General features: G+C 41.7%; 5 protein-coding genes and 1 long non-coding RNA gene across 8 annotated transcripts in view; 4 read left to right on the forward strand and 2 right to left on the reverse strand.

Moving 5' to 3' along the window:
* ryr1b (ryanodine receptor 1b (skeletal)) overlaps positions 1 to 13763 on the forward strand; it is a 68817-nt gene extending 55054 nt beyond the window's left edge. Inside the window, exons 90-106 of the mRNA XM_076281897.1 lie at positions 817 to 898; positions 986 to 2283; positions 3441 to 3529; positions 3645 to 3804; positions 3903 to 3989; positions 5698 to 5952; positions 6741 to 6871; positions 6973 to 7015; positions 7409 to 7542; positions 9966 to 10026; positions 10133 to 10279; positions 10804 to 10938; positions 11125 to 11281; positions 11468 to 11532; positions 11669 to 11769; positions 12069 to 12120; positions 12213 to 13763. Of these exons, the coding sequence (XP_076138012.1) occupies positions 817 to 898; positions 986 to 2283; positions 3441 to 3529; positions 3645 to 3804; positions 3903 to 3989; positions 5698 to 5952; positions 6741 to 6871; positions 6973 to 7015; positions 7409 to 7542; positions 9966 to 10026; positions 10133 to 10279; positions 10804 to 10938; positions 11125 to 11281; positions 11468 to 11532; positions 11669 to 11769; positions 12069 to 12120; positions 12213 to 12308 (3093 nt within the window). The 3' untranslated portion in view covers positions 12309 to 13763. The remainder of the gene's footprint in view (positions 1 to 816; positions 899 to 985; positions 2284 to 3440; positions 3530 to 3644; positions 3805 to 3902; positions 3990 to 5697; positions 5953 to 6740; positions 6872 to 6972; positions 7016 to 7408; positions 7543 to 9965; positions 10027 to 10132; positions 10280 to 10803; positions 10939 to 11124; positions 11282 to 11467; positions 11533 to 11668; positions 11770 to 12068; positions 12121 to 12212) is intronic.
* A 7174-nt stretch (positions 13764 to 20937) lies between these two features.
* LOC143121060 (galectin-4-like) lies at positions 20938 to 26889 on the forward strand. The gene is made up of 12 exons (XM_076281457.1): positions 20938 to 20979; positions 21112 to 21200; positions 21848 to 22052; positions 22454 to 22567; positions 24107 to 24133; positions 24368 to 24391; positions 24497 to 24523; positions 24660 to 24695; positions 25168 to 25197; positions 25308 to 25396; positions 26421 to 26586; positions 26743 to 26889. The coding sequence occupies exons 1-12, from the start codon at positions 20938 to 20940 to the stop codon at positions 26887 to 26889; spliced, it is 996 nt and encodes a 331-aa protein (XP_076137572.1).
* Positions 26890 to 29033: 2144 nt separating this feature from the next.
* mindy4b (MINDY family member 4B) lies at positions 29034 to 50203 on the forward strand. Its single transcript, XM_076281899.1, has 13 exons — positions 29034 to 29113; positions 30110 to 30231; positions 30521 to 30545; positions 32037 to 32213; positions 33365 to 33484; positions 35924 to 36021; positions 36150 to 36315; positions 36489 to 36554; positions 36721 to 36791; positions 38786 to 38858; positions 49130 to 49306; positions 49592 to 49772; positions 50061 to 50203. Exons 2-13 carry the CDS (start codon positions 30110 to 30112, stop codon positions 50201 to 50203), a joined length of 1419 nt encoding a protein of 472 aa, XP_076138014.1. The 5' UTR covers positions 29034 to 29113.
* Positions 50204 to 50636: 433 nt separating this feature from the next.
* On the reverse strand, positions 50637 to 81619 carry maml2 (mastermind like transcriptional coactivator 2). Its single transcript, XM_076281898.1, has 4 exons — positions 80231 to 81619; positions 58907 to 60247; positions 52913 to 53021; positions 50637 to 52421 (listed from the first exon to the last, which is right to left on the reverse strand). Exons 1-4 carry the CDS (start codon positions 80645 to 80647, stop codon positions 51517 to 51519), a joined length of 2772 nt encoding a protein of 923 aa, XP_076138013.1. The 5' UTR covers positions 80648 to 81619; the 3' UTR covers positions 50637 to 51516.
* A 3917-nt stretch (positions 81620 to 85536) lies between these two features.
* cuedc1b (CUE domain containing 1b) lies at positions 85537 to 99152 on the forward strand. Of its 3 annotated transcripts, none has more exons than XM_076281900.1 (11): positions 85537 to 85696; positions 90966 to 91662; positions 93557 to 93684; positions 93889 to 94015; positions 94754 to 94985; positions 95663 to 95734; positions 96380 to 96469; positions 96590 to 96683; positions 97215 to 97273; positions 97426 to 97495; positions 97740 to 99152. In XM_076281900.1, coding segments are annotated over exons 2-11 (1164 nt in total). In that variant the 5' UTR covers positions 85537 to 85696; positions 90966 to 91371; the 3' UTR covers positions 97741 to 99152. The 3 variants fall into 3 exon arrangements, with proteins under 3 accessions (XP_076138015.1, XP_076138018.1, XP_076138017.1); XM_076281903.1 differs by having other exon boundaries at positions 97429 to 97495; XM_076281902.1 differs by lacking the exon at positions 85537 to 85696 and adding an exon at positions 85781 to 86066.
* A 19603-nt stretch (positions 99153 to 118755) lies between these two features.
* On the reverse strand, positions 118756 to 121324 carry LOC143121514 (uncharacterized). The gene is made up of 2 exons (XR_012986505.1): positions 121270 to 121324; positions 118756 to 120606 (listed from the first exon to the last, which is right to left on the reverse strand). It is a non-coding gene; the product is annotated as an uncharacterized LOC143121514 (long non-coding RNA).
* Positions 121325 to 129194: the final 7870 nt, after the last annotated feature.

The following is a 129194-nucleotide window of genomic DNA, read 5'->3' on the forward strand; positions in this document are numbered from 1 at the left end:
TATCTCAAACTATGAATCACAGTACATGTAATGAACAGTACTACAAAATATCGCTTTTTTGATGTTAATATTAGAGATACTAATTACATTGGAAGTACTGGATTTATCATAATAGATACATACTGCATCTTAATTTTTCCATCAAAATGTTAGCCGTGTAATGCTACTGAGTGAAATATCACCACCATAGATGACCACTATTCTTGTTGAATGTGCTGCTTATTGATTTGCGACTCTCTCAGTCCCTTCTATTGTCTTGTGTCCCTTTGCATTTCTATGTCTTTTTTAGTAGTTCTTTGGCAGATAGTATGTAAATAGTATGTGATAGTATATTTAAATTCTATATTTGTTATTCATAAATGCAAACCAAGGATCATTTCTGGAGTAGAACACATTCAGAGGTAAGGTGAACACAGACTCACCAATGTCCTGTGCCATATTGGTTTGGCACTCTTAGTTCTGTGCCCCCTGAAAACCAGGCTTAGTTCCGGCGTCATCTGTATCCCAAAATGCAAAATGCAGCACAGAAATCAGTTTCAATCATGCTGGAATCTATACTTTCAATTTCGACAATAAAACATGTGTGCTTTGCTTTGACCTGAGGCTGACTTTGGGCACAACTAGCAGGGACTACGATTAGTCTGTGCCCTATACCACTGATCTTAGCGCTCCACCATTCTTCTCTTGGTGAAACACTTGAATTTGCTGATTCTATGAAACAATATGCTCCTAAACGGTGTATGTGTAGTGCATTCTATGAACAGATGAACATGACAGATTGTGTGATTGTGTGCATGTTCTTGTCCTTTATTTCAGGACTCTAGTCAGATCGGACTTCTGAAGGAGCTACTTGATCTCCAGAAGGATATGGTGGTTATGCTGCTCTCCCTTCTTGAGGGTAAGCCATGCTTTTGCTTCTGATGTCTCAATACGTCAGTATTATACTGTATTAGTGGTTTACTAAAACCTGACTTCTCATTTTCAGGCAACATTGTCAATGGCACAATTGCTCGCCAGATGGTGGACATGCTGGTGGAGTCCTCCAGTAATGTGGAGATGATTCTCAAGTTCTTCGATATGTTCCTGAAGCTTAAGGACATTGTTGCCTCTGATGCCTTCATGGACTATGTAACAGACCCACGTGGTTTGATCTCCAAGAAGGATTTCTCCAAAGCCATGGACAGCCAGAAGCAGTACTCAACATCCGAGATTCAGTTCCTGCTCTCCTGTTCTGAAGCAGATGAAAATGAAATGATTAACTTTGAGGAGTTTGCGGACCGTTACCAGGAGCCAGCCAAGGACATTGGCTTCAATATTGCGGTTTTGCTCACTAATCTATCAGAGCATGTTCCTCATGATACTCGCCTGCAGAACTTCCTGGAACAGGCCGAGAGTGTCCTTAACTACTTCCGCCCCTTCCTGGGCCGTATCGAGATCATGGGGGCCAGCAGGAAGATTGAGCGTATTTACTTTGAGATTAGTGAGGCCAACCGCAACCAGTGGGAGATGCCCCAGGTCCGAGAGTCCAAGCGACAGTTCATCTTTGATGTGGTTAACGAGGGCGGCGAGTCAGAGAAGATGGAGCTCTTTGTCAACTTCTGTGAGGACACAATCTTTGAGATGAATATTGCCTCTCAGATCTCTGAGCCCGAAGGGGAGGAAAACGGGGATGAGGACAGCGAAGACGAAGAGGAGGGCGGCGAGAAGGCCGAGGCCAACGGAGACGAGGCCAACGGAGAGGAGCCGCCCCCTGAGTCCAGCTCCGCCTTCGCAGACTTCATCAAGAGTGTGGTCAACTTCTTCAACATGTTTACCTTCCGCAACCTGCGAAGACGCTACCGCAAGCTAAGGAAGATGACCATAAAGGAGATGATAGTTGGCTTGTTCACATTCTTCTATACCATCATAATGGGCATCCTTCACTTCATCTACAGTGTGTGCCGTGGCTTGTTCCTCCTCATCTGGAATTCGTTGTTCGGTGGCGGCCTGGTAGAGGGAGCCAAGAAGATCACTGTGACGGAGATCCTGGCCAGCATGCCTGATCCTACACAGGACGAGGTGCATGGCGACCTTCCTCCTGAACCCGGGGCTCGGAGATTGCAAGAGGATGGCGGTTTAGAGGACGATGCGGTTGGAGGAGAGGAAGAGGAGGAGGAAGGCAAGGAGGCAGACGGAGGAGGTCATCCTGGCTTTGATGCACCTGGTGGACTTGGAGACATGGGAGAGACTGAGCCGGAGGAACCCCCTACTCCCGAGGGCACGCCACTGCTCAAGAGGAAACTTGTAAGACTCGATTTGATTTTCAATCTTTTTAAAATTATATTAATATAAATGCATTTCTTATGTTGTTTACTTTTTTTGCCTTATTTCCACTTCTTTTTTGGGGGATTTTATTTTGAAACTGCTTTTCTTTTTTTTTTTCTTTTTTTTAACCGTTCCTACCGCAAGCTGGTGAGAACAGACAACATAGACCTGAACATAGTGAAATGAAACTAAAGTATCTTTGGATTCTACCTTTGATTTCGAAGTTCGAGATTGAGATGTAATTTAAAGGGGAACTTGGCAACTATTTCAACGTAATAAACCCGTTTAGAAATCATTTGGATGGTTAAATGACCTGTTCCGGTGAAAATAGTGACTTTTCCCGCTGCCCCTAGCGTCCCCAGGCGGAAAACCAACCTTGCAACATTGAGACTACCGTCCCGGAAAGAGAAGTGAGAAACAAGAAACTCGTTTTAAATCGTGTTTCTTACCTTGTAACATCCACATTGTCTGCCGAACTTATGCTAACCGTTTTGCTAGCTTGTAAACAAATCCATGTGCTTTATCGTTACCTTTTTCCACAGTTTGAAATAGCATAATGCACAATTTCTCCAGCAGAGGGGGAAATCCTGCCAAGTTTCCCTTTAAGATTTTCGACTTAAAACCAAAAACCAGCCCTACACTATCATGTCACACTAAACCAGTTGGCAAGTTGTTGCTCTTATCCACACCTATAATTGAGATTTCAGGAATCTTAAAGCATACTTAGCTGAGCTGTCCTGATGTCATTTAAAAATGATGGTTAAACATTTTACAACAATTTGCCACATCGTTTACATGTGCTTTTAATAGGCAACTAGCTTCAGTGTCATCTTCAAATTGGTTTTGATGATATATGGTAATGTAACGGACAGATAAACACATGTGATGTCCCCACCGGCCATCCAGGATATGCCTTATATGGTTCTCCATTCCAGGCTGGAACACACCACAAAAATGAAAGAAAACAACACAATATTGTTGGCTATGTTGCCAAAAGACACCAGATGACATGTTACCAAGCTTCTAGTAGTGCCACCCTGGGTTGAGTTTGCAAAGTGTTGCATGCCTTTTAGGTATAGTTAGTTTGCTAGGTTTAGACCTCACTGTTGCTCTAAAATCAATGTCATGTCTTGTAGTTTGCCGCTGCTGGAGAGGGAGAGGAAGAGGCAGAGCCTGAACCAGAGCCTGATGTAGAGGAAGCTCCTGCAGAACCTGAGAAATCCGAGTCCGTAATCTGGAGTTGTCTTGTTATTTTACTCTTGTGTTACCCTATCTATCTCTCATTTTATTGTAAGCAAGTGCTAGTGTGCCATGTTTATGTTGGTGTCTATTATCTGTAGCACGGAAAATGGTGAGAAGGAGAAGGAAGCTGAGGCTGAGCCAGCGGTGGATGAAGAGATGAAGGAGAAAAAAGTGAAGGCCAAAGCCAAAAAAGTAGAGCCAGAGGAGGGAGGCTTTGAGCTCTGGAATGAGCTTGAAATCCAGAGAATCAAATTTATGGTAGTTATTATCTATTGGATTGGACTGAAGCACTCATGACAGGTTCATTAGTAAATATTTTGCTTAATTGCTAATGTGTTGGCTTGTATTATTTACAGAATTACCTGTCTCGGAACTTCTACAACCTTCGCATGTTGGCTCTGTTCATTGCATTCGCTATCAATTTTATCCTACTATTCTACAAGGTCAGTGACAAAACTTTTTAACTTTTGTTTTAAGTTCAATTTACTTATTGTTTACTTATTGTTTTCTTTATAAATTCATATTAACACATAATGCATATTAATCACTAACCCATTTAATCTTTTTCCAAATATCTAAGCTAGAGTGCTACACTCGCTCTCCCACCATCTTCACCATGGAAATTGATATGTAAGGGACTGTACGATATTTAGCGGGGGGGGAGGGCCGGTCGCCAGACGATCGGGTTAAAAATGTTCTGCCTGGCCCTCCCCCCTGGTCAAATTTTTTTTTCCAGGGGCCTCCCCCCGGCTCAAAAAAATTCTCCTAGGCCCTCCCCCCTACGTGAATCAAATAAAACTGGTCGAAAAATGACGTTTACAAGGTTAAAACGGCCATCAAATGTCATAAGCACACATACACACACACGGGGCTACAAACCAGTGTTGCGCGGGTTTGGTCACAAGCGGCCCGCGGTCGCCCGATATTTTAATCAACCCGACCGCAACTCGGACCGCGAATATTAATTAGGACAAAATTATACCCGACCCGCGATCCGACCCGCTTATTTACAAAATGTATGCTTTTGGTTATAGCCTGCATGCAGTAGTCCATTTCTGTAAAACAAACTAATTTATTTGCGAAACTTTATGCAGTAGAACTACACGCAGGCATGCAGGACATAGGCCTAATGTTTGCGCAGGAGAGAGAATGAGAATAAGACGCACGCAACCACCAAGGATTAGAACACTAGGATAAGATTTGGCCATGGACATACTTCTTTCGAAAACAGAAATGGGGAGGCAAGGTAGCCTAGGCAAGAGAGATACATTGCTGGTCAAAACGTTAGCGTAAGAACTGGTTTAAAATGCTGAATGAAGCACAAAGCTTTACTAAAGCACATCCACTGTTTAAAGTCACAAACACAACGAACTAAGGTAACTTTTATGCATGCGCGAACCTATACATACCGGTAGATATGGCTGTGTAGTCTGTGCCATAAGATTTATTCCTGCAGGCTGCCCGTTTCGGCTGTCATACTTTTAAATGGCTTCGCAAGAAGTAGGCCTACATAGACCATAACTTGTACTACTGTCATCTTCTTTAAGAACTTTTCCCAATATTTCCCATAGCCTATATCGCTTTTCCTGAAGGGGTGTCTTTATTATTTTAACTCGCGTCTTCAGCTTCTTTACTGTTGACTTAGCCTACTGTATTGATGCTTTACTGTATTGATGCTAGCCTTCTCGTGATATTTTAAGTAGGCCTATTTGTAGAAAATATATATTTATTTATAATTAATTTTAACTGACCCGCCCGCAAATGACCCGAATATCATTAAAATATTTGGTTTATGACCCATAACCGCGGGTGACCTGCAAGCTTACGAGGAGAGTTGTGGGAGATTCAGGTATGCGACTTTTTGGACTCGCCCACTCTGTCAAAGAGACGTGAATCATGTTTTGGCCTACAAACCTTTTAAAATATCGAATACGGATCATTGATCAGGGGGAAAAAATATCATGTATCAGGAAAACATAAATTTCCTCGGCCCTCCCCCCAGGCCAAAACATTTCTCCTGGGCCTTCCCCTAAGGCTTAAAAAATTCTCTTAGGCCCTCCCCCCCCTGACGACCGGCCCTCCCCCCCCCCCCGTAAATATCGTACAGTCCCTAATTTGCCAGGATATGATGTGAGATGTTCTGTGTCTTAGGTCGCAGAAGGCACACCGGGTGAAGAGGAGTTTGAGGGCTCTGCTGTGTTTGAGGGCTCTGGTCTCTTTGAGGGTTCAGGGGGTGAAGATGAAGGCTCTGGCATGGAGGACGGTGGCGATGAGGAGGAGGAGGAAGGCTATGTGTACTTTATTTTAGAGGAGAGCACTGGGTACATGACACCAGTGTTGTCCTTCCTGTCCATCGTTCACACCATCATCTCTTTCCTCTGCATCATTGGATACAACTGTCTCAAGGTCAGAGATGAACGCAAACATTTCACAGAAATTGTTTTTGCACTGCACAATATAAGGGGAGAATTTTTTTCTCGTTTAGAAGATTGCTGTTTACTTGTCTACTTTTTAAAGCCATGGTTCTTTAAATGAAAAGTTTGGTTCCAAAAGGCTACATATATCCACCATTTTAATGAATTTTCATAAACATTTGTTTGCTGTTGTTTTCCAAGTAATTTCAGTGGAACTGTAATTGGGTATTGTTATTTGATTTATCTTTACTCAATCAAAACAACACAACTGTAATTTGACTGATTGAAATACACAATTAAAGGGAAACCAGGCAACGTTTTTGTGTTAATTACTCATCTTCGTAAGTCGGTATATGGTTAAATGACTCATTACAGGGCGAATGAAGACTCTCTCACCCGCCCCTACTGCCTGTAGGAAAAATATCCCGCTTACAAGTTCAGTGTATCGTACCCGCCGACTGAAGCAGTTTACATCCTGCATCCACAGCACAGAGGCAGGCTAACGAAACGCTAGCGATTGTTGCAAACGTGTGTACAGTATAATGGCAGAGCCGGCGAAGAAGCAGCGAAACCCCTTGACAGAAGATGCAAAGAAAAGGAAAAGAGCTTCAGACCGAGCATCAGGCTTGCCTGGTGTCCCTTAAATAGCCTGACTTTTTCATGTTTTTAAAAATGGAGATATACAGTACTCTCCAAATATTAAAATCAACCCTTGAATATTTTGCATGTAAGCATTTTCAGTCTAATGGACAGCCAGCTTAATACACTACTGTCCTGCAGGTTCCCCTGGTCATATTTAAAAGGGAGAAGGAGCTAGCCCGCAGTGTGGAGTTTGATGGACTCTACGTCACTGAGCAGCCAGAGGATGATGACATCAAGGGCCAGTGGGATAGGCTTGTCCTGAACACACCGTAAGAAATCTAAGGGCTACTGTGTTGTGCCAATCTACTTTAACTCATTACCTTGATTTCAGAAGTGTTTTTGACTTTTAACTTCTATGCTATTTGCACAGGTCATTCCCCAACAACTACTGGGACAAGTTTGTTAAGAGAAAGGTATGTCCTCAGATCTTGTCATTTATGTTTAATGTGAACATAAATTAGGTAGTTTACAAGTCAATAAAAACAGGATGATTGGCTTGTCTGATCAAAATCAGATATCCCATATTGACATGACACTGCAGTCATTGTCATCTGGAATAGTTGATTTTATGTTTCATTAGCTTATGGACATTGATCAAAATGATATTTGACAATGACTGGATCATGTTTTAGCTCTCATAGTGACAATTGATAACTGATTATGTTTTTCCTGATATTGCTAATGGGGAACAACGATGACAATCGAACAGTGAACCTTGTTCATATTTTTGGTGTGCATGTGGAGGCACTGAAAAAAGGTGTCTCTGAAAGTGTCCTATGCAAGAGCATTTTTTTATCTCATTCAAGGCTCTGGAGAAATATGGAGACATCTATGGCAGAGAGAGAATTGCTGAGCTTCTTGGCATGGATCTGGCTTCCCTTGATGTCAGCGCACAGCAGCAAGAGAAGAAATCTGAACCAGACACCTCCCTGATTGCCCGGTAATAAACTCATGTGTTATCAGTGTTGGGAAAGTTCATTTTCTACGTGAACTAGTTCAAAGTTCAGTTCACAAATTTTAAAATGAACTAGTTCAGTTCATAGTTCATAATTCAAAATTTTGAACTAAGTTCACACTTTCCAAAAATGAACTAGTTCATAGTTCTTTTTTTTTTTTCATATGTTGCTGCGAGCTATTATTTTTCAAAATTATTGCCACAGCCCATATAGAATGCAGTTAATTTGGGTTGAGGATCTGTCTTGACAGTCTTTTGATTTTGTATTGGCTTGCACATACCTTGAAAGGCTAGCCAGGTGCTTCAGTTCAATGTGCCGTTTCAGGTTTGCTGTGGATGTGACTGAAGTGCGGGCAAAGTTTGCACAGAAATGTACGATTTTTCCCATCCTCACCGACCTTGTCATAAAACTTGTTTAAATGATCATACGACGCCTCCTTGCTGCTTTGTCGTCTACATCAGCCTTTCTCAAACTTCTTTGACCTGAGGCCCAGTCAAGGCATACTTTGGGGTCATAGGGCCCACCTACATGAACCCACCCCCTCCTCCCACCCCCATCAAATTATAATGATATCACAATTATTATTATTTGTATACTATATTGCTATACATGCACTTCAAAACAGTCAATGTTTAAAGTGCTAAGATTGTTCACAAAAGTTTGTGAAAACATGCACATCAGAGTACTGCTTTACTACTGTAAAATATAATTAGGCCTGCAATGTTTTTGCATTGTTGGATGATGCTTGCATGAGAAATACTTCTCAAAACAAAAGCAATTATATGGGTGCCGTTGTTTTGGGATCTTTCCCTCATGCAAGCATCATACACTGATAGAATATTTATATGCTATTTAAATACATTTCATTTGAATGCCTGATTGTAAGGATTCAGGAAACACAACCAGCTTTTGTGAATGGTAAATGGCGGATCAGATCATGCGTAAATCTCTGATCTGGAGATCTTTAGCTATCTTTAACTAAGACTAATTAATAGCTTTTGGCTGACTTTAATACTTAATGCTAGACAGTGTTTTATATAGTCTGTGCTCTGTTTTTATGAAAGTTGCGTAAATCCACGTCGTTCTATTAAATGTCGTTGCATAATTAAATAGCCTTCCAATAGGTTGAGCTTAGCTTTGCTACCAACGTGCACACGCATGCATTGAATAAACGCTCATACCACGACTTAATTCTATGCCTCTATGTTTGATGACACCAAATTAACAAGTATTTCCTACTAATTGCAGAAACGTTTGTTTTCTTTTTCTGTCCGTGGTTCCTTGATCAATTGCGCAGCAAATTATCAGACGATGCCCCGGGAATAATTTCACTCTGCAGACCAGCATTGTCCACGTTGCGGACCGCGGCCCATAGTTTGAGAAATGGTGACCTGCATGCTGCCATATTAAGGCCTTTTTATGGTGTGTTTTAGCCGGGTTTTCATGTGGAATGCTGTGTAGAAATCTGGCACCCTATTGAACGAAGTTAAACTGAAAGAGCGTGCCGTTCACAGACACCAGAATGAACGAGTTCACAGTAACGTTCATCAGGCAGTAATGCAGGACGTTCAGTTCAAGTTCGGTCAAAATATGAACGAGTTCATGAACTTTCGTTCAATGAACGCGTTCAGGCACAACACTGTGTGTTATCATACACTTACAATGACATGTATGCTTCTAATGAACACAATCAAATGAAACTATATAAACAAAGGCTTAGTAAGGCTAATACACATAACACTGATTTGAGAACCTGAAGCAGAGGGTATAAAAGAGTGTATACTCTATCTAATATTCTCAAACACCCATGTGCCTATACAATGGTGCTTGAGAGTTGTGAAAATTAGAATGTGCTATATTTCCATGTAAATATTGCTTAAACGTTGTTAGATTTCTTATTATAGATAACCAATTTATAGAAATGAGACAAAAATATACTTCATATAAAATAAACAATACTTTGTTTGGTTAAAATACATGTCTCTGTTCTGTCTCTGTCAGTTAATATTTTTTAGCTATGTTTTTTAGCTACATAACTACAGAGTAATATTCATTATGGATTAAAAATGATGTGGATATTTATTAATTGTCATTAAAACACATGGGTATTTATTTATTGTGTTTTTCATTTTTATTCTATTCACATTTTCAATAACTTGAGTGTGTATTAGTACATTAGTACATAGAATATTTAGTATACAACTTTAGTTGAATTCTTTACATAATGAAATGTCATGACATAATACTCACATCATTTCAATCACATCAATACTGCATTTCATTGTGTTTGTACTTGTAAACTGCCCAATGACAATAAAGTTGAATCTAATTTAATCACTAGAATGTCTTGAGAAGTCAATGAGCTGAATAATTTTGATCTACATGAAAATCTATCCCTTCATATTAGGATCACCTCATTCGACATCAAATACCAGCTCTGGAAGATGGGTGTGGTGTTTACAGACAATGTGAGTGAAGGAATATTTGAGGCCAGAAACAAATTCACAAAGTTATTTTTACTTTGTTTGGGTCAGTATTCTTGATGAACTGAAGTGCATTCTTTTATCCTTACAGACCTTCCAGTACTTGGTGTGGTATATGGTGATGTCTATGTTGGGACACTACAATAACTTCTTCTTTGCCTGTCACTTGCTGGACATCGCTATGGGAGTCAAAACGCTGCGCACCATTCTGTCCTCTGTCACTCACAACGGCAAACAGGTATGGCCAGATCACTGGACTGTTCTCTGGTATTCTAGTGTAGTATTATATTTATGAAGTGGTTTGTTAGAGGTCAGAACCACTGGAGTTGGTCAGTTATAATATGATTTAGTCACACAAAAAGACTCAGATATGAGTTCCATTCCCTTCTGCCACTTTTAGGCCCTTAAGTTACTTTTACGTTTATTCATTTGGAAGACACTTTTATCCAAAACGACTTACAGCAATAGAATAATATTTAAGCTACAGAGCTACAGCTTCAGCAATAGGATAACATGTAAGCTACAGATCTACAGCTTCAGCAATAGGATAACATTTAAGCTACAGCTTCAGCAATAGGATAACATTTAAGCTACAGACAGAGCTACAGCTACAGCAATGGAACACCACTTAAGCTAGGCACTTTAATTTAGGCACTTCATTGCTCCAGGGAGACTGGCCCCTGCCAGTGTTGCCTGTAAGTCACTGTCAATGGATAAATGCATAAATAAACCTGTTTGTGTGTTTTCTCTGTGATTGGTCAGCTGATGATGACTGTGGGCCTTCTTGCGGTGGTGGTGTACCTGTACACTGTGGTGGCGTTCAACTTCTTCCGAAAGTTCTACAATATGAGTGAAGATGAGGATGAACCAGACATGAAGTGTGATGACATGATGACTGTGAGCATGCTATATTGTCTCCAACAATCCTACACTAGATGTTTGCTATTTTTTAAGATTTAATGTAACTTTGAACCCTCACAGTTATGCATCAGTATACAGTTTCAGTGTCGCTGTATGAATGACAGACAACTTCATCCATGTCCCTATATGTACATAACTGGAGCGCGTGTGCTCTGTTCTCAGTGCTACCTGTTCCACATGTATGTGGGTGTGAGGGCTGGTGGTGGCATTGGTGATGAGATCGAGGACCCAGCTGGTGATGAATACGAGCTCTACCGCGTGGTCTTTGACATCACTTTCTTCTTCTTCGTCATTGTTATCCTGCTCGCCATCATCCAGGGTAAAAAAAAAAACATACAGAGATCAGCTTGTGTTTTAACAAGGTTGAAGAGCATGTTAAACACTGATTTAAGTTGGCACTGGGTCATATTAAATCAACTGTAAAAGCACATGTAGAATGTTGGCTGCCATAGAGCAAAGCAGATGCCATCGTCCCCCATCTGAGGTGATCTGTGGTTGTGTGCAGGTCTGATCATTGATGCCTTTGGTGAGCTGAGAGACCAGCAGGAGCAGGTCAGAGAAGACATGGAGGTAAGAACTGTGACCGCCACCAGACTCTTAGTGATGGTTTGGCATCAAATGTGTGTTTTTAAGTATGATCTTGCCAAAATAAAAGTATTTGGAAAGTACAGTTTAGACTCACAAACGGTTTTTATGATTTCTCCAGACAAAGTGCTTCATCTGTGGAATCGGGAGTGACTACTTTGATACAACTCCGCATGGCTTTGAGACACACACCCTGGAGGAACACAATTTAGCCAACTACATGTAAGTGTATTGTCTTAATCAACTACATTTAAGTGCATTGTCTAATTCAACTACATGTAAGTGCATTGTCAATTTTATAATTGGAGTATAGGGGTTCAGCTAAAAGTGCATAAATACAAACGGAACATATGCATAGTTTTGCAAGTCATACATAATTTTATGTTGAATTTGCTGTACTGGTCTATGTCAAATTACCTGTCACAGATGTCCATACCTTAGGTGACAGACCATATAATATGAACAGACTCTTTTGTATTGGTGATGGACGACAGGCTCTTAACATCTGCTTTCCTCCACAGGTTCTTCTTGATGTATTTAATCAACAAAGATGAAACGGAGCACACTGGACAGGTATGTGTCTAAAATAGTTTTAATCTCTTTGTGACCCGCTACTATACACACCCCTCTTATTAATATACCCACACCACTGTTTCTCCCTCCAGGAGTCCTATGTGTGGAAGCAGTACCAAGAAAGATGCTGGGACTTCTTCCCAGCTGGAGACTGTTTCAGAAAACAGTATGAGGATCAACTGGCTTAATGGTCATTTGGAAAGCATATATGTTTTGGAAACGGAGGCAAAGCAGTAGACCAAAGAGGAAAAGGGAATAAACAGCTAGCTTTGAACTGAAGCTGAAGTGTATCAGTGAGAGACGTTACACAAAACACTAACAAAGGATGCAGAGAACACATGTTTTCACAGAACCCGTCAAAACACCTTGTATTATTCATGACAACTCAGATGGATGATGAGCCCAGCTGATCTTCGGTCGAACTTCACCCTCACTTTAACACGTCATCGTCGCTCCCACCTTAAGTTGCTGCTGATTGTAGTCCATCACAGTGCCTAATAGTTGTTTTTTATAAAGCAGACTATGGACAGACACAAAAGTGCTTCATTATCAGTATGACTAGTGCTAGAATGGTAATTATAGCTTTGCTCTTTTTATTAGACCTAATACTACACACAGTAGTTATAGTTTTTAATCCAATTGTAACTAATGCTAGTTTTATAGTTTTATTTGTTTATTTTTGTTGTTCGTGATATTGCCCCCCTTTACTGTCTAATTACAAGTATTAAGTATTTGTATTACAAAAAGGACATGATTGAGGCTGATATCCCCTGCCTGGCACTTGACTCTTTCTCAGAAGAAGAATATATGCAGCCAATAGCAGGCCCATGATTGTGTCTCCTCTAGGAAAGACAGTTTCCTGATAGGATCCTCCTTTGAGATCTCTGGAGCTGACTATCATTTTGGAATCCATATTGATGTAAGTAATACCTGTTGAAATAGGTACAACTCGATGGAAGAAACCAGTTTGCACTCTAATGTCTTATTTCGTGGTGACTCTCATCACGCTCATTCAAGTGTCTATAGTGAAATAATGGTCAACATTAGCACAAAAGAGCTCTTCAGAGTTGCAATGTGAAAAGCAGCCCCTGTGTCCTCACTGAGGATTTATAAATTCACATTGCAGAGATTTACAGATGTCTTTAACTATGAAGGCCAGTGAATCCAATATCATATATTCATTGTGGCCAATGTCATGCAACAAAACAGAAATTGTGTTTGGCTTCATTGAAGTGGTCTGAAGATAGCCTAATGACTGTTTCTTTAATCAGTACAGATTTATCTACCTGGTTTCTTTAGAGCTTTTAAGTATAAAGCCATTGTGTTTTCTGGATTTTTATCATAGTTATTTTCAGCAAAATGCTCTCTTATTTTTATTTATTGATTGATTAATCTTGAAGGACAAACTACTGGTTGTCATTTTACATGATGTTTATGACCACCTGAAAACGTATGCACACTCTCTCACAGACACACGTCTTTATTTTGACTTGACCTTTGTGTTCAGTCTTTGAGGTGTGAGTGGCGTGTGCTGGGGTTTAGGAGATAATGGCCCAGAGAGAGTAATGGCATGACTGGCAAGTAGAGAAAGAGATTTCTAACTGTGTGCCATCTGACTTAAACCTGTGTCTCAAATAAATAAATAAAACGGATTTCAATATTTTAACAGCATTCCTGTCTCCTGTGTAATATATGTTTTTTATGCCTCTGCACTGGTGATAGCTGTGGCCGGCGGAGGCATTATGTAAGGGATAACGGCCGCCGAGGTGTCCTGTTATATGGAATTAATGGACGAGGGCGGAAGGCAAAGAACTCCCCGACGCGCAGCGGAGGCCTCCAGCCAAGTCCATGAATTCCGTAGGCTATAACAGGATACCTCGAAGGCTGTTATCCCGCTTATCACCTGGTTGCCACTATACAGGGGTGCAGCTACCCATTTTTTGAGGGGTATGCAACAAAAAAAAACACAATCAACTAAAGTAAAACAAAAGGCCAATAATTTACACTATTAGTTAAATTATTTTTTTTTTTACTGTCGCATCCCTTGACATGCCATCTCATTTTCCCTCTTTCTTTTTCTATGTTTAGCCCCCGACAGTTTTTTTTGCTGTATCCATCTTTTTCCGACGGCAACTACTCCCTGCTCACTCAGCGCTCACCTTAAATCTTATGAGATAGGGCGCCTACTCTAGCCTGTTAGTCCTCTAAAATGTTATTTAACATTGAGGAAATGCAGAAATTATTTAAAAACGTATAACAGTAGCTAAATATAGAATATACCAAATATATTATTATTATTATTATTATTATTATTATTATTATTTTTACCACTGCTTTGGCGCCCCCGCGGTGCTGCGCCGCATATTAGTGATGGGACAACCGACTCTTATACGCAAGTCGGTTCAACCGGACGGTCGTTGGTTGGCCTACCGAGTTAATAGATTCGGTCACCGGTTCGCGCGACGGGGGGGGGGGGGGGGGGTTGTTATCTTGTGCGTTACTTCCCCCGCCATAGTCGCTCCAAGACATGTAGCCTCAAGCTGCAAATGTCATGCTCTCCATGTCTCTGAAATTAGCTGACATACACACTCATATTGACCTACACTAGACTCAAGCACTGCCCATGGTTACATTCGGTCTTGTTCAGTAGTCAGCTGTGCGCGGTCTCCTCGTGAGCCTACCAATAGCCTATTCACTTCTAACATTTAACTAACTACCAAGATAACATAGCCTATGTCATATAATATTTCCCCCCTTTGTAATTTAGCATATGAATTTCAATGAACAATTCCAAGATGCACGAAACATAAAGGCTTTTGGGATCAGTTAACTCAACTTACCAAGAACCTAGAAACCCGTTTGATTACTTATGCATTAGCACGGTTACGGTCTCTAACCTGTTGTAGGCCTACAGTCTCCTCGTGACAGCCTACCTACCAACAAACATCTCATTTAACATAACTACCAGATAACATGACGTATTTGTATTTTATATCCATCGATAATGTAGCCTATGAACATCTATAGGCTATACAATCACCTAAGATGCACGAGAAATAAATAGGTTTCTGCGAACTCAAAGTTGCGATAACACCCGTTTGATTAGACTCATACCCTCGGTTACGGTCTCCTTCAGTAGCCTGGCGCGCGGTCACTTCGTGAACCTATGAAGCCAGCAACATTCACCTCTCTAACATTTAACTTTCTAACTACAAAGATAACATGACGTGTATTTGTAGGCTATGTGATGAACTTCCCCATCGATATATGAATGGCCATGAACACAAGCATCTACGATGCACTAAAAACAAGGCTTGGAATAACTTGCCGCGAACCTAGACAACCGTTTTGATATAGACTCATAGCCTATACCTCGGTTACGGTCTCGTTTAGTAAGTAGGCTATGCGCGGTCTCTTCGTGACGAAGCCAGCAACATTTAACTTTATAACAGGCTACCTAGATAACGTGTAGCCTATTTGAAGCTTATGTGATGTAGGCTACTTCCCCATCAATAATGTGTAAATTGCCATGAACACAATCATCTAGGATACTAGAATAAGGCTTGGTTAATAACTAACTTGTCGAGAACCTAGACCGTTTGATAACATTACTCACCCTCGGTTACGGTCTCGTTCAGCCTGGCACGGTCTTCGTGAGGCTACTATGAAGCCAGCAACATTCACTTCTCTAACATTTCACTTTATAACTTTAAGATAATATGACGTGTATGCTAATATGAGATGTAGGCCTACTTCCCCATCGATAATGTGTGAATTGCCATGAATAAATCCATCTAGGCTACGATGCACTAGCAATGGTATGAATCAAACATGCCGAGAACCAAGACAAGATAAAGGGTATACAGCGGTTGCACGGTTACATTCGGTCTCTGTCTCCTCGTGACAGCCTGCAGCCTACAGTCATTCACTTCTAAGCATTTATTTAACATGACTACTAAGATAACATTAGGCCTATGTGTATTTGTAGGTATGTGATATAATAATACTTTCCCATCGATAAGATTTCGATGAACATAAGCATCTAGTTTGCACTAGAAAGGCTTATGTGATCGGTTGATTACAACTTGCCGAGAACCTAGCGAACTGTTTGACTCGTGTGGCAGTCACGGTTACGAGGCCCGGAGAACCTAGCGAACTGTTTGACTCGTTTGGCAGCCACGGTTATGAGGCCCAAAACCATGCAGGCTCATCATAGTTTGACTGATTATACTACCACTCCAATAGAGGCGCTAATACGCGATACGATGAAAGAGTAGCGACGAGAACACTCGAGCACAGCCAATCAAGCCAGTGTTGCTCTGTATGTGAAAACGAATGATGTTAGGAACACTGAGTCGGTTTTTGACGTTTGGCACTCGATTCTCCCGGCTCAGTGACACGAACCGGGTTATTTAACCGACACTTCGGTCAGTTCGTCAACACTACCGCATATAGCGCATACCCACTTTTTGCGCCACTGACGGGCGTTTTCCCGCGATCTCACGTAGTTTTATGCGATGGCACGCGACATCTTATGAAGCAAAGAACCTGACTGTTTGTAACTGTTTGCGTCCTGTTTCTTGTGCTTTTTTACTGAGGGCAATCATATTCATCATTGATATCAATTGCAACACCCAGAGGAATTAATCAGCGGACTTTGACCTACACCACACGCAGTAGCCGCAGTAGCCGGCAGTCACGAGACTCTAATCATGTATATAATGAGCACTGCATTACTCAGCGTCTCCGTGGCACACATAGAAGAGGCAGCACTGTGCTATGTAGCACTTTAAGAATTGCGTCGCCGGTTCGAATCCGACAGCCGTTTCCGCGGTCTCACGTTGTTTTACGCTACGCCGCCCTCTGGTTCCCGATCGCCCGCGACATCTTATGAAGCAAAGAACCTGACTGTTTGTAACTGTTTGCGTCCTGTTTCTTGTGCTTTTTTACTGAGGGCAATCATATTCATCATTGATATCAATTGCAACACCCAGAGGAATTAAAATAAATTTTACAAAATAGGGGAATGCCGCGATCGGCGGACTTTGACCTACACCACACGCAGTAGCCGCAGTAGCCGGCAGTCACGAGACTCTAATCATGTATATAACATATATATAATTCCGTGGAAATGCATGGATTCCAGTTACTGCTACTGGAAGAAACTGGAATCCATGCATTTCCACTGAATTATTTTTGAAATCTGATCCCTTATCATACCTGTTCATTCTTACTCGTCGCTCGACTTATCCTGACTAAATTCAAGATGGCTGCAAACACTAAACTTCGTGAAGATACTGTCTGCATAAATCGTCTTGTAGGCTAAGTAAACTACCAGTGCTTTTTCAAAGTTCTCAATGTCTCGTTTTAAATGTCAGGGCCCTCGGATGTCTACCAATGAAGTGTGGAGATACATTGAGCCTCGTAAATGGTGTAAAACAGTGATTTATTTGCATGGCTAGCCCGAAGCACTACCATTGAAAAAGCTGTTGGTAGCATCGGCTAACTAGCGCCAGATTTTGGAGTGCAGGGGACAAGCCGAGATGGTGAGACACACGTTCACACTCGGCATCATGTTTCAACACACTTTAGGTCAATATCACACCGGAATTCTCCTTTAATGCGGGAGCGGGACAGAATATTGCGGGAGCGGGCAGGCGCTCAGTCCCGCGCAGACCCCTGACATCACCGTCAAATCGCGTCAAATAGAGGATATTTCAGAACTATTAACGTGGACAGCTCCCCTTACAATCATCTTAGGAGCAGTGCATCTTCGGGAAACAGTCGGAAAAACCAAACAAACGATCGTAAGATGAATTGTAGAAAACCTTCGTAAGAGCGTTTCTCCGTCGTTATCGGGAGACTGGGCCCTGGAAAGAGAAGTCAGAAACAAGAAACTCGTTTTTTACCTTGTAACGTCCACATTGTTCTGCCGAATTTATGCTAACCGTTTCGGTAGCTTTTAAACAAATCCATATATCAGGCCTACCTTTTCCACAGTTTGAAATTTCTCCAGCAGAGGGGGAAATATAGCTAATCCTGCCATGTTTCCCTTTAATGAATAATCGTGATAAATAATATTGTGATCTCAATATTGATCAAAATAATCGTGTTTATGATTTTGGCCATAATTGTGCAGCAACTAGCCTATAACATCACGCTTTGCATTTTCTAGTTTGAGTAGGCCTAGCCTATTAGCCTACTGCTCGGGACATTTCTCCTCCACATAAAATTAGAGAAAAACTTTCAGTGACTGAATCAAACTCTCTCCACAGGAAAACGGTGTAGCCTAACTGGTCCCCGCCGTGTCTCTACTCTGGCTGGCTGACTGACCAATGTCAGGAAGCATATGGGAATGTAGGCACGTAGCTGAAAGTACATTCACATACTGTATGCTTTTGGTTTGCACGTAGCTGAAAGTACATTCACATGCTTGACAGGTCACGTACATCATTCTCAGAAACTGTTTTAAAACGTGAGTACCTACAGTGACATTGTCATTTCTCATATAGTCTAGCTCTTGTGCTGCTGCCTGTCTAGCCACAACAGAAGCTGTGATATCTCAGGATATCTGTCAAAACAAGATATAGGCACTTCGTGACTCACAGTGGCTCTAACGAAAAGTGCATTCTCTGTTGGGATAGTGATGACAGACAAACCGAGAGAGATAAATGACAGCAGCAAGGTTTCCCATTATCTCATACTAATCGTGTATTCTTTGTTCATAGTCTAACGTATTATGATCTGTCGGATTTGCACTGAGTTGATTCTCAATAATAGCCTACGGAACAATATGCGTTCAATATATGTATCAGTTCAATACGGAACACATCTTTTTAATTTCAAATAAGGGACGATTCCGTATTTTATGGAACGGTTGGCAACCCTATCAGGACCGCGTTTTGTTTTCCTTCCCAATTGTATTCAATGATTCCTTATTCTGCGACTCAATACATTGGCTAGTGTTTGTAAGTTTGGACCATTATAAATTTAGTAGGCTATTCTGGACTACGGTAATGACGTTTAGTAGCACGTGAACGGGCACCTGCACATAACAGAGACTTATGGACTACCTTAGTTTAATCCGTGAAATCATCTGTTTGTCTTTATTCAGAGTCAACAAGTTAATTAATTGTTTCGGCTGACCTTGTAAATTAACGACTGCTTTGAATTAAGAATGCTTTATCTCAGGAACACCACAAGGTACATGCTCAAAATTTGGTATTAATCTTCAATTTGACTCAAAGATGAAGTGATTAGAAAGTTCAAGGTCACTGTGACCACATGTACAGTAGGCCCTATGTCCCTTTAATGTGAATGTCGGGGTATTTCAAGGATTCCTTGAAGCATGTCCTTCAAATTGGGTATGAACGTTCACCACTTGACCTAAAAGATCATTGGTTAGATTGATAATCTATGTATTACCTGCCTCACCACACACACATACACAAGGCCTACCACTTTTTTTTTGTGTATTGTTATAAAATGGATGATTGGAACTCCCCACATTTTTGTGCAGACATACAGTATATGAAATGTATATATTGTACCAGAAATATCCATCTACCCTCTGTTGGACTTTCTTTTCTCTGTTTGTGTGACTTGGAGTGTGTGTAGTAATAAGTAGGCTTTGAAACTGTGTGTCATCTGTTGACTGAGTTGCCTACTGAGGGGTGTAGCCAGACAATATGGGTCGCCTGAAATCAAATCAATTTGGACCCACCTTGTATCCACTGGGAACACACAGATTACATGACTTGCCTTCACAGATACAGATTACAAGTGACTAGCGAAGGAGAGACTGTCTATTGCCAATTTTCTATGACTGCCAAGGCAACGTTTAGTTGATCATTAAACCTTAATGCCTGGCACCTTGCTTTAATTCCACTTATCAAACTAGAAGACATCCAACAAACATTTTGTTTGACTGATCTGTCAATTCACTGAAGGTATGTTGTTTGAGATCTCAGTTCTAAACAATTGCAGATTGTTTGCAGAATCAACTATAATCTTGTGATGTAATGTTATCTTGTGAATGTGTCTCATTTGCCTTCCCCTCTTGGGTAAATGGTAACGAAAACCAGACATTGTTGGGGACAGGCTTGCTGAAATATATTTTGAGTAGGAATTTATTGAAATGAAGAAAGTAAAGAGGGAATTGACACACACAGTGTGCTTGACTGTTTCAAAATATTTGGGCGGAATTACAACATTCAGAGCTAATAGTTTTTGTCTCAGAATGTTTCAGGATATGTGTGTACATGACCCCTAATCAAGTGAACTAGTGATAAAAGATCATGTGTACTAAAGGAGCATTACAGAGTTCCTTTATGGTATGCAGCCCCTTGCTTTGGCGTTATCACATTACTTAATTAAACACACACCCTGCTTCCAAGACTTCAGGCTGGCAGTGAGAGATGCCAGCCCTTTCATGTCCTTTTAACATCGTAAGTTACAATGATACAAATCTCATCCTGCTGTTTAGTTTTGATCAGGAAAATGTTATAGACAAAATTGTATACCTTTATGACAAATATAAATAATCAAGATTTTTCTTGAGCAATCATACATAGCAAAGCAGACCCTGCATACGTAAGCCCCACCCCACATTCTCCCCTTTTTGTTGATGTGTATGTACCACTCCTGCTTCCATTGAAACAGGCCTGCTGATAAAGCTGAGCAAATAATGGAAGTTTACTGTGCCTGGTATTTGCAGGCTTACTACCCCACCCTTCATAGTGCACATATAAATAAAAGATTGCCAGACGCTGGGCTCTCTTCTCATTCACACGGTCTCTGGGTCTTCAGCTTGCCACCATGTTCACAGCTCCTCCAGGCTACCAGCCCGTCTACGGCCCTGTGAGTACCTCCTCTCATCGCCCCTCTTCTAATGAGAAACACGTTGTGTTGCAGTGTCACCGTTATTTCTCTCAGACGTCTGGACATCGGAGTGTGGCTTAAACAATGTGGAACTATTTGTGTACCTTTTAGAGCATCCCTTACACAGGGCCTATCTATGGAGGGCTGAGGGCAGGAATGTCTCTGTACATTCAGGGGTCTCTTCCTCATCATATGAAAAGGTAATCTCTTCCTATTCCCATCAACATATTAAATTGCAATGTTACATTCAGAGCTGTGCTATATAGTCATACTAGAGATAATCTGTACCGTATGGATTTTGATCAGTAGAAAGTCTTAAAGTTGTAACAACTGATTGCAAGACGTACAACAGATAAAGTGAATTGAAGATGGTGTATGAGAGAGAGAGAAGCACGTAGTGAAGAATGTGTTTGAAGTAACTCACTTGTGAGAGAGGAATTCATTGTATGTATGAGAATATGATTTGTTCGCTGTTTCATTTCTACTCGACTTGTCTGACCACTCAGACCAGTTTGATGTGCTAATCCCAGATGTAGGCTTGTAAACCAGGCGCTGCATCTTAAGGTTATACTTCACCACCCAGAGCTGCAGAACCTCGCCTGAGTCTCCGGAGTCTCAGTGGCCGGAATAAATATTTGGTCGAACTGATTTCTAATTTTCCTTTATGGAGACAGGAAAAAGATATCCGAATTGTGTTTCTCTCAACAACCCTGTTAATACCAAGCATAGCAGCATAGATTCCAAGTCAGGAACATTATATTGGCGGGTTGTAAATTTGAATGTTATTATTATTAGTAGGTGTAGGAGGAACAGCAGCAGTATTACCAATATTCACTTTTTTTCACAGATTTAATGTGAACTTGCAGTGTGGTGAGTTTGAGGGATGTGACATCGCGTTCCATTTCAACCCTCGGTTTGATGGCTGGGATAAGGTGGTCTTCAACACATTCCAAAATGGGGAGTGGGAAGGACAGGAGAAGATCCATGAGATGCCCTTCTCTAAGGGCGAGGCCTTTGAGATGGTCATTGTGGTCACTTCTGAGGGCTACCAGGTAACCAGGAACCTAACAAAACATGATCAAAATCAAATAAAGACTTCTGAGGGTAGAATTACATCCTGCTCTGCAATATTTTATTTGTGGATCCATTTTAATTGCAGGTAAATTAAAATGGCTGATGATTGATCAAATGACTTGATGAGTGGATCAGAAATTCGCTTTATTTGTCTTTTTCACTGCTGCAATGTTTTATATGTATTTATCTGTTTGTTTGTTTAATTAATTATTTTAATTGTGTTAAATGTGTTTGGTACTTTGGTTAAATCGGTACTTGGCAGGTACAGTACATCACTGGCTTTTAGACAGTGAGCTCTCTAGTTACAGTTTCATAAAACTCTTTACTGCTGCTGCTTTAATGAATGTGACTCGTTTAATTACAAATTCACCCTTCACAGGTAAATGTCAACGGGAAGCAATTCTACATGTACCAGCACCGCATGCCTCTGGACAGAGTATCTGCTCTGAGTATTGCTGGTGAAGTGACCATTCAGACCATCAACATCATAGGGGTGAGTGTTGACCACTGAAAGTCTCCACATTGCACTCAGCTAATACACAGCAAATAATCGTAATACTGGTTAGGCTAGGGAACATGTGTTAGTCATTTGTACAGTATATGTTAAAGGGACACCAGGCAAGCCTGATGCTTTTTCTTTACGAAACTCCCCCTCGCTCGGTCTGAAGCTCTTTTCCTTTTCTTTGCGTCTTCCGTCAAGGGTTTTCGCTGCTTCTTCGCCGGCTCTGCCATTATACACACGTTTGCAACAATCTCTAGGGTTTCGTTAGCCTGCCTCTGTGCTGTAAACTGATCCTGCTTCGGTCGGCGGGTAGGATACACCGAATTTGCAAGTGGGATATTCTTCCTACAGGCAGTAGGGGCGGGCGAGAGAGCCTTCATTCGCCCCGTAATGAGTCTTTTAACCATATGCCGACTTAGGAAGATTAACACGAAAACGTTGCCTGGTGTCCTTTTAAATATATGTCTAATTTAGCATTGCTTTTTGTTTATTCGGCATGTATTCAGTTGCTTATTGAGGAATTAACAGCCAATTTTAAGAGAATTGTTGGAAAAAAACCCCTAATAAATGTGCACTGATGCTTTATACAGAACTATGAGCACTACTATGTACATATATTAACTATGTATCAATGACTAACACATAAAATAAAGTGTTACCCAGTATACATATACTTATACAAGCATGTTATACAAGCAGTTCAAGGATTATGAATTTTGGATACAATGTCAGTTCATGAGAAATTTAGTAAATGATATTATATACCACAGAACACCAAACATCAACCATGAGGCTCTCAGTCTCAACCATATGAATGATCTTTCCTGTAGGGTATGCCAGGTGGAGGTGGGGGCATGGGCGTAAGTAGAATGTGCATATGACTGAGAGCAAGTATTCTCTTTATGTGCTTTGCATCAACCCATCATATTACAAAATCATTGAGTGTGCATGAGTTCAGCATTCCATTGCTCAAAAGATGGTCTTCATTAAATCATGCTTAATCCTAGTACACATTTGAAGCCTAAGAGACTGTATGAATTGCTTCTTTAGGGTATGCCAGGTGGAATGGGGGGCATGGGGGTAAGTACATTGCAGATAAGTAGTATTCCTCTGAGCTTATCTCTTCAAATATATAATAGAATTAAATTAGGACCTGGGTATAAATGATGTTTTCTAAACAAAGTTCGGGAGGAGCCTGCGGGATGATTGACAGCAATTAACTCACCCACTGCCGCCGCAGGGTACGCCTATTTAAGCCGACCTCCTTTTCCATACGTCACACGCTCCGACGTTCGCGAAATCATCCCCCCTCCTCCCCCTACTCCTCCATTTCACCAATTGCCCTGTTACTCATCCTCCTTACACAGGGGGTGCAAGCGGTCATCGCTCTATCGCGAGGTCCGCTCCAGGCACTCCAGGACCACGGACAGCTACCTTGCCAAACACGCACTTCTCCCATACATTCTAGTCTAGCTGAAGCAATCATATCAAAGGGCGAACTAGTGAAACATGCTCTGAACATTATTTCAGGGAGGATATCCAGGGGGTGGCATGGGCGTAAGTTCACACACACTCTTGTTCCTTTTTCAATACAAATGCCTGGAAAGCCTGATGATGATAATATTTCTCCTCAACTACATCTGATATGTGGCTCCTAAATAATAGGACTAATTCTGTAATTCAATTTTTATTCAGAAAAGTTACTTCTAATAATTTTGTGACTTGATAGCCACACTTCATACACTGTACTGTCTACACATGAAATTAAATGATGTCCATTTCTCACACTAGGGTGGATATCCTGGAGGTGAAGGGGTACGTTCAGTATCATTCTAACAATACATTTATTAACAAAGAACTCTGGGCAGACAGCAAAGATGTGTTCATTACGCTAACTCTGCTCTTTTCAACCAATGCCAGGGATGCTACCCAGGTGGAGGCATGGGAGTAAGTCCATACTCTAATGGTCACTGCATAATATTCATGAGTATTTTGACAGAAACGCTTCACCTCATATTTTTACACTTGGCATGCGCTCCTAGACTCTCCCATAATTATGCTCAGATCTGTCTCTCTTCAACAGGGAGGTGGAATGGGTTACCCAGGGGGAAATCTGCCGGTAAGCATGGTTGTCTATGGAGCTAGCACACTCCATGCACTGCAAGCAGGACATAGAAATAGGACACTGAATTACAGTGAAGTTATTTAATCTAAACAGGACAATGATTTACAGTGAAGTTATTTCATATAAATAGGATAGTGATTTACAGTGAAGTTATTTAATCTAAACAGGACAATGATTTACAGTGAAGTTATTTCATATAAATAGGACAATGATTTACAGTGAAGTTATTTCATATAAATATGACAGTGATTTACAGTGAAGTTATTTCATATAAATAGGACAATGATTTACAGTGAAGTTATTTAATATAAATAGGACAGTGATTTGCAGTGAAGTTATTTCATATAAATAGTCATTTCCTGTGTATTATCCACATTGTGTATAAGCCGCAGGACAGTGTTTTATGCAAGTTAAAAGTGGTAGGACAGTGATTTACAGTGAAGTTATTTCATATTTTTCCTTCCAGGTTATGGGAATGGAACCCATCTACAACCCAGTGAGTAGAAATGCATGCTAGTTACTGTAAATGGTGCATTGGTCTTTCTAAAAGCACAAGACTTCCTGCTATGGCGGACTCCTGAGCCACTCTACTGTGCACCTTTTCAGCCTTTACCATACTCTAATATGATCCCTGGAGGAATGTCTCCCAAAAGGACCATCATCATAAGGGGCATGCTACCCTATGGAGCCAACAGGTTAGTTGGTCTTTTTCAGACTGCTGTCCTGTTATTGTCCTGCAAGTAAGCAGCAATGCGGGGGCCAAGCAGTGCGCTATAGCAGGAATGGCATTGCCATGCCATGAGCAAGCACTCACAGCAAGTTTGATTGCAATTGGATAAAGAATGACTGAGAAATAAGCTCATTTACTTTGTTACAGCGCCCCTAGAGGCCAAATTACACCAATGTCCTTGTGCGTTCTCACCAGCTCATCAGCTACCATGTCCCTCTACCAAGTTTGGACTTCATACACCAAAGTGTTGCTGAGATATGAGCTCACTTTCTTTATTACAGCACCCCTAGAGGTCAAATGAGACCACTTTCCTTGCATGTCCTCACAATCAGCTAATATGTCCATGTATCAAGTTTGGACTTCATACAACTAAGCGTTGCTGAGATATGAGCCCACTTCTTGTATTACAGTGCCCCCTATAGAGGCCAAATGATGCCAATTCCCTACTGTGTCCTCACAATGAGGTACCAAGTCCCTGTACCAAGTTTGGACTTCATACATCAAAGCGTTGCTAAGATAGGAGCTCACTTCCTGTATTGCAGCGCCCCCTATAGAGGCCAAATGATTCCAATTTCCTAGTGCGTCATCATAATCAGGTAACAGGTCCTTATACCAAGTTTGGACCCCAATAAGTGATTTCCGCAGCTTTTCGTCCAACAAATCCAGTTGTATGTAATAATAGAACACTATAGGATTATGAATTTATGAAATACTTCAAGTAGCAGAAAAGATTGTGGTTCTTATGGTAATCTTATGGATTTTAGAGGCTCTTAGTTATTTAACGCCTGTGCTTTTCACAATCGACTCTGTATGTGTGTGACAGTTAGGTTGATGCACTTGTTCATTTCAATTTGGAGTACAATATTTTAGTTGGAATGTTTTCAGAATGGCAGAAAATCCTCACATGTCAACATAGTGAGTGTGGGCCTCTTATTCTGATGTCTTTTCTCAGGGTTTACACTAATACAGTGTCCTCCTTCATACGGCAGGTTTTCCATCAACTTCAGGGTTGGATTCTCGCGGGACATCGCCTTTCACATAAACCCCAGACTTGACGAGGGGATAGTTGTGCGGAACAGTCAGATTGGTGGCTCTTGGGGACAGGAAGAACGCGAGCTCAGTTTCAACCCTTTCCAGGAGGGACAATACTTTGACGTGAGTGATGAGTGATGATGACGCCGCTGTTGAATGTCTTACGCTTGCAGTATTCATTCCCTTATTTACTGACAGTACATGATGCATGAGGTGTATTTGTGCTTTGCATATCTATCCGTGCTGTGCTCTCAATGGTTTCCATGTGTTTCTCCATAGATCTCCATACGCTGTGGTAACCAGAAATTTAAGGTGTTCGTCAATGGACAGCATATGTGCAACTTTTTCCATCGTGTCCAGCCCTTCACACAAGTTGATCTACTTGAAATAGAAGGAGAGGCACAGCTTTCCTATATACACTTCTGAAAATATCAGCATCCTATGTACCAGCATTCAGTTACAAGCTCACATGACATTATAGATCTAGCACTGTTGTGCATGTAAACTACTTTATTTTAAATAAACTCCAAGGAAATGATCATGTAGATCACTGTATGAGTGATCACTGTATGTGAGTTCATTATACAAAATAAACAATAAAAACAGTGATGAACAACTTGTAAGATATTAACATTGCTTAGTTTTTGGCATTTTGGTTTATGCAATAAAATCATCAGGAAATTCACAGATTCATAGAAGCAACACACAATGTGTTAACACCACAATAATTAATATATCACATATACTCAGATTTGTCATTGCAGCTCCAAATGTACAACTAGTCACTCTGAAGTGGCACCTTGTAGGAGAAGCTTATTTGGTATCTGTGACAGTGCAGCAGTAATGGCTTTTTCCTGGCAATCTCTTTCCTGGCATGGCAACAACAGATACCCAATGGAGAGGTCATGACAGGATATCTGTACTCACCTTTTACAAGAGCTGATGGAAGTACAATTGGGATTGACCCTCTATATTTGCCACCTCAACTCAAATAATTTTAATAAGTCTTGGTCAGACAATGAAGCAAGCAAGCAATGAAGCAGACATACAAAATGTCTTAAAATGCATAACTGTGCAAAGTATTTTGTCTAGATTCTATTGCTGTCAAACTATTTGATTTGGCTTTGATCACGGAGGCGTATAGACATTCTGTCTGACTCAGCCTCCTCCTTGCCTTTGCCCCGTACCTCCTCAACATCCTGCTGATACACCTGGCCACATTCCAGTCTCCCTTCCAGGAGGCCAAAGAATCTGACCTGACCAATCTCCTGTACTGACCAGCCAGCTTTTGTCTTGTGTGGTTTCTTTTTCTTTCTACCTGAAGCCGCTCCCCCCCTGAACGACATCAGAACCTGGGCTATTAGTACTCCTCAATGCGAGCCCAGGAGGCGTCAGTTGTTCTTCTGTCTGTGCTGAAAGAAGAAGGAACATCGGACCCTCTTAAGCCTTATCTCTGATGTGTCTGCACATTTCCAAATGACCACGGAACAAAACCGAGGAACACGGCCCAGAGCCTCAGAGGGTGAACTATCCTAAAATGTCAGGCGCCAGGGGGCAGATTGGGCGGATGCATGGGGAGAGATGAGGTGAGATGTGTTGACACTGTGCATCTTTAACTGCAACTAAGTGACAGCTCAGTGTCAGGGTCTCAAAAGGCTGTTGAAAAGGACAAAACGATTTACTTTCTTGCTTTTGAAAGGCTTCTACTAATACCATTGAATAGAAAGATCTACTATTCTCCAGCCTGTTTGTTTTTTATACATATATATTAGTCCCTTCATTTCACAGGACTACATAAGTGTGCTTGTTCTTTATATATTAGTCCCTTCATTTCACAGGACTACATAAGTGCTTGTACAACATTACTAAACAGAAAAATAGGCACAGTAAAGGACAGACCAAATGATAAAACAATATGACAGTTATAACTAAAAGTTACAATACATCCTACAACACTATGAACTTATTATGATTAATCTAGTGTTAGTTGTAAAAATACAGGAGATCAGTAAAGTATTCTGCTGTGGGTGTTTTCACAGCAATCAGGAAAGAAATGTGTAAAAATGGCAAATGAGGTATTTGAGTATGAACCTCTTTCTGCAGCCGTTGAAGTGTCTAAGCCTGTTTTTGTATTCTTTTCATTTACATCTGGATCTGAGTCAGTGATCTCAGATGGGATATTGGTATCCGAAGTGCACTGTAACTTTAGTGATAGCCGTCCACTAGATGGCAATACATATGCATATCCAATGTGAGTATGACAGACATACATTTAACCACATAACCAGATCAAATCATATTAGCAGCTCTATTTCAGGGGAAAAGTCCATCGCTCTTGTGGCTGTGAAGTGATGTTCTCTTTCAGTTGTCTGGGGGTTTGGTGCAGGTGATGACAACACTGAGCTCTATGCACAGGTGCTCCTCCCACAAACAAAGAAACTCACCCTTGGAAAATCAGTGTTTGGTATCCATTAGCCCATGCATATTCATTAGGGATAACTTTAATAAACCCACCATTGCTCTGATGCACTCTCAAGAATTGGGCGTCTGGCATCTCAAGGAGGACTCCAGCACACTCCAGCACATCACCTTGTCCTTCATGCTCTCACCACACTGCAGCTCCTTGTAGAAACTATGTGGGACTACTACAGTAAGTCTGATTTAAACATACTAGTACACTTTCATGTCGCAGTATAAGTATGTGTGAACTACCGAGATGTAACAAAATTGAGAAAAACATTCAATGTAAAATTAATTACATTTTGTGCAGCCTGCGTTTTAACGTTTACATGTTAGAGGGAACTGAATAGGTTTAACTTCTGAACAAAGCATATTTTATACTGAGAATAATACATGAAATCTGAACAATGTTAAACCTCATAAATAATATGTCCCCTTATAATATGGCCCCTTGCCATGTTAAAGTTGGAAAAATAATGGTTTGTCTACATGATATTTATATATATATATAAATACATTTGCACAAAGAGACTGCAGAACTGCGTTGGTAAAGAAAGAAAACTAAGAACTGCATAAAACTGCAGCATGTCTAAGGCATATAAGGCATATATATATAACAGAAAATGTGTCAACTTTGACAGAAGGCACAGAAAAGGAAACACTCCACAGAGAACCTGACCATAATAGAACCATGCAAAACTGCTCCATATACAGCAAGAACTATCCACATACAATGATTCAAATGGCTTTGATTAGGCTAGCCTACGTGGTTGCGTAAAGTAGCCTATAGCACTTCAGTCATTAAGGACAGGGCATGATGTGATTTGGGCATAATGTATAATTACAGTCCCTGATGTTGCCAGCAGTATTCTAGATGAAATAAAAGCCATATCGCGTTTATAGCCCATACTTGAAACTCTCCTTCCAATTTCCATATTTTATTTCAGACAATATGCTTTTCTTGCACATTAGCAACATGAGTACAAGAGACGCTCTTGAGTTTTAAGCATACACCAAAACTGTTGTAACGTGGATCTGTTGGGTCGACCAGTAAACAGCAAGCTTGCGTTGCAACAATCCGTCGTCTTTACGCAGTCGTCCAAACAAACGCTATTTTGTTTCAAACATGAAGAAACTCGGATTGTTTAGAACAACCTTTACAGCAAACTGACTTTATTTCTTGTAGATGGAAGAAGACACGGACAACTCAGAGACACCCAAAGCAAAAGACGTCAACATGGAATTGGAGGAAATTCTTCAATTGATAGCAGACCTGGATCGGAAGAGAGCGCTCTTCAATGCGCGAGGGTAACTAAAGCGTGAGACGAAGCTCTCTCTTTCTTTTCTTTTCTTCCTTTCTTTCCTTTTTCTCTGACTGCCTACATTCTGTAAAGCGCCATGATACATGTGTAATGTTTTGGCGCTCTATAAGCACAATAAATTGAAATTGAATTGAAATTGAAACATTGTTTTACTAGCTACCACACTGACTACTTCGTTATATGTAATTGATTATTGTATTAGCTTTCAAATGTCAAACATGGATAGTGCACGAGTTCAGCCAATTATGTTAACATTAAATATTTTTGCGTCTTAGGTTGGAACTGCGAACTTTTGCTAAGGTAAGCCAGAATTCTATCCATCACGTTTTAAATACCACACCGGTGAGAGGCTGCATATTAATGCCCTTCCTGCTAATGTTACATTACTCATAGGTAACATTCTCAGGTGTCATTCATTCTGTCAGGCAGAGTTATATCAGAGAAGGCTATTGGTGTTTTTGTGTGTATCCATTGCGTCGTTACCCATTTGATCACTGTCAGAGAACCTGATATGTGTAGGTGCAGCTTGGGTCCAGAGGTGTGTGTGTGTGTGTGTGTGTCTTTGTCTGTGTCTGTGTAGTTTTGCATCTCTCTCTCTCTCTCTCTCTGTCTGTGTAGTTTTGCTCTCTCTCTCTGTCTGTCTGTCTGTCTGTCTGTCTCATAGAGTATGTTTGTCTGACAATGAGCTAGCTCCATGTTTTAGAGTTTACATTTGAAAGTTGGTGAGGTGTCTTAGATCCTGTAATGACAGACTACCAGGCGCTTCTGCAGAACATTAGAGCGTTGCAGCCCACCAGACTAGGATACATTGAACTTCTCCAGGAAGAGGTAAAGAAGAATCGGGATGTGAGTAGTATCCTACAGTGGTTATCTTACATTTATTTGACTGTTCATATTCTATAGTAGCTGTCCTAAAGTATCCTTAAGTAGATGTATCTTATATTTTTAGATAAACGTGGTGATGATAACCATATACCTTTTTACTGAAGGGGTTTTATATGAATGTAATGTACATTTGCATGTGTGGAAGAACACTGGGACAACATATATATGTATATATATGTAATCTTATAATAATAATAATAATAATAATAATAATAATAATAATAATATTAATAAACTTTATTTGTATAGCACCTTTCATACAATGCAGGCTACAAGATAAAATGAGTTAACTAGAAGCTCTCATATACAGGTATGCTTTCAGGTCTTTTTTAAAGATATTCACTGAACTCACTGAAATCGTATCATGTGTATGTTCAGTGAGTGATGATATACTGTGGCTTACATGTAAGCAAACAGCATTTTGCATTCAGGCGTGTGTCTTTTGGCTCTTTTCTCCTCAATGTGACAGCCATTTAAATCAGAAGCAGAGACATCACTTATTTAATCTCCATTCTCTGTCAGTCTTGTATGGGTGTTCTTTTTCATTCTCTCAAATCCAGATAAAAAGTACTTATTCCTTTAATGTATGTACTGTAGTTATCTCACTATTGTGTCATACTATAGTGAGACGTGTAAAATATCAGTGAAATGCTGTAAAATGTCATTTGAGAGGTGGCTTACAGTTTTCATCAAATTAGAGTATATATATTTTTTGGCCTTTTTATGCCTTTAATTAGACAGGACAGTGAGAATGACAGGAAATGAGTGGGAGAGAGAATCGGGGTAGGATCCGGAAAGGACCACGGGGCGGGAATCGAACCCGGGTCGCCGGTTTTCCATCATTTATCTCACTGTCTCCAAGCTATTTGGGATGACAGCCATGCTCTCTCTCTCTGTTTTTCTCAGAAGCCACCTGAACGGTATAAAGCAGAAGAGAATGCAGAGGATGCCTCCAGGTCTGCGTCTGCCACAAAGCCTTCGCGCGGTCAGGGCCACCAGCTGACCGTCCCTTACTCTATCCCTCAAGCTCTGGCTGTGCCCCCAAGTCTGGGTGGGGACCCTGTGTCCCCAGAGCTGGCTGTGGTGAGTCCTGCAACCTGAGCTGGATATGTGACACCAGACACCGGACCACTGCTACACTCTCACTGTGAGCCTCCGCTGTCAAGTGGTTGTTGTGAGAAGAGATACGGACATATCTGTGCTCCTGGGGCTGGGTTTGGCTATGTGTTATATGTTTGTTTCATCCACATACATCTGTATCTCTGTATAACTTGTGTGGGGGATAATGAAGGTGTGTGTGTGTGTGTGTGTGTGTGTGTGTGTGTGTGTGTGTGTGTGTGTGTGTGTGTGTGTGTGTGTGTGTGTGTGTGGTGAACCCTAAACACCTGGCATTACGCACTTAATTTATTCATGAATGTCTTAAACAAAGGAGTTAAGCATTGACTCAGTGAATGTGTTGTAGGGAAAACAGAGCTAAGATTTACTTTCACACGCCTGCCTAACTGTTGATTAAAGATGCAGTCAGCGTTTGCGCAGGAAGTCGCGTTTGTTTATGTATATGTGTATATTTAAAATAATTGACAGACGCTTTTGTCAAAACAACATGTATTATATTTTAACCAAGGACCAAAGGAAACACACCAGAGAGGTAGCTCACCCCTCCCTTCAGTATTCCTAGAGAAACTTGTTTTTGTTTCGGGATAGGCTGCCCCCACTTTGTTTGTTTCCAGTTTTTGGAGCCTGGGCTGCCTACAGAGAACAGGTTTTTTTTTTTTTTGCAGTGTACTCACAGAATGGGAAGCTAGCGGATTGTGAGGAGATGTTATGGGCTTGAAATCGCGTACAATTGCTGACAGCACCTTCAAAGTGTATGTGTTTGTTACCTGCAGTTGCATTTCTGCACATTTGTGTCTGTGAAGTAATAGTTCATGTAACTAATAATGCATCTTTATTTTGTCTTGAGTATTGTCTGTAGGTATAGCAATAGCATACATATGTTTACAACAGATGTATGTTTATAGATAGCTAGTTTTTCTTGTGACTGCATACTTCAAATACGACAGTTAGATCATTTAGATGCAGCAATTACATGAACCAAAACAAGCAAACAAACCAAAAGATTTGCAACTTCTGAAAATAGATAGGCAGTGGGGCCATATGAATCACATTTGCTACACTAAAATAATGGAATTCAGCTTTTTGATTTTGTTGTTTGTTTTCACCTTAACTTACAGAGTCTTCGGAAGATCCTTTTTGGCAATGTGTTTCATATCTTCAACTACGAGTGGAAGAAATCTTTCTTCAAATTCAGAGAGCCCTACTCAGTTCTGTCATATGCTTTGGAGGCAGAGCGGGTAAGCTCCCTTTTTGTGTCTGTTTAATGGGTTCAATGACTTTCACACTGTGTCTGGCAAGCCTTTCAGAGCTTCTTAGCTTCGCAGCTCTGGAAGACTGAGGGTTGTGTTATGTTAGTGCAGAAGTACAGAAATAGCAATAACCTAAATGACCCACTCCGGCAAAAACGTTTTAACCTTTTTAATGTGTCCACCATGGCTGAGTATTTCAGGTGGGCAGTGCACTAGTTGATATTTCAAAATAACGAATCAGAACAACCCGTCATTGAACCAAATTCATAAAACCCAATCCTGACTAACCTGCGGGGTGGAGTTTTTAAAATAATATTTGGATTTTTCCCCCGAGGACTCAGATGCACATTTAGCTTTGCAAGATAAGCAACCTAACGAGTTCAGTTCAGTTACTTTATTATGCCAAATGTCAACAATACAATACAAACATATATAGCAACAGTAAGCAGCAAACATACTGCAACTAGATGTACCGCAGAGCGGTACAAAATATGACCGCCGCCCAGTCCAGCACATTTTTTCCACAAAAAGAAATCACGCTGAAAGGCCTATATGATTCTAACTGTCTCACTAAATTGCATTATCCACACTCAATTCTCACTGGTATCTGCTAGACAACAAGTACCAAAACATGATTAGTTCATAGATTTCACATGTAAAATTCATTTTATACAACCCCACCTCCATCTTGCCTGTTCATAATCAGTGTTTCCTCTATGTTGATTTGGTAGTGGCGGCCCCCCACGGTTTAATTTTCTTCCCCCACGGTATCAGAAATGGGGCAGACGTACAATAGTCGCAGTTGCCTTTCAAAATTCATTGTGCAGACCTGTTGTAGATTCTCCAAATATACAGCTCAATCACAACTGAAAATAATGCCTCATTGTGTGTGAATAGAGGTGAATACATATAATTGTTTGTGTTGCAGCGAAGTGTCAGTTGTCAGTTCCGTGGGACGTGGGGGGGGGTGGGGGGGTTCAGACAGGCCTGCCCCCACTGCTTAAAAAAATCCTAGAGGAAACACTGCATAATTCTGAGAAATTCTTGATTGTTTGTGTTATGTTTATGTTATGTGTGTGGGTGTGTGTGTGTGTGAGTGTGTGTGTGCGTGCTTGTGTGTGTGCCTGCGTATGTGCCTGTGCATGCAAGCGTACATATGTCTACTGTGTGAGTATGTGTCATACGTATGATTACTGTAAATGTATGTGTGTGTGTGTGTATCTGTTTGTGCACATGTGTGCACATGAAATGGGTTAACATGACCCCTGGAGGCAAACATACGGAAAAAAATGGTCATCCTAGGCCCTACAGTTCTCAAGATATTCACAGAGAACTGTGTCTGCCCTACCCTCCTTTCGGGGGGTCCAGTCCAGCGGGGGGGCTACAGATCAAAACGAAAAATGACGGTTCCATGCTATCCATGTGGGGGTACATGCCCACCAAGTTTTGTGTACCCCGGTCTTTCAGTGTCCCGGGAATCCTTGTTGGTGTACGTCATTAAATGTACACATAAATTATTTTATTGTAAGGCCCCCCATGAACGAAAGTACACAAAACTTGGCATGCATTCGGAGGGTGTCATAATGATCCTACACTTTTCATTTTGTGCGGTTTTGACCTTGTCAGCCAGAGATATTGTGATGAAAACACCTAATTTTTTGCTTTTTAATTTTTAACTAGGTGGCGCTATACATGAAATAAGTGGTAATGGGATGGGTTGACATGCCCCCTTAAGACCAACATACATAAAAAAGGTGGACCTCCTAGGCCCTACGGTTCTCGAGATAGTCACAGAAAACTGTGTCTGCCCTACCCTCCTTTCGGGGGGTCCAGTCAAGCGGGGGGGCTACATATCAAAACGAAAAACGATGGTTCCATGCTATCCATGTGGGGTTACATGCCCACCAAGTTTCGTGTACCCCGGTCTTTCAGTGTCCCGGGACTCATTGACGGAAATTTGGGCATGCGAAAAAGAAAAAAAAAAAAGAAAAAATTCTGACTAAACCTATATGACCGCCGCTTCGCTGCGCGGCGGTCATAATAATGCCTTTTCATCACCCCAGTCTTAACCTGCTGGGGATTTCTCAAGTTAGTGATATGTTTCAGCATAGAGCAACATTTAGCAGATTTATTGTCCAGGCAACAAAAGAGTTTTTACTTCTATTGCACTAGTGCTGTAAATCTCTGACCTGAAGGAAGAGTGGCAAACTTAGAGTGAAGGGGGTGTTTTGTACAGCCTAATATAGACCTCTGGGATTGCAATTAGCTCTCCACGTCAAAGATGAGGCAAAGGGAGTAGAGATGCAAAGGCCATAAGCCATTTCATGGCCATGAAGGGATTTTTTTCATGGAAAAAAATGAATATGTATCTGTTAGGATTAGGAACTAAGATGATATTTTAGGGGTTAAAGAGAGTTTCTCTTATAGGGTGGTGCCCGAGCAATTCAGATGGTGGTTCAGGCAAATATAATCAAATATCTCCTCTTTTCACGGAAGACCAACTCTGATTGTTACGGCATGCAGAGGTGAGATAACCAATCCAAATCTCTAAAGGCCCCCTGTGGGAATACTTATAGGCTACTTTTGTTTTATATATTATATATTAACAACACTGTCACGTTTTGCCCCTTTCTCTATCCACCACACCTGTCAGCCTGGAGGAGGTGGATGAGAAGGAGCAGGAGCGTGCTCTGGCCTCTGCTCTGGCAGATATCCTGTGGACAGCTGGAGATGAACAGGCTGCCACTGTTGCCCTGGTAACCTCAGAATGTTGTTTCACCCCACTCTTGGACTACAAACCTGACAATTTCACAGAGAGGGTACTGACACTTCAACGTCTCACTTTTCTTTCTACTGAACAAATGAACCTGAGTGTGTTTCAGCATTATAAAGGCCTGATAAACACTAGTGCTTTGTCAAGGAACACGGCATTTTGCAAGAATCTGGGTCACTTCTGTTGAAGGTTGACCGTATACTTTGCTCTTTTCTGCAGCTACAGCTCTTCAGCTTTGCTAGAAAAGAAGACACAGAGAAGTTCATCTATGAGCATATCCAGTGTGTGCGTTCCCTTTATTGCTATCTCCAATCACACAACATACATATAGATTATTTTCTCTTAGTTATAATCTTCTTGTTCTGTATACACAGTATATCAAACATATAAGATCTATGTCATGAGTCATTGGAATTTTGGTTAGAGACCTTGTTTCATTTGCACTTTTCAGTTTAAAGAGGAGGGGAGCCATGGAGTGATCCTCTTTCTCTACAGCCTGATTCTGTCCAGGACTATAAATAGGTAGGAAACTGACATCCACCATTGAACCATTGCTGGTTTGTTCAGGGTCTTCCTTTCTGTCCATCTCTCTGCACGCTGCCTTAATTCGCTGTTTCCTTATAAAATCACGTGATACAGCGATAGCAGTGGATGTGATGAGGATACTTTGTCACAGAAATTAACATTTGTTACATTGTTTTTTCCAGATTGATGAGAAAAGGGGAAGGCTTGAAAGTGAAGGAAAGTCTAGACTGAAATAGCCTTGTGTGACAGTGACAGACAATGTTTCTTGGAAGAACCCAAGAGGGAGCATAATGCTGTATGATGGATGCATAACTTCAAATGGATGCATTGAATGCAGTGACTTCTACAGGCAAGCATTAGTTACTTGAATTTGATTCAAGCAGCCATAGGTAGCCAGTGGATGCCAGAGGGTTTGGGTTGAAGTAACAAAAATGCTTTGTTACTTCAACTTAAGTTAATTAAACTTTTATGTTGATGTGATTGGCCGAGATGACCAGGATTTCAGTCTTCAGTAGAGGTTTAGCTAAAGGTGCCATTCCTTCATTCATTTTGATGTCTGAGAGGCAAGCCAAGATTGGTGTCAAGAGGTGTGTTTGAAATCTGCACTTTTGATAGCATCAGATGGTATGGGAAACTTGAGACAATGGAGACATGTTCTTAACTTGAGCAGAGATGAGGGCTTTTTGAGAAGTTGTGTTATCTGAGCCTGAATGTGGTTGGAAATGTTCAAGCCAGTGAAGCATTTATCACATGTATGATCACTGGCACAATGGTGGGAGATATGGCTTGGGCTTGGAGGAGGTTGGTAGGAATGGGGTATGGTGGATATGTATAGGGACCCTTGCCCTCAGCTAGAGTTCTGGCAGAGGGAGATGTGTCATTGGCTGAAGACAGTCTCCGTCTCAGGACACAGAGGAAGGCATGTAGTAGGGACTGCTGTATGTTTGGCTTGCAGATGTTATGCCTTTAGTGAGAGGGCTGAGCAGAGAGAGAGAGAGAGATAGGAAGACTCATAAAGCCAGACTCACACTAAAGGCGTTTTAAATCCTAACCGATTTAGAAATCAGGTTGCATCACACACTTAAGGAGTCTCTCCACTTTTCCTTAATCTCAAACATGCACACACTACAAGATTTTAAAATGATGGGGCATCAAACTCTACAGGATTATATTACGATCATCTTGTCATGAATGCATTGGCTTATGGTGTAGAAGTAAAAAATGAGCTCTTCTTACCCCGAAGTAAAATATGGCTTATGAGCAGAGGCTACCTCAGAGGAAAAGTGAGTGAGAGACACGTTACAGAGTTTGTGGTGGTACAGAGGGCATTCGGACAGTGAAATAAAGGAAATAATGGCTGAAGAGGCGTATTACACGTGACCGTTAGGCTGTCTGTGGCACACTTTTGAATGAGAATGAGGTCAGGTTCTGTGCCAGCTTTATGAGTTGGAGGGCTGTAAACCTTTTTTAAGGTCAAATTAATGTACCAGGGACAGAAAATCTGGAACAGGAAAGCAGAGCTTGGACTGTTTACGCGGATGTTCATGTCACCTAGGATGAGTAGTGAGCAGCCATGCTTATGAATGGAAAACAACAGTTTGTTTATCCACAAAAGCACACATTTGTCCTTGTACATGTGTATAGTAAATGACTTGGTGCTGAAAAAAACATGGTGCTGAAAAGAGGGGTGTTTGCCTGGAGATGAGTACATTTCCATTTGTTGGACATGAGAAGCCAGTCCCACCTCCTGGTCTAGTGGGACTGGAGGTAGTGGACAGAGCAACCAGGGTAGCAGTGTTTTGTATGGTACTCACATTTCAGAAAAATAACTCGATGTGGACAAACTGAATAACAGTTGAAGACAACCAGCATTCAATTCCTTTGATGTCCTCTCATATGTAAGCCGTCTCCTAGGGACCACAACAGCTGCATGTGTGTCATTTAACAGTGATCAGTTGCCACTCAACTCATATCTAATCTCTTTTGAAAAGGTTGAGGGAAGACCTGGACAGAACCACCACTCATCTACTACAGCAGAGTTTGGGGAACTTTATATGTCGACAGGTAAGAAAAGTGCTTTGTAGTGTGGAACTGTTCTAGTTATAGGTGTAGTCTGGCATGCTGCCCCTATACACACGGCAATCCAGACTATTCTCATTTGTAGTTCCCTGATGGTGGAACAGACTACCAAGTGTTACCAGAGCCGGGGCATCCTTCTCTATCTTCAAGAAGCTTTTGAAGACTCAACTCTTCCGAGAATACCTCCTCTCCTAGCATCTCCATCAACCCAACACACCTAACATGCACCTACCCAGTGTTGGGTCAGATTACTTTGAAATGTAATCCATTACAGAGTCATCAGTCACGTAATTGATTGGATTACAAAAATAATGTAACATAATTTGAATACTTTTGGATTACTTCAAAATAAAAAACTCAATACATTGAATAAAAAAGACACTCAATTAAGATCATTTTGATACTACACGGATATGTACGGAGAATAGCATGTATGAAAATGTCAATGCTCACCCAGAATACCTTCTATTGCATTATGCAATGTTATTCTCTAGGGTAGGAGTATGACCCTTTTTGTCTGGTTCAGACAAATTGATAGAGAAAAAAAGTGGATTGAAAGGCCCCTTAACTGTGTGTGTTTGCGAGTGTGTATTGGGGGTGCAAATTGGCCTAAATATCCTGGCATTGTGTCTTCTACATTCTATGTCAAATTGGCTCTATCTTAATTTTCCATATATTGACTGCATGATTTAAAGCAGGGGTCTCAAACACCCGGCCCGCGGGCCAAATCCGGCCCGCGTCCGGCCCAATTCCGGCCCGCGACGTATGTCAAAATAATAACGTAATCCGGCCCTTGAGACTTTTTAATTGCGGCAAACAACGATACTGATTAAAATAGACGATAGTTCCAAGTACGGTGACAAATCTCATTTGTACTCTGCTCCACTATGTGCTAGACATCCAGAGCTTCATTCAAACCCAAAATCGCTGCACAAAGTTTTCAGGAAATACTTGTATTACACGCGAGAAACACAAAGACGTGCATTTGTAATGACGCGGAAGCGATGCAGGCCATATGTGCTGCATAAATTGAAGCAGAAATTAGGCAGAAATAGGCCTACACCAAATGTTGAAAAACGTTTACGTGTGATGAAGTCTTAGGTAGGCTATGTTATTCACCTATTCTAAATCTGAAGGAGAAGATCCTTTTGGAGATTATGGTCGATCGTCTATTGAATGGAGGTGCGTCTGCGTGTACGACGGTGTCCACTAAGCATACCATGCTTATTTCGACCCTCTGCCCAACATAGCTTGGAGGTTGCAGTGGTAATCGTGATGATAGTGTCCGTAATGGACGTGGTACAGACAGCAGGGCTAGTAGAAATAGGGCTCTAAACTACAAAGTCACCCGCAATATGATGCAAACTTCTGGGTAGCCTACTCAGATTACCCGCGATAGGAACTGATTTGACCAGAATACTTTATTGTAGGCCTTGTGGTTTAGAAACCATATACATCTTAGGGGTTGGTATACATCTTAGGTGTTTTCCTGTTAATTTGTTATGTGGGTAATATGAAAAAAGGAAAGTAAACCTGCTCAAATATGTTCATCCAGTATTTACTGAAAGGTGCATAATTTGAGGTGCTTGCCATCCAGTGGCAAATTAGATGGGTAAATTTACCCCCTTCATAAACTTTTGTTTTACTCAAAGATTTTTACATTTACAGTAGGACTTTATCTCTCACCACTTTCAAGCCATGGCCTTTTGAAATTTTGATATAAAAATCCAATGGTGTTGCTTTCTTAACCCTGACGCCTATAGTTTGCCAGGTTTAAAAAAGTTATGAGAGGAAAATATTTTAATTTGGTGTGAAACACACACATACCTGTTTTTATGCTTTTTTATTTGTTTTATAATTTGTATTAATATTTATTTTATCATTATTTTATTTAGAAGCTAAGGTTGCTAGTGTCTAAAACTAGATAAAAACACTACTTTCTGTTTGCAGTTTTGTGTGGTATTTGAAAAAAAGAACATTGCATTTTCAAAAATAGCCGGCCCTCCAATGAGATGACGTTGGCAGAATTGGCCCCCAGCTCATTTGAGTTTGAGACCCCTGATTTAAAGCTATGTTATGAGTTCAGGGATGGGCAGTATTTCTGATACATATATTTAAAATACGTTTTTCAAAAACAAAAAAACTATTTTGACATTTGGATTTTATTGGGTTGAAGAAAATTATCTGTATTTTGTATGAAAATACTATGTAAGTGATAATGTATAGAACGCCGGTCATTATTGGGAAAATAAGTCCCGACAGAGCGAACGGGACCCCGACACACAGCGCAGGGGTCTTGTTCCGCCCCGAAGAGACTTATTTTCCCAATAATGATCGGCGTTTTATACATTATCCTGCTTATTACACGGCTACTTGCCAAAACAAAACAATAAACTCCCCATGATGTGACTCTTTAGCCTACATAGCCTAGGCTATAGCCTATTTGTTACCGTTTCATCGTGGCTTTTGGTGAGAAACAAATAGTTCGACAACAGCACGTACGCTGAACTTGAATCAAACATTCTTTAGAACACAGCTGATCAACCGTCCGCTTTCACTTTTAAATGAAGTTCCAGTCCTTGCGTAGTGATATGAAAGACGTGAAATAGAAGGACAAAGCCCATTTTCCTTGACAGCGGTCTGTTATACTTAGCAACGGTCTGTTATTGAGAATTAGCAGACCGCCGAACGTTGGGAAGGCCCATTCAAGTGAATGGAGCATTATTCAGCATAATGAAGAGCCGTGTAATAATGTACATTAATATTTTAAAAATACTGCAAAATAATCTCTGAGACATCTATGATTACGTCATAAAAGCTCAGAACGATGTATGGAAGCTACTGGTGCAGACTTATGCCAATCAGACACTGTGATGTTGACCTGATTTTAGCCCAGAATCAGTTGGATCTGACAAACTTTTGAATCAAGTCTGTCCAAATTGTTGTGTAGTGTGAGCATGCTCACAACTAGAGCCCAACCGATGAATTGCTGTGCTGGAATTATCTGCTGATATTAGCTATTTGCCCATGTATCAGTATCTGCATTTATATAGTCCGCTAATTATTTTAAAATTAAGTAAAATAAAAAGGCAAATATTGATCCTTCATTTAAATTTCCAGTATTGTCTTTCCAGCTTAACATTACATCCAACAGTAAAATAATGTTAGCTATTGACAGTAGCTAAAGTAGTTAGCCACAATGATAACATTAGCTAATGCCATTGTTTGTCTAGGGTGACCATTCGTACAGCTTGATGGTCTTTTGGCCCCCCAGGCAGCATTGCCTTACCTAACCCTAACTCTAATTGTAATATTACCTAACCCTTGCCTAACCTTAGTGCCTTCCAGGCAGCGCTGCCTTGAAGTTGACGTTGGGGGCCCAAAAGACCATATATCAATCTTAGTGTCCTTTTTTGTGGGTTTCACAAGTGCTCCACAGCAAATGAGGCTTATAAGTAGTGATCAGCATATTCTATGCTTACAGATAGCAAGAGACACTTGCTGCACGGTTGTGCTAGGTTGAGCGAATGGCCCAAAGATTTGTGTTGTGGTAATGCTGTTTCTGCTACTTTATGGTACACATGTAGCCCCCACTTCCCCTTTTCAACACAAATTAAGTGTTCATGTCTAAACCTCACTCCAGATCTGGGTCATGGCACCAATGCCTTGTGCTGATTTGGCTCAGCCCTGCACTCGCCCGGACTCGAACCCACAAACAGCAGCACCTTGGATTCAGGAGTCAAGCGAGCTAACAATCGAGCTAAAAGCCCGGTCTGCTGGCTCTCCTTCTAGCACAACTCTTAAGGTGTTGGGAAGGAAGTTTACACAGCATACACACTACACAGATATGTACCAGCTAGCTGCAGGTAATCAATTGGAATAGGCCTATGAGCAGACATTGTGGGGTGTCCTAATTTTGGCCAATTTGTCCTCATTTTATAGATAACTTGTCCTCCTTTTCAGAGTCTGGTTGGTGGTCACCCTAGTTCTGCTACATTATAGCACACATGTAGCCTTATACTTCCCCTTTTAAACACAAATTATGGCTATCAACTGGTCTTGTATTTCTGCACAGAACCACTCACACGAAGTGGAAAAAATAGGCGTCCATTTTATTCTCTAGCAGGGTCACAGTTGGGTGTGCTAAAAGGCAATAACCCCTTAAATTATGACATCTGGCAAGTTTTGTGCAAATAAATGATTGATTGAGACTTATAACCATCAACACATGTAAGGCATCTTTCTGTGAAAAAAAAATTGCAATTACAAAGCATGATTATCACATATAGCGTGACCCGTGTTATTGGAATGATGGGCCCCGTTTAGATATCAGGGTGAATAATATAATCTATGTTATATGATTGAGGGGCCCTATTAAGACATATCACATAACATAAGCTATGCTATTTGACTGAGGGGCTCTATTCCGATATCAGGGCTGGAGAACATAGTAGTGACTTCATACAGAGGTTTGGGCTTCAGGAATCCCTGACCCTCAACACTGGGGCCCCTGGGCCTGGGTCCATTAGGCCCGTTCAGTAATCCATCCCTGCTCATAAGTTTGCCTGTTTAGAACTGTTTAGCCGTTTTGGAGGTGGCCTCAAGCATGTAAAACAGCCTTGTGGCAGATGTTTGATGAGGATGTGGATAATGTGCTGGAAGCAACAGCCAAAGGTGATGCGGAGAGGAGGCTGCAGACTATGACGGCCATCATAGTGAGCATGGCGGTGGAGAGGTTTGGAGGGGAGGAGGAGAGAGGAGTAAAGAAGCCATACACCAAAAACCAGAGGGCAGTCAAAATCCATAACATTAGAATAGAGCTGAAACCCCTAAAGAAGCAGTACAAGGCAGCTGGTGAAGAGGAGCGCGGGCCACTGGCAGAGCATCTTAACCCTTTAGGCGCCAGAGGTTTTTTTCCGAAACGATCAATTTTGACATCTTCATTTCAAAAGGCTATATCTTAAAAGTGATAAGATAGAGACTTTCTGTAAATTAGAGAAATATTAAGGATGACCCAAAGTTTATGTAGATATTAAATGTTTATATCTAATTTGCATATTATGACGTCATATGGTGGCAGCCATCTTGGATTATAGAATTTTCATGAAAAGTCGCATGTTTGAATGATAAAATGCACCACTTCTTTCCCCCCAAAATGTCCCTCACCTTCTGTATGCTATATTGCACAATACTGAATGCTCAGGTAAATAGTAAGTAGTGAACAAACTGTGTAAATCATTACTAATAAATGGCAGAAACAAACCAAATGCATGTAGTGGTAGACTGGCCTTTTGCTGTAGAGATTTTCCATTTACTACATACAGTAGGCACTCTGATTCCATGTATGGGGCACATATATATTATTCAGATGACACACAAACACAAGTAGACAAGACCTGTTTAGTTCAAAAGCTCATTTGCCACGGCAAGGCAGGAGTGAGATGACAGACAAGACAAGAGACAATGTTAGTATTTTTTTTTTTGTTGTTGTTTTTGTTGATGTTTTTTTGTTTTTTTTCTTAGCTGACAAAGACACACACATCACAAGGACATGAACACACAAAAAGGAACACATAGTGTATGTCCTAAATGATCAGGGAAATAGATAGCAAATCAACAGTGTAAATCATTGCTAATAAATGGCTGAATTTTTTTTTTTATGTAGCAGGCCTTTTGCTGTAGAGATAATGACTCCCTATCCCTATCCATACAGGGCCGGCATTCCCATCATCTTGTGATAGACTATGCATGACCTAATATGTGTGTGTGTGTGTGCGAGAGGGAGAGGGAGAGAGCGTGTCACCACCTCCACCATGCGAGCAGCATGGCCAGATCTGCCTCGCGCGCACCGAGTGGAGAGAATTTGCCCAGCTCGGACTAGGCCTACTGTCATTCTCATTGCGACTCCCCACACTGCCACTACGTTCCCCCCTAACTGTCCTATGAGCACTTCGACCTCGTCTAACATACCCAGTGGCATTAGACAAAGGCTCCACCACGTTACTGTCGCCGCGATTGTGGAGAGGCACACGTACGTTCAGCAGAAGCTAGCACTATGGACATTAGGCTACCTCCAGCCTCGTTTGCCACACCACTAACACCCTGCTAACTTCCCGATGAACACTCCGAACCCGTGAAACATTATTCCCACCAGTGACATTGGGCAAACGATTCAACTTTTGTGCTTGGTAGGCAGATATTCCCCTTCAGAATCAGGGTCCGCGAATAGAAGACCCAACACTTCATTTCAGGTAAACTTTTTTGATGCCATTAGACGATAATCTAATGCAAATACTCGCTAACGTTGACAATATCGCTCTGACAAAGTGGCTCACACGCACACTAGCTCCGGTATTTCACGCACTGATTCAATGCGCTGTAGCTAGAAAGTTTTGTTTAAAGCGTGCCCTTTTTCGGACTCGGGGATGACGTATGACATGTCTGCCATCTAGTGGAGGGGAGGTCGAACGAAATATGACACCCTATTTGACTAAATCGGCCGTTTTATTCAGTACCGCATCTTGTCGAGTAAACACGACTGTGGCGCCTAGAGGGTTAAGGAAGAAGCTTCTTACCCTGTGCAGAGCCGAGCATCACAGGAGGCAGCGAAGGGAGAGGGCTAGGAGGAGAGCAGCCTTCATTAGGAACCCTTTCGAGTTCACCAAGCAGCTCCTTGGGCAGAACAAAGGTGGACGCCTAGTCTCTTCCAAGGGGGAAATCGACCAACACCTTTCAGATACCTTTAGCGACCCCTCCAGAGAACAAGAGCTGGGGCAGTGTGACGCCTTGATAACACCACCAGAGCCTGTGGAGGCATTCGACCTGAGGGAGCCACTCCTGAAAGAAGTACAGGAAGTGGTAAGGAAGGCAAGGTCTAGGTCTGCACCGGGACCAAGTGGAACATCCTACAAGGTGTACAAATACTGCCCCAAGCTACTACAGCGGCTGTGGAGGATCTTAAAGGTCATCTGGAGGAAAGGAAAAACTTTAAAGCAGTGGCAGTTTGCAGAGGGGGTGTGGATCCCAAAAGAGGAAGACTCCAAGACCATCAGCCAGTTCAGAATCATCTCGCTTCTAAGTGTTGAAGGAAAGATCTTCTTCAGCATAGTTGCAAAGCATTTGGCAGAGTTCTTCCTCAAAAATGGATACATAGACACCTCTGTGCAGAAAGGTGGCATACCAGGTGTCCCAGGCTGCCTAGAGCACACAGGTGTGGTCACACAGCTCCTCAGAGAAGCAAAGGGGAACAGGGGTGATCTGGTGGTGCTGTGGTTAGACTTGGCCAATGCCTTTGGCTCTATGCCCCACAAACTGGTACAGGAGGCTCTGGAGAGGCACCATGTTCCTGCCATAGTGAGAGACCTTATCCAGGATTACTACAGTGATTTTAAGCTGAGAGTCTCATCTGGGTCAACAACATCAGAGTGGCACAGGCTTGAAGTGGGAATCATCACAGGCTGTACCATCTCCGTGATCCTGTTCGCTCTGGCAATGAATATGTTGGTGAAATCTGCTGAACCGGAGTGTAGAGGGCCCAAATCCAAAACTGGTACACAGCAACCACCAATCCGTGCCTTTATGGATGACCTCACGGTGACAACAGAGTCAGTGCCTGGAGCCAGATGGATCCTGAAGGGGCTGGAGAGGCTGATTGAATGGGCCAGGATGTCATTCAAGCCAGCTAAATCCAGATCTTTAGTGCTGAAGAAGGGCAGGATGGTGGAGAAGTTTCGTTTTACCATCTCAGGAACTCAAATCCCGACCCTGTCTGAAAAACCAGTTAAAAGCCTGGGAAAGATTTTCGACAGCAGCCTCAGGGATACTAACCTGACCCTCGCCAGATTTCGCTCTGCCTAGCTCCACTCATCCATCTGGAACCGATCCATTGGAATGGTGTTTCAGAAGGCTGGGCCTAATCAAAAAATGCTTGCATATGATTGAATAAGCCACTTGTCCGTCATCTATTGACGTGCTACTTCAACCACTCACATCGAAGCCAACCCGTGACGCTGATAACAGTCTCACGGTCGCTTCTCCACTACGTCACATCTATGAAACTCCCGCCCTGCGTCCTGATTGGCTGAACCATAAAGTCGGTTGCAGAAATCACTCTCAATGGAAGAGGTCCCAGATGGATGTGAGTGAAGCTAGGCAGAGCTAAGCGGAACGAAATTCATCTGGCGAGGGTCAGGTAGGGATACAACATCCATCAGGAACATCTGTGAGGAGTTGGAGAGGTGGTTAAAGAATGTTGACAAAACTGGGCACCCTGGAAAATTTAAGGCATGGGTATACCAAAATGGGATTCTACCAAGGATACTGTGGCCTCTGCTCCTGTACGAGTTTCCAATTACCACCATTTCAGAACTGGAAAGGAGAGTCAGCCGCTACCTAAGGAGTTGGCTGGGACTCTCGAGGAGCTTAAGCAGCATCACTCTTTACGGAAACACCTGCAAGCTGCAGCTCCCTCTAAAATCCATTGAAGAGGAGTTCAAGGTCTTGCACGCAAGAGAAGTGCTGCAGTTCCGCGAGTCTAGAGACCCTAAAGTCTCCGGGGCAGGGGTAGAGGTCAAGACTGGCAGGAAATGGAGGGAAGAGGCAGCAGTAGACCAGGCAGAGTCACGGCTGCGCCATAGTGTCCTGATGGGAGCAGTGGCTAGAGGAAGGGCTGGGCTAGGAACCTTTCAAGGGCCCCGGTTCGACAAGGCGTGGGGGAAGGAGCGAAGGCAGCTAGTTCAAGGAGAGGTGAGGGCGGTGGTGGAGGAGGAGAGGTCCAGCAAAGCAGTGGGAATGACACGTCAGGGTGCTTGGACTAGATGGGAACAAGCTGTGGAGAGGAAGATCACTTGGGCTGACCTTTGGCGGGCAGAGCCACACCGCATCAAGTTCCTGGTTCAAGCAGTCTACGTCGTCCTCCCCAGCCCGTCCAACCTGCACACCTGGGGTCTGATCGATACACCAGGATGTGCCCTCTGCCAGAGAAAGGGAACTCTTGAGCACATCTTGAGCTGCTGCCCAAGAGCTTTGGGGGAAGGCTGGTGTCGCTGGCGGCATGACCAGGTGCTCAAAACAATTGCAGAGAGCATCCAGTTTACCATCAGCAGCTGCCGGAGGTCAAAGCCCTCCAAGCTACCCATCAGCTTCATCAGGACCGGAGAGAAGCCAGAAAGATCTTCCAGGGTAACATCAGGGCTTCTGAACACCGCACAGGATTGGCAGCTGAACGTGGACTTGTGCAGACAGCTTAAGTTCCCCCAGCATGTCGTCAATACCACCCTGAGACCTGACATTGTCTTGGTATCTGAGGCAACAAAGAACCTGGTCATGTTGGAGCTCACTGTGCCATGGGAAGACCGAATGGAAGAAGCTTTTGAGAGGAAGAGGGCAAAATATGAAGGCCTCGTCAGCGATTGCCACAATCAAGGCTGGAAGGCAAGGTGCTTACCTGTTGAGGTGGGGTGCAGAGGCTTTGCAGGGCAGTCCCTCTATAGGGCCTACACTGCACTTGGCATCACGGGTGAGAGAAGAAGAAGGGCTATCTGCAACAGCACAGAGGCTGCAGAGAAGGCTTCAAGGTGGCTCTGGATCAAAAGAGCAGATCCGTGGACAAATGCTGCGGCTTGATCAACCTCAGCTGGGTCACCTGAAGGAGGGTGTCTGATGTTTCGAAAGACCCAAAACACCCAATGAGATCAGGAACATCACTGATGATGTGCCCTAGCTTAGCATCAGAAGATGTATCATTACAAAAAAAAAATGGGTATTTTGTATTTTGTTTCAAAATAGGCTATGTCCTGATGTATCTTTGCCCATCCCTGTATGTATTGAAACACATAAACAAAATGTAATCGACAATGTAACTATAATCTGATACACATTTTTCTTATGTAATCTGGTCTGATTATAGTTACTTGTTTTCTTTTGTAATATGATAATCTAGATTACTTGTAATCAGTTACTACCCAACCCTGCACCTACCATGCACTTCCCTTCTTCTTCTTCCTTCTACCACTATCTCATTTGATTACTAGTACTTTAACCCCTGCAATCTCATCGGCTGGTAGTCTCTAGTCTTTATTATTAAAGTATTTATTGTTACCTTAATTCTTTTTACCCAGTTTTTGTGTACTGCAAATGCACACACAAAAATGGCGCCTATGATCTTTGTAATAACATTATGCTATTCTTAACTGTTAAGGCTTCAAGCAAATGTGTCTCCATCAGCAAACTCTAGGTCCATCTATGTTTTACATCAGGCACTGCTGAACCTTTTGCTGACTGGACGAGCCAATCCTAAAGTCTTCAATGGGACCCTGCTGTATGATGAGAATGGTCATCTGCTGGAGCACCCTCTTCATGGGGTTCTGGCACGCAGTGATGTTGGTTACCTGCACTGGAGCAGAGAGCAACTAGAACAGGGCAAACTGCCAGTGGTATGTTCAAAAATGACACCTAATATATTACAGCCAATATTTTCATATCAGTTTGAGTATCTGGTTTCTTTGATGAGTTTGAGTCTTCTTTTTGATGAATGTCTGATGTGTTTTAACATGCTGAAACATCACATGAACTTAAATTAATTTACTAAATTTTCTAAATGGAATCTAGCGTGTCTCAGTTGGATGTAGCATGGCATAGCATAGCATAGCAATTTGGATTGGTATATGGATTGGCATGGTTCAGTTTCTCTGTTGTGGCTGCCTGCTGTGTTCTGGCAGGTTGGCAGCATGTTGAAGACGCCAAAGCTGCCCATCTGGGTATGTAGCATCAATGACACCTACAGCATTATCTTCAGTCCACATCGTTCGCTCCTCTCTGACTGGAAGATGGAACATCTTTTCCACCTGTACTTCTACAATGGCCAGTCCACCCAGACCAGCACTGCTGTGCTGACCATAGGTGAGTTGTCCTTATGATCAAGCACTACATCAGGCAAAAGGTTAAATTGGCCATTTACCACTTTCTGACTCCAAAGAGGATATATTAGTCCCTCTGTTGCCTGTGAAAATCCTCTTCATTCAATCATTTGGGGGAATCTGGGCCTCTGGCTCCTCATCATGTATGCAAACAATTATGTGTTTACAATTATGTGTTTACATTTTGTCTTGTCATGATAGTTAAACTTTTCCTCATTCCATAAAGTTTCCCCTTTAATCATGTTTCATTTGGAACTCACACTCTCTCCAGACACCCATTCCCATCACTGGGAGTTGGAGAAACGGGATGTCCAGGGGGACCCCGAGAAGAGATTCCCTTCTGTTGAGATGACAATTCGTACCAAATGGGAAGGGGCAGCCATCGACTGGAATGGGACAGTGCCTTTCTTCTGACAAGGCTAAATGGCATCTGTGCTTGTCCTTATTCAGTTCAAAGAATATGACACAAGCTATAGAAAACATGAGGTATCAAAAGCATAAAATAACATTTTGAGCTCATATAAACCACTTTTTGTGAAACTGGAACCAAATGGCAGATTCTACTTTTAAAAACAAACAATTTTACAGTAACGCAGTTGCTGCCAGAACATCTGTCACATAGGTGATGTCTTGTCATGTATAATAATTGTGTGTAATAAAATAATTAACCATTATTTGGGATAATGGTCAACCCATCAATCCATTTTGCCTTAGCATTATCCATCATCCAGAGTGACGTTTATAAAGAATTGTCATTAGTTAGTACAGGACTAGTTGTGTAGTCGTACCAGAACACCATGGGTGCTATGAGCTGAATACTGATGAGGCTGAGAGCTGGTTGAGGGAATCAAAGTTTCAGCATCCTTTTTAATTTAATCATTGTAAACCTATTTTGTGCTGGGGGGAAATATTACTTATAATGGTTAATAAACAAGATATGATTAAAATTAACCCAATTGAATCAATCAATAACATACAATGGAATAATGCTGACAACTCAACATTATATATAATCAACATTGCTTTTTATGTTACAGGTTATTACCAGTATACAAAGGTGTAATTTACAATGGAGGCGTGTATCTTGGACATCAACATCAGATAAAGTTTCCTACAAAATATTTCATTATCGGATTCAAAATATAAATTGGTTACAAATGTATTAGTGAGACAACCCATCCAAATATATTTATTACAGAATAGCTAACTTGCGAGCCTTGATACCAGAAGCTGAAAGCCAAAGATTTGTTTTAATGTCTACAGATTTGGGATGAATTATTGAACCACATTATAACTTCAGTACTAAAAAGCTTAAGGTATGGGGCTATAGAAAATGCAAACTGTGATACAATATCATTCATATATTTATCACTGGGGCCCATCATATGAACACAACCCATTGTAGATGTTTAAATAAATGACCTCTACAGTTTCTACAACATAATGACTGACTGTTATAGCACTGGTATGCACTGGTATACACACACATCACAAAATGTTAAGAAATGCTCCATATAAAACATGCTTGGAGAAAACAACATGGACTTTCTAACACATTCTTTTTAGACGTAAAATGTAATTATAATTTTGCATATACAAACATTTTCATATTTAGTATTAGTAATAACCATCATGTACACGTTATATGCAGTCAATTTGATCAGAAATTCCAACCTCTGGAATCCTTTCATGATGAATCAGTGGCTCCCTGGTTGCAGAGAGCCACTTTAAGAGTTTCCACCAAGAATCTCTTCCAGGTTAATGTCCTTCATCCAGTCATCATTTCCTGTGCCTGATTTCAAGAGTGAGTCAATAAAATCGGAGTCGGTGTTCACCCCCGGCACGGTGTTGTCCCCCTCGGGCAGAAAGTCAAATGTGTGTTGGCCTGGGCGACTACTGCTGTTGTTCTGCTGATACCCTCTCAGGCTGGGTGGTGGGAACGGACCAGTGCAAACTGACTCGGTTATAGAGCCTGGATTCAGATTGGTGGAAGGTGTGGGCACCCGGGGTTGGGTCTGTGGTGGACACGTTCTTGTGGTTGGCCCCCTAAGGTTGGCAGGGTTGAGGGGTGGCATTCCCCCATGTGGTGCCACTTGATTGGGGGGTCCAATCGAAGTCTGTGGGAAATGGTGGTGCCCACCCAAGTCGGGCTGTGAGCCAGGGGATCCCGCGGATCCTGGTCTCCTCTTCAGGTCCAGCCCAGTCTGTTTGTGTCCCTGGGCCCAACTCATGCCTGCCTCCATACTGGCACCACCAGGGGAGCCACGTAGCCCTGGTCCCAGCAGCCTGTGCTGACTCACCGCAGTCCTGACACGTGCTTGGATGTTTGTGACAGAGTTGGAGGCAAAGCTCTGAGCGTTAGCTCCCTGGAACGGTGGCAGTTTGTTTGGATGTAATCCCCCCATTCTGCTGTCGTTGCTGCTGTTGAACGGGTGCTGGTGCTGCTGTTCTCTCAGCGGGCCCACACACGGTTGGACACAGGAGCTTTGACGGGGGTCCTGTCCGCTTGTGAAGGTGTCACTGGAAGTGGGCATGATCTTAGAGGCCTGGCTGTTTGGCAGGGGGCAGGGCATGGCCTGCAGGTCACTCTGGTCTGGGCTGGTCTTTGCAACAGGTTGAGAGGAATTCATTCCTAAAGAGAATACAAACAAACATTAACAACTATACCATGATAAACCAGTCTGTTAATGACAGCACTGGGTTTATGGTCAGGGTATCTGTACAAAGTCAGCACCATTTACATTACATTGTAAGCTGATATTTTGTTGCTGTTAGCTATACATTAGCCTTCACCACTGGCATAAAAGATTAATGAAGGGTGTACATTTGGTCTGGTGTTACATGTGTTTTTATTATTATTATTTAGCTCTAGCCTGTTAAATGTAAAAGCGAACAGATGGAGGTTGTGCTGCTGTTGTTTGGACTAAACATGGAACTTTATGTGGTGTGAATCTTTTTAGATTTACACAAACATTGTATTCATAGTAAAATGGTGCCATATAAATAATGATACATGACTTAAACAACCAATATAATGGATACAATACTGAAATGCTGAAAAAATACAGAATACAATAATGTTAATACAATACTTAAAGCTAAGATGACATCATAGACTATTACCTGTGTATATCATTGAGTGCTGTCCTCCTGCACCGATTCTGGCCTGCTCGTAATCAGGGGGAGGCCTTGTGAGATGATGACTGAACTGGTCTTGGGGACCAGCTTTATCCTAAAACATAGAGGCATATACTGACTGAGTGATGATAAGGTGAACTCAGCTGACAGTGTCTATGTACATGTGACTTGTGTATGTGCATGTGTAACATATGGATAGCTTTGCTATTTCTGCCCAGCCAAAGTCATGATATAGTACAGCAAAGCTACAGACTGTGCTCCAACAGGAAAGCTAACCCTCTGGTTCAACTTCAGGTAAAACAAGAGACAACGCAGAGCTCTAAGGATACTGACTACTGGGATGATATGCTCTGATGATGTTCATTGGACTTTGTGGAAACACATATAGAGTAATGTAGAGGTATGCACAGATGTGCGGAAATGAAAATGTATACAGACATTCTACAACCATCGGTCAAAAAAGGTCCATGCTAACCTTGAGAGCATCATTGCTAGTGGTCAAAAAAGGTCCATGCTAACCTTAAGAGCATCATCGCTAGTGGTCTAAAAAGGTCCATGCTAACCTTGAGAGCATCATTGCTAGTGGTCTCACTGGTGTTCCATGTAGGCTACTCTGACATATTTACTGTTGTACTGTGATGTACCTTTTTCTGGGAAACTAAAGTCCAACACATATCATTCATGTTCCTGCGCGTTAACATAGATATTTAATTCAGTCAGGAAACACAGTCATCCTCTCTAACCCCTCCATTCAACCTTGTTGAAGAACTTGTTCCTTCAGCTTAGACGCACGGAAGCAGCTGTAGGCTACAGTGTAACATGTTGGCTCATCCTCCCACCTCTATTCCCAGGACCACCTCTCTAGATCCGTCTGCGCTTGGGTGGCCTTGTTTACATCCACAGCTTTTGCTCATGTTGTAGATCAGCTGTTTGTTAAGCAGCAACATCGGTTTTTATGCAGTAGTAGCTTTAAACTAAACTAGATTAGAGCAATGTTGAGGTTGGTTGGGAGAAACACAAGGGGCAAATATATTGATGTGAAAGAACAGAGCGTTAACAGTGACTTGGCCAGTCTGTAAAAAGCACACACTGTGCCTTTTCATTTGATGCTGAATGTACTAAACCTGTAGGTGCATGCCACAGCTCTTTAACTGGCGCCCACAACTGAACAGTATCAGTCAGTCACGGGCGCAACTGAAGTAATCATGGAATTGCAGCACTGCCGACCAACATTAAAAGGAGTCAAAATATTCTGTCCTTGTTTTGTGGTTGTAATAGATCTGACCTGGAAACAACCATGTAGTTCAAGTGTAAATGGAGCAAAGCTAAAAATATGAAAGAATTGAGGATAAGAACATTAGGGAAAACTACTCTTTCAGTTACATTATTTCGATATGTATAAAACATTGTTGTTTTTGACAAGAAGTACATTTAAAGGGGCACCACTGAGGTTATTATTTCCATATACTTTCCTGAAAAGCTCTTCAGAAGATATACATATCTACATATTCCCTAGAGGCCTCATGCCTCTTGGTCTGAGAAACAATTCCATCATCTAGCTCCTCTCCCAAAGTGAACTCCTACGGTCATATGTCATCGCAAGCGTGAACTCCTGGTCCTGTCCCATAACCAAACAACCGGTCTGTAAGCAACTTCCGTCAGCATGTTGACTCAAAACATTTCCCAGGGCAAAATGGATCTGGCGGTGGAGCACTACATTATTCATAGACACTGAGAAGAGCTCCATTCTCCGCAGACTTGCTCTAGAGGTCCCAGAAGGGAAACACAGAGAGAGCAAACTCCCTCCCCACTTTTCCCACTTTTCTCACTGCCCTACCCAAGTAAACACACACACACACACACACACACTCACATCACATCACATCACAGGAAGAATTCAAAACTTTGACGGCTCAGTGTGAGAGCAGGGGGAAATGAAAATGCCTTTTAGATTTCATCAAGTTGAGGTTGCCATCATCTAGAAAAGAAAGGTTACAGTAATTCCAGATTCTTATTTGAAGTTACTTGTTGCTTATTTTATTTCTTCCCAAGATTTCACCCTGCTAAAATGACGTTGCCACTGTTGCCTTTCTGCTTACTATACAGGGTTCAGACCTCGAGTTCTGTTATTAATAGTTCTACAGAAACAGATGACACTGAATGTAATGTAAAATATGATTTCTGTCAATCCTAACATATGCAAGCCAATAAACAAGAAAGAAATACAGATGCAGATAAAATACAGGCCACTGGGCCACATAACTCCAACTGTTGTCAACAAAATGTACTGTTCATTTTCACAAAGCTGAAAAGCCATAAGTCTATTCACTCCATTGTACTCCAGCCAATTAGCAGCACCGTGAGAAATCACGGAGGTTCTCAGAAAATCTGACCACAAAGCCCGTCCATCCTCATATTACACCCAGCCAAGCCCTCCCCTCTTTGGAGACTGGGCATGAGTGAGGCTTTCAAACAAGAGCTCTGTTAACATGTACGTCTGCGTAATCCTCTCTTTGTCATCCTGATGTGTCATGAAGCCATTTCCCATCTTTCTTTTTTCCTCCCTCTCTACTTTAAATGAATCCCACATGTGGCCATGGAGTCCATAAAGGAGCCGTGTGTGAAGAATGCTCTTGGCCCAGAACATTATGGCCAGCTGACACACATTCAGGGCCTCTCGCTCACTCACTGTCTGCCTCCACCTCCCCCTCTCTCTCCCACACACACACACACACATATAGAGTGTCTCACACTCATTCTCACGTTTCTCTATTATAACTTGCTACCATTGCCTCTTTCACATAGACCTAAACTCATGTTTTTTCTGTTGTACACACACACACACACACACACACACACACACACACACACACACACACACACACACAAACGCACAGACACACACAGAAAGCACACCCATTCTGTATTGTTCCACATGCGCTCTCCCTCTCTGTGGCAGTGTGCACTCCCGGCTCTCACACTCCTGGCTTTCCCTCCGGCTGCAGTCCCAAGGGATGGGCCTCGGCATCTGGATTTGGCCCCAAAGCTCTTTCCCAGAAAACAAGCATTCCCTTCACAGCGCCAACCAGCTACAACCTGTCATTCCCATCCCCTTTACCCCCACGCTCAACCACTCCCGCCAGCCACCACCACCATCCCAGCCACAGCCACACTTCCTCCCACACAATCTCCCCACAGCCTGCCTGCCACACTCTTCATTCCTCCTCACACTGGAAGAACAATACATGTATATTTGTGTTTGCTTTCATTTGGTTCACCAAAATATAAACCCTAAATTGTATCCTGTATGACTTATTGGGTTGAAATCAATATTCTTTAAAATATTCAAACCACTTGCATTACCTGTACACATTTTCATCATTCACCCATATAAAGGTTCCAGAACATGATCTTATGACCACATGGTCATCATTAGTGATTTTAGCCTATTTGTGGAAACCCTATAGATATCTACAACATGGCCATTAAAATCAATCACAGGAGAAAAGTGCTGTGTTTTAAAGGGCGTCATGGGGAAATGGTAGCAGTGTATAAAGAGATCCAGGCAGTTCGTGCTCTTTCAGAGCCATCTCTCTAAGTATCTCCCATTGGGAGGAAATACATTGGAGCTAATTGCCACTCCGAGGGAGATTGTGTCTGCAATGAAGGATCTTTATTTCCATAGCATCACTAATCCACTTCACTGTGGGAGGAGGTGAAGGGAGATGCCTTTTTTTTGCCTGATGACATGATGTCGGGACCAGAGTTAACTCTTGCATTGGGAACGGGCTGAATTCCTGGCTGTTCTAAGACAGAACAATCGCTCTCCTCATCTCATTTTGAAGCACATTTCAGATGGCTCAACTTGCGTGGTTGCCCATTATCACTTCTGTACAAAAGTGGGTTTTGTGCAGAAAGGTGGACATTCATCTCCCCGATCATGACAAATCAGCCGTTACACTTCTGGCACCAAGCTAAGCAGATTACCGTCATATTCCACAACTTGTTCCTTGCAGCTAACAGACTCCAATTAACAAATCCCGCTGCGCACGTCTATGTGCTGATGGAGAATGGCTGTGACAAGTGGAGAAATTAAAGGGCTTGCATGTTAATCTGCCACACTGCCACAAACCAGGGCTTGCTGCTGTCAGATGGCTCCAAGGGAAACATATTCAAGACTCTAGCTACTGTGAGCACATCAACAATATTCTCGAAAGAACAAGGGCGAAGGGCTGTTTTTCAGAGCGGAAACTCAGCTCACAAAGGGCTTTGGGCCAAAACAGACACCAAGAGAGAGCAAGACAGAAAGAGGGTGGGTATAGAAAGTGAGTTATATGACAAGCTTTCCATCCATTTTTGCAAAATATAAATAATAAGTTCACAAGTGCTGTGCCGGTGATGCTGGCCTATCTCATATCTGACTGTCTGTTCTATTGATACTAGGGGTGTAACGGTTCATGTATTCGTATTGAACCAAAACGGTACGGGCGTCACGGTTCGGTGCATGAATTTACACGGAGAATACACGGTATAAAAATAAATAAAACTCGTGTGCGGATTAATTAATGTCATGCGCAATTACTGTTAAGCAGCGAGAGTTACGGGAGTTCTTTAGCGACACCTAACGCTAATCTTTAGCATCGCCTTAGCTCTGAAGCTCTGATTGGCGCCTATGTTTTTTTTTGTCAGGACGTCGGTCGAGTCCATCAGTCATTAGCAGCACTAAGGTTAGACCCACAAGAGTTAGAGGATCCGCTGGTCTCTGATCGCAAGTTTGAGAACTTCAGTTACAGTAACGTTAGTACAGGCGAAAGAGTGGTGGATAAGATGAAACTGTGTGTCGGCGTTGATCAGCAGTTGTTGGGTATGTGAGTGGAAAAAATGCTACACATATTCGAAGCCATCACCCAGATGATGTAGGCTACCAATCACTGAAACGAGGGGAAAAAACTTACCCTGCGCTTCAGCAGCCTTTGGATACACATAGCCTACAAATATGGCCAAAACCTATGGCTTAAATTAAATGATTTCGTAATGACAGAAAGCTATTTAAATCGCGTGGTAATTACCTTTATGTTGGGGTAACTTGTAACTTCTCACATGAGGAGCTGGTAGTGTTAAGTGCATAGACAGCAAAATAAAGTGACAACGCTAACCAGGCTAATAAACAAACCATGCTACGGTGAGTTAACGTCAAAGGGCAAAGTCACGTGACTTCTAGTTGTAGTCTGTTTATGAAATAAAAGGAGCAATTTCGTTTTTTTAAAAAAAGGCAAAATATTGTGATATTTTCACAGTTAGTAGGCTAGATTATTACTTTACACACAATACAAAAAAATATTGAGGCAAATTGTAGACCCTTCCATATACAACTAAACACAGATGTTGAAGGTCTTGCTTAAGTGGATTTTTAAAAATCATTTTTCTATGTAATTTGCACTTTCAGAAATAAGAGATGCTGTAGGCCTATTTTCAGTTTTATAGCTGATTGTCTTATTTTGTTTACAAGTTACAGATGGAGTCTGGGTACTTATTGTACTGTTTAGACTACATCTTACACACTTCAGGCTGTTCAGATAGCTCAGGGAAGAGACTGTATGACACTAGGTGGTACAGCCTGAGACATGTACAAAAAAAAAATGCTTTCTGCATTTTTGTTTTGCTTTTCCCTCCATTGTACCGAACTCGTACCGAACCGTGATGTCCGAACCGAGGTATGAACCGAACCGTGACTTCTGTGTACCGTTACACCCCTAATTGATACTTATAACTACTATCAAGGTCTGATTTCCACATTAGTATAACATAACAATACTTGATACTAGATTCATGTCTATATCACCTGAAAAACATCAGTCAGAGAATTAGCTTGCTTTCATCAGTGCCAACTGTGCAATTGTTGGTGGGATCTTAGCTAGTTATCTCATGAAGTTAGACAAAACCGCTTAACTGCATCTTTAAATTCAAAATCATTTTTACCGCTTGTTGCTGACTGATTTTGAGATGCATCCCCGGCCCGTGCTGGTTGAGACACGATCTCGGAGGCATTCCTTTGGTCAGGAGGCACTGTGATCCAGCCGTGGGTACCTGCTGGTTCTGGAAATGAAGTCCGCTATGGGCCTGGTTCTGGTGCTGACTGTGGTTTTTGTTTGCTTGTTGCTCCTGCTGCTGCTGCTGCTGTTGTTGTTGTTGTTGTTGTTGTTGTTGTTGTTGTTGTTTTTGTTGTTGTTGTTGTGAGGTGGCCTTACCCTGAGGCAAAGACATGAGGGAGCCCTGTTGCCCAATAGAGGTTCCAGCCTTAGGAGTGAACTGCAGCATGGGCTTGCTGTTGAGGACCTTGAGGTCTGCATAGTTAGAATTGTTGAATCCATTGCGCTTGAAGAGGCAGTTATTTCTGCCCTTGTTCTGCTTGATGCCGAGAGGGCTGTTGTGCTGTGTGGAGCACATTGTGGAGACCCCAGGTAGTTTATCTCCAGAGGGGAAGCCCCCTGCAGAGTGAGGGCCCAGGCCCAGGGACCAGCTGGCCTGGTGGTTCTGATGCGGGTGGCCTTGCTGGGGGTGGTGGAGCAGGACACTGGGCTGCAGCTGGTTTGCTGCCATCTGTTTGAGCTGCTCAGCGTGAGAGAGCTCTGGCCAGCCCGCTATGGTTCTGGAGAGGCCAGCAGAGCCCTGAGATGTCTGACCATGACTCATCTGTACCGAACCGTCCATGGAGAACGATGGGCCAGCTGAGGCAGGCCTGAGCTGTGGGGAGCCCTTAGACACCTGGCCAAAGTCGGGCGAGTACTCTGTCTTGATTGGTTTATCTAAGAGGGGACAAGGATTGGTCGAACCTGCTGAGCTGGGACGCCCCAACTCCAGATTAAAGGTTTCATCATGCTTGAGGATCTTCTCAAACTCCAGGTCATTCAAGGAGGGCACGGATTTGGTCAGCTCGTCAAAGAGCTCCTGGAGCTCAGGGTCGATCTGGCCTCCCCCTTCATCGTGGAAGTCGAAGCCAATCATGCCAACGTCTGCTGAGGCCTGGCCACAGGTCTGCACCTCCACACACTCCTTCTTCATCTCCCTGAGGGTTTTGTTGAAGAGGTCGCTGCCCAAGCTATGGGGCATCAGGGAGTGCAGAGCGTGGTGGCCCATGGAGGCTGAGCCTGGGTGATTATTCTGACCCCTGCTGGGCCCAAGAGCACAGGGCCCAGCCTGAAGACTTCCTGGATCCACACGGAGGCGTTTGAAGTCCCCTCCGGAAGTCCCACAAGATACGACATTTTTCTTAAAACCAGAAGGGTGTCCTTCAATCTTTCTTCTCAATGACCCATGGACCTAAGGCAACAAAAAAGATGACAAAATTAGAATTCATCCAAATATGAAACAACACATTATGTGTACAGTATGGTTTGCACACTAAAGTAAGTCACAGAGGACAAAATACTGAAAGAATGCCTCCTTGTACTTTCTTTGAACAAAGATCAATAGCCAGTCTATGCTGAAATGTGCCTGAAGGGACAGTAAGGCACGTGGCCTAGAACATCTCAGAAAATCACCTCTTATTTCATGTATTTTTCCTCAGCAGTGACACTGTATCAAATCATCTGTATCAAATCATCAGAGTAACTCATAGCACATTCATTGCCCATTTTGGCAGCCATGACAGAGGTGGTTGGCACCAAACCCCTTGTCCAGCAATTAGCAAGTCTACACCATACATGCCCGCTGAGACAGTGAGTACATGGGGGTCTGAAAGTCCTGTCATTAGCTGAGGAAATTTGTATAGCAATCGTAGACATAGAACAAAGAAAGCTTTTCGTGCTTTCCACATCAATAATATTCCCTCTGTAGTCTCAGAGTAAAAATAGCAGTGCTTTCTTTGTGCATGTGTGTCTGTGTGTGTGTGTGTGTGTGCGTGTGTGTGTGCGCGTGTGTTTCATTCTGCTTATTATGTGTGAGAGGGGATTCAATTTCATTAAATTCATTCATTCATTGTCTTCTTCATCTCTTAATATAATTAGGCCAGGAAATAAGCATGCAAATATGAAAATTAGCTGACAGGAAACAAGTGAACATATGAGGCCCTGGTTGGCATACACAGCAAAATGTAATGCAGGAGGGATACAAATCAAAAGCCCTGTCCCTCATTATGTGCAATGGTATCCCTGAGCGTGTCTGGCTTTGAAAGTGAATGCAAGTAGTAGTCATCCTCAAAGGGCAGGGAGTGACTGCTGCCTTCCTCCGCCCTCTCCTATTATTTAGATAGTCTTGGAGTCCTGCTGCCTACAGTAGACTGAGTATGCCATGAACTCCTGTTCTTGTTTACTGGTATGTGACCCTTCAAATGCAACCTTAGCTATCAGTGGAGCTTCCATTGTTTTCTGACCAAGAGGAGTGAGTGAGTAGCATGTTGGTTCAAGGATTCATCCACCATTAGAGTGCACATGACCTGCTCTTCTCTACACCTCCACCTGTCCACCATTAGAGTGCACATGACCTGCTCTTTTCTACACCTCCACCTGTCCACCATTAGAGTGCACATGACCTGCTCTTTTCTACACCTCCACCTGTCCACCATTAGAGTGCACATGACCTGCTCTTCTCTACACCTCCACCTGTCCACCATTAGAGTGCACATGACCTGCTCTTCTCTACACCTCCACCTGTCCACCATTAGAGTGCACATGATCTGCTCTTCACTACACCTCCACCTGTCCACCACTGATCTCAGGCCTCAACTTCCCTAAGCTCTGCCTCACAGTTTGTACATATGGTCAGAGGCATTCTGATGTGTTGGTTAAAACTGGACATCTCCCATCAAGGTTCTGGAATTCAGTACCAAGCGAACTGGGAGTATCATGACCTTGACAAGGGCTAAGTCCCTGAACAGGACATCCTGAACATCAAAGACCCTAATCACCAGTGCCCAGTCTCACCAGCTGTTACAGCGGGAGGCATCCTTGGGAGGAGGTGGTATGTCAGAACTTTTCTTTTAGTGATTTCCCTTCTGGTCTTTGTAAGCACACGTGGCTTTCTGCAGTGTGTGTTTGTGTGTTCTAAGGGTGGCGGATTAGGGTGAATGAAACCTAAGGCTTCAGATAGAGCAGCTGTTTTTGCGTGGAACACCCAACACACATCCAAGCTACTCTCCTTTACTCACATGTTTTCCACATTCCACAACACCTACAATCCAAATCTGAACCAGACCATTCCAAGTAACCAGACTCTTCATGAGTACTGTAAGCTCCACATGATATCAGGAAAGGATCAGTCACCAGGGATCCCTCCAATGAATGAGTAACTGTATGCTACAGCTTGGGGGAAATGCCTCTGATTTCCAGTGCACAGCACCAGTGCATTTCAAAGGAGTGACAGAAATGCCCGAGGTCTCTATGTGACAGCATTATTCTTTCATTGCCTACTTACTTAGTAATAGACAGCCTTATCCTGAGGCCTAGCATTAAGTAGTGTTCAAAAAACGGAATTAATAAATCTAAAATATTAAAGCAGATAAAAACAGATATGTCAAAGCCAAGAATCAAAATGAGCTTAACACCCCAAAATTATATAACACCAAAAATGACACAAGATTACATATAATTTTTCTACACTGCAGATGAGGTCGGATGTTATGTTTATTGAATGCTAATGTATGCCTTTGCATGTAAATGGTATTTTCAGGAACAGCATATTGGGTTGAGGTGGAAGTCTTAAAAACTCATTTATTTTCCTGGTGCAAGCCAGTGGCGCTCTCTATATTTGCCTGAAATCCCCATGACAAATCTAAGAGATCTGAAAATAGATTTTCTGATTAAGATTTAATGAGCCCAGAAAGTTGGGATCATGTTGAAAGTGACTCCTGGCCAATCTGCCCTAACAGGCAGAATGGGAGAGCTGGGTAGCAGTTTAAAGTACAGTAACAGTATAGATTTTGTTACAGTGTATTATTTCTACCAGGTTCAGTGTAACATACTGTGTAACAAACTACTGTATAATGCAAAACAGTTACTTTGTTCTTTCATATTGATATTGTGTGTACATTGTGTGTAATAAGAAATGCTTGTTGCCAAAGGGCATGTTCCATCTGTAAAAGACAGTGGTGACTGTGGCGTTAGTGTAAAGTAAAGCAGGAGCTTTTTGGAGCTAGTGTCAAGTTTGCAGGGGAAATAGAACACCTGCAGTCACCACTGCATTAGTACAAGTGTTAATACACAATAATAATAATGCTTATCTGATTGACTGGCGGGGTGGCTTTTAATTCTGAATAATGGGACACCTATGAAGCAGATCTGGTAAAAAAAAGTTTAATCGCCGTTCCATATCAATGCTTATGAATGGTGACTAGCCTATAACAACGATAGTAGGACGACGGTTGAGCCTGGAGGCAGGCTTCGCAATCGCAACAATGGAATCAACTGTATCAACAAGCTAACTGTCCATGCTATCGCTGTTATAGGGCCAACGAAAGTTGTACAACAAGCTGAACTAGTGAGCTTCTTTTTAAACGGAACCGCGTGTTTCCTTTGCTTTACAGTGGCAACCGGGTGATAAGCGGGATAACGGCCTTCGAGGTGTGTCCAGTTATACGGAATTAATGGACTCGGGCGGAGGCCCCTCGCCCTCGTCCATTAATTCCATATAACAGGACACCTCGGCGGCCATTATCCCTTACTACTTAGACGCATGGTTCATGGTGACCATGAATAACTGAACTATTAGGCTACATATTAAAAGGTATATGATGATGATGATGATGATGATGACATCATTCTTTCTTTTAGAGAAACAGTACACCCAAAGATTATTTTGAGGTGTAGAATAAGATTGCCTGCTGTGCCTTGGATGGAAATAGTCTTGGCAAACCAAATACAGCACCGGAAACTGCCTGCATCATTGTGTTTACGGAACACAAACACATTTGAGGTCACAGCTTCATTAATCTGTTAGACACAGTGGAGGATGGATATACAACTAAACAAAAGTCAGGGTTCCTTCTAAGCCTCACGAGCCAGCAAGACACTGAAACACCTTTTGAAAAGGCTTTATCTTAAAGCCCCACTGGTTGGCTTTCTATGTCCTCTCCACAAGAGGGAGAGAGATAGAGAGGGTGGGAGGATGGGAAGAGAGAGAGAGGGCGAAAGATCCGGAGAGAGAGAGAGAGAGAGAGAGAGAGAGAGAAGGCCAGCCATGGTGTGTAGGTCTCTGATTAGCCTTGGCACGTGCTGCCGGGCCTCCTCCTCCTCTTCCTCCTCCTCCTCCTCACTGCAGAGGTGGGCTCCACCACTTTACTCTGCACTGCTCAGCACTTTGCCTCAGCACACTTCCTGACGGATTACTAGATTGATGCCAGGCCCCCGGGGAGAGGAGGAGGAGGATGAGGAGGAAGAAAGAGCGGGAGGGGAGGATCAGCGCCGAGCGAGAGCGGTGCAGGCAGGCAGGCAGGTTGCTGGGCGGGAGCTCCCCCGGGAGATGGCGGAGCATGATGATCAGAGCGCCTTTGAAGAGATGTGAGTTTACCGCACATCCGTGTTCAGGCGAAGCCCAACAATTAGAGCAGCCTTTCCTCACATTTACATTGTATCCACAGGCTCTGCTGTCTGGACTTAGCTAACTAAGCTAGCGCCAGACAGCTGACAGTGCCACCCAAACCCTGGCAGAGGCAGCGGGTTTGTTCACAGGCAAACAAGGAGCTTCAAGAGGCCAAGCAGCCAAGGTCCACTCAACACATCAGAAAACAGGAGACTGGCAACTACTGAGCTGTTCATTTCACAATGTTGCTTCTAGATTGTGAGATTTTACATGAAGAAAGAGACTGCACAGTACTAATATGGCGAGAAAACCAATTGAGAAGTCTAGCCAAAACTCAAAACTGCTGTGTAGTGACCAAAGCATTGCAATAAAGGTTTCAATATTTCACAACAGTGGGAGGCAGCAGAAGACAAAAAAAGATTTCGAAAAGAGATAAGTAGCCAAGGACATTCATGGATGACTGAGAAGATAGCCATAAAGAACCACAGTTTCCTGCCATTATTCCAACATACAGTATCTAAAGCAGAGCCATGTGTAGTGTCTGGGTTAGGCCCTGAGGCAGGCCATGTTGTGGCACCAGTGACGAGGCTAGAGCAGATGAAGTGATGTCTGTCAACCTCCGCTGACATGTGTCACCTCAGCTCACATCACAGTGCTGCTGGAGCTCACCCAGGCCAGCGCTGCTGTCGCCTCACCTCACCTCGCCTCCTCCTGTCACAGCCTCTCACACAGACACACACTGGCAGCCCAGAGCGACAGCGGGCACTGCAGAGTGGGGTGGCTCTCTCTCTCTCTCTCCTTTTCTCTCTCTCTTTTCACTCTCTCTCTCTTTTTTCCTCATCTCTGATGAGAACATTTGAAATTATATGATGACCTTCTTCAGGACTTTTAATGATTTCTGGGAGATAGGGATGCATCAATAAGAGGAGGAATGGGACTCACACCATGTCACATACTCTGTGCCAATTACAGAGAGGATTACAGTGACATTCAAATTGAAATGATCCCACTATGATGATACATAGCAACACTATGATGATACCGGGATACCAAATGAAACCATGTTTTCAAGTGTAGAAGATTAATGGCTATTTAAGTTTTTTTGTTTTTACTTTTCGTGAATCTGTTTTTACTGATTCTCCAATTTAGTGGCCCTTGACGTTTAGAGAAGACGATGCCACAAATATCCCTATAACCTTAACACAGATACATGGAAGGATATTCTACACACCTTGTCTATAGAATGCATCCCATGATCCCACGCCCTGAATGATATATTCTGATTTTGGTTGTTTGACAACTCAATAGAGCTGCAAGATTTATTCAACTGACTGCATATTGCTGCTTAAACTATAGCTGACAACTGTCAAAGGCAGTCTTTTATGAACCGACCCCCTCCAATCTCCCCTTCATTGGTTCTGAAATACCACATAACAATAAGTACAAGTAAACTGGGCCAAAAGGGAACAGAAGTCCCATGGTATCTGCCCCCTCTCACAATGGCAGGAATACAAAAAGAGTAGTGTTCCTCAGGTTAACTTAGCAACCACTTCCTGCTTTCCTCACACAAACTCACTCACACCCATGGCAAAGGCTGGTGTGCTGTTTCATTTCATTGTTACGGATAGAAACTTTTTTCCAAAAGAAAGAATGCTACAATAGATTCCCTTCTTTGTGTGTGTCTTGGAATTATGTCTTTCTTTCTTTCGTTCGTTCTGAGTATATGCAAGTTTGTCGCTCCATCTTTTTCTGTGTCGTCCATGTTAATGTTTCTACTCCTCCTGCTGTGCTGCTCTGTCTTCTTGGCTCAATCATTCTGTCTTGTCTCCTTTCCCATCTCCATCTGTCTTTCTATTAATGTCTCTCTCTTAATCTCCCCCCTTGCTCACTCTCACTCTCACTCTCTCTCTCGCACTATGGGTTGTCCATGTTAAAAGAGGAAAAAGAAGGAAACAGAAAAAGAGAGGAGGAGGAGGAAGGGGGGGTGAAAGACCTCCCACTCTACCCCACCATCTTGGTGTTCAGAGCAAATGCTATGCAACCAGTCTGAGGCAGAAAGGCTTATGAGGGCTCCCCTGCCCATTCTGAAAGGGTTTCATTTAGTGGCAATAGTGACTCAAGTTCTCTCTCTGCTCTCTGAGCTGCTCCCAACCCCAGGGAGTGCAACAGATGGCTAGAGAGGAGCGAGACAGAGAGAGGGAAAGGGAGAGAAAGGGAGAGGTGCAAACAGGGACACTAACACAGAAACAGTGCTCAGCTGAGAGAGAGAAACAAAGATGTGGATCACATGTTTGAGAAATTAGGTAGAGAGAGAGAAAGAGAGAGAGAGAGAGAGAAAGAGAAAAAAAATTAAATGCCTAAAGAGACCCTTACCTTGTGAAGACTCAAAAATTGTGATTGATAATTTCTAAGATAGCATTTTAAGTAATCTGATATGTAAGTGGTAACAGAAGATATGCTTCATTCAGGCACATTACAGTCCACCAGGGGTCACTACGGCCTATGGCTGCCCTCTAATAGCCCAAGTTTCTGAATGTTAAACTGACACAGAGAAAATAATATATATTATAAATTAATTATATCACATTATAAGCAGTCCTGACTTAATTGGCATATTACGCTAATTACAGTGAAGCTTTGGGTATGAATGGGGCTCAGATTGCCTGGTTCTTTCATGATTGGATCTCTTTGAAGGGACTGGAAATAAGCATAGGAGATTGTTCACTCCTTTACTCTGTGACACATATTGGGCCTAACTTGCCATGTCATTACTTAGCAGCTTCATTTGGGTCTGGTATATAAATAGCTTGTAAGAGATGATCTTCAATCCACTATTGCTTGCACATTATCAAAAAGAAAACAAGAAGTTCTAAAAAAGAAAGTGACTCTATGTATGTCCATACATGGCCATTTCCATATGACCCTGTGGGCCTTTTCCCAGACCCTGAGCCTGCCTGGGACTCTGGCACCGGAAAAGGCCCATAAGAGGGGAACACATTGCCTTCCTGTTTTCAAAGAAGAGCCCTATGGCATGCAGGGCTATTCCCCGCTCCCCCACACATCATTTCCCTATCTTCAGCATCTGGCAACTTCTCACATGTGCAGATGTGGCACACACACACACACACACACACACACACAAAGGCAACCACATACTCACACAGTTCATACCCATATGTGTACAAAACATGTACAAAATGTGCAAATTCACCCTCTAAAACCTAAATTTGATCACACTCTCACACTTCCTAGCAGCGATGACTATACCCCTACATGTGTGAGTGCTGAGTATTCTGAAGCATGCGGCCATGAATATCTCCAGCCTTTCCCACACATAAAAAAAAATTCAAAGGCAGCAAATTCATAAAGCGGCCACGCCACTGCTGAGCAGGCTAGCGCTGACTCGGTATGCTGGTGTGAGTAATGTCGCTGACTACACATCTAAATGCACAGGGAAACCATCAGCGAGTCCCAAGGCATTAGCAGCTTCACCTAAAGTCAGCCAGCTTTAATTAGAGCCAGTGATTATTGCGCAGTCTTGTCTTTTAACACCTCTGCTTCCAGCATGCTCAGAGGATGGGCTCTCACTCTTTCACAGTGAAGGCACAGCAATACTATTTTTGTAAGAGCTGCGCTGTTTGCTCCAGGTTTGTCTTGTGTGCTCTCCTAAGCAGGTTAAAATGTTAAGCTGCCAGTGCTTACTTCAAAGTGATAGGTTGTATGGGTAACATCCTAAACATGATTAGACGTGTCAGGACACAGCTGAGCAGGTTCAGAATGGCAAGAAAAATATTTACAGGCTGTTGACTTACTTCTCCTCTGACAAGAGGCAAGCTGCAATTTTCCCACCAAGGGAGCAAAGACTTCTACGTTTCAGGAAATGAAACACATCCTGTAAATGACAATTAATTGCAGTTTTGAGTGTGTAAACGCAGCGCTTCGATAGGGCCTCTCTCTCTCACTCCGTTGCATACTTGCTGAAACATTCCATTCAAACACAGTCTCCATTTTAATCTCCCGTGGGAAAAAATGGCCCCAGGAGTTAAGGCATGCTTAAAACATTACTGTTTGACCGACCTGAAACCCACCTAAAACCTCCACAACAAAGAAACAAGTTCTAACATAACAAAGAGAAAGACTCCTGTCAGTGTGGATTCAATTATTGCAGAGCAATAACAAGGGCACAGAGAGGAAATGCCTTGTCAGTCAGATCAGCACCTTTTACCAGTACATGGTCCCATTCTGAACTGGTACGTACCTTTAGCTAGAACTCGTACTGAACTGAACAAAGCCCCACACATTTTCCCTTAGCATGCATCACCAATGAAACTCTAGACAGGCTTCAAAAGCATTCACTAACTCGCACAATACGCCACATTTCTTTAGGCTCCAATTGAACATGATAGGGCTGGGGATAACAAAGAGCACATTATAACATGATTTCATAATGAGGCAGCGCGCAGGCACAGTCCAGAACATGGGAACGTAATGGCACAAGGAATGTCCAACCCTAACAAACAGTGGCCCCCTAGGCACTGAGCAGAGAGTTTAGCAATACCAGTTTAAATGTTTTTTTAATGATACAATTATATAGACCATTTAGTGGATTCCGTGTCACAGTTCATTTCACTGAAAATTGTTTAGTTTATTTTGTTGTCATTATACCTTTATTACTGCTTTGTGTCTCTCTATGGTTCATCAGATAGCCAACTCCCTGAGCAACACACGACGAGATCAAGTTCATGTATCTACTGATACACTACTCTATCAGAAGGAAGTGATCAGTGTCACTATACTACAAAATACACGGACTAAAGACTCCCAGGCCATAAAAGGGACAGCCTCACATCGTACAGGACAGCTCATGCATGCCCACAGTCCATGTGCTAATAGTTAGCCGGCTTCAGCCTCCCAGTGCAGTATCTGCTGTCGCTGGAGGAGGACTTCAGGGTGGTTTAGAGTTCAACATTGCAGCACACCTCTCATAGGGCTTGTTGGAGCATGTAGCTGCCTGTGACACTGTCCATGTGTGCGTGGGCCTTTGTGTGAATCAGTCAAGATGGCCAGTTTCTCTCCATCTTTCTCCTATCTCAATCCAGTATCAAAGATTTTTATCAGCATAACAAATTTGTACATTTGGAATACTTAATCTTTCACTAAGCAGTGCCAAAACACTTACTAATTCTCCGTCACTATGACTTGCTTTTCCTCTCTCTCTTTGTATTCAGTGACTTATTTTCACACTGCCCCCCTCACTCACGTTATCTGTCTTCTGACATTGCCTCATGCGTTAACACTCTAACTGCAGGAAGTGGGCGCAGAGAGCACCATCATATGATCTCACTCATGTCCCCTCCCCCACCGAATGGAAGAACTTCACTTTTCCAATGTTTTAATCCCTCTACCCCTATCACACATGCACACACACACACAAAGACACACACACATGCAAAGACATGCAACTTAAGTTTTGTTAAACCAGTTAAGAGATCAAATCGGTAATCAAAAAGGTCCATGAAGTTTAGTATGATGAACTGTCAATTGCCATTGCCTGGCCTGGTTGCTACGGTTTATAAAAGTCTAAAGCTGATAGCAAGCAGGAAGCCTCAGTTTGTTCACCAAAAGAAGCCAACCAACATTTTAATCGCAGAAAATCCTGTGGCTTTTTGTTACACGTTTAATATGTCTTTCACTGAGGACAAATTAAAGCATTATTTTTGTCTGCAGGGATTAAACAGCAGTGCAGACATTATCAGAATGGGTTGCAGCACAAAACAGACCCTACAGCCAACAAGTGCTCTCTCTTTCACAAGACCAGTGCTGATGAACAAAGACATCATTTCATTTAAGCAGAACATGACTTGAGTACATAGACTGAGTTCAGGCAACCTTCCCTACAGCTCCACTGCTCTGGGAGTCACATTAGAAGCAGAGAGAGTTTGCGTAATAGCCCACAACACATTAATGCCGCAAAAGAGGCTTGGATTTCAGTTAACAGCCCAGTAGGTTGAGTTGTGGTTTTCAGGTTATCTCGGCGTGAGCAGCTTTTTATACGTATGATATAGGCTATATGTCCATTTCAGCTCTTAGTACTTTTGACATTCACAGACCTCTCATTTACTGTGCAACAGACATGATAATGTATAACTAGTTGTGTTCAGAATGTTAATATTAATCAGTGCCATGCCTAGGTGTCCCTGAGAATCAAACCCATGTAATTACCAAGCGAATAATTAACTGTTCATTTGTACCTGCACTCATAAAACATCCCTCGTACTTTCTCAACACACAAATGTGTTGCTGAAATAATGGTGGTTACAACATTACAACAGCCTTAGCTTAACAGAACAAATGTTAGCTTGAGAAGTTTTATAGGAAATGTTTTTATGCTGAAAAAACAAGGTTTATGAAGAATGTCACAATTTTCTCTGTCTACCACTGTGCTTTGACATAGCCCTAGCCTTCGAAGCCTCCAGCTTCAGCCCAGTGTGTGTTACCTACAGCTCAGCAGGGGTTAAGAGGGGAGAAACAGAGAGTGAGGTCCAGGAGCTATTTAATGAATATATTTATGAATGCCCCTGTTGCTTCGCTATTGGAGGGCCATGTTGTTAGGATATTGCACAAGCCTCTCTTTGTTGCCGGATGTGGGAATAACATCCAATGGATTCTAAAAAAAGAACAGGAAGGAAGCTGGGGGTGGGGTGACAGTAAGCAGAGGAGAGGAGAGGAGAGGAGAGCCATGCCGAGGGGAGGAGAGAGAGGAGTGCAGCAGCGAGGGTCTGCTGGCCAGAGTGTGAGTGAGAAAGGAATGTTACTGCTCACTCATTCTTTCTCATGGAAACACCCATGACCACCTTGTCTCTGAAGCAGTCATGAAAGACCACATGCCACATGCAATTCAACAAAATGTGAGAATGATGCAGCTAATGAGAATATAAGTACTCAAGAACCTCAATTCAGCATCTGCCCAAGGACATCACCAATCTCTATGGCTTCTGAGTCTATACAACATACAACATGAAACACACATGTGCGCACACACACACACAGAGACAAAAACACACACACACTTTCACTCACTCATACACTCACTGCTTGGCCTGAAATAGGACCTTTGCAGAGCCATGGAGCACAGAATTTTTGATTCATCGTCAAATTATTCCAACTGTTTGGCAGATCTAGCGTTGTGCAATCATGATGGTTTATCAGCCTGGACAGCTGCTTTTGATACACTGACCAGAGCACATCTTGCAAACCACTGCTATGCTTTTCAGCAGCAGCCCCAATTATATTATTGCTGTTGTTATATTATTATGACTGCCGCTATGCAGCATGGTCATACAGGTTTTGTCAAAATATTTGGTCGACGACGATCCCTGGGACACGGAACCACAGGAGGGCGAGACTTGGTGGGCATGTAGCCCCCCAAAAGCCTGGAGACCGAAAGCAGCTTTCACAGAATAAATTGCCAACTGTTGTGACCCAAGATTACAACATTGTAGTGATGTTAAGGTGATGATACATGAGGCAACTTTTTGAGCAATGTTGCTGGGCAACCACATTTCCATTTATTCTGATTGGATGATCATGACGATTTGCCTACTGACTGTTCTCTAGAAAAGAAATTGTTGCCCAATATCAATTGGAACATACCAGAACCACATTACTTACTTAGCCCATAACTGTGGTATATCACCAATATGTGAAAGATGTAAATGCAAAAATGGGTGCTTCAATTGATATTTTGTGACGACATGTAGGATTTTGACATGTAAGATACATGAAATTTTGCCCAAAGGTGGCGCTGCAATTGACTTTTGTATCTCAACTTGAGATTCTCAAGAAGTCAAAGACACAGTTTTGAAATTTGGTATTTTTACACTTGGGCCCATTTGCTTACATCTCCTTCAAGAGCAACTTGAAGGTTACATTTGTGTCTAAACGCACAAACTGTTTCTTAAAAATGAATGCAGAAGATGTGATTCAATTATTTTTATGTTTTACGAGACCTAATCAGAAAAACTGAGGTTATTTTAAGTAGTCCTCTTGAACGTTCTTTTACTCAAAATAACATTCCATACGTCATACTAGGGAGTCGTCTCTGCCTGTCGCTGCCAGCCAGCCCTATGCAGCAGTAGGTCACATGTGCTTGGGTGTTCCTGTGCTAGTGGCTTAGTGCAAACCAAATGCATGTCTGGCCCCACTCCATCAGGGATTGTTTCCAGTCGTTACCTCCTAATGGGCACAGACTTCGGGTTAAGTTTGACAAGCCTTTAACCACACTGCGACACTCCCAATATGGGATATACTTCCTACTTCTCCATCAACAATCTTGAATTTCCCCTGGGGATCAATAAAGTATCTATCTATCTCTATCTATCTAATGCAAGTTGATATATTAGGCTTTTCCCAAACCCTATGAGCAAGTATCAATATCTTTGATACAATCTTCTTGCCCCTGCATCAATCCTACTACTGTTTTTGCTCCATCTAGTTATATCACTGCTGTCCCTGCTCTAAGTACATTTCAAACAAACTTCACTTCACTCAGCCACCCCCACTGGTCTTCTGTCAGAACAGCAGTCCTACACTATAAACCCAGGCAAGTGAACTGAGCTGGTAGCAATAGGCACAGCCAGACTAATGGTGACCCTCCGCAAATTAAAATTGAGTTTGTCAACATTTCCTGCTCCTCTCTTAAGAACATCAGGATAAAGTGGACTTATGCAGTCCAAAGAAACTCAAAAGAGTTTGTGTGTGAGTGTGTATGTATACTCCTGTATGCTCAGTCTATTGGAACAAACCTGAGCATTCATAGTATGGGAAGGACAGCATACTCCCGACCACTCTGCTTTCCTCAGATTGACATCTCTTCTTGAGAGTGATCTGCCTTCTTGGTTAAATCTAGTTTTCTACAGTTGAAGCTATATCACATCATGACAGAGAAAAGCTCACTTGTTTACAACTTTCTACATCCTGCCCGGTCATTCTCCCATGACTGGATAACACGCTGGATTCATTTCAAACTTTGTTGTGGGGAAGAAATTGATTACTGGAGACTCGGAATGTATGAAAAATGGATAGCTATGCTGCCAAACATGTTATGTCTACTTCATTTCCACAGTAAACGACCTTGAGTCAGCATTCCATTCCAAGTCAGACATTTCTGTTATTGTTGTTGTTGACTTTTTGGCAATGGCCAGACAGACGCACAACTCAACAGATCACCCAGTATCAGGAACACAACTTGGCACAATTTATTGAAAACAACCCAGAAGCTGGACAATAGGGATAAGTTAGTGTGTAATCTGAACAGCTATCAACTTGCTTTTTCTTGAGGGAACTGACATGGACTAATAGACCCTCTCAAAACATGGAAAATAACACCCTGGAAGGAAACAGGCATTCACATGCCTCACTGAGCATAAACAGCTGTATATTAGCACCTCCACACACTCTTAAACTGCAAGAACAGCAGCAACAGAGCAGGGGTCATGCGGGCACAATAAAACTCCCCAGCTGCAGCTCGCTCGGCAGGTTATGTCTGTGGAAATCATGGACAAGGACAAAGACCACAGCTGAGATGGGTTTGTGGTTGGTGACTAAACAATGAGAAGACTACATTAATGCTACACTGCAAGTACTTTAAAGGGACACCAGGCAACGTTTTCGTGTTAATTAATCATCTTCGTAAATCGGTATATGGTTAAATTACTTATTACGGGGCGAATGAAGGCTCTCTCGCCCGCCCCTACTGCCTGTAGGAAGAATATCCCACTTGCAAGTTCGGTGTATCCTACCCGCCGACCGAAGCAGGATCAGTTTACAGCACAGAGGCAGGCTAACGAAACGCTAGAGATTGTTGCAAACGTGTGTATAATGGCAGAGCCGGCGTAGAAGCAGCGAAAACCCTTGACGGAAGACACAATAAAAAAGGAAGAGCTTCAGACAGAGCGAGGGGGAGTTTCGTAGAGAAAAAGCATCAGGCTTGCCTGGTGTCCCTTTAACAATGTTACATCTAGGCTACAACTCTTCTAAAACGTCTAGGCTGGTACCTGCAGATATTGTTGGGCAGTGGCCACTCATAAGGTATATCCAGCATGAGAAGGCAAGGGATTCTCCCAAGTTACAATGTTGCTTTTTGTCAGATCGTCCCAAATTGTGGCTAAGGTAAATAAACTCTGAATGAGGGTTTACTACATCAACTGCTGAACTAGTTGCTAGCATTTTTTCAAGAGACCACATAGTACCAGTGGAGCTGGGCTAGTGCACAGATGGACAGAGAGACATTGAGAGAGAAAAACAAGTCACTAAGAAGAGAAAAAGGGGTTGGGAGGGGGGAAGTGAAAAAAGAGCATTGAGCTTCTTTTCAGTATGGCGCAAATTCTGCAAAGCCTGGGAAACCAGGCAGTTTGGCTGCAGACTGCAAGAAATATCCTGAGCTGTAACGTAAACAACGTTGAACTCTGATCTAATGAGCCGCCCCCACCCCTTTCATCTGACATATTCTGGTGAGAGTATTCTTCTTTTTTGTTGTCAATGACTTCAGGAGTGCACTCTCCAATTTCCTGGTACTATGGGGTCACAGGACAGAGGAGGAAAGTGTTTGTATGGGGGAGAGAGGAGGGGGCTTGAAGTTGGAGGCCTTTTCAGTGAAGGTCTTGATCCCCCTTGTCACTCAACCATGTTAAGCTCAGATGAGGCACTACGATTGGCTACATCCCACAAATGAATGTCTTCATTTAGAGACAGTTCCACAGTAGAGGCACTTCCAGTTTGCTACAGTTGCCTTACATACCAATCATGCAATTAAACATAACAATCATGTAATTTGTGTCTAGATTCTTTAAAAGTGTTCAGTGGGTAGTGGTCACATGTTACAACAAAACCCATTTAGTCTGAGTCATCATGAAATCAACCTGTGGGAACATGTCACTAGCAATCACCCATGAAACTCAAACCAGTTCTTAAAAATTTCCCTGAAACACCTGAAAGAACTAGGGGAAATGTCATAAAGATCCAGGATCAGTTTATTGTTCATGTCTCTTGGTCCTGCTCTGCATAAGCGTGATGTGCAGACCTGTATAGAACCTAAGGATGCACGTTCCCACAAGAATCCAATTTCAGGCGAGCCTACTCAAGTGTAACATACGTTGAGTTTTTGCTGGGCAACAATGTTTGCTCTCTCTCCCTGCTCTCCGTTTCTGCTTCTATTTTCTGCTTCTATTACTTACACATAGTCTGTGTGGATTCACTTCGTCGACAAATAGGACAGTAAACACATGCAAAATGTGTGGCCCAATTTGATATATATTATTTTCTTGGACACCCTTTAGATTTGCTTAAGTTTGCTTAAGTTTTATGTCATTTCTGTGGACAATCTCTCAACTCATACATTGTGTGTACAATATTGCACTGCAAAAAATTTATTCTAACCAAGTGTTATTGATCTTATATTAAAATTAAAAAATCTATTTGGTATTGTTTTTAGTATGAAAAGACTTACCTAGCACCCTCTCAAAAGATCATTTTGACTTAATTTAAGAAGACTTTAACTTATTTTAAGGAGTCTTGTCAAGACAAATTTGCTCAACGCACTGGCAGACAAATTTGCTTGTTTTTAGGACAAATTTGCTTAACGCACTGGCAGACAATTTTGCTTGTTTTCAAGATGAGATGTCTTAAAATAAGTCATTTTTTTTCTTAAATTAAGTCAAATGATTTCACAAGAAAGCACTAGGTAAGTGTCTTTATACTGAAAACAATACCAACTAGTTTTTTTTATCTTGATATAAGATTAATAACACTTGGTTAGATTTTGTTAGATAAGCAGTTTTTGCAGTGTGCCCACCCACACATAGCCTACTTCATCCTGTTTGAATGTTACACGGCTGTGGTCAATGCCACATTTCTGCATTCATTTCCATAGCTCCAACCAGGGCCATAACCAACTATGAGGTCACCGTAAAATTACATTTAAAGATAAATACCGAAAGAAAAAATACAGCAGCTGAGAATTTCTCAACTACATTTCTACATAAAATTGTTATTTAGTGTCTGTTGCATGTGAAAGTTGAGAGATGATGTGGGTGTTGTAGGAACTTAAACTGGCAGCAGTTGAAATGTAGGAGGCAGGGAGGCAGTAGGTAGATGCTGGTAAACCGGCAACATACCAAATAAAAACAATGACTGACTGACATTATGACTTTGTTTAGATGAATACCACAAACTATATAAGCCCACTGGCTGAACTGACTGGAACAAAATCAAGGTCACTAGAGGTGCCAATGCAAGGCGTTCTCAGTCTAAAGCTGCCACTGGAGCTGTAGTCCAAAGCACATGCTGAACAAGCAGAGAGGAATGAAGCTGGACTCCTCTCATCCAGAGGCCTTGACAAGTTCCCACTAACACTACAGTGTCATATTATCCCATGGAAAAAAAAGCCACTGGTTGGAGTAGACAGTATGTGAGCAGGGTGATTTCAGCTTTCTTCAGATATCAAGAACCCCCCCTCCCCCCCTTCTCTCTCTCTCTCTCTCTCTTAGGCAGTGAATAAAACATGAAGTGCGTGCAGGGGGATTTGGGAGTGGCGGGGCTGAGGGGGTATCACAAAGACACTGCTGTTAGCTCCACAACACACAAGTCAGGAATGCCTTTGATTTTTATCAGTGTGCCTGTGCATTTCAGTGGAGTTTTTGGAAACCGAACTTCTGACAAGATTTTAATTTGTCTTGTTGTATGCTCTTTGAGGTATGTGTGTGTGTGTGTGTGGGTGGGGGTTGTCTGTTATACCCTACTGTGCGTAGTCAATTCACTGATGTGGAGTTATTTCAAACTACCATGCTGACAAACCACAATCCTGCCAGTAGGATGTGAAACTATTCACTTTTTCCTTAACTTCCCCTCAACAGCAGCTGCTGGATATGATTTTGTATAAAATGTTCAACTAACCCTAATGAATATTACGTATTGCCATTGTTCCCTGAGCACTGGTCAGCTATTATCAAAAAAGTGTTATCAAATGACATTTTAGAAATGTGATGCTGAGCATGCTCTCCCATGGACTACTGCTAATTATTTCACCAATTATTATTAGTTATTATTCAGTAATTATTACAATTATACGAGTACTAATTAAAGCTAATTAACCGGTCCCCAACTTACTCTGTATTTCAATCACAAAACATTTTTCTTGCCCGTCCTCTACATACCCATGTGCAGTGATGTACATTAAATGCCAGCAGTATTATATGCGTGGGCCTGCATTATAAAAACACAATGTTTTGCCTTGAGAGATTAATGACGCCTTTGTTTTTCCCTGTTCACTCATCCTTATTGTAGTAGCACAAAAAAGCACAGCATAACATTGGGTAGATTAATCCATCTACCAAACATGTGGATTTAACTTACATTAACTGCAGAAAACTCTGTTGCTACTTGTATCTTTGGCTTGAGGTTCAGGAAGGACAAATAGTGCTTGCTCAGTGCCTTGTGAGAGATGATGACACAAAGGCTCCTGGTTCCCAGATTTGTCAGTACGCCCAAATGAAGAACATACTCACAGTGTTCTGGTGCACATGGAAAGGCTGGTCCCTGGGCACTGGCTGACAATTACAATTTCATGGCCTGCTTAGTGCTGTGTAAATACAGGACCAGGAAATGTATTCAGTGGCTCTAAACATTTACGCACAGTCCCTGGCCACTTTAAACAGCTTACTGGGATAAACGTATCTTTTAAGACTTTGTCAGGCAATTGCCCAAGCTTTGATAAAAAGTGATATCAACAAAAGACATAAGAGGAGCAAGGTGATTTGACTGGATGATTGCTCAACTTTCTGAAGTTCATTTTGAAATCTGGCATGACAACTGCAAAACACAATCACTGGTGGTCAATACAGTACACTGTATGACTGCAAGGGGTAAAGGGCTCTTATTTTTAGCTGTTTTTTAATCATGTTATCATTTAGAAGGATCAGCCTAGTAAGGAACAACTTTGCTGTAAGTATGTAATTCCTTCATTCTATATGCACAGCTTATTCCCAATGTTCAGAAACCAAGACACACTGCATTCTGATTCTCATGCATATACTGTACACCTTCTAGCGTGTCTGTGTTGCAGATTTTGACACCAACTAAAAGGTATGTCTGCATTTAATTGGCCTCTGGCAATCTGTGAAGTAGGACCACTTATTAGTTTGGTGGTTTAGTATAGGCTATTACAATGTGATAGACCCATAAGAGGTGTCCTGGGGTGAAAACTGTGCATTGTAGTGGCCTCCTTTTGAATACTAAACATATCTCTACCGACATTTTGCTCTGCCTGTTATTGTTGTGTGAGTCAGCATAAATGTCAATCAGAGGGCCCGATGCTCTATTTTCAGGACGGCTCATTTCTCAGTGTGAGTCACACAAACTACCACAAAACATTTTGGGAGAATAATGATATATGCATCTCTAGTGTCTTTCCTGGGTTTAAATCACTGCATTACATCCGTTCTCAGGAGACAGTCACAACTAAAGCAGGCGAGAACCAGAAAGAGAGACTTAAATGTCATTGAAATCACTGGTCTACGTTTACAGCAAAATACAAAAGTGCAGGTGAAGAAATATAATATGCAAATACATATCCCTAAATTATACAGGGACTGATAGGTGATGATGGACAACACAGAGCTCTAAAACACTTGCGGAGTATAAACCAGGCCTTACAGACCAACTCCTAGATGGTTTAGATTAACTCTAAAATGCTGATATGGCCATTAAGCCATTTAAGCCATAGTTTGCTAGCCGAATAGAATACCATCTTCCAGCCAAGATAACAGTATCATGATTTTTAAGGATCCCGCTTATGATTGCCTGGTTAGCTCAGTACAAATCGATCTTTCTTACCATAAAAGTGAACAACACAAATCCTCCACAATTTCCAAGCCACGCCAAAAGCCGCGTATAATGCTTTGTTTGGGGACCTGATATTTCAGAATGCTGACTCTGCATAACGCAACCCAACAGGCCTGGCAGCACACACAACACAGTCAGTGTGCTTCCCAGGACCTCTCCTCTGGGGCCCGTGTGAAGGATGTTTCCCCACCGGCCAACTGGGCTGATTAGCGGAGTCTAAATAAACACTGGGGTTGGGCATTTATTTTCCACAACAATTTGTGGGAATAGCAGCACTCTTATCAGAATGGGGGAAGGGATGTGAAAGCTCAGTCTCACAGCCTTGTGTAAAACAGCCTTATTCTTATACGAATTTGATGATATTACATATTATACCACGGAAGGAATTTAGCCCTGCCCTTATAATATGCTGCGGGTACACCCCTTTCAGAATCATCTACCACATCACCATTCAACCCATTCATTAGTGTAACGGTGTAAATCAAATTCCCTAAATGAGTGAATTATCCCCTACAGGGACAGGTCGTTAATTAGACTCATGGGACTGATTACTACTTTGCCTAGTGGCAGACTAAATATTAAGTTATAACATAAGGTACTGATGCAGGGTTTTGCACTTTTTTCACAGGTAGGGACCAGCTACAAATATAACACTGAGAGTGCATGGCAAACCTTTTCAATCCATTGATTAGCAGATATGGGATAATTTCACCATATTGATGATGCTGTTGAAAAATGCCCATGTAACAATGTCTAACCATCACTACCTGTAGGGTTAGGAGAGAAAGCTCCATGTGATGTCACCTGCCATGACGCTTCCAAGCAACCTCCACAGGCTATATTAAAACAGTGCATAATAACTTAATGAAACAAACGCATTGTTTTACTTACAAGGTTTCGTGTTACAACCTTTGGCTCTGTGTCAGAATTTTGGCCTCTCTGTTCGCCGTTCAGCCGGTTGAAGTCTGCCGTTGACTGCTGCCCCACCGACCGGCTGCCCCTGATTTTCCTGTTGCCCGTACTCTGATGCACGAGGTTGAGGAGATGCAAGGTGTTCTCGTGTTCACGGTCCGAGCTCTCCGCCTGACCTCTCTGGTAGCGGCTCTCGCAGGTGGAGTGGTGCCGTCGACACAGCTCGATGCGGGCACGCAACCGCTCAACGATGGCACTGTGGAGTTGCGGGACAGCGGACCCTCTGGAGGCCGCAAGAGGCCCGCTGACACGACCTGGCATGGAGCCTACCATGCCAACACCTAACATGGACACAAATCCACCTACCGCAGGCTGAGCTGGGGCTGCTTCTCCCATTACAATCTTAATCCCTTAGTGCGGCAGATTAAAAGTTTTGCGCGTAATCGAACAACCTTTGTCCGATTGTTGAAATTAGTTTTCAAGACAAACCCGTAAATTTAAGGCAATTGCGTTGACTTATAATACTGCGACTGTTATTTGTTTTACCAAAAAGTTGAAGACATCTATTAGTTCAAATATTTAACACACCCTCGAGAACTTTTAATTCCTTTGGAATGCAGTATGGTGCGACACAGTTTCCGTGAGAAATTAATCATCCCGGGCCTTACAATCCACTCCGCTCTCTTCCTACCTAAAATTCCATCATGCAAGCTACATGAATATGCTTCTGTAAGAGGCGTAATGACAAGTATTTAACAGGCTGTACCAGTAGCCTAGGGTGTTGATTGAGGGAATGATTGAGCAGAGGCTTATTTATCATGATCGTGAACAAAATATCTGTACCGCCAGATAATCCGTGAATTGTATCGCCATTATTTAAATGAAAGCCAGTGTTTAGAATAATCCATTCACAGTAGCAGATCCAACAAACTTCCCGAGACCCGTTACCTTATCTCGCGTTTCCTTTCACTGTGCTCCAATCCACATGGAAAGAGGTAGGCTATTGTACATGTCTTGTCGACCGCCATTTAAAAATAAATGGAAAAATAAATTCAAAGAGGTGTTCGGAGTGGATGCGCGCACAAACACACGCTAATCCAAGCAGTCCAGAAGTACTCAGTTGTCTCCCAGCGCACCAGACTAAACCGGAGGCAGCAGAATGGCATTTGTGGATTTACAGACTAGTATTGTGTGAACGATCGTCCCGATGGACGTGGAAAATCACATCAGGAGTCAATTGGCAGACTCTAGTGGTATCCAGTGTGAACTGCACCAAGGGATTTGTAATAGTCAACGAGTTTAAAGGTATCCGACTGATAACATATTACTGTAACAGAAGAAACAAGACTCACCACACCACCCCATGCACCACCACGACGACATCAATAATAACAACAGAATGTGGGAAATGCTATTAAATACACATGTCTTTCAAAAGGTTTCTCTTAACTGATCAGATTAAATGTGGTCATCTCTTCATCTGAGGGACAATAAGCAAAAATAATCAGGTGTGATCATGCCGCGGGGAAGTTCATCATTCAGTGAGTGGATTGATGAGCTGTAAAGGAGCATAAACTTGACTTAGAATTCACACAGGCATGTGTAGACAGGAATTTAATGTGAGTCAGCCACAGGGAGCCTAAATATATGTCTCATTGCAACTGCAACCATCATAAATACAAAAACGCATTCCATGGTTTTCATGGGAAATATAGACTGACCACTGGCACTAGTATACAGAACATGATACAATGTCATAATCAAACAACCAACAAACGACCCACCCCTTGTCCCCAACCACCACCACAGTGCAAAGACACTTTACACTTTTAATTAAAAAAAACAAGGGTCAATAGCTGTTGCAGAGCTGTTCTTAACTTCTTAAAGATTGTTTCTATTTCATCAATCATTGAAATAGTATTATTTCATCAGAGCTGTTTTCATTTAAACATTACTTATCACTGGATGATCAATCCATACAATGTTAATATTACATACCTGTCTGATATATTAATAATCATAATGATCTCTTCAATAGGCTAATCACTTCACTAGGCTAATAGTCAGGATACACTGAAGTGCACCATTTTAACTAACATTCAGATACAAATGATATTTACAAGGCACATAGACTACTTTCACATACCAATCCTATTATACAGTGCTTTCATATAGGAGCACATACAGATTCAGAGTGAGAGTGAGAGCACACAACCGTAGTGGCACTCCATCACACTGTTTACGTCCCCCTATGGAGAAGCGTGCCTAAGCACATCACACATACAGGCATACCTTTCGTATCTCCCCCACAGTTCACTGTGCCATCCATTTTAATACATTGCCAAGTCCATGTCCATTTTAATACACTGCTGAAGTCCATTCATACTCTCAATTTCAAATATGCAGATGCAGCACGGCCATCTGATCCTCATATCGCTCAACGACAACAATTTAGTTGTGTGATCCTGTAATCATGCCTTTCAATTAATCAACCAATCCAGCAAGCAAGCAAACAAACAATATGTGGCAGTCTGTCATAAGGTTGTTGTCAAAAGCCACAAAAAAACAGTAAAAGATCATAGTGGTGGTTGAAGGCACCAGGCAGGACCAGGGGTGCTTTCCCAGCAGCACCATGTGGAACCTATGGGGAATCTTACCCAGTGGTTCAAAAACAATGTGGTCTAGAGTGGAAACACTCTCAGTCCTGGTCATAGAACACCAATCGGCACAAGTGTATAACAGCAAAAACATCATCTACAGTGCCTATAAAAAGTATTGACCCTCCCTAGATATTCCCCCTTTTACTGCTTTTATAAATGGAATATTGTAATATAATTTACAAAATTCCCCTCTTTAATATCAAAGTAAAAATAATGTTTTTCTACAAAGTAATGTTAATTAATTAAAAATATATGTCAATTAAGCGGTTGCCTAAATATTCACTCACTTCAAGTCAGCATTGACCTTTGGTCGCAATTAAAGCATGGAGTTTGCGTGGATAGGTCTCAATTAGGCTTGCACATCTGGATACTGCAATTTCATTCCATTTTTCTATGCAAAACGACTCAAGCTCTGTCAGGAAGGGGATCAGGTGTGAACAGCCCTTTTCAAGTCCAGCCACAGATTTTCTATAAGATTGAGGTCTGGGATTTGACTTACACTCCAGAACATTCGCCTTGTTGTCTTTAAACCATTTCTGTGTAGTTTTCACTATATACTTTGGCTCATAGTCTTGCTGGAAAGTAAATCTTCACCCAAGCTGTAGTTCTCTTGAAAGCTGAATGCAGATTGCCCTCCAGGATTTATTTTATTTTGCTGAATTTATTTTACCTTTACCTTTGCAAGCCTTCCAGGCCCTGCTGTGGAGAAGCATCCCCACAGCATGATGCTACCACCACCATGCTTCAAATTAGGGATGGTGCGTTTGTGGTAATGTGCAGTGTTTGGTCTATATATCTATCTCCTCACTTTTCAATATGGTTTAATGGTTTTCAATAACCTTTTCTCTGAGTTGTTTAGAGTTTTCTTTTGTCTTCATGGTGTAATTGTAGCCAGGAATAATGATTTACCAGTGACTGGACCTTCCAGACACAGATGTCTTTATATTACTATACTATATACACATTCACTGCCCTCAGGCAAACTACATTTCACTATTTGTGAGACTATACTAGCACCAATTGGCTGGACCGCTATTGATAGCAGTCACTTTAAGGCTGTGTGGTGTGTGTTGTTTAGTTTGCATTATATATTTTTAATGAATTGACATTACTTTGTAGATATCTGCTTTCACTTTGACATTAATCAATGATGTAAATTAAAATAGTCAGAGAAATAAAATCTACTTTATTATACTCTTCCCTTTTCATTCATTCAATTCAATAGCCTGTGGCCTAATTAATCATCCTACTACGTGGGATATTCACCCCCTGTCTCTATATGTTACAGTAGGCCTAGCTTCTTCTCTGCATTGGACAAGACAACTGCACATCATATTAAAGAGGGGATTTTTGTTAATTATTGAACAAAATTTAATTGATCAAGATTTGATTTATAAAAGCAGTAAAAGGGGAAATATCCAAGGGGGTGAATATTTTTTTATAGACACTGTATAACAACCTCTACAGTTTTTGAATATTTAATGTTAATCTCTCTGGTGCCACAACCAAAGTTATTTGAAAATTGTAGATACTTCATTGAAAGAAAGAAATTAATGCCTGCTAAATAAACATAGTTTTGTGAAAATAACACCATATTCAACGCAATCAGATATCAGCTCTGTCAGATTTCTTCCTATAGCCTAATAATTTTCCAGCAACCACCCTCTCTATATATGTAATACCTGGTGAAATTAAGTTTAATTAAACCAAAAAGATCACGGAACATAAATCAGTCTGTCAGTTAAAGGACAACTCTGGCCATTTTTTCAGAGTACTGTCAGCAAAGAGTAACTACTTCTCTAATCTTTGCTGTTAGTATGGGGGAAAAAACGAGTTGCTTGAGTTGCTGCAGCCAACAGCTAGAGTAGCCAAGCAGCTACAATGCTACACCCTGGTGGCACAATTTTTAAAATGCTTAGTTCTCCTTTAGGTCCTCTGGGTAAACCTCTCTTCATGTTGTGAATGCTTCCATTGTGGGCTATTTGGCATGGGTGGTATGAATATATATGAGCATTGTGTGATTGACAATCATTGCATGTCTTGTAGGCTATTTGTGTCATGTGTTGGTGCAGGGGCATAACTTTATGTTTGTCCAGGTCAAGGGTCCTGCCCTGCAATGACAGCAGGCCTTCAAAGAACATAACCACCGTCATTTTATCATACTGCTGGGTCAAATATTAGGCCTAAATTCTTTCATAGAACCTAATATTTTGAGGGGGCCAAATGTCAGTTTCTTTCATACTGCTCCAGCATCCCTGATTATTCAAGCCGTTGCTTCTGTGTACAGCAGAGCAAAGAAGGTTCAGGTGACTCAGAGACACGTAATATTTGCACTTGTCACTAAGATTATGCTGGTTACTGCCTGTCCACACAAATGCAGTCTTTATCAGGACAATGTCCCCCTTATGCCTGCCAGACACCAACTGAGTATGCCTAGGTGTGTGGTTGGCAAACAACAGCTCTGTGAAATAGAAATTTTACCAAACAAAACAAACTCAAACTAAACTCTACTTCAACTCTAAAACTCTAAAACAATCAGTTGCACTGCACATGTTGAAGCATTGTCAGTTGCATTTCACCAACCTCTCCGCTAGGACGCTATCTGATCCTTTGTTCCCCCTTCCCCCCATCAAAATCTAGCCGTGACAGATATTTTCCCATCGCACCGATTTAACAAACACAGACCATGCACACTATGGAAATTCCTCCGTCGGCATACTTTAATGTAACGTTACCCCTAAAGGCTGCATTCTTGGATTCTCAACTTGTCTGACCTTCCATATCGGTGAGTCAAAATAACTATTTTGACAACATAAACAACAAATAAATGGAACAATATACGAACGCTGGGTGCTGGAATCAAGCTGTCCGACGCAGCAAGTAGCCTGTTCGCTGTTCAGCAGACCTTAGGGACAAACTGGAGTTATGTATATTTAAACTGGAATGGGACCTGGGTGCAATCAAGCTAAAAAAAAAATGTCGGATTTAGCTGAAAAACAAGAAGTCCTGAATTTGACTCAAAGCTAGTCACTGTGCGTTTATATCTAAAGCTGGGAAAGGATGCGGCCTTCTCCCAAATCCACAAGGATTGCTGCTGACTAGCTGATGTTAGCTAACATTGGCTAAATGGTACAGTGACATGTTTAAATGCCAATGTGAGTTGTCGCTGTTTTTCTTCCAGTTACGGTGTTCAGACAAATGCTATTGCAGAAGTATTCTTCGATTTAACAGTAACGTTATGTTTACTTGGCATGTATTGTGAATTATTTGCAAAATATCTCTCATCTAGCATGTTACCTATCCTATTGTAGCAACTAGCTTGCTTGACCTGCAAGGGTTATCATTATAGCTAATGTTAGCCAGCTGTTATGGCTGTTGTTGTAAAGTTGTTATTCATAGCTTAAGTGCAAATTCCACCGATAACAGCACTGCTTTTAGTGCTGAGAGACATTTAACATAACTGTGAATAACTCGTAGAACACGTGTGACAACAACTTGTCTGTAACTTGAGACAAGTCACTTTTCAATGTACCATTACTTATCTGCGTCCACCGTGTATGTGGACAGTGACTGTGGACAATGTAACTGATTTTTTTAAACCTTGTTTGTGTGTTGATATTGCGTTGCGGTTTCAAAATAACAGTTTCAGTTGATTGTGCTGTAACTTATATAAACGGTGGTTATAATAGGTGATAATTTCTGAACTAATAACCAAACCTATAAAGTCTGTAGGCTAACTGCTTTTACAAGACTGCAGTCATTTAATAATCCTTGACCATGACCAATGTAGCTAATGGCAATGTGCTACATTGCTGCTACCAGCAGGTAACGTTACAACCGAGCACCAATGGTTCAATACCCCATGAACTCCTAGCCTACACATCTAAGTATCAAGTAGCCTAATTATTAACTACCATTATGTCGCTTATTAGCCTAGGGCCCCAGATCATCACTGCATTAAACTTGTTTACCTTCTTTGATTTTGAAGAGCATGGATGACGCTCTACTTACACGGTGTTTCATTGTATTGTTATTTTACATGTACACATTTGCATTGACATCTGTAATGGGCATAAACACATATTTACTTGCAGCATAGATATCTGCTGGTGTTTGAATTGTCATTCATCACAAATGAATCTATAAAAAGAACCAAGATGATGGTAGTTTACCTATTAATAGATAGTTTCCTATACCTCAGAAATAGCATATGACTTAGCCTACTAATAGATTTCTGCCTTTGACAACCACTAGAACCAACTCTCCTTCAAAGCTGTTTAAAAAAAAAAAATCAAACAAAAACTGTAAAACCTAGTGGCTATCAGTGATTCCATAATGACCACCTGTGTTAAAGTAAACTTCCATTTACTGAATTTCTATGTAGTAAAGGTTAATGTTTTCATACCAGTTAGGCTCTTTTATACAGACTATCTCACTGCTATTTCCAGTGGACGGATTTGAATTTGCTAGTGTTTGTGACTATAAGTATTCTGCATGTTTAGAGGGTCGCAATGTTTCAGTTGGTGAAATTAGGCTAGTTCGTAGTAGTTTCTAGTTTTAGTTGGCAGGATTTGCTGTACTGCTGCTCCAACATTGTTATAGCCTTGTGTATACAATAGACCAAGGCTATATCTTTTCTATTTTTTAACGATCAGATCAAAAGGCAGTTGGATCACATGTATACGATGTTTTATGACACTGTAGACTTTAGTGCACTTTACCTTTTTTTACCTGATCCACAATCCACCCAGTTAACATCCACTGACACTGTGAAACTATTAAACATGAACAAGCGTATACCGTCTATTTCACTAAATTGAAAAAACTCAAAATGTTAATAATTTCTGTTGATAGGCTGGACATACAAGCAGTATAAACCAGACTGGGAACATCATTATTACATGTAGCCTAATCATAAAACAAATGGTTGCTTTTGTTTGGATGATATGAAACAACCCAAGAGATGTCCTTTTTCATTTTTAAAGTGCAGTATTTGGATTATTCCTGCATTAATCACAGCTGCTTTGCTCATGCAGGAAGTAGGCTAGAATTGCATCTGTTTTAATGCACCATTCCAAGTACAGACACAATTGAAGCTAGCCACTAGTAAGGTCCGAGGTCATGGTGTTCTTAAACATCCATAATTTACAGGTGTTAACAGGATGTCTTAGTACATAGCTAGGAGACCACCAAGTGGACCACTTTTGCTCCAGTGAGGCTACAGGACAACAGATCTGATTCAATATGCCACCAAGCTTAATAGAGCTTAAATGAGCTGAACCTGTACCACAATGCTGCTCATTTCAGGATCCATGGAGCGGTTATCGCTGACTGCACATGACACCAAGAGCACTGTAGGGCAGTATATTCATTTGATGGCGGATGTGTTTGTAGGCTACAAATATATATAGTGTGTTTGAAAAAAACCTCTTTATGCCCAATCAATAACTAACGATTGTATTAACTATAGAAACTGCAGTTTTGAATATTGTTCTCTTAAATATAGCTATGTCAACACTGCGCACTAATATGATAGATAGCATGAAGAATGGCATCTCTTTCAGAGCAACTGTGTGAACAATAGAAACCAATGAACCAATCATAATCCATCAAATTCCGTCATCATATTAAAACATGTTGATGTTGCTAGTGTGGGCAGGCCTTAAAGAGGCTTAGTGTAATTCTGTAGGATTCCACGTCTTGAATGCAGCCACACGGCACTATTCCATTAACATAGTGGATATTTAGCCAACACAAAGCATAAAAATTTTTGGCATTAAAGGTTGTATCAGCGATGGCGAGGTAAAGTCACTTCTGTTGACGTTCAAACAAAACAGAGCTAGCTCAGTACTCCCTCCCGTGCAATTGAAACTCTCCTGAACGCGCATCTCGTCGGTTATTGGTTGGAACACTTTATTTTGCCTTTGAGTGGTTGACAACACTTGTTGTTAGCAATTGTTTTTGTGTGCAGATCTCAGAGCCTAGGCTGCCTACAGAGACACGTTTTTTTGACAACCTGCTTATTGGGCGGGCAGCTAGTGTTAGGAAAGATTAGATGAATGTGATCATTTATGTTTGGGCCTTTTTTGGGCCTGCAATCCCTGATACAACCTTTAAATGTAAGTTGTTGTCTTCTTGGTCACATTTTGTTGCTATTTCTTGGTTAATTGTGAATGTTCTAAACTAAAAAAAACTACTTGTAGCACATTTAATGTCTGTTATCAACAGTCATTGCAAGGTACTATGTACAACCAAAAACCATGTGGAATGAAATATTATTAATTTGCACTGACATTACAGTTGGACAGTAAACCTGCTACTGATGAATATGCAGTGCTATTGAGTGAGAAGTATTGAGTGTCCATCTGAAAACAAAGGTTTTACAAGGCTGCCAAGCGCCTACGTTACCAACTGAATGTTTAATGAGATGCAAAACAGTTGTTCTTAGTTTTAGCTGGGACACTCAGACAAAGCCTTTTCACAAATGCCATATGTTGAACCTCATTATACCTTTTCCTCCAAAAAACACTGTATCTTCTTTACAAGCCTGGTCTGAGTTAAACATACTTCGCTCGGTATTGTTGGAGTCAGCATTGCACAATATAAAGGCAAAATACTGTTGAAATGAAGCCGTTGATGTAGCTGGGGCCTCCATGGAGATGAGGCTGGGTGGTGAGGTGGGGGTTATGGTTTGTTTGTAACCAGTTGGGGCCTGGCAGTGCCATGTGGGTTGTCCTGGGCTTTGCTGGCTGTATTGTTCAGCTGACCAGGGATTTCTCTCCCCAGCACTGCACAGTGGGGTGAGCTGGGGAGGGTGTGTGTGTGGGGGGGGGGGGGGTGTGACACCCAAACATCAAAGCACCGTAAACCAGTGAGCAAGAAAAATCAAGGTTCTTGACACATTATTTGTAGCCAACGTTTTCGTACGGTTTTGGATAGCAAGTCCAAAAGGTAATGCATTTTGCTGTCCACACTTTTCATGTCATTTGTCCTACAGCTTAGAAACATAATCAGTTGGACTCCTCTCAGATTTCTCCAGTTTTTCATTTTTCTTTTATTGATTTCAGCAGATTTGGACATGCTGTTCTTTCATACAGATATTACTTCTGTTAGTCATGAGAAATTGTTAATGTAGCCTCAAACACTAGTTTCCCTGACTTGATTACCATTAATCTGGCATCAACCTAATGTTGTTTGAGGTAAGCTGGGCTTCAGCCACTGCTAACAGGGATTAAGTGAAAGAGGTATGTGCTTGGCTTTTAACTGGCACCATGATTAATGGCATGCATCCATAGCTCCAATAACCCATTTAGCCCTGTGTGATCTTGCAAAACACACATTTCTGTCTTCACATAACTCTGTCTTGGTCTAGCTTATCTTGGTGTTTCACATCTGTCATTGTAGTGTTTTGTTTTCACTGAGGTATGGTTGTTACAGTTTATATCAAGGCATTGCTCTGATAAATCATGTATGTTGTTACGAGCTGCTTTTCAAAAGATTGCTCACCCGTGCCTCCTGGCTAATGTGTGACCTCACTCTCCTCCCCATTTATGTGCTAAGCCCACTCTGCTGTCCCAGAGGATGTACCCTGCTATTTGCTACTTCCCCCTACTTCTCCCTATGGCTAAGTTTGATAACTGCATCCTCCTATAAAAGTCTGCTAAATATCAGTCAACCTTTTAACTTTAAACGCTTGATTATTTCTGAGTTTTGTTTCTGATCAGCCATAGCTGTTTCACATTGTAAAAGAAACAACTTGGTTTTTTTAGGTTTGTGGCTGTTCTAAACAAGACAATTTCTCAGCAAAATGTAAGGATTGATATTTATCTCTTGCCATCCATTTGTAACATACTGGATACATGTTTCTGCATGCATGAAAGTCTATTGGACTGCCCTGCATGTGGGAAATGTTGTGAAAGTTGTACCCAGTGCATTAAAAGTTACAATAAGGGTCCAGTGCCTGCACAGTACACAAGTTCCAAGTTCCACATCCCACAGTGCAACAGCAGGCCCTCTGGGCATCACTCTTCTGACACTTTTGTCTCTCCCTCCAGGTGCTGAGGGGAAGTGGAGATGCTGATGCCCTGGCAGCGGAAGCTTGAAGACTCCGTTTGACACCGTCCCTCTGAACAAGGTCCCTCTCCAGCGGCTCCTCAACCTCAGCCAGAGTGGATGCAGCTGAAGAACAAGCAAAGGAAGAGAAAAAAAGCTGCCGGCTTCTCTCCCTCTCCGTCTGAGGGACTGCCATGCGCCTGGGACAATGAGAGGCTGAAAAGAGAGTGAGAGCGAGCGCTGAAAGCAGGAGCCTAGTGTGACAGAGCGAGAGAGGAAGTTGAGGCGCGAAAGAGAAGAGAAGTGAGTGAGAGAGGGAGACCGGGGAGAAACGGGAAACTCCTGCCACTGTGGTTCACTCGGTGCCAGTCAGTTGGACGAGCCAGCGCAGCGCAGCGGAGCCACACTATGACCAGTCTCTTCAGGCGCAGCAGCAGCAATGGGGGCTCTCGGAGCGGCTCGGGCCCGGGCGAGCTCAACAACAGCCGGCCGCCCCGCCAGGTGCGACGGCTGGAGTTCAACCAGGCCATGGAGGACTTCAAGACCATGTTCCCCAGCATGGACTACGAGGTGATCGAGTGCGTCCTGCGCTCCAACAGTGGAGCTGTGGACGCCACCATCGACCAGCTCTTGCAGATGAGCATTGATGGACAGGGCTCAGATGACAGTTCCGACTCTGATGACAGCATCCCACCAGAGGTCAGTATCTACTACTCACAACATTCCTGCTGGGCTACTGTTTGGTGCCCCATATGTACTAGTGTTTTTTTAAAAGCAGGAGTCATATGAATTTAAATTGACCCATATTAAGCCATGTAACATTCACTGGAATAACCACTACTTGAGGTATTGTTTGAAAACTGACATTGAGGTCTGAAAGCTAACTTTACCAACCTTGACTAGACCAAAGCCCTATGCCCTTGCTGTCCCTTGCTCACCCATTCGGGAGGTCTTTGTGACCTCACCCAAAATATCACTGCTCAGTGCTTAACAGGTAAACTGAACTTATTTTCCTCTCATGAGTTGTTGGACTAAACGGTGCAACTTATATCAACACAACACATAGTCATCAGTAGAATACATTCATCACTGCAATGTTTCATGTTTACCTTGAAGGGACACATGGATGCCTCCATTTCAGTAACAGCAATACAAAACAGACCTAAAACTGGAGTAGATGTACTGGTAGATGTAGTGCTGGTAACTATTGTACAAAACCAATGTTTCCCTCCAATCATAAAGAAGGCTACATTTGGAATGCTCTTTGTATAAAGTAACTGTTGTCAACTACACATTGTAGCAAAGTGTATATATTCATGATAAAGAGACTGCCCCTCTTTCTCAGGCCATGTTGTGTAATAGACTACAGGGATGTGTTTCTTTTATGAAGCGGTTATTCATATGCTGGTCTAAATAACTAAACTGCCTCATTGAGCTCTCCTACAGTGCAGACATTGGTCTGAAGAGAGCTAGTTTGTAGCAGATGTTGGGGAAAGTGTGCAGGTGTTTCTCACAGTACTAGTGGAGCATGTGGGGGTGTAGTGAGAATGGACAGACAAGTAGAGAAACAGGAAGGCTGAAGGAAAGGAGAGAGTGGAGATAAGGGGAAATGGTCAAGTGTGCTCCTAGCATCCTTGTGCTCTGAACGTCCCCCATCTGTCCCACCTCTGCATACCTGACCTGACACTCTTACGGTGGACACATGTGATTTAGCATGGAGCAGGAATAGACAGAGACTGTGTGAGGCATGAGTGTGGCATGAGTGTTCTAACAGCCCTTGGGTAAGAGGGCCTAATTCATGTCAGTTTTCTATATTGGTATAGTGCCATCCGCACTAGACATTGTGCCAGTGCCTGTTCCAGACCCCAAACTCAAGTAATGAAGGCAAAAGAAGGCAGGTCCAGGCGAGCAGAAGTGAAAGCGTAAAAAGGAGAATGTGGAGAGCACAGATGGGAATAGGAAAGAGCAGTGTAGTGGCCTAGACAAGAACAGATGAGTGGGTCTGAAGTCATGAGGAAGCAGTGCAGTCAAAGGCAAAAAAAACTGGCCACCACACTCAGCCTTCCTCTATCTCTTTGCATCTGTCACTCTCTCTCTCTCTCTCTCTCTCCTTCTATCCCCTTCTCAATCGCAGCTCAGCAGAGCACAGCTGGTTGCCTTTACCCTCCATCTCTCCAGTCAAGCATGCACTCCCAGTCAGTAATGGAAGTGCATATAAAGCCTCCCCTGCCAGACTCTATTAGTAGTCCACTGCAATAAGATGACTAGTTGGAAGTCAGCAGCATAGGTTTATTGACTTCTGAAAAGGCAGGTGAAGGGCATTGACGCAGTATGTCTAGCTTTTGTTAGTTATGGACACAAGCAAAAACATATCTTCCACTTTAATGGATTTTTTCTCTGTGTTTTGTGAAGCTGGAAAAAGCTGGGTAAAGCTGGTGATTAACCCAAGAGGAACATGTCATGTCTGTTTAATAGGATTTATCCACTGGGTACTACACTAATGTTTTTAAGGTATCACCACTTGTCTGTGCTCGTGAGGAAGCGCTGGTCGAATCTGACCGCTGTTTACATTTCCCTTTGACCCGTTCCCCAGATTTTAGAGAGGACTCTGGAGCCAGACAGCTCAGATGAGGAACCGCCTCCTGTCTACTCACCGCCCACTTACGACATGCACATCTATGACCGGAAGTACCCCGGCACTCCATACACACCCCCACCCAGGTACAGAGCCCTTATCATTGGTGGAATGAAATTCTAGGTCACGGTTGGAGTGAGATAATGGAATGAGAAATCCACTACACTGCCCCCTGCTGGAGGAGTTCAGAACTGCAGCTGTATGTCTAAAAATACATGAAATGTATTGCAATCAGAAATGTGTGAAAATGTATCATATTTCTATTCCTATGAACATCGTATCCCTGGAAGGTTTGAGGCCAGGCCCCCACCAGGTCACAGACAGGTTCGAAGTTATCGGAATTGGAATCCGCCGCTGCTTGGCAACCTCCCTGATGACTTCCTGCGAATACTCCCTCAGCAGATGGACAGCATCCAGGTATGTTTTTCCCAAACATTTAACACTGTAGTCTTTGTGTGCCTGAATGCTTTTCTCACGGTGGTAAACATAGAAGGGAGGATCAGAAGTGACCGCTAGAATTATTTCTGAACAGTTTTCTGAAGCTGATGGTGATTGTGGAACTATTTGAAATCAGGGCTAGATCTAGAGAATAGTTTTAGGGTGGCGTGCAGATCAGAGGGAGTGGCGAAATCCAAGATAGTTCTTCATGCATTTGCAGGCTCAATCATACTCATACCTGTTCACTTATATGAAACATACATGGTTAATATAGCCCAAGGTCATTGACTGTTAGCTTGTAAGGCATACTTCTTGTGCACTATAACTACTCCCTGACACCAACATTTGTTTAGAACAACAGTCTGGATGGGAAGCTATGGGCTGAACCATTTTTCAAGCACATTATGTATTGTAGAATTATTGTAGAATTCATATCAATGTATTGAGATTCGCTCGAAGCGTAACTTTTAGCATATTCTAATGAAAAATACTTTCATATGTGAAACTAGGGTGGCATTAGGGATGGCAAGACATTGTTTTAGGGTGACAGTTGCCAACCCATGACACCTTAATAGAACTGCCCCTGCTTAATAGTGTTGTACAGAGTTAATATGCATTTCAACAACTGCCTTATTTCTTACCCTCTCTCTTCTTCCCTCCTCTTTACTTGCCACCCTGTCTCTCTCCCTCTATCTGTCTTCCCCTACCCCCATCCAGAGATCTCAGAATAGCAGTCTGTCTCAGCCCTCCTGCTCTTCCTCACTCTCATCCGTGTCCCAGCATACAGCACCACCTAGTGGTGGGGAGGTTGCAGGGGGACCGTCATCCGAGCAGGACCGCAAACTGAAGCAGTACTTGGAGGATGAGCGCATTGCCCTCTTCCTGCAAAACGAGGAATTCATGAGGGAGCTACAGCGCAACCGCGAGTTCCTCATCGCTCTGGAGAGAGGTACAGAAAACACCACACACACACACATACAAGCAACAACCCCTCTCACACTTCTTTCTACACAGGAACTCATGTCACCTCTTCAAGCAACATACAAACATACACACTCTTATTTTTTATATCACCTTGGAAAGAGATAACTGATAGCAGCAATACATTTGCATACCAAAGTAAGTGTTCATAGTGAAAGTGCTCATCTTGTCATCTTGTGATATCCCTTGAGAGAAGCACTGAGCTGTAATACTCACATATAATGCTGATCCTTAAGTCTACGCTGACACTACATTAATCTCCTTCTTGCTTCTGTCAGGCTGAGGGGGAAGTGTTGATATTGACCATCTCTGAGGATGCTAGGAGCACTGAGGGCCAGTCATGCTCAATGTCAAAGGGCCCTCTTCCATTCTGCTTGGTCATGCAAGGATTGTGCCTTTACAGCCTCCTTACATGGCCCCACACTTCCTGTGCAGCCTCATATGCTCCACGCCACACAGTTTAGCTTCATTGACTTGCCATGCAGGTCAACAGCGGGAACTATTGACGTCCTGATTCCCTGTGCGACCAACAACAGCGTGAGGACGGGAATGAGCCAGGCAGTTCCTTCCCTAGCTGAAAGCTTCTCCCTGATCTTTTGCCTTCATCTCCACCCTCGCTGTAACATTGGCTTTCTCTTGTTTTAGATCGCTTGAAGTATGAATCAAAGAAATCCAAGTCCAATCATTCATCAGGTAGCATGGAGAATTCCACTGCAGGTAGATACCATGCATTTTGCTTCCTCACAGTCAAAGGCCTCTTTAGCCTACAGTGACAACTATATGCATGTTCATCCTTTTTTCTGTGGAAGAACAGACACAAGGCATTTGTGTGTTTTTGTGTGAAAAAGATTGAGATATTATCTATTTATCTTTGTATACTTCAAATTATTTAAGTAGCACATAAGCTGCATTATGATATTTGCTCACCATACGCAGTGTAATCTTTGCTGAAAGTTGATTCCTTCTCAGTGTCATCTTGGATCAGATGGTGACGAATATATATATATATATATATATACACATTATATATATATATATATATATATATATATATATATATATATATATATATATATATATATATATATATATAATGTGTAATATATATATATATATATATATATAGCTTGATCAATAACATAGACATGGCTAGCTTTGCTCAATGAATAAATCAATCCTTGTGTTTCATACTCAAAACTGAATATATGTAGTGAGAGAAAGAAGTAGCATCCAAACACTTGAAATCTCTTTTGGTTTACTTTGGTTTAATCGTTCATGCATGGATTTCATTCTGACATGTGCATCGTCTGTGCTCTGTGTAAACGTGTTTGTGTTGTCATGGCTCCTGGCTCTCCCCTGTAGGTGAGCATTTCACCTCCGGCTCTATGGAAGCTTGCACTGCTGTGTCTGATGATGCCATGTTTCGAGACAAGCTCAAACACATGGGGAAATGTAAGGTGCCCTCTGTAGAGCCACACAGTTAGCACACATATGACCTAATCCAAGTCATATTTACAATAGCCATACAACTGATCCAATGGCCTGCATTAAGCTGTTTTCTGTTCCATGTAGCCACTCGGAAGAAGCTGTTTGAAATTGCGAGGACCTTCTCTGAGAAGACAAAGAGGAGGAAGTCAAAAAGAAGAACACTACTTAAACACCATTCGTATCCTTTGCTCACAGCAGGTTTAGATCTAGTGTGCTGGAGTATATCCTAATGAGCTATGTTTCCAGTATATTCTACATATCAGTCATGTAGTACTAAAACTGATTGCTGGTAACTCTGCCGCTGGTTTGCTATTTTGAAAGCCCCTTTGTTCTACCCGAGACTCGTTTCCCCACCATCAAATAAGCAGAACAATACACCAGGAAAGACCTCATCACCATGCTCCCCCTAACCCAGAGGTTTTCTATCAGTGCTCCTGTGGTGGTCTGAGAAGGCATTGCAGGTGGCCCCTGACCATGTATTCAGTAATGTCTCTGTGTATCATTTTTAGAACATTTTCTGTACATTCATCTTAACCTCCTCGGGTCTGATTAGCCGCTCACACGGCTTCACAAAACACTGTATGAGTACCCAGGAATGATTCATGTTACCTACAGCAAACAGGAATTAAAGAAACAAGTAAAGAAAGAGTAGAAGTAAAGAAATGTAGTGCTCTTTGAAGAGATTGCTTTTCTCTTGACTGCATGCCAGACTCGGGACTGCTAACTCTACGGCTAACCTTCTGGATGATGTGGAGGGAAGTCCCTACGGTAAATGAGAATCAAATTGCTTTTATTCCAAAATTCTTATAAAAAAAATTATTTTGGAAAATGAGATGGTATTTTGTCTAAATTGCTCTGTTTTGTTTTGTTTGTGTGTGTGTGTGTGTGTGTGTGTGTGCACACGTGCAAATGTGTGCCAGAAGAAGATGGTCAGTTAAAAAAATTGGTCACTCAGGAAGAAGAGGAATCCCAGAAGGAGACAACGTCATGGTGAGTGTCCATATCAAACTTGATGTCAATAAAAATATCCTCATCTGGAACCCCCCCCCCCCCCCCCCCCCCCCAAACTTCTCTATACATGAGACCTGTCTTTGAGCGGTATCTGACTCCATGTTGGTCTTAATGGTACAAGCATAAGCTGCCTTTGGATAATAACTATTTTCTGTCTTGGGATGTTCTTATAGAAATTAGTACTAGTGCTAACACCTCGTTACATTTGTGTTTGTGACTACAGATTTGTGTAAGACATGTCACAAGATGGTAACCATGGCGAACAGGGGAGAACCTGGTCAACTGATGGCACGATCACCCTCTCCCCAACCCAGACCCCACCAGTCAAGGTTTGCCTGTGAGCCGCGAGCAGAAGGAAAGCAGACTCCATTCTAAGGCAGTCCTCCCACAGGCTTAGAATTATTGTTTAACTGCATATTACTATTATAATTACTGTATCATAACAATTTGTTAATATATGATTTTGTATGTATAAAAAAGAAAATTACTCATGCGTTTTTTCAGATCATTATTTTATAACTACTCCTTTGAAATCCCATTTACAGTGAAATGAACATCCGTAGTTAGATTTTTGTTTCTGTCCTTTTCTGTTTCATGCGTTGTAACCCTTGCTCATGTTGGTCTTTCCTTTGTTGGCAAAAAGAATGGCATTTAAGAAAAGGTTGAAGAGTTGAAAGCACACAGGTCAGGTCTGTCATTTAGAAGACATCCTTGCCAACAGCTGCCGTCTAAATCCGCATCTCGGTGTGTAGTAAATGATTGGGTATGAATTAGTAAGCTAGAGGGCCTCACTCCTGGGTCACTATTTGGGTACAACACATTGTTAATTCAGGATGTGGGTATGACATTGTGTAAGGATATATAAAGATATGATTGCAAAGCTACGCTGTACTTGCCCTTGCAGTTTACCAGAGATTGAGAGTTTTCTTTTGATTTCCTCTGCCCAAAGTTCAATGTTCTGCCAGTCTAAATCTTGAACTCATTTGTTATACACTGTTACCATATTAAGCATTTTTACTGGGGATACACCATGTTACAATTTCATCCCTTAAAACGAGTCACCAGTATGCCTTTTCAACCAGTTTACCTGTTGTTAATGCATTGAACTACTGGACATCTACATTTCGTAAAGAACTCTAATATTTTCTGATGTCTCAGCACTGGCGAGGATTGTTTTATTTGGGATAGCCCAGGTGTGTAACCAGGACTGCTGGTTTTCTGCGGGCATTGTTGAAGGGACGGACAGAGTCCAGTACCACTGATAAAGGCCAGAAAACAGGCTTAACAGCCAGTCCTAAACTCTGGGCCTCCGAGTGTTGCCTGAGAGATTTGAACCAAAACAAATCTCCTGCTTTGAACCACAGGGCACACATAGCTGATTTTAAAAACCACATGTGCTGAAGCGTTCTTTTCTCGGTGGCTTCGCTGCATTTCAAGTTTTCTGCCAGTAAACCTTTGTAAGATAGGTGAGTAGGAGTAGAATTCAACCGTGCACTGCCATATCTGTTATAAACATTTCTATCAAGTTCCCTTCAGACAAGAATTCATCCTGATACAAGAAAATGTAGTATTTATGATGCAAGGCTGTTTATTCAAAGTAACAGATTTGAAATTCACCAATAAAATGTATCAGATATGGATGTCTTTTGTATGTGTTTTACAAAGTTAAAGGAAAGCCTTTATCTCAGAAGCAAACACACTCAAGTGTTTGGAATGATCAATGTCTTGTTATTTGTAGGAGTCTTAATAGCCTACGAGACACATTTAGGCTGAGACAAGGTCTAAAGTAGTGAGCACCCTTGGTTTGCCTTTTCCCGAACCCAGTTTAAGCCATGTGTGTAACAATCCCAAATGTGTTTGCAATGTCGTGTGACGGAAAGTGACGAGAGGCTGGGTGCACGAAGCTACAGTATGTCCATTCTAGAGCTAAACATAGATGTGGAATGTCTGCACACTGACTTGGAAGTTATCTTTTGTCCTCTGTACTGGTAGTGTGTGGTAGATATTGACCTATACTGTGCTGTCAAAATCTGATCACATTTCATTCATGAAAGGGTACTTCATCCAGTTTTTGCATCTCTATGCTGTTACAAAATGAAGCAGAGGTTCCTAGGTATTGTTTACAAGCAACCAAAAATCATACATCTTGCCCTGTTTCAGTCAATTTTGGATGCTTTTCTGCTATTGAGAATAACAGCAATGTTGTTGATATTGATCTAGTTTCATTCATGTGCAGTGGTTTTGAGGCTTATATCACCTTAACCACAAATAGCAGTTGAAACCAGAAGATGGTGTTCCCACAACAATATGCCCATATAATATGTCTATACACATTTTACACATAAACATTATAGGTGCCAAGGAAACATGCAGAAAATGACAGATGAATAGCTTTGGCTTGTGGTCTTAGATCACAAATGTAGCCCACAGTTGATGTTTGGCAATGTTGGAGACTGTTCTCACATTGGTGTGGTATTGCCCAATGTGTTGCTTCCTCAGTCCCATAACCTTGTCAAATTGTGATCCTCTCAGGGAGATTTTTCCTTGCTTTCTTCCATGTGATTGTGTAAGCACAACCAGTAGAACGATTATCAGGACAGGATATTTTTCCAGAAGTTTCACCATGTTATACTAGATTTGCATATTTTAGTGTAATGAAATATGTGTGATAGAAAAAATGCTTTTACATGATGGGATGTCCAAAACAAAATATTTCCATGTCCTTTTCTCATTCAGAGGTGAATTATCAAGGTTGTTTTTTTTGTATGGAACATGGACAGCTACCCCACCTTTTTCCACCATTGTGTGTTCCTCCTGAATGTATACCGGTTTAAATGAAGAGGGCAAAATGACTCAAACAAGACTGCCACACGACTAAGGTTTATAATTGAGGGGAATGTACAGCCCTTTTTTGGCAAGGAACTTCAGTGGCTGTTTAAATCAGATTAGCTCCTTGTTTATATTTGAAATTTAACATGAGTTTTCTCAATTATTTACCATTAACTGTTATTAATGCAGAATATAGCTGTAAAATAAATTGACCTTTTTAGGCTGTTTGTGTGTGTGCGTGTGTTGGGGGGATTCATTTTGGGGAATGGTGGGTCTATGCCTGCCTTCAAAATTGGGTACCACTCCCATAAGTGATTGTAGTTTCCAGATGTGTTTTCTTACAAGTTAGTAGCTCTTGTAATAATAAAAAAATGTTGCTCCCTCCTTGACTTTGAGTCATCTTTTTAATCTTCTTTAGTAATTAGATGTTTTTGTAACATCATATTTGAAAATGTGCCATATTCATGGTGTAGGAGTAAAGTAGGCAGTATTGTAGTTTAGTGATGTTATGAGGAACAAACATAAATTGGTCTCAGGGTTTATTCTGTATGCAACAATCATTAATGCGTGTTTTGTTTTTAACATGATTTTATTTATGTTATGGCCTCAGGGATTATCAGTGCCTAATATCCCTTTCACCCAGCATTACAACATGACAAGATCACGAGGAAGCTGTTTTCCATTTTCATAACTCAAAACCCACCTTGTCTGAGCATGATTCTTCTTGACAAAAAAAAAGTGCTGCCTGATTACAATGTTGTTCACTGGGCTATGTCCCAGCTGTATAGGCTACATAAGACTGAACTACAGGGTTTATTGATCCTTCAATCCATACCTCAGATGGTCAGTTTCCCATACAAAGAGCACCTCAAACATACAACTTTAAGTCCAGGAAGCACTCTTCTTCAATTTTTTGAGATCCATACCTTGAGTTGAATTGAAATATAAAGAAAAGCATTATGATCGCATGCAACTTCATCATTCTGACTGAAGACATGTTAAATCAGAACAAAGAGATGGTTGATGTTTTAAAGATTAGTTTTCTGACCTACATGAGAGCTGATCTTTGGGATGTCTATTAAGCGAATTAGGGTTGAAGGTGGAAATAAATGTAGCAAAGGCATTTTCTGTATCATTGGAACCATCTTTTGATGTAGATTAAGAATGTCAGGTGCCTACAACTCCAACCAGAGAAATAAAAATGAGCTTTCAATGAACCAATAAACCAATATCATGTCTTAACATATTATATTTTCCAACATCTCCAAAGCTGGCTGAAGGACCTTTGCACACTTATTCACTACAAGGGCCTGATGAACTGATAAAGTACTCAATGTGGGGGTCAAAGGTCAAGGTCACATGTGGTTGCTCTTAAAGGTAAACTATGCAGTATTGGCAATTTCCTTACTGTTTTCTCGGTTTTGGCTTCTTTTTTGCTGGCTCTGTCATGACGAATGTCTGAGAAACTCCATCGCTACCTTTTTCTAGCCGGTGCCTGGCGTGTATGTGTATTTGAATGCAGTAAAGCAATTTGTTACACTCGTTATACTTCCTGACACTGAGGCCGTCGGCACGCCGGCCCACAGTTGCAAGGGTGGTTTTTCCGCTCACAGGCGCTAGGGGGAAGCGAGACGGCCACCATTCAACCCGAAAAAAGTAATATAACCATTCCAATGACTCTAAAGCTGTTAAATGAAGGTAAATTAAGCTAAAAAACTTGCATATTAAGCTAAAAAAACTGCATAGTGTGCCTTTAAAATACAGTATTTGGACAATATCTCCCAAAGAGGTGCAGGGATCTTCATCAAACTTACAGTAGAGCAGTTGAATACTATACAAATTAAAGGGACACCAGGCAAGCCTGATGCTTTTTCTCTACGAAACTCCCCCCCGCTTGGTCTGAAGCTCTTTTCCATTTCTTTGCGTCTTCCGTCAAGGGTTTTCGCTGCTTCTTCGCCGGCTCTACCATTATACACACGTTTGCAACAATCTCTAGCGTTTCGTTAGCCTGCCTCTGTGCTGTAAACTGATCCTGCTTCGGTCGGCGGGTAGGATGCACCGAACTTGCAAGTGGGATATTCTTCCTACAGGCAGTAGGGGCGGGCGAGAGAGCCTTCGTTCGCCCCGTAATGAGTCATTTAACCATATACCGACTTAAGAAGATGATTAATTAACACAAAAACGTTGCCTGGTGTCCCTTTAAATGCCAAATAACGTGAACTGAGCCACCTTCCTTCTTATTTTGTCACACCATAATTTGTAGTCCAGTCCTGTATTGCATATGAAAGTACACAGTGTTGTCCTCTAGCATTAAGGGAAAGGTCATTCAACCACCTAATCTATACATTTTCTTAAAGCCTACATCCTCTTGTGAGTTAACATGCGTTTAAACATGTCTTACCTTCCTCCATACCATTCTCAATACAAATCAACCCAATAAAATACAAATTCCAAAATGCTATTTTGTTTTGGAAAGATGTATTAAATACGTATCATAAACAGGCTACTGCTACTGTATGTAGGCTACTGATATGTTCTTGAGCATTAAAAGAAAGCAAATTCAAATTCGCTGCATATTTTTGAAAACACTTGTCATGAATTATGTGAATGTCCCATTTTCCTAAATCCTGTAGGCTATTGTATATTGGTGAACAAAGTGTGGCTGACACATTTTGGCATCAACCAAAGGGGTTTGTGTGTGTGTGTGTGTGTGTGTGTGTGGGGGGGGGGGGGGGGGGGGGGGTGCTAGGTTTGATGATGAGCTTTGAAGAGCTTTAAACTGCTGGGGCATTTATGTGAGTGACACACATGCACAACCTTGAGTAGGCTAGGCTATAATCGGGAGAGTAATGTCAAGTTTGATGAAAATGGCAATGTGGTTATCACAGAACAAAGACCTATTTCATTCTTATTCTTTCTATTTTATACACTATTTTATTTCTTAAACAAATTACTGTATATGAAGAGCCTTTCATTAGGATTCTAGATACTTAGGCCTATCCAAATACATAATACCCCACCTTGATTACAACTTTGTTATGGGAGAACATTTTTACATGTCATCAGTTTTTGAATAACTCAAAATCGTCCCCTTAGAATTATAGGGTTCTATCTACGTTCTGAGTAGTTCTGAGATATTGAGCTTCAAAGTCTTAGAATTCCATAGAGTTATACTGCTAAGTGGAACAAACCTCTTTAGATATAATGTCCAAAAATACATACAACTACAAGAAACACCTCACCTCATCTTCTTAAGGTGTCACAGAATAAGAATATGTAAATAACTCAATTTTGACAAAAATGTCAGATAGAACCTTATAATTCTAAGGGGACGAAATATCGAAATCGGTAGGTTATCAGCCTTCAAAATCTCATATTGGTTCTATAGGCGATGGAGACAAATTGACATACACAGACACACCAAATGCACACATCCACACAATTAGGCACACACACACACATACAGTACTCCAGAATGATTGGCACCTTTGGTAAAGTTGACTAAAAACAGGTATAAAAAATAAGGTATAAAAAATCTCATGAAGAAATAAATATTTTTAACAAAAACACGTTGCTCACAAATATTGGCACCCCTACAAAAATCTTATATACAAAACCTAACAGAAGCATTTTCCTATCTAATTTCAACTTATTTAAGTTAATCAGAGTGTCTTTGAACTTTCAGAAGTAGTTCATGACATTCTTTTTCACTAAGGTATGAAAATAAAGTGACACAGAGGCTAAATCCTCTAGTCATTTTTCAACATTGGAAAGACAAGAGAATACACTGCTCACTAAATCCTCAAATGGCTCCCATCAAATAAATGGGAATTTTGATCAAGGTACTCTATAATTGACAATGTTCAATCAGTGCAAAACCTCAGCTATTTCATCTAATGGGAATTATGCAATGCATTTAGCAATTATGACTGAGATACATACCATACTACCATAACACACCCAAAGCCAAAAATTTTAAATCAGATGTTGAAATATTTACCTTTGTAACATATTATATTGTCAGGTCCAAGGGGCGGGATAATCGGTTGTCTTTCAAATTCCCTCTGCACGCAATAGGACAGCGCTATGAGTCCCATGCGTTTTCCACCAGCGGCTAGTTGGCTAGTTCAAACTTTTGCCAACTTAATAAAAGCTTAACTCGTGTCAAACTGTTCGCCAACAGCAACATCTATCTTATTCGTTTTCAAGTAGCAGGGAATTCAAGCCAAACCGTTGCAACTCTGCCATCAATCATTATGTCAAGCCCGCCTAACGACTCTATACACGATTTGATTGGCCTGATAGAAGTTAAATTTTTTCGAGCTTACAAGCCAACGGAGAGTTGCTAGACTAGGCCTCCCTGGCAGCAAATGTAATTTGCTGCCGCTAGGGTGCGTCTAGATTTCTAGGCTAGAAAATGCCTATACATACAGTTAAAACAAGGATTAATAGGTTGTAATCAACTGGAAATGTGACAATGCTTGGACAAAGACCAATGGTTATCTTGCCCCACGCACATTATGGAGGATGGTAAGAAAGGCAAAAAATTCCATAAGAACCACTGTTTAAAAGTGACAAAAAAAGGTATCATCTTATCCCCCAAACAATTTTCAAAAGTGACCTCACTGCTAATAGATTATTTAGAGCTCATACCAGGTAAAGGCCTGTCCAGTCATTTAATTACCAATGTAAACGGCAGGAGTTACTGAATGTTACAGTGACTTTGTCTGGAAGTGTGGTTTATTGTCAGATGAAATGAAAAATGCGCTCTTTAGCTAGAAACACTTTAGGTGTGTTTGGTGTACTGTACATAGAAGAACGACTATACTGGAAAGAACCCCATACCTAATGAGAGTTATGGTGGAGGGGCTGTGCTATTGTGGGGCTGTTTTTATTCCCAAAGGCCTTAGGAACCTAATTACGGTGCATGGTATCATAAACACCAAGAAAAACCTGAACTGAGAAATCTGTCAATCTCTGCCAAGACATTAAATGTTGGTCATGATTGGATCAGTCATCAGGTCAATGAACCAAAGCAAACGTCCAGATCAAAACAAATATGGTTTACTGAACACAAAATCAAGCTTCGGTCATTACCATCTCAGTCCCCTGATCTAAACTCCATAGGAAAACAGTGGGGTGAGTCAAAGAGGAGAATGCACAAGTGTGGACCTAGGAATCTGGACAATCTGGGGAGATTAGGTAAAGACGAACGGCCTTAAATCCCTTGCTTTCTATTCTCCAACTTTATGGGGTGTCATAGGAAAATATTACAAGCCGTTTTATTGGCAAAGGGAGGCTTAAGAAGGTATTACAAGCAGGGGTGCCAATAATTGTGAGCGACGTGATTTTGTTAAAAATATTTATTTATTTATGAGATTTTCCTTTTTCTCAGAATAAATTTGCTTCCCTTCAAGGTTGGATTTTTCCTATTTTTTTCATTGTGAGATTACAATAAATCACCAACAGATTATGTATGTATTATGTAATAACATAGCTGAAGTCACATAAGTAAGACCTACGAAACGCAGTTTGAATGAAGCTTCTAAGTTAAACGGTTGTGCATTAAACGCACAAAAAGTATTAGAAGAAGAACTAGAAAAGCATTTCCCGAAGGAAATACGGTGCATGAAAATGCAAAAAATAGGATGTAAAATATCATACAGAGTAAAAACAAATAATGCAGATATAGTTGCAATAGTGTTGCTAGGGTACATATGTTGGTTGTTATGCTAAATTAAATGGTTGCTATGCTGGTTGCCTAGGTAATCCTGTAGGTTGCTATGGTGGTTGCTAGGTTGAAGTTGTGGTGGTTCTTGAGGTGGTTGGCTAGGCTGTTGCTAGGGTAGTAATGGTGGTTGCTATGCTGTTGCTAGAGTACTTGAAGTGGTTGCTAGGCTGTTGCTAGGTTAGTTGTGGTGGTTGGTATGCTGGTTGCTAGGTTAAACGTATTGGTTTCTATATTGGTTGCTAGGTTGTAACTGTGGAAGTGGTTGCTAGGCTGTTGCTAGGGTATTTGACATGGTTGCTAGGCTGTTGCTATGGTACTTGAGGTGGTTGCTAGGCTGTTGCTAGGTTAGTTGTGGTGGTTGCTATGCTGGTTGCTAGGTTAAACTCATTGGTTGCTATATTGGTTACTAGGTTGTAACTGTGAAAGTGGTTGCTAGGCTGTTGCATGGGTATTTGACATGGTTGCTAGGCTGTTGCTAGGGTTCTTTAAGTGGTTGCTAGGCTGTTGCTAGGTTAGTTGTGGTGGTTGCTATGCTGGTTGCTAGGTTAAACTCATTGGTTGTTATATTGGTTGCTATGTTGTAACTGTGGAAGTGGTTGCTAGGCTGTTGCCTGGGTATTTGACATGGTTGCTAGGCTGTTGCTAGAGTACATGAGGTGGTTGCTAGGCTGTTGCTAGGTTAGTTGTGGTGGTTGCTATGCTGGTTGCTAGGTTAGACTCATTGGTTGCTATGTTGGTTGCTAGGTTGTAAAAGTGGAAGTGGTTGCAAGGCTGTTGCTAGGGTATTTGACATGGTTGCTAGGCTGTTGCTAGGGTAGTTATGGTGGTTGTTATGCTGTTGCTAGGGTACTTGTGGTGGTTGCTATGCTGGTTGCTAGGTTAAACTCATTAGTTGTTATGTTGGTTGCTAGGTTGTAAATGTGGAAGTGGTTGCTAGGCTGTTGCTAGGGTATTTGACATGGTTGCTAGGCTGTTGCTAGGGTACATGAGGTGGTTGCTAGGCTGTTGCTAGGTAGATGAGGTTTAATAGTTGGAATGACTGAACAGTTAAATAGGTGGATAGTTTAAATGGTTAAATTATTTGCTAGGTAGATGAGTAGGGTTGGGCACCGAAACACGGTTCTAATATGGCACCGGTGCCGACGCAAACGGTAGTAACTGCATGGAATAACAACGTGGATTTCGGTGCCTCATTTCGGTGCTTAAATAGCGTTTTTAAAAAAAATATATATACGAGGCATCACTGCATGTCATGCGCCATCTCTAACGTCTTGCTCTGATAGCAACACATCCAGATACAGTTAGCTAACATATGATAAACACTGGATGTATAAACCAAAGGGGTGCACCACATAGGCGAGTGGACAGTGTTTGACAGCTTGCGTGAGCCCAAGTAGCTTACTTTAAAGCGATATCGCGAGCTCCTGTCAAAATGTAGCAGTGGGCCTAACTATACATAAGCAAAAGGCTATGAAACAACATCAACAGTAGGCTAGCCTATACGTCACACAATATCCTTGCTAATGCGCTAGCTGACATTTATTTGAAATGTTATCAGCAAAGTTGTAAGGTGAAAACTTTATTTCACGGTGTGTTAAACAACATAATGGAATGATATTAATCTTTCATGTGCATGCGGCCCATACAGCATCACAATAAATATAATAAAGATTATGTTAAAAGTTAGCTGGCAGAAACATAAATATGTAGGTTACATAGGGAGGGAAAGTAATCTCATCGCCATCTAGTGGTTGCGTTCCTAGAGTTTAGCGGAGGGGATGGGATTTTTTTTTAGAAAAAATATATCTCGGTGCACATTGGGATCTTAATTTAATGCCTTCCATATGTTAGGCACTGTGGGTCACCTCTATTGCTTCAAGTGGTCATACCTTATTTTTAGGATCAGTTGAATTGTTTTGAGTTTTTGTCTTAACATGGTGATAACAAACTACAGTTGCATGTGACGTCACAGGTTTGGGCGCTTAATCTCTAACTGATCAATACGGCAATTTGCTTAACTGGCTTACATATTTTTGTAATAACGGAAGGTGATGTAAACCGCGTGGTGATAACCTTTATGTCTGGATAACTGGTGTTGTGCTTCTACTCACATGAAGAGCTGGCAGTAAGTGTTAAGTGGCAATGCTAACCAGGCTAATAAACAAACCATGCTACGTGAGTAACGTCGAAGGGTAAAGTCACGTGGCTTTTTTGTAGTTCGTTTATGAAACAAAATGAGCAATTTCGATTTTTTAAAATAAGGCAAAATAGGGTCTGACATTTTCACAGTTAGAAGATTATTACTGTATAGACACTGAAAACATTTTTTGGTGGATAAGATCGCTGATTTGGCTTCACAGTATATTTTTAAAAATAGGTCTATGGGACTTAACATTGGAGCTGCTCTTCGATAGGAACGCAACCACTTGGGGCGCTGGTTTTCACTTTCCCTCCCTATACCTGATGTCGCTGAGCTGTCAAAGAGGCTACGAAACCATCGTACGTTATCGCTAATTAACGTTTTCGTGTTAATTAATCATCTTCGTAAGTCGGTATATGGTTAAATGACTCATTACGGGGCGAATGAAGGCTCTCTCGCCCGCCCCTACTGCCTGTAGGAAGAATATCCCACTTGCAAGTTCGGTGTATCCTACCCGCCGACCGAGGCAGGATCAGTTTACAGCACAGAGGCAGGCTAACGAAACGCTAGAGATTGTTGCAAACATGTGTATAATGGCAGAGGCAGCGAAGAAGCAGCGAAAACCGTTGACGGAAGACGCAAAGAAAAGGAAAAGAGCTTCAGACCGAGCGAGGGGGAGTTTCGTAGAGAAAAAGCATCAGGCTTGCCTGGTGTCCCTTTAAACTCAGCTGACTGGTGTTAGCGCATAGCCATAGTTGCTGTTAAAATGCCTACTAGGCTAGCGCTGGGAATCTAAACATTTCAACACCGACATGTAGCCTAACATATTCAAAACTACTGCGTGTTATGGGTTAAGACATGAAATGTCTTGAAGCATTTGGGAACACACTGAATTAACTGGAAAGTAGAGTCCCTGTTAGATTAGCTTGCTTGCAAATGCCGTTGTCCATGACCTGGCAGTTTTATGGAAAGCGGTTTTAACATAGCCTACCTTATGGCAAACCGCCTACACTGGGTAAACTTGAAAGCAGAGCTTACCATTGTGTGTGCATGCATGGCAAGCTGTTTTAACATTTGAATGTATTATTCGTAGGAGCAATGAGATATTGATAGTAAATTGAATATAACAGTTCAATTTCATGTTCAAATTAATTTTGTCTTATCAATAAAAAAAAAGAAATTCATGCTTTAGACCATTTTAATTTAAAATATTTTAAAAACAAAGTACCGGTTCAGGCACCGTTTCGGCACCGTTTTAAAAGTATCGATTTAGCACCGGTATCGGATAAAACCCAAACGATACCCAACCCTATAGATGAGGTTTAATATAGTTGGAATGACTGAACTAGGTAGATGAGGTTTAATATAGTTGGAATGACTGAACAGTTAAATAGGTGGATAGTTTAAAAGGTTAAATTATTTGCGAGGTAGGCCTAGATGAGGTTTAATATAGTTGGAATGACTGAACAGTTAAATAAGTGAATAGTTTAAAAGGTTAAATTATTTGCTAGGTAGATGAGGTTTAATATAGTTGGAATGACTGAACTAGGTAGATGAGGTTTAATATAGTTGGAATGACTGAACAGTTAATTAGGTGGATAGTTTAAAAGGTTAAATTATTTGCTTGGTAGATGAGGTTTATTATAGTTGGAATGACTGAACAGTTAAATAGGTAGATAGTTTAAATGGTTACATTATTTAATAGGGAATTATTGTAGTGAGGACTTTTATTTTGAAACACTTTTGGACAGAGGAAACAGTTGAACAGCATGTGTAGTCTTAATAGAATGAGACTGTATGCTTAAAGCCTGAGAAACTGACAGTTGATGCAGGTGGCCTGGCCCAAAGCCATATAAAGGTAGAGTTGCGACAACTCCATTGACGCTAATGTTCCATTTTTTTCCAACAATGGCAGCTAATGGAAGCCTCAAATAGTTCCCGGAAGTTAACAATTTATAATAGCAGCAGTGCAGTTACAGCAGTATAGACTGTTTGTAGCCAACATTTCAGACTCAGATTTACATTCCTTTGCCTCATCCGAATAATAATAATAACAACAGTAATAGTAGTAAAGTAATAGTAGGCTATCAATAGCCTAATTATAATAATAAACCAGTGGTCCCCAAACTTTTTCTTCCGAGGGCCTGCTCACTATGCCTGGCTCTAAGAGAGGGCCAGAGACTCGGAGTATATCAGTAACCATAAATAGCTTAGCGCTGTGAACAAAGGCAGTCTACCTTAGTTGAATATTCCATTACATTTAATCTATAGGCTAATGCAATTTAATACCATTGTTATCTGTGTTTATATTGCCATCTTGCCATATCAGTGTAAAATGTAGCTCAAATGAAATAATACTAATAATAGCATTCTCAAAACTATAAGCAGGGAGTCCCAAAAGTATATTTTGAACTCTGAACTTTGCATACACAGCTCAAGTTGTGAACAAGCAATATCCTACAAATTTAAAGTTCTCAAACTATGAGTTTTATGAAGTGGTGGCAGAAACATCTGAAATGACCACCATTCTAACTTTCACTCACCTGATGAGAACTTTGTGAACTCTGTATGAATATTTGAACGAGTGAATAAAACATATAAATAATTATACCAGAAAGTTCCAGAATTATGACTTGAATAGAAGTTATTAACAATTAATTGATAAACTTTTAGAATACTTTGAGCACTGATGCAGTCAGCAGAGGCCTCTTACATTATTTGCAGGTACAGTAGGCCTACTATACATTTCATTCTGTTTTCGATGGCAAACGCGAAACAGCGCCAAAACAACCACCAGTGGACAAAAGGAGTATTACATGTGTACTGTTAAAGGAGAATTACGGTGTGATATTGACCTAAAGTCAAATCAAAGTCAAGACCTAAAGTGTGTTGAAACATGATACCGAGTGTGAACGTATGTCTCATAGCCCATCTCGGCTTGTCCCCTGCACTCCAAAATCTGGCGCTAGTTAGCCGATGCTACCAACAGCTTTTTCAATAGTGGTGCTTCGGCATCGGGCTAGCCATGCAAATAAATCACTGTTTTACACCATTTACGAGGCTCAATGTATCTCCACACTTCATTGGTAGACTACCGTAGGCCCTGACATTTAAAACGAGACATTGAGAACTTTGAAAAAGCACTGGTAGTTTACTTACAAGACAATTTATACAGACAGTATCTTCATGAAGTTTAGCGTTTGCAGCCATCTTGAATTTAGTCACGATAAGTCGAGCGACGATTAAGAATGAACAGGTATGATAAGGGATCAGATTCCAAAAATAATTCCGTGGAAATGCATGGATTCCAGTTGCTGCTACTGGCAGAAACTGGAATCCATGCATTTCCACTGAATTATTTTTGGACGTCTTAAATGTCAGGGCCTTCGGTAGTCTACCAATGAAGTGTGGAGATAAATTAAGCCTCGTAAACGGTGTAAAACAGTGATTTATTTGCATGGCTAGCCCGATGCCGAAGCTGTTGGTAGCATCGGCTAACTAGCGCCAGATTTTGGAGTGCAGGGGACAAGCCGAGATGGGCTATGAGACATACGTTCACACTCGGTATCATGTTTCAACACAGTTTAGGTCAATATCACACCGGAATTCTCCTTTAAGACCCGCCATAGAGAATGAATGGGCAAATTACGGAGGTTTTAGTTTGACGATGTCGTACTCCCGTGCGGGCCGGATCCTATATAGGCCTACCACAGACATGTTTTGGGGGGCCACCTAAAATGAGGTGGCGGGCCGTAGTTTGGGGACCACTGTAATAAACGATTTATGTATCGATTACAGGGGCGTGGCTAGCTATTGAAAACATTCGGGGCTAGAGCCCTGTAGGTAGAGACCTTTTTGTCCGGGGGTTGGGGGGTTTCTCCCCCGAGAGATTTTGAAAATCGGGCTGATGAACATGCAATTTTAACCTACTTTGTGAATGAAAAGGAAGGCCAATTGTAGTGACTCACGTCACGGCATTCTGAATATTTTGATGTTTAAAGACCGTGTAAGGAGAACGTCTCTTCTGCCAAAGTGCACCACATACAACACCCAAAATATGACATTAAAATAGCCTGTAGAATAAACATCGTCATGCACCTCTGTCAAGTGCACAGGTGTGAGCGTTCGTCTCGGGATAAACATTTGGACGTCATCCCCTTCAGGGGCGTCATGCAAGGCAAAATTCAGAGGGGGCACAATCAGGCAATTTTTTTCGGGGGGGGGTCCTGTTAGAGGGGGGCCGGTGATTTCTCCCCCAGGAGATTTTGAAATTCTGGCTGCTAAACATACCATTTCAATGCAGTTTGGGAGGGACAGAAATACCTTAACAGAGCAGCAACGATCCTCTATCTGAGGACTAAGCTAAAGTATCTATTTTGTAAGTTAATGTAAAACACATAGGTTGGTGAAAGAACTGTAAGCTCAAATTCAGCTCATTAAAGCATGTTTAGACACACACATTTACACTTAGGCCTACAACACATTATTTTAAAAACAGTATCATTGCAGTTGTTATGATTTGATTGATATGTGACCTATGAACAATCTTACATTAAAAAAGTTGCTGAGGTCTGACTTTGTGGTGCTCAGAAATTAAATTATTTTAATCTTAATTCATGTGATGAAGGACTTTGAAAGAAGTTTGACAGGTTTCAGTGCTGAGTAAGGTTAACCCTAAATATGTGAATATTTTACTAGTAGGCCTAATATATTTTTCATGACCATTATGGCAAATAGGCTACGTCATTTGTAAGTTGCTATCTGCAAATCATGAGCAAGTGACCTGATAATAACCTAAGTTATGAGCACGAGAGAGACTATTATACTTTCTTGCCCTCTACATCACGGTCATCATAGCGATCCTATATAAAACAACGTTAAGCCTCCTTTTGAACGGGTAGGCTATCCCTTTTCATTCCATGGATTAGCAGCCAGATACGCAAAGAGAACAAGTGGAGAAACATCCAACGCAATGCCTTGGTAGGCCTAATGGTATTAGGTTGGATTTTGTAGTCACTGCAAATCTAACACCCTCGTTTATGAAACTGGAAACAATTGAACCAGGATATAATATAATTTTTGTAATATTTGTAAGAGCCTATGTAGGCTAACCATGTCGTTAACGTAATGCTCTGAATTTGCGGCCAACATCAAATCCATAGGCCTATACTAGTTCTAACTATTTGATCAAGTCAACATTTCCTGGTCAACTACAAATAATTCCACTACTTTTTATTGCTTAGCTAGACTACTTACCACTTCAACACCATTGACTGTATCTGTTTAAACTGTAACTGTAACAGTTCAACTGTTCAAACTGGGTGCCTTGAAAGCAATGCATTTGGGTTGTGTATCACGAACTTTTGCCCCCCCAAAAAATTCCATTCTGTCAAAATCAAGCCCAACATGCATTGCTTGGAAGCCCCCTCAAACGAGGTCAGGTTTACTATATTTACTGCGCATGTGATTCAATAGTAAATCACGATATATTGAAACTGACCTGATCGAAATGTCCTCCTGGGTTGCGAGAGATGATGACACACTGTTAATTTCCACTTCTTGTCCCTGCTCTGCCCTTTTTTTCTCTAAAGAAACTTCTAATATCCATTTGTGCTTCTGTACACTTATTTCGCTAAGGCTAGTTAGTAGGCTAGAAGAACGAAACAGCAATGCTTAATAGCGTAGAGGAGAATTGAAATTGCAACATTTTGCAACAAATGATTCTAAACCTGCCCCGATCACGTCAGATTTTCTTGCGCTGCTGTTAATGCACACAATGGACACAAAACACAAAAGTCTCTTCTACGGGGCTATTTATCTCATTCACGATTACACTGCAAAAAATGAATTCTAACCAAGTGTTATTGATCTTATATTAAAATAGATTTGGTATTGTTTTTAGTATGAAAAGACTTACCACCCTCTCAAAAGATCATTTTGACTTAATTTAAGAAGACTTTAACTTATTTTAAGGAGTCTTGTCAAGACAAATTTGCTCAACGCACTGGCAGACAAATTTGCTTGTTTTTAGGACAAATTTGCTTAACGCACTGGCAGACAAATTTGCTTGTTTTCAAGATGAGATGTCTTAAAATAAGTCAATTTTTTCTTAAATTAAGTCAAATGATTTCACAAGAAAGCATAGGTAAGTGTCTTTATACTGAAAACAATACCAACTAGTTTTTTTTATCCTGATATAAGATTAATAACACTTGGTTAGATTTTGTTAGATAAGCAGTTTTTGCAGTGTAGAGTTTTTGTTGTTGTTGTTGTTGTTGTTGTTGACGGCCCATAGATCCGGGGCTATCCCCAGAGGATCCGGGGCTATAGCCCCGAATGCCCAGGTCTAACGACGCCACTGATCGACTATGACTTTCCTGCTGCTCAGTCTTTATCAGTTCCTGATCAAATAAAGCCCAATAAATGTGCCACACGTAATAGCCAAATATAAGATAACCCTTGCCTATCCCATTTCAATTAGGCGCATCACTACACCACCACGAACAAGCTGTCATTAAGTTTTTGCGTTTAGTAGGCCTACAACTTTTATGATATGACATTTCTTGGGCATTTAGCTTCACCATCACGTCAAGTTGTAATGTATGCGCAATGCTCATCTAGGCTATGGATTTAAGTGGCTTAAAGGCAGCAAAAGTGGGATATAGTGCAACTGTTTCCCCAAAACAATTCCTCCATAACTGTGTATTTAATCGTTTCATATGTGGATAAATTTCAGTGGACTAAACAAAAGGTAAAGATTTTGTTATCACAAGGCTAGCTGGTTCGTTATGGCGAAGCATACAGCCAACTTTGTTTGCAGTAGTGAAGCTGAGTTTGTTGTTAACATTGTTGGTAACTGTCAGGGAATTTAACCCCAACATATAGATACAAGAACCACAACACGTAGTATGGCTTTGCCCACAAACTCTGGTACCAAGAGGAGAGCCTGCTAATGTAAGGAAGAATTCGTCACACCATCAGTCTCTGACTCTGCAGCCCAAAAGCTGTGTCTTTTATTGTACAGATGCACACAGAAAATAGGAAGCAAGACATAGCGACTTCATTGTGACATAGTCTTATCTCACCCACACACATACAGACGGTGCAGTTCCTGTCTGTCTGGGTGCACACTTAACTTGTACTCTGTTCTTAGAACTCAGCACAACAACATTTAACTTGAACTCTCTGTTCTTAGAACTCAGCACAACAACATTTAACTTTAACTCTCTGTTCTTAGAACTCAGCACAACAATATTTCTGCTTACACAAATGGTTATACAATGATAATAATAATTTTCTTACAGTAACGTAAACGTTTCTTCAGTTAGGAGCAGTAGCCTACTGTTTTTTTTATGTTGCATTAATTTTCATTGGCAAAAGCTAGCCTAATATGCATGAGAATAGATTTGAGGGAGCTGCAGCTGGTCATATTAACACAGCAGGCACTAGCCCAGTGAAGGATAGTGTAAACCCCATCCCCAGAAACCAGTTTCAAACCAAGCTTGCGCTGATACATGCGCTATGATGCATGATCACTGATCAAATTGCTATTTTCTGACAGGATGAGCACAACCATGCAGGTTCTCTGAATCTCAAGCTCTTTAGCCTGGCCCTAGCATCTTAATGCTTAATGCTATTTTTGTATTTTCTAAATTCTATAAAATACTTCTTTCTAAAGCCTTTTTCGTCTATCCCTTCCCTTGTACACTACCTGGAAAAACATCTGAAAGCAAGAGACTCCTTCCATAATCAGTCAACAGATTAGATATGCTGACCCCTCATGTTAGACATCCCAATATAAACCTCTGCCAGGGTCGGCGCCAGAGAACAGCGGGTGGGGGGGCACCTCATCTCACTTTTATTAGTTATTTTTCCAAAATTGCCATATAATAAAGAGCATCCTTCGAGCCTTTTGGATAACTGAAACAATATCATGGGGGAAATAGTGCAAGAACATAGCGGTCATAGCCTATAGTGTTTAATAGACTATAGCACACAGTGTTTAATAGAGTTTGCATAGGCTACAATACAAGTAATATAAATAGGCTATAACAGACTCACCACTAGCAGGCCTAGGCTACAGCTGAGTGCAAAATGTCATGACTGTCATTCCACTTATTTTGAAATGTTCTTATAGAATCCTGCTCAAAAGCAAATTGCACATAGGGCCTTCTGATAATATTGCAACATTGAACATAGGCTATGTGATCGCTCGAAATGTTCTTTAAAGTACAGAACTAATTCTAACACATTTATGAAGTGGCTAAGCAGAGGCACCAAATGTGATGGAAAGTTTAGAACAAAGAAAGGAAAATAGCAAACTCAAGTGTTGCAATATAAACTTGTGAACTCAAGTCCTTGTGCTGTCCTTGTGTGAGCAAAGGGGTGTGTGTAACCTTAGCTAGTCGTGTCTCCTCAGTTGATGCCTTTAAGCACAACTAACTTCTCAAACAGTTTTGCATTCAGACAACGCCTATGGGGCCTGTTAATCATTCCAGCAAAGGAAAATAAACGCTCTACTGGAGCAGAGGGGCTTGACCATGCAAGGGTGCTACAAACAGACAGAGACAGAGATTTCGTGCTTTACAGTATAGATAGTTAGATAGATGTCATCATAGTGTTTCACAGAAAGTATTTTACAGTATTTTGAAATACAAAAATACACAACACTGAAGGCTGAATACGAAGGCATTTTCATCATTTCAATAAAATACAAATTACAAAATAGTATTTTGTATTTGAAATACGTATTTTAAATACATGTATTAGAAATACTGCCCATCCCTGAGCACGGTGAATGACAAACGGTGACAAAATGCTGTTGTTTATGAGTTCATAGCCTGATTATTTATCAAGGACTATATCATGTTTTATGTTATTATGATCACTCGCATCGCATTACCACGGGGTTACTGTGTAGGTAATGCTACGATTAACTTAACATGCCCACCACTGGAGAAACTTTTAAACTTTTTTTTATTCTCAGATCAGTGAAGAACTACCAGAGAAAACGTTGGGGAGAAAACTCAAACAAGTTAATGTTAGACTTAGACTAGCTGTGTAACAGTTTCTCGTTGCAAAATTAAAATCTCCATGCGCTTTTGTAGGCTACACGCAGTCTCAAAAACACTGTTTACAGCTCTTGAGTCACGTACTAGGCTAGGTCATTTTTTTATAACGATAATTTAGATAGGCCTAGGCTACATTTATGGGGTGGGTGCTATTAATCTCCCATCTTGGTTTTGTACAGAAATTAATATTAAGTGACACATACGTAAAAGGGAGAAAAAAAGGTCACCTTCCGATATTTAGCAGACGGTCTGAAATTTAATTTAATATTGTTTTAATGGTAGGATAACTACACAGTTTACACAATACTTACACTGTGTTATAAATATTGTATATCAATGCATTTATTGTCTGTCAATTACCCACAATTGTGGCTCTGTCTCTCATTGAACAGTAGCTTATTAATGCATTCTAATCCATTGTCAATCACTTCCGGGAACTTTTTGAAGTTTACATGAACCATTTAGTCCGGTGGACAGCCCATAGAGCCCCATTGTGGACCCGGAAATGTTGAGTACACCAAAGTTTTATGATGGAAATATATAGTATGCAGGCCCGGGGTGGGTAATCGGGAGAATCGGGAGAATTCCCGGTGGGCCGCTTCACTTTTGGGCCGGTCGAGGAAAAAAATATTGACATTTGTCACGTTCAGGGGTGCGTTTCCCGTACAACTACGGAGGTTAGCTTTTTACTAACGTGGTACGATGCATCGTTCAACTAACCAACATGTAAGTTACGACTGTTCCCCAAAGCCGCCGTACTTACATAGTACTTTGTTAGTTTGAACCATGTTGGTTTCAACCAACATAGTTCAGACTACAATGGTTGCAGATGTGTTCGGAGAATGTCGGACTCTGTCGGTTAGAGCCGAACGCATGAAGTCACGCAAAATGAATGAAATTTGACATTGCATGACGTTTCCTGGGCCCAGCAGTTATAATATCATTTATAATAATAATAATAATAATAATAATAATAATGATAATACTTATTACAACAATAGGCAGTAATTTCAATAGGCCCTAGGCTATGTATGCTTTAAAAATAATAGGCATAATAATGATAATTTTAATAATAACGTCACAGTCTATTGAACGTAGCCTACTAATGAGCCTAATCAGTGAAGCATAAATCGCCAACCGAGCACATGTGAACAAATAAGTTACACATTTAATGAAACACACCGAATAGCCTATAGGCTAAATACTGGCCAATATTTTCATTAGTTGTAGCATGACAAGGTGGCGTGAAAGGATAGACCTCTGCATTTCAGATCTTGTAGTCATAGGTTCGAGCCTAGATAATGATAAATGAATAATGATGTTGGAATCTTGGATAGGCTCAGTCACTAAATATTCCTATGATCGTTTAGAACCTGTAGTCCTAGTTTTAACTACTGATTGGAGACCATATGCTTACTAGCCTAGGCTTAGGATAAATGTATATTATGTTCTATGCAAATTGGCATGGTTAGATTAGATTCAACTTTATTGTCATTGTGCAGAGCACAAATACAAATACAACCAAATACAGTTTGCATCTAACCAGAAGTGCCAAAAAGGCAGAAAAGTGCAATGTGATATATAAAGTATAGACAGGTGGTGCATAGACAGGACAATAAATATAGTGCAGTGTAGACAGTAGTATACAGTTGGTTTGCAGAAGGTGGTTTAGAGTAATATAAATGAAATATAAATATGTGCAGTATCTTATCAGTTACCTTACAGTAAGAGCAGAATAAATATGGATATGTAATATGAACAATGTTGAACATGTTGTTATGTAAGTGCTTTGGGTTTCACTCTGTTCTAAAAGCGCTATATAAATGAATACTTTACTTTATGATTGCCCTTCATTTCACTGGAAGTTTTTCATGCCTTTATGCAGCATTTTTCCAATGTTGCCCTTGTTATGTGTTTTCACTGTGACACTGAAAATTGAATACTGTTACCACACACAAGTATTTCATGATATTTTAAATGCACAGATACAGTTCACAGATAAAGTTGTGTGTTGAATCACAACCACAAAATGACAGTTCACATAGCACAAATGTTTCAATGCTCAAATGGTTGAAGGATCTGCGCCAGCTGTACCAACACACACACACACACACACACACACACACACACACACACACACACATACACACTCACACTCACACTCACATACACACACACACACAGTGTTACTGTAGGTGCTGCTGAGACAGTAGCAAAGTATATACTGTTCAAATGCATGTCTATATTCCCTGAGTGCACTGACATTTCAAGACCTACTTTATTCCATCAACCCCCTATGATAATACAAGCATGTCAACTGCTCCATCTAGGAGCCCAACAGCGAGGCAGAGGCACGGTACAACAACGCCCATAGCCGGACCCGCGTTGTTGTGGAGAGGGCCCTGGGCATGTGGAAAGGTGTGTGAGCAAATCCGCTGGTGGCCTGAAGCTCCATCCTGCAAAGGCGTGCAGTGTAGTTTTGGTGGCGGCGCTTCTGCAACATGGCCCTTCAGGATCACATCCCACTGCCGGCTGATGAGGAGCTGTTAGTGGAGGAGGTGGAAGAGGTCATTCCAGTGGCTGCTGCACACCTTCCTGCTGGCCTGGAAGCACACTGGGAATTAGTTGCACATATGTTTGGCCCCTAAACACCCAAACCCCACAATTCCCTGCCACATTACCTGTTTTTTCCCCTTTTGTTTATGTTTTTTACATTTCTTTTAGTTTGGTGGGGGTGAGGGGGTAAATGTACTTAACTTTCCCACCATCACTTTCTCCCCATGATCCCTCCCACACACACACACACACACACACACACACACATGTTCCCTATGAGCCATGACATCAAAATACATACACAGATTGAAAGGTCACAAAGCAAAGGCAACTTACCATTTTTCCGCCTCCCATGACAGGCCTACCCATACCTGGGCCATGAAGGACAAGTTAAATCAGTGAAAATCATGTCACATTTTGACACTGACCACAGCACTCTGCATGCTCACTTAAGTCCCAGAGGTCTTAAAGTTCTCCAAGCGAGAGGCTACTCAACAGCAGCATTCTCCAATGTCATTGTACCAACATAATTCAGCTATGTGTTCAAATATCAAGATCATATAATAACTGAGAGTAGTTTAACGTATACACCCGCTAAACATAGCTTGTGATCAGACAAGATACAACACAAACCCCACTCCACAGGGATAGGCTACTCACCTCACACCCATCGACTCAGTCTTGAACCCCTGACCTCTCTCATATAAAGCACACACGCTACAGTCTCTGCCACAGCACAGTCACTTCACCACATCATAATGGGCTGTAGAGTCCATATACCGTTAGCTATGTGTATGATTAGCAGATGCTTCATCCAAACACACTTAACATACGACTACAATGTAACGTTATCCTTTTATAACAATTACAATGCTAGCCTCACATAACAATACCGTTGGAATTCAAAAGCTTTATCACCAGATAACTTAACGGGTGTTCGAAAGAATCTGTGCTGACACATTAGCATTAGGCTACATGTAAATTCACGAATAATAACAACACAGATGATTGCGGTCATCATAGCACTTCACCACAGGCCGCTCTGTTGTCGGCTAACTCCACAACACTTCACTTTCCACTGTACCACATAACGTTGTCCAGTAATGTGCAATTGTAGCTTCCAGCAATGCTATGGTATGGTATCCCACAGCAATGTTATGGGATCGTTTAATGGCTACCTATCATCCATCTGTCCTCTGCGTGTTCCGTCATCAGGGTTGGTTACGTCGTCTACTATGGTTCTTACTACTTACTACAGGTCGAGAGGTGTAGTTGTAACTACACAACTTTACGATAGTGGTTGCGAACGTTAGTTGCTACTATGGTTTTGGGAAACACTGACGCAGTGTCACGATGCATCGTACTATGTAAGTTCCACCACTATAGTTCACACTATCGTTTTGGGGAACAGTTGTGTCGTACTTACATAGTTGCAACCATGTTAGTTGCTACCGTAGTTAGCAACGATGCTTTTGGGAAACGCACTCCAGGGTAGGAATTTCAAAGCGGCCACGACGGCCATGGCCGTCGTAGCCCCTTGCGTTGGCCGTGACGCCCCTTTGAAAATCAGAGGTTTACAGGCCACGGTGGCCTTGGTGCCCCCTTCTTTAAATATTCTGCTTTGCGTCCTACTAATAGCGATATATATTTAGCCTAATATGGCCTGTCAAAATAATCTTAGCATTCACACCGCAAATTACCCAGTGGAGAAAGTGACAGCGCAAGAAAGAAAGTGCATCCAAATTAACCTATTCTTCTCAGTTGAACTACTTGCGAAGTAGCCTACTCATCACACAGACATCACAAGTATGAAAGAGCTTTTTCTCAGCTTTTAAACGATGTTAGCCGCTAATTGCTGTGGTGAACGGTTCGCGAGAAAAGTAAATAATATCATTCAATTTAATCATAAATTCTACTGAAGGTTTTCCGTCCATCTCCCTACACATTCATCTCGGTGGAATACTTCACGAACCCTTCGTTTAACATATGACAAACCATATATCAGAATAAACAGCAGACCTTACCGAACAGAAAGGTGTAAAGCAGTCCCCTGTACAGTTAGCCGTTCCAGACTAATCCCGTTTTGAATTTGCAGCAAATTTCAACATGGATGTCTCCAAATTTGGGATTTAAGTTTTACACTGTGTTTAAATTGTTCCACATTATTTCATAACGGGCCAAATACAAAATAAATATTACAAATGTCGCCTAGATATCGGTAAATCAGAGGACAGCTGACTATAAGAGTTTGTGAAAGTAGCCTTAATGATCACAAAATGCTAAGCATGCATCTAGGCTATTTGAGTTTCTTAAAGCTGAGCTGTGCTGTTTTGTTCAATTGTTCAATACATGATTTCATAACAGGCCAAATATAAAATAAATGTTAAATATAGCCTAGATATCTGAAAATATTAGATGATCAGATGATTTACAGTTAAATGTAATATGTCATGTTTTATGTTTTTGTAATGTTTCATACAGTGATGCAGGTCTACTGCAGTGAATACAACTTTGATAATTTTTATAGCATACTACTGTATAGTTAACTTTGGCCTTGGTGCCCTGACATGTGGCCTTTGTGCCCCCCACCAAATATGCCCAACTGAAGGCCAAGTGGCTAGGCCTGTTAAACTCGATTCCTTTTAAGGATCCGGGTTATTCTGAGTCACTCACTAAACTGATCCGGGTTGAACGAGTCACTTGAGTCACTTGAGTCAGTATTGCTAAATCGCAAAGAAATTCAGTCCTACGTTCAAGCAGTGCAGTGGGGTGCTTCATTTCGTTAAGTGCCTTCTCATGTTGGATGTGGATCCTCCATGATTTGAAACCAGGTTTTTGCAGTACTTGCATTTAGCCTAAGAGTTTTGGTCTCCTGGTCAAAGTGCATCCACACATTGTTCATCTTTTTGGTGCTCATGTTCAGAAACTTTGATCTTATTGACAGGGAGGGTAGCCTATATTATAATAATTAATTATTTGTTGTTGTTTTGTTAACAATAGAACATTTGCCTAGGTCTAATGCTACTCTGCTACAATGTTTATTACCACTACTATATACTAATAGTAGGCTACTATGAATCTATTCTAATAGGTATTATAAGCAGCTAATACTAGGCAACTAATATTATTAGCCTATTAATCATAGCTATATATATATATATATATCATGTTAGGTAGACTAATATAATATCATATATAATATAATATAATAAAACATAATATAATATAATATAAAATAGCCTAATATAATAGCATCAAAACCTCCACCCACTCATGGGAAAGAAAGCAGTTTGAGCCAGACTGTTTATTTATTGTCTTAGCCTAAGCAATTGACTTTCAATGTAGACATAGAAACAGGAACATAGAAATGCCCTGCAGTGACTAAATTATTATTATTATTATTATTATTATTATTATTATTATTACTACTACTACTACTACTACTACTACTATTCTCATTAGGCCTATTATTATTATCACCTTGACACGAGTAGAAACTAGGCTACTTGCTCGTCTACAGATCCACTCATGACAACTAGCCGGCTGATTCGGCTGACTCGCACTCATAACAACAACGTAACCGGCCGCTTGGCTGATCCGACTGGCTAGCCTACTCTCCATACAGAGCTTGCAATGTTTCAGACTGTCTTCGCGACCTAATTGCATTTTAAAGTAGGCTATGCGTGCAGAATATATGTTATTTCAGAAGTGAACGCATGGCTTTTGTTGTGGATTTTCTTTTAACCTTGACGAGGAGTTACTCGCTCCTCTAAAGATCCACTCATGACAACGTAGCCGGCTGATTCGGCTGACTCGCACTCATAACAACGTAACCGGCCCGCCCTGCAGATCCAACTGACCCGGCTAGCCTGAGCAGCTCCATACAGAGCTTGCAATGTTTCGGACTGTCTTCGCGACCTAATTGCATTTAAAAGTAGGCTATGCCTACGTGTAGAACACTGTATGCTATTTCAGAAGTGAAAGAATGGCTTTTGTTGTGGATTTGCTTTTCACCTTGACGAGGAGTTACTCGCTCGTCTACAGATCCACTCATGACAACGTAGCCGGCTGATTCGGCTGACTCGCACTCATAACAATGTAACCGGCCCGCCCTGCAGATCCAACTGACCCGGCTAGCCTGAGCAGCTCCATACAGAGCTTGCAATGTTTCGTACTGTCTTCGCGACCTAATTGCATTTAAAAGTAGGCTATGCCTACGTTTAGAACATTGTATGTTATTTCAGAAGTGAAAGAATGGCTTTTGTTGTGGATTTGCTTTTCACCTTGACGAGGAGTTACTCGCTCGTCTACTGATCCACTCATGACAACGCCGGCTGATTCGGCTGACTCGCACTCATAACGTAACCGCCCGGCCCAGCGATCCGACTAACCCGGGTATACAAAGCAGCTCCATTAAGAGCGTGCAATGTTTCGGACTGTCTGCGCGACCTAATTGCATTTTAATATGCTACACATCTATACACCAAATCTAAAGTATGCCTAGGCTACATGCAGAACATTGAATGTTATTTTAGAGGTGAAGAATGGCTTTTGTTGTGGAATTGCTTTTCACTTTGAGGAGGAGCTACTCGCTCGTCTACAGCCACTCATGACAACGTAGCCGTAGCCGACTCGTACTCATGTAGCCTAACCGGCTGGCTGATCCGACTAACCCGGCTCTGCGGGAAGTTAACCAGTTATCTCAGACTGCCTGCTCACTCAGTCGCTTGAGTTGATTTGTGGAGTTGTGGTTATCCTACTTACGAAATGGTTACATTTTTGGCAGATATGATGGCTAGTAGGCTAGCTAATGTTGCAAGAGGTTTGTGTGTGGCGCTGTTTATCGTTTTAGATTGAATTGTAGTAGGACTCAACTGATCCGAGTTAATGATACTAGAGACTCGCGACTCGTGGGTTAATTTAAAGATACGGGTGAAAGATCCGAGTGAATCACGACTCAAACAGGCGTACAAGTGGCCTTGCCCCTAAAATAGTGAAATTCCAAGCCTGGTCACGTTAGTCTAACTTCTCTTAAAGTAGGCTACACGTTCCTCATTCTGTGCATGGCACCGTTGCCTCTGCATGGGTTGTAGCCTTCTCCCCTCCCAAAAAGAGTTGGTTGGGTCCATTTAGCCCGTCTTTTCCAAAAAAGTTCTCAGATACGGATAGCCGGGCCGGCCCTACAGTACAGTAGCCATAAGCGTCAGGGATGGTAGAAAGAGGCCAGGGACTGAAACGGCCAGGTAGATGCTGCTAAATGTGCCAAGCTTCTAGATTAGGCCTACAGACAAAAGGTAAAGAGAGATAGCTATAGGCAATGATTATTAGCAGTTATTGGGCTAATATTGGACGTTTGTAACGTTGTCAAGCTATTTGCAAGCAACATATTACATTTCTTAAAATATTAGCCTTTTGTATCCGATTCATAGACTTTGCAGTATGCAAATATTAATAACAAAACTGAAGTTTGATCTGTGTAGGCCTATGCGGTAAAAATTGTAGCCTCTGAGCAGCAGGTCAACCAGTCGACCACTGAAAATGATGAGCCCGAAATTAGTGATAAGGAGGCCATGACTACAGGGACAAGTAGAGAGGATAAATTAAATTTATTTAATGTAAGAAAGAGCCAAATATGTATGCTACATGATGAACCTATATGCCTTGTTTGCTTAAAAGAGGGTGTAGTAAAGGAGTAGGCTAAATCACCAAACAACAGTATAGCCTACCCATGCAAAAAACATGTAGCCTAAACATTAGTTCAATATGCGTCTTTGTGGAAGCGTGGGATAGGCTACATTTCAAAGGCTTTCTTTCTTTCTGTCTTTCTTTCTGTTTTTGTTAACTTGTGGAATAGTGGAATATTTTTGTTAACTTCTCAGTTGAAGTGAATTAATATAACCTTTACACATTTGTTGAACCATGGTACTAATAAAAACTACAGGATAGTAAGAGCTGAAATGTTGCTTCATTTATCCAATTTCCACCACTATGGAAAACGTGGGCCGGTCTTGGGCCTGAAACTCCCGGGCTGAAAAGTGGCCCCACTCCGGCCCTGATAGTATGGGTTCCCAGCATGCAGAAACTGCCGGATGCTAATTTGCATATGTTGGGCAATTTGTGTAATTGAGCTAATTAGCATACATTAGCATAATCACCTATATTGATCATATTATAAGAGCTGCTTGGCCAAAATGGACAATGTTAGTATGTTTTTAGGGGTTACTGGAGATGCTGAGTCCATACCTGACATTTTCAAGATTCAAAAAATCACTATTTAAACTTGGTTTGGTCACATTTTACTCTCATTAAGCTGATTTTGCTGAGTTTTTTTGGTCCAATTTAGACAGATTTTTGGAGGATAGGGCTGTAGCGATATACAGTAGGGCTGTAACGATACACCAACCTAACAATTCGATTCGTATCACGATTTTTGACCCACGGTTTGATACAAACCTCGATTTTTCTTTTTTTGGATGGGGGGGGCTAGACATTTCAATAGCCTACCTTAGAATACCAGAGGATTACAATGTAATATATATGTATTATTTTATATCTTGATATAAAAAGAGAGAATACTGAATGTCTGATATTTATGACAGCACACTTTATGCAGATTAGCCTATAGCTTAGGCCTACTATTTCTATTACAACTACCACATTCAGCTGTCTGGTTGAAGCCTGGAAATATTGTAAACAAAGTAGCAGTTGGCTAGCTTATCCTAGTCTACTGATTGGACTGTTCAGTTTCCTCATGTGTGTTTAATGTAATACTGTTCTCCTTGGGACAAGCCTTTTGGGAAACATTGGTATTGAGATGATCATTCAGTTCTCACAGAATCACCAGCGTGAAACATCTTGGGAATCTCAAGCACAGTCCAGCACGCTGGCGTTGCACAGCTCCCCCAACAAGCCATTGCCGTCCTCGGCGCGGGCGTTCCCACATTCAGTCCAGCAATTAGTCTCTGGCACTGCCACACAGCAGGTGGGGTGCACACACCGCAAGAGCCCTACTCACCCTGGGGAACCACAACCACCAGCGGCCCAATGCGGGGCGTGCTAGCAGTCACCTGGCACTGCACCTCCGATGCTCCACTCCGTCGTCTCACCAGTCGGGGCAGCAGACTCCAGTTCCATCGCAGCCGGACCACGCTGCACACAGCTACAGCTACCGACGTTGGCGTCCCTCCTCTGCTGCCTTGTCGCAGAGCTGTCCTCCGCTGTTCCGGCCACTCCACACCGCCACGATCGCGCCAAGGCCTAGACCTTCTCTCTGGCTCGTGCCATCGGATTTCACACAACAAACTTTTTCCCCCTTATTTTTCTAAAGAGCACCGGCGAACAGGCCGACTCGAACACCTTCTTGCCGCTCCACCTCTGCTCTGCTCTGCAGCCAGGGCCACCGCCAACTCCAGCCTAAAGATGTCCGAGGGGCTCAAGGTCTTCTCTCGGTGAAGTCAGCGCCCAGGCCAGCGTCACTACCTTATTTTCCAAGGCCGTTTCCTCAGACCGCTCTCCCAGTCGCGTGAAGTCCTTCTCCGCCGTGGCCACTGCATCGAGACCCTCTTCAGGCAAGCATTTCTCCCGTAGCCAGGCCCAGGCGACGGCTGGTCTCCTCCTGCGGCTTCTACTGAAGGCCTCTGTAAGCTTCTTAGTACCCCTTACAAGGGCTCTCTTCGGATCCTTTTGCTTGGGCCTCCACCTAGCGGTGAGCATGGACGGATTATGAACTTTCGGGCCCCTGGGCCCAGATGTATTAAGGGCCCCCCATTAATTGTCGCATATGTGGAAGGGGGGTTTGGAGGTCCTTCCTCAGAAATGTTTTAATTTGTTTGATGTGATTTCCTGTATTCTGGTGCATTTTGGGGATGGGCAATACTAAATTCAATCAGATTCATAGCCTACATCCTGATGTGTTGATATTGAGGCAATGATTTCATGCAAAGGCTTGGGCTTCAGGGCCCCCTGACTCCTTGGGCCCCTGGGCCGGGCCCGGTAGGCCCGTGCAGTAATTCATCCCTGGCGGTGAGGTCTCCCACTCCCGGCTCCTCCAGCACTGAAGACACTGTCTCCTACAGAACGCAACTTGCTCCTCCTTGGAAAACGTGCCCATCTACTTTGGAAAGCAGCAGACCGTCCTGATCCACCGGCTGTGGATATAACCGTGTTTGGAGGGAGTTAGAAGACAGGTATGAAGAAAGGAGAGGAACTTGCCCACCCTCGATTCAAGTCCTGTTGCTCCTCCTGATTTGTTAGATGTTATCAGCTGTAACTGCAAAGCTGGGTTAAAACTGTGTATACATGTATCTGGAAAGTGCAGCTGTGCAGCTGCAGGCCTGGCCTGTACTAATTATTGTTTCTGCAAAGGCAGTGATGTTACATGTGGCAATATATATACACAGCAAAAACAGCAGAAGGACAGGGATGAAGAGTCTGGAGAAGATGGCGACAGGACAACGGATGAGGACAGTGAGGAGTAGTAGAGGCTAGTTCTTCCCTTTGTTACTCAATTGTGGCCAGTGAATAGCTATTTCCAAAATGATTGTGGAATTCAGAAATAACTTGAGGATCCAAATTATTCCTAAACACTGAGCATTTTTATCCTCCAAAAATCTGTCTAAATCGCCCCCAAAAACTCAGCAAAATCAGCTTAATGACAGTAAAAACGTGACCAAACCAAGTTTAAATAGTGATTTTGAATCTTGAATTTTCAGATATGGACTCAGCATCTCCAGTAACCCCTAAAAACATATGAACATGGTCCATTTTGGCCCAGCAGCTCTAATATGATCAATAGAGCTGCACAGTCCCGCCCACAGCCAAAACGCGGTTAGGTGCCGGATGTAAGATTCCCATTCATTTGTCCCATTGACGTTTGGAAACATCCGTATCTAAAGAGTTTTACAGCATGTCTTAGGCTAACCAGCTACGGCATAACTCATAAGCATACAACATATCATTTCGAGTGAAAAAACGAAGAGAAAATCCAAAAAAAGTCAAAGGTACAAGACTGTGTACATATTTTCATTTCCGAGCGAAGGAACTACTCATCCCATAAACCACCGGGCCTCACTGAAAAATATATAAGCAGCACGAACCAGTGCGAAATTATTCATTTCCAACCGGCGACAGCAGCGAACCCTTTCCTCCAAACATTGATTTTTATATAGTGAATGTGCAGTTAATAGCAGTTATTTCAGGAGTAATCGTGTAAATAATAGTGTTTTGATATTGAATTTTATATTTATCATCGTGTATTTTATATCGTGTGTGAAAGCGGTTAACGTTAACGGCAGTGCTTCATAACCTGACTCATCCTATGCTGTCATCACTGCTCAGTCGGGCTGATGCATG

Source organism: Alosa pseudoharengus, unplaced genomic scaffold (genome assembly GCF_046254945.1).
Source record: "Alosa pseudoharengus isolate Yale_2024_CS ecotype anadromous, Long Island Sound unplaced genomic scaffold, YU_APseudo_1.1 YU_APseudo_1.1_scf_13, whole genome shotgun sequence".
Lineage (NCBI taxonomy): Eukaryota > Metazoa > Chordata > Actinopteri > Clupeiformes > Clupeidae > Alosa > Alosa pseudoharengus.

Bases quoted from the DNA above. Each gene is read 5' to 3' on its own strand.
- LOC143121060 (XM_076281457.1), top strand. From the start codon at position 20,938: ATGTTCACAGCTCCTCCAGGCTACCAGCCCGTCTACGGCCCT. The intron at 22,568-24,106 runs GTGAGTGTTGAC...ACATTATTTCAG, and splicing joins AGACCATCAACATCATAGGG to GGAGGATATCCAGGGGGTGG. The intron at 24,524-24,659 runs GTAAGTCCATAC...TCTCTTCAACAG, and splicing joins ACCCAGGTGGAGGCATGGGA to GGAGGTGGAATGGGTTACCC.
- maml2 (XM_076281898.1), bottom strand. From the start codon at position 80,647: ATGGGAGAAGCAGCCCCAGCTCAGCCTGCGGTAGGTGGATTTGTGTCC. The intron at 53,022-58,906 runs GTAAAAATGATT...TCTATGTTTTAG, and splicing joins AAATCAGTCAGCAACAAGCG to GATAAAGCTGGTCCCCAAGA. The intron at 52,422-52,912 runs GTAATAGTCTAT...TATTCTCTTTAG, and splicing joins GCACTCAATGATATACACAG to GAATGAATTCCTCTCAACCT.
- mindy4b (XM_076281899.1), top strand. From the start codon at position 30,110: ATGGAAGAAGACACGGACAACTCAGAGACACCCAAAGCAAAAGACGTC. The intron at 36,316-36,488 runs GTACTGACACTT...TCTTTTCTGCAG, and splicing joins CTGACAATTTCACAGAGAGG to CTACAGCTCTTCAGCTTTGC. The intron at 36,555-36,720 runs GTGCGTTCCCTT...TGCACTTTTCAG, and splicing joins TCTATGAGCATATCCAGTGT to TTTAAAGAGGAGGGGAGCCA.
- cuedc1b (XM_076281900.1), top strand. From the start codon at position 91,372: ATGACCAGTCTCTTCAGGCGCAGCAGCAGCAATGGGGGCTCTCGGAGC. The intron at 91,663-93,556 runs GTCAGTATCTAC...CCCGTTCCCCAG, and splicing joins ATGACAGCATCCCACCAGAG to ATTTTAGAGAGGACTCTGGA. The intron at 94,016-94,753 runs GTATGTTTTTCC...ACCCCCATCCAG, and splicing joins AGCAGATGGACAGCATCCAG to AGATCTCAGAATAGCAGTCT.